The sequence below is a fragment of the Dromiciops gliroides genome, chromosome 3 (genome assembly GCF_019393635.1).
Source record: "Dromiciops gliroides isolate mDroGli1 chromosome 3, mDroGli1.pri, whole genome shotgun sequence".
NCBI classification, from domain to species: Eukaryota; Metazoa; Chordata; class Mammalia; order Microbiotheria; family Microbiotheriidae; genus Dromiciops; species Dromiciops gliroides.
Window position 1 is genome coordinate 444,976,424 of NC_057863.1, and position 144,179 is coordinate 445,120,602.

At 37.3% G+C, this 144,179-nt stretch overlaps 3 protein-coding genes across 11 annotated transcripts in view; 1 reads left to right on the forward strand and 2 right to left on the reverse strand.

Annotated features, from left to right (window-relative positions):
* Nucleotides 1–1,109: 1,109 nt before the first annotated feature.
* On the reverse strand, nt 1,110–30,193 carry PHOSPHO2 (phosphatase, orphan 2). Of its 7 annotated transcripts, none has more exons than XM_043998010.1 (6): nt 30,087–30,143; nt 28,029–28,141; nt 27,711–27,765; nt 24,165–24,336; nt 23,466–23,577; nt 13,647–14,978 (listed from the first exon to the last, which is right to left on the reverse strand). In XM_043998010.1, the coding sequence occupies exon 6, from the start codon at nt 14,950–14,952 to the stop codon at nt 14,230–14,232; it is 723 nt and encodes a 240-aa protein (XP_043853945.1). In that variant the 5' UTR covers nt 14,953–14,978; nt 23,466–23,577; nt 24,165–24,336; nt 27,711–27,765; nt 28,029–28,141; nt 30,087–30,143; the 3' UTR covers nt 13,647–14,229. The 7 variants fall into 7 exon arrangements, 6 of the variants coding, with proteins under 6 accessions (XP_043853945.1, XP_043853943.1, XP_043853940.1 ...); XM_043998008.1 differs by having other exon boundaries at nt 27,711–27,880; XR_006355769.1 differs by lacking the exons at nt 13,647–14,978; nt 28,029–28,141 and adding an exon at nt 1,110–1,523 and having other exon boundaries at nt 30,087–30,193.
* A 101-nt stretch (nt 30,194–30,294) lies between these two features.
* Nucleotides 30,295–61,909, forward strand: CFAP210 (cilia and flagella associated protein 210). Of its 2 annotated transcripts, none has more exons than XM_043996690.1 (9): nt 30,295–30,424; nt 36,316–36,545; nt 41,922–42,095; nt 42,195–42,388; nt 44,905–45,061; nt 49,012–49,151; nt 55,360–55,552; nt 56,522–56,686; nt 61,128–61,909. In XM_043996690.1, exons 2-9 carry the CDS (start codon nt 36,495–36,497, stop codon nt 61,470–61,472), a joined length of 1,419 nt encoding a protein of 472 aa, XP_043852625.1. In that variant the 5' UTR covers nt 30,295–30,424; nt 36,316–36,494; the 3' UTR covers nt 61,473–61,909. The 2 variants fall into 2 exon arrangements, with proteins under 2 accessions (XP_043852625.1, XP_043852624.1); XM_043996689.1 differs by having other exon boundaries at nt 30,301–30,467.
* Nucleotides 61,910–76,883: 14,974 nt separating this feature from the next.
* Nucleotides 76,884–144,179, reverse strand: part of PPIG (peptidylprolyl isomerase G) — a 78,257-nt gene continuing 10,961 nt past the window's right edge. For both annotated transcript variants that reach the window (XM_043992510.1, XM_043992511.1), the window contains exons 2-14: nt 119,895–119,955; nt 118,996–119,151; nt 116,543–116,617; nt 114,195–114,302; nt 111,100–111,144; nt 105,319–105,406; nt 94,772–94,801; nt 94,534–94,673; nt 84,128–84,326; nt 81,929–82,096; nt 79,459–79,546; nt 78,457–78,593; nt 76,884–78,217 (exon numbers count right to left, since the gene is read on the reverse strand). In XM_043992510.1, the coding sequence (XP_043848445.1) occupies nt 77,107–78,217; nt 78,457–78,593; nt 79,459–79,546; nt 81,929–82,096; nt 84,128–84,326; nt 94,534–94,673; nt 94,772–94,801; nt 105,319–105,406; nt 111,100–111,144; nt 114,195–114,302; nt 116,543–116,617; nt 118,996–119,056 (2,250 nt within the window). In that variant the 5' untranslated portion in view covers nt 119,057–119,151; nt 119,895–119,955 and the 3' untranslated portion in view covers nt 76,884–77,106. The remainder of the gene's footprint in view (nt 78,218–78,456; nt 78,594–79,458; nt 79,547–81,928; nt 82,097–84,127; nt 84,327–94,533; nt 94,674–94,771; nt 94,802–105,318; nt 105,407–111,099; nt 111,145–114,194; nt 114,303–116,542; nt 116,618–118,995; nt 119,152–119,894; nt 119,956–144,179) is intronic.

The window sequence follows — 144,179 nt, forward strand, 5'->3', positions numbered from 1 at the left end:
CCCCAAGATAAATTAAAAATAGATGAAGAATCTGAGGCTATGCTTAAGGGATACAGAGATCACCCTTAAGTCAGCAAACACTTGACTCTTCTTGTCTACCGCCATAGCCCCTTAACTAAGTGCCTAGATACCAGACAACATGGCCTGGAGGAACTTCTATCCAGTTCTCAGGAGGGGTGTGCTAAGGCCAGTTCAAATCAACTTATGATAGCTGATTGTTAAATTTTCATTGTGAAAATTAAATTTCAATTGTGAACATCTACACCTCAAATGGAGCAAATGATAAGAAATCAAGGCTTGCTTTATTGTTTCATTGATGATCAAGACTTAGCAAGGTAATGTAGAAAATGTTAATAACACAGATTAAATTTAAAAGTGTGTTGATTTCTTTTTTCTTCTTTTGGAGAGCTGGTTTTATACTCACCAGAATATAGGAGTACCGTGGCAATATTGTGGGTTCTGTTCTTTTTTTTTGGTGGGGGCAATGAGGGTTAAGTGACTTGCCCAGGGTCACACAGCTAGTAAGTGTCAAGTATCTGAGGTCAAATTTGAACTCAGGTCCTCCTGAATCCAGGGCTGGTGCTTTATCCACTGCTCTACCTACCTGGCCCCATGGGTTCTATTCTACACAAGGGTTTCTTAAACTTTTTCCATTTGTGGCCCCTTTTCATCTGAGAAATTTTTATGTGACCCCATGTATATTAGGTATATAAAGTAGGTATACAAATCATTTACTGCCAAATTTTTCTTGACTCCCTGCCCAGATTTAATTACATGACCTCATATGGGCTTGTGACCCACGGTTTAAGAAGCTTTGTCCTAGACCACTGCAATAAAACAAATATTGCAATAAAGCAAGTCAGATGAATTTTTTGGTTTCCCAGTGTATATAAAAGTTATGTTCAGGGGCAGCTAGGTGGTACAGTGGATAGAGCACTGGCCCTGGAGTCAGGAGTACCTGAGTTCAAATTCGGCCTCAGGGGCAGCTAGGTGGCGCAGTGGATAGAGCACTGGCCCTGGAGTCAGGAGTACCTGAGTTCAAATCCGGCCTCAGACACTTAACACTTACTAGCTGTGTGACCCTGGGCAAGTCACTTAACCCCAACTGCCTCACTAAAAAAAACAAACAAAAAACCAAAACAAATAAACAAAAAAGTTATGTTCACACTATACTGTAGTCCAGTAAGTGGGCAATAATACCATGTCTAAAAAATGTACATGCTTTAATTTAAAAATATTTTACTACTAAAAAATGCTAACCATCATCTGAGCCTTCAGTGGGTCAGAATCTTTTTGCTGATGGAGGGTCTTGCTTCTATGCCAATGGCTGCTAACTGAACAGGTGGTAGTTGCTGAAGGCTGGGGTGGCTCAGGCAATTTCCTAAAACAAGACAAGGAAGTTTGCCACATTGATTGGCTCTTCCCTTTACTCGAACATGGAGGCCCAAGAAGAGGGCTGGTTGGTAGAAGTCAGAATACACACATTTATCAGTGAAGTTTGCTGTCTTATATGGGCTTGGTTCCTGGAATTCCAAAACAATTACAATAGTAACATCAAAGATCATTGATCACAGATCACCATAAAAGATATAATAATGAAAAAAGGGTTTTTTTAAAAAGTTTTAAATATTTCAAGAATTACCAAAATGTGATTGAAACACGACATGACCACATGACCACAGTGAGGCAATTGGGGTTAGAAAATTGGTGCCAATAGACTCACTTGACACAGGGTTTCCACAAACCTTCCATTTGTAAAGAATGCAATAAAGCAAAGTGCACCAGAATGAGGGAGGCATGTCTTTACCACTGGTTCCCATTCTCCTGACAAGTTATTGCCTTTCCTGAAACTCTTTCAAGATAGCCTAAGGCATACTTGATTTCACTTCTTCCTCCTCAGTAGTCCTGTAAGTATATCCTTTTCTTTCTGCACCTACCTCCCCTCTACTAAATCAACTCTACCAATGTTCCCAGAAGGGGTATAGCAATCTAGTCCCTTATGTCTGCACCCTTCCTTCCCACTCCACCTTAAAGTCTGGTAAGAGAACCAAGAGAGTACCCCTTTTTGACTTCAGAAAATTTGAAGATGATTGTCAGAGCCAATGAAGTATAAGGAGGATGTGTCTCACTGAGACTGCATTTGCACTTAGTATAGAAGTATGAATGGAACATTTTACACTTGGTAAATGATGCAAAGCTTTGAATAGTTCATTGGCATATGACAAGGCCAGTAAATTTTTTTTTGTGAGGCAATTGGGGTTAAGTGACTTGCCCAGGGTCCCACAGCTAGTAAGTGTTAAGTGTCTGAGGCCGGATTTGAACTCAGGTCCTCCTGAATTCAGGGCTGGTGCTTTATCCACTGCACCACCTAGCTGCCCCTGTCCATTCTAGAAGAGGACCATGACATCAGGGTATGTCATAACTTGAAGTGAATTGGATTTAAGTGAGGAAGGGCTGTGCAAGGTCACCAACCTCACTCTCTCCTCAAGAGCCATCTGGGTCCAGGGGCAAGATATAAATACACACACACACCCCAGAATGACTGGAGATGGTCAGGGATGTTTTTTTAAAGGCAAATGGGGTTAAGTGACTTGTCCAGGGTCACACAGCTAGTATCCCAACTTCAAGGCTAATGCTCTACCCACTGTGCCATCTAGCTGCCCCAACAGGAAGAAGTATAGCAAACTCCCCAACACAACTCCCTCACAAAGATCTAGAAAAGGTATCATTCAGTCCTGACTGGGAAATACAAGAAAATCAAAGTGAAGTATATTTCTAGCCTTCAGGTGAGGGATATAGACAGAAAGGTCTGTGGACCCTGGAGATAGGATCTTGCCAGGACTGCATCCACTAGTATTATTTCAGGGCACAGAAACTGAAAGATAATCAATGTTGTGCACCTGGATGACATGAGGTTCCAGACTCAACAAGACACTCCAACCTTGTGCTAGATATGAGGACAGTTGTCAAATGGCAGCTCTAACATTCACTATCCATGTCTGTGTCACAAATACAAGTTCTTGAGGAAGGGGACATACACCTAGAAGCAGTGTTGTAGGATTAGTAGCTGTCCTGAGAAGTAGGATATGTATTGAGAGAAGAATAAGTTCAGAAGAATAACTGTGTGGTTCTGACACCAGGAGAAGATCAGCATCTAAGTTCCAGACTCCTGCCCAGTCTGAAGCTTGAAACAGAATAACCAGCATAAGAATCCCAGACCAAAGGGGAATCAGCAGCTCTGTCACTATGCACCTATAGAGCTTTCCTATATTCAGTGGTGGCCGAGTCTAGCAGCAGTCTACTGAAACTTTCAACTTGAGAGAAGCCCATAGGAGTGTTACTAGCAGTAACCAATAAAAGGGGTCTAGCTCCTCAGCAAGCCAAATGACCGTGAATGAGGGTTGACAGAGTATTTTGTCCAAAAAGGAGGAGCATCCAAAAAAAAGAAGGTAGCATTATAGATGGAGAAAACAATATGACTGGTTAAAAATCCTGTAGCATCATCGCTGGGCAAAACAATATGATTGGTTATTATAAAGTCAAAAGCATCGGAGGCACAGGGGAGCAATATGATTGATTTGAAATCAGGAGCGTGGGGCTAGCAACTCCATGTTGTCACTAGGATATTCTAATTTATTTAGTCTTCCTGAAAGAATAACAAATGGTATGTCTAATTGATCAAGGACAGCTAGTGGTATAGAGATAATGGGTTTCTTTTAACTAAAGTGATGTATAGGAATACAACTTTTAAGCTTAACTCAAAGAGGAAGACTGAACTTCTGAACCTATGAACTTCTAAACTTTACACAGAAACAAAGAAATTACTTGGGCAATTATACAAAATGTTAATAGTGATGTAGAAAGCAGTAATGCCCCAAACACCTGCCTGCCTCCCTCCCTCATTTTCTGGAGCAGTGTCATTAAGTGCTGTGTGGGGTTTGGTTTGAAGCCAAGTTTCAATGATGTGGATTTTTGTTGTTGTTGAATAAAGTGACCTCTAGATGTAATGTAACAGCAAAGGCAAACAGTTACAATAAATCATATGCACAAGAAAAAAAATAGTGATGTAGAAGAAAATCAATACAAAATTGAAGACAATATCAATTTTATTTTCTCAGTGGTCTTCATACCTAAGTCAAAATCGAGAAAGAAAACTCTAGATCAACAATCCTAATATTGATGCAAAATTTTTAAATAAAACATTAGCAATAATACTGCAGCAACATATCACAAAGATTGGATGTATGTCAGGAATGTAGAATCAGTTCAGTATTGTAAAAACCATAAACATAATTGACTATATTAATGACAAGAACAACAAAAAGCACATGCTTATATCAATAGGTGCAAAACCCCCTTTTTGGTAACATATGATACCAAAGCTCTTTTCTTTATAAGTAGTGTTTTCCTAAAACTAAGAGCCAGTATTATCTGTAATGGGGAAAAACTAGAGGTCTTTCCAGTAAGATTAAAGGTAAAGCAAGGGGACAGCTAGGTGGCACAATGGATAAAGCACTGGCCCTGGATTCAGGAGGACCTGAATTCAAATCCGGCCTCAGACACTTGACATTTCCTAGCTGTATGACCCTGGGCAAGTCACTTAACCCTCATTGCCCTGCAAACACAAAACAAAACAAAAAGGTAAAGCAAGGATATCCATTATCACCAATATAGTGCTAGAAATGCTAGCTACAGCACTAAGAAAAGAAAAAAATTGAACATGGAGAAGTAAAAAAGGAAACAAAATCATTGCTTTTTGAAGAATATATGATGGTTTACTTGGAGAACTCTGGATAGTCAATTAAAAAACTAACAATTTCAGCAAAGTTATAGAATATAAAATAAAATCAGCATGTCTATACATTGTTACCATATCCAGCAAGAAAAGATATTCCCATTAAAATTACTACAGAAAATATAAAATACTTGGGAGTCTACCTGCTAAGACACACAGGAACTACATGAACATGACTACAAAACACTCTTTTTTCTTTCTTCCTTTCTTTTTTTTTTAGTGAGGCAAATGGGGTTAAGTGACTTGCCCAGGGTCACACAGCTAGTAAGTGTTAAGTGTCCGAGGCTGGATTTGAACTCAGGTACTCCTCACTCCAGGGCTGGTGCTCTATCCACTGTGCCACCTAGCTGCCCCCAAAACACTCTATACAAATACAGAACGAAATAATTGGGGATATGTTAAGCTGAGCCAATATAATTAAAATGACAATACTCTGTAAATTAATTTACTTAGTGCCATGTGAATCAAATTACCACATGGTTACTTTGTAGAGTTGGAAAAATAATAGCAAAATTTATCTGGAGGATCAAAAAGTCATGAGTATTAAGGAAATTAATAGAAAAAAGTAGGAAGTAAGTGACCAGGTCTCAAACTATACTACAAAGCATTAATCATCAAACAATTTGGTACTGATTAAGAAATAGAGAAGTTTATCAGTGGAACAGATTAGGTGCAAAATATATAGAAGCAAATAAATACAGTAGCCTAGTATTTGATAAATAACCAAATCCCAGCTATTGGGGCAAGAACTCACTATTTAAAAAAAAAACTATTAGGAAAACTAGAAAACAGCCTCAGAGAAACTATGAATAGACTAATATCTCACACCATACATCAATTTAATCTCCAAATGGGTATATGACTTAGACATAAAGGGTTCCATCATAAACAAATTAGAAGACCAAGGAAGAAATTCTCAGGTTTATGGATAAGGAAAGCATTCATGACTAAACAAGAAATTTAGATCACAGAAGGTAAAATAAACAATTTTATAATATAAAATTAAAGTTTATACATAAACACTTGACAAAACCAATGCAGTTAAAATTATAATAGGAAATGGGTATTTTTAAAAAGCTTTACAAGTTTCTTTGCTAAGGTCCTCATTTCTAAGCTATATAGGGAATCGATGCAAATTTATAAGAATAAAAGCCATTCCCCAAAGGAGATATGGTCGATATGAACAGGCAATTTTCTGAAGAAAGCCAAGCTATCAATAGCCATATGAAAAAATGCTGTAAATTACTAACAGTTAGAGAAAAGAACTTTGAGGTTCCATCTCACACCCATCAGGTTGGAAAAGTTGACCAAAAAAAGAAAATAACAGATACTGAATGGGCTATGCCAAGTCAAATACATTAAGGTAGAGCTGTTGGTAGAACTATCAACTGGCCCAGCCATTCTGGAAAGCAATATGAATCAACCAAATTTCCAGAGGATTCAAGATGAAACAAGCTACTCACCTTCTAGAGAGCTGATAGACTTACAGTACACTGAGACTTTTGGGGGGCATGGCCAATGTGAGAATTTGTTTGGATTAACCATACATGTCTGTAACATAAATTTTGTTTTTCTGACTTTCTCAATGTAAGGGAGGGCAGGATGGGAGGGAGAGAAGGCAGATCTTCATTTGAAAATAAAACTTTATTTAAAAACATTTTTTAAAACTAGGGAACTGAATCCCAAAGCTGTTTGGGGACTACTGGGCAAATGGCCATTTTCTAGTTATAATCTAGCCCACATAGATAAAGATTTGAGAAATGTGATGGATGGCCACCATAAGTTAGAGTAAGGTCTCTTATTGAGGGGGCTCAGCCTTGAACCATGAAGTTGTCAAAAGGAAATGTCAAATTTCTGCCCTCCCAACTCCTGTCTGGTAAATAACAAGCCTCAGCCCTGAAGCCCTAAGGGTGCAGAACTGCAGGGCTTTTGCAAGTCTTAGGCTAAAGGTGTCTGTTCTTTCTGAAAGAGCCAATCAGCACTCCTGTCAAAGATTACAGCATGAATACAGAGTCCCATCAATGAGCTAACAAGACCAGGGAGACCAGTTCAGCCTCTCAGTGGGAATGTTGTATCCTTGAAGGATCAAGTTCACCTGAGAATCTGTCCAGCAGAGATACCTTCAACTTGCCCAGCAGAGATGCTATTTCCAGTGTTGAATTTGATTAAAATTCTACAGAGGCAATGCCTTGGCAACAAGGGAGTTTGCTTATAACCATGATACTTTGAGTTGGTGTCCTCTCCATGTTTGTGGGATAATGCACTCCAGGGTAATGGATTTTTTGTACCTAGCTTTTCCTATCCCATTTAAGAAAACACCACTGTTAAGAGCTAATTGAGTCGGGGCAGCTAGATGGCGCAGTGGTTAAAGCACCGGCCCTGGATTCAGGAGTACCTGAGTTCAAATCCGACCTCAGACACTTGACACTTACTAGCTGTGTGACCGTGGGCAAGTCACTTAACCCCCATTGCCTAAAAAAAAAAAAAAAAAGAGCTAATTGAGTCTACCTACAATCTAATTGTTCATGAGAAGCATTCTAGTGATGGCTTGTAAGCTGTGGTGTTGGAAATACAGACCTACAGGTTTACCTCAAGAATCTGAGGTTAACACTTGTCCTCTAGGGATTCAATTGACAGACTCAAGGGGAGGTGCTCCACTTCTATGTTTTCACTGATATATTAGTTTATTGAAGGCAGGAAGTTTTGTTTTTATCTTTGTGTGCCTAGTCTAGTGCATGGTCCATAATACTTAATAAAACTCTCATTCATTGAGGAACTTAGTTACTTGACTGCTGCACCCCAATTCTTTCATCTATAAAATTGAAATAGTCACCCAATTCTCTTCAGAAGGCAGTTGTTACAAAGCCAATGTATTCCTCTATTTTGCTTTTACTCATCTGATTCAGAGGAGTTGTGTAAGAGAGTAAGAGTAAGAGAGAGTGACAGAGAGGGAGAGACAGAGAGAGACAGAAAGGAGGGAGATGGAGGAAAGGGGAGGGGGGAAGAGGGAGAGATTAGTGTGATATAAAATATAACAAAAATTTGAATCTATGAAAGAAAAGATACAGAGAATTGAACAGAAGAAAACTTAGAAGGGGACACAGAAGCAAGGCAGTTTTGTTAATATTGTGCTAAACTTAATACACACTAAAATAGATTAGTAGAAATTCACAATTTCATTTAATAGTGTAGTTGTGAGGATGTATGGGGTCATACAGTATTTTTTAAAAAGGTAAAAAATGCCACTCAAATATAAAGTATTATAATCAAAATAACTTCTAGATTAGCCAAGTATATTTCAAGAATACATCATTGGGACTGAAATGATCTTTTGAGATGCCTTTGTTTTGTAAAATGCCTGTTTTGTGTCCATAAAACTAACCACTGTTCTTGCTGAGGCAATAACTGAAACATGGTATATTGTAATTCACTGTATTCAGAGGAGTGGCCTGGTCAGAATTAAGTTTCTTTGGGAGCTATGTGGAGGATGAATAGGATCAGGGAAAGACTTGAGCCCAGGAGGCTGATTAGGATTGATTTTTTAAAAATTTTCAATGTTTTAAAGGTGATTTTGGAAAACTTACTTTGTAAGGCAACTTGTCTTACTGTCTCCAATCTTTCAATATAAACATTTTACAATTCTTTGTTTTCTACAAAACTACAACATGAAAATTGGGGTAGGTAGTTTTTCTCCCTTGACAGCCATGCTGTCACGAGGAATGTCCATTAGTCCATCCAAATAGACAAAAAGTAGTCTTTTTTTTGCCTACTGTAAAGTGGCCACTTACCACTGACTCCACAAGATAGTATGAAATATTAGAATAAAAACATTGAAAAAATAGAAACATAAAATATCTGGTGCCAAAAACAAGTGACTTGGAAAATAGGTTGAGAAATAATTTAAGAATCATTTCATTTTCTGCGATTCTGAGAAAAGAAAAAGCTAGGACACTATATTTCAAAAAATCATAAGAAACATAAATCAGAAATGAAAACAGCTCAAATATTCAAAGAACCAGAAGAGAGTTGAACATATGCAGAGAAGTTTAGTGTCAAAATACATTAAATTTAATAGAGAAACTATCAGGGATGGAGGAGAGGGACTAAAAGGGAGGATAATAATAGGGGGCGAATATACACAAGCAAAACAAATTTTCTGATCCTCAAGTGGGGACAAAAAGGAGGAGAAAAAGAAAAGAAATAGAACCTAAGAGGTTGGACACCAGTTGGGGAATAGCTGAAAAAATTGTGATACATGAATAATAATTGAATAATTACAAGAGATTATTTTAGAGAACCTAGGTATTATGAACTATTTCAGAGTGAAGCAGAAATAGAACAATTTCGGGCAGCTAGGTCTGAGTTCAAATTCAGCCTCAAGACACTTGACACTTACTAGCTGTGTGACCCTGGGCAAATCACTTAATCCTCATTTCCCCGCAAGAAAAAAAAATAGAACAATTTCTACAACAGCAACATTGAAAAAAAATAAACCCACCAAATTTGAAGGATTTATGAACTCTAGTCAATGGAATGATCAGAAGATGCATGATGAATCACATAATCTACTTTCTGACAGAAAGATATTGGACTCAAGGTGAACAAAGACACATTTTTGTACATCACCACTATGTGAATTTTGATTGATTTTTGCTTATTCATGATAGGGTGGCTGTTTTTTTTTCCCTTTTATCTTAGTTTTTAACTGTGGGAGAGGAGGTGATGGGAGGGAAAAAGGATTAGTAATAGTGTTGTCCCCTAGAAGAGCCACCGTAACATTTCTAAGAGTGCATGGAACAGAAAGACGTTTAGAAGGCAGCACAAGAAAGTAATACATGGAATTTATGACACACTTTTCAAAAACGTGAAGTGGAATGAAATGGAGATTCATGGTTTCATATGCAATCCTCTTTTCATCTGCTGAATGCTCTGAATGTAAATGCTCTTTTTTGATGTTTAAACTCAATAAATTCTTTTTAAAGAATAAAGAACTTTTTAAAATTGGAAAATCAATTTAATGGTATTAAAAAATATTGTTTATTAGCACTGCATGTTACTTACTCACTTCTATGTACAACTTTGGGCAAGTCCCTGTAACTCTCAGGGCTTGTTTCTTCAATGTTAAAAATGAAGGTAGTTAGGGGCAGCTAGGTGGCACAGTGAATAAAGCATCGGCCCTGGATTCAGGAGTACCTGAGTTCAAATCCGGCCTCAGACACTTGACACTTACTAGCTGTGTGACCCTAGGCAAGTTACTTAACTCCCATTGCCCTGAAGAAAAAAAAAAAAGATGATGATCCTTAATATCCCTTCCAATTCAAAATCGTAGGTTTAATTCATTTTGTGAACGAGGAAATTGAATCCCAGAGAAAACACACCTAATTATCATCAGTCAGAACTTGGACTTAGGTCTCCTGATTCCTAGATTGAAGCTCTTTTCATTACATCACAGTTTTTAAACAGTGGTCTGAAGCTAATAAAATTAAATTTAGTAGAGATAAACATCTCCTGCACTTAACTTCAAAAAGCCAACTGTACAACCAATCAAGCGACAGTATTTATTAAGTTGCTTACTATGTGCCAGGCACTGTAATAAGTTCTAGGGATAAAAATACAAATTAAACTGTGCCTCAAAACACTTATGTTCAAATTAGGTGGACATGTATACACAATATATACAAAGTAGATACAAGGCAAATTTGAAAGGGAAGTAATAGCTGGCTAGACTGGGAAAGGAAGAATGAGATGCTTAAACCAAACCTTGAAGAAAACTAGTGATTCCAAGAAGTGAGGTGAAAAGTAGCCTTCCAGGCATGGAAAACAACAAAGGCACAATAATGGGAGATTGAGCATCACGTTTGGAAAAAAGTAGGTAGGCCAATACTGCTGGACCACAGAATTCATGAAAAAGAATAATGTGTAAGAATCGTGCATGGAAAGTTAGGGACAGGGTGGTGAAATGCTTTCAATGCTCAACAGAGGGCTTTGTGTTTGTTTTAGAGATAACAGGGAGCCATCAGAGTTTATCAAGTGGGAAGGTGATACATGGTCAGGCATACTTAAGGAAAATTACTTTTGCAACTTTGTGGAGGATAAACTGCAGAGGGGAGAGACACTTTAGACGAGACAACCAATCAGGAGGCTACTGCAATAGTCAAAAGGTGATGAGTGAAGAGATGTACATGATGTGGTAAAAGTTTAAGGGTCAAGAATTGGCAAATGACTGTATATATGAGGTAGAAGGTGAGTGAGAAGTCAAGGATGACACAGGTTACACACCTGGGTGACTGTAAATATAGTTGGGATTTTGATGGTAATTTCAGAGGGGGGTTGCTTTTAGGTAGAAGGAAATAAGTAGTTTTAGTCATATTTTTGGATATATTTCTAGGACATTCCATTCAAAATGTGTACTAGGCAGTTGGTGATATAGACAAGGGCTAGCTATGCAGATGTGAGAATCGTGTGTGTAGAGATAACTGAAATAAGGGAGTTATTGAGATCAAGTGAGACAAGTATAGAGGAAATAGAAGAATCCAGGGTTGTGTTGGAGTACACCCACAGGTTGTAGGAGCAGCCAGCATTCAGGAAACTAGGAGAGAATATAAGGTTAAACAATACTTCATGTGAACAGTACCTTGGCATCTTAGTGGGCTACAAAATCAGTATGAGCCAATAGGATAATTTAAAAACTCAAATGGATCTGCAATCTTATTTAGATGTCCCCTCTACTAATGGAGACTGTAACCTTATACATACACATACCCATCTTGTGTGACTTGTTCATGTCATCCCTTAAGTTTGCCATGAGGTCCTCCCAATGAGCAACTCAACGAAATGACAGTATTACACGACACCCCAAAAGCCTAGTGTTGCTAGTATATGCTTGAAAAGAAGTACAGGGTTCAGAATGAGAGAGGTTGTGAGTCTGTTTCACTCTGTCCTAACCAGACTATATCTGGCAACCTCATTTCCATTCTGGACACCACATATTAAGGACAAGCTAGAATTAGTCTAAAGCAGAGACCAGATTGGTGAGGGGACCCAAGGGTGGCTAGTTTGAAAAAAAGAGATCTTTAATATGAAGGAGACTTGGAAGGATCATGATTACTGGCTTAAATACTTGGGAGGTCTGTTGTGAGTTACCAGACCTTTCTTTTTGCTCCTAAATGCCAGGAATAGGCAAGACTAAGTGGAAGTAACAAACATATTTTTCACAGGCTGCCCCCTTGTCTTCCTATAATGCATCCCCTCCTTGCCTTTAGCTCTTGGCTTCTTTGACCTCTTTCAAAAGAGTTCACATCCCACTTCTGTAGGAAGCCCTCCCTCTTAGAGTACCTCCATTCTACACATAAGCTGCACGTACATTGTCTACATGCTGGCTCCATCAAAATGTGAGCTACCTAAGGGTGAGGGCTATGTTTTCCCTTCCTTTGTATCCCCAACACTTAGCACTTAGCAGAGGTGAACAAATGCTTATTGATCAGACAGAAGGAAAAACTGTGTAAGAATTAGAACTGTGCAAAAGTGGAACTGAAATATGAATTGTGTCACTGGAGGACACTGTTAAGCAGTTGCTGAATAACCACTGTCAAGGATGTTATAATGGCATTCATGTTTTAGACACGGATTAGACTCTGATAACCATTAAGATTCTAGGATAAACTTCTTTTAATTTGTTTATTGGATGCTATGTACTGGTAACAGAAAATAAAAAGTAAATAACATCAATTGGGAAGAAAGCCTAATGCTAATGTAGAACTTCACAGGCATTAAGAAAGATAAAACTCATTTATTTGTATTAAGAAATTTAACTATATAACTATCAAAAGAGTACAGGGAGGGGCAGCTAGGTGGTGCAATGGATAGAGCACCGGCCCTGAAGTCAGGAGTACCTGAGTTCAAATCCGACCTCAGACACTTAACACTTACTAGCTGTGTGACCCTGGGAAAGGCACTTAACCCCAATTGCCTCACTAAAATAAAAAAAAAAAAAAAGAGTACAGGGACAATCCTGGATGTGAGAGTTATCATTCAGTAAGTTACTGATCTAGAAAATTAGATTCTAGTCATTTGAAGATGTTTGTTTTGTTCTCAAATGTATCACTTACCTTCAGGAAGCTGTTGTTCAATATCAAGGTACAGGTTTACAGAAAAAAAATAAAAGTTTATTAGGACAAGAATATTTTATCACCTTAAGGTCTTTAAAGCTATATTTTCTCTCTTTGGTGTTCTTTCTCTCTCATATTTGTATAAACATACATTTCTGTACATATTAGTATATACTGCCTAATGTTAATTCATCACATGATATTAAGTGAAATATGTCATAATTGGGATCATAGAACAATATCATAAAATGAGATATTAGGATGAAGAAGACAAATTTTAGAACTATGAGTTCTAAAGAACTGAGGTAGTGTGGGAGAGTGTTCTAGGTGTGATCTAAGGCAAGGGATGACAGGGACTGATCGGGTGGGGAGGTAAGAACTGAGATGTTGTAACCATGAAATTGGTTGGGGGAGGCAGATGCTTGGATGGACATGAGTTGAACGAGCCTGGGCTAATCTTGACCAAAGGATACTACAGAAGAAATTCAAAACTTAAGATGGAATATTGTAATAACACATTACTGGTATTACTGCCAAAAGATATTGGTTGGGACAATTTTATATAGGGTATGTATATATTGCATAAAGTTCTTAACTTTAAAAAAAACATTCTTTAATATTGAAATCTCATAAACAACTACTAGGTCTGACATATAGGCAGATTTTACAGATATCTGTAAAACTGGATGTGATCTAATATAATTTAACCTATTAGTTCTCTGAGTCACTTTCTCTACAACAAATAAAGGTAAATGAGATGTGTTTATTTATGTTTTACATTTACAAAATAACTGAATAAATGGTACACATTTTTCCACATTAAATTATTATAAGTACATCTTTTAGGGGCTAAGGGTCTCTGTTAATAATTTGGAAGAAATAAAAACCGGAAGAGTAATTACATGCTGGACATTTAAGTCTAAAAATTAGATCGTTAAAATTAACATGTTTTGGCATAATAGTCTCAATAAGACTTTATTTCAATGGCACAATCCTCTAAAAGTTACTATAACATGCCCTGTATTAATGAATATTCCTAAGAATTTTGAGTTCTGTTTCTGGAGATTACATTGACAAGCATACTATGCACAGTGGATAAACCTATTCCCTGTAAAGTAATAAATGAGATTTTGTGAAGTGAACTTGACATTTTAAAAATCACACTTTCGTGAATTTTATTTCAAAAGGAAAGTATGAAAATTTGGGAAATATTGATATTGCATATATTCCTTTAGAATATAACAACTACTTTTTCTGCTATTATATAAAATTTAAGTATAAGCTACTTTTCTTATTCATTTAAGCCATCTCCAAATTTGTTATAAATTATTCCTTTATAAGTAATTTCAAATGAGAAAGTATTTCAAAAGCTGATGACCAAACTACAACAGAAGATTCCAAAGGTGTATCTTGACGCATTTCAGAAATCAACTTATGTAAAGAAAATCCTTTGCGAGGCATAGAAACATCATTCTTCTTTAGATAGGTTATTGGACAGAAATCATTCTCACCATCACCCAGATAAATAATCTGGGTGTATTTCACTCCTTTTTGTAATTGTTTATCTATAAATTCTACCAGAATTTTTCTTTTACAGAGATTCTTTGGGCACTTATCACAATGATGAACATGAACACCTTCCAGAGTAAGATAACCATTTTCATTGAAAGCTGCTGGGTTTGTAAACACTTCATCAAACACATCACGAATTTTGGCAGCTCCTAAAATCCAATCTATGAAGATTGTATTTGAATCTGAAATGATTATGCAGTCAAAAATATCTTTATTCTTTCCAACAAAGTTTATAAGCTCTATCATTCCTTCAGTAAAAGGTATTTCTGTCATAGTTCTTTTCATTTCATATTCCCTTATTCCTTTATCTCCTAAATATTTAAAGACTCTGCCCATATATTCGTTCCACTTTCCTTTTTCATAAGAATCTTTTAGTTCATTGGGAAGATTTTTCTCAGGAGCACATTTCACAATCCAGGTGTCACTATTGTCATCTATGATTGTATGGTCAAAGTCAAAAATCAGTAGAAATTTCATGGCTGCAGAATAAGATTTGTCTTACTCTGAAAAAGAAGAAATGTTATTTCCCTAAATATATTCTATTTTAAATATTTTCCTTCTATAGTTAGATCAAACACTTTTATCAAAATATTTAATTTTAAAACAAGAAAAGTTAAAATCTATAGTAGGCTAAATTCTGCTCACCTATAGATATAGGAAAACTATGACAGCATTTTTTATTAGGGAGATAGAAATTTCCTCCACAAAAGTATTATTCTGCTATCTCATCCTGGTGTGGAAATAACCCTAGGTTCGTGAAGGCTATGCCAGTGGAATATAAGCAATGACAGATTCTACTAAATGGTAAGAGTCTAGATATGTACAGAAAGGCTCAAGAGAAGGCTAGATAGCTATGAAAAAGACAAAATTGCAAAATAGCCTTTCCATGTTTTTAGTGACAGAAAAGGAGAGGAGGGCCCAAGAATCATATAGTTCTTAAATTCACATTAAACTTTTGGTACTGTGTAAAATTTTTGTCCAAAGACCAATGAATAATGTATTAATAGAAGTAAACCACATATATCTTGTTAAAACTAGAATACATGGGGAGAATGTGGCTAAATGAAAGGATGGCTTTAAGGTTATTCTCAGAGAGATAAATTGAGGATTTGGCAGAGTTGGTTTGAGTCTATGGTTAAAAGTGACAGGAAACTGGTATTTTGATAACTAATCATGTTAACCACGAAGCACCATTAAGGTGCTTATTCCTTTTATTGCTTATATACCAGTATTTAGTGCAGAGGCTATAGCGAAATTATAAAAAAATCTTGACAAGATCCTCTAATCCTGCAATGGATCTAGAATCTAATATGAGGACTCTGTCCTCTAACTGTATGAATGGCAACCTACCAAACACTTTCTTGCCAAATTAACTAACTAGATTCAACAAATATTAGGGGGATTGAGGTGGTGCAAGGTTAGAGGGCTGGGCCTGGAGTCAGGAAGACCTGAGTTCAAATATGACCCTTGGATAAGTCACTTAACATGTTTGCCTCAGTTTTCTCATCTGTAAAATGGGGATAACACCACCACCTACCTCCCAGGGTTGTTGTGAGGATCAAATCAGATATTTGTAACACACTTAGCACAGTACCTGTCAAATAGTAGGGGCTATATATATTTTTAGCGATTGTTCTTGTTGTTGTATGTCTATCATGAGTTTATGTGAATTCTTGCTCATGCCCTCCTTCAATGCTCTCACTTTACTGCCATAGCCTCCCTACCTCATGTCTTCGCTCTCCAATCATACTTCACACAACTGACAAACTAATATTTCCCTAGACAAAGAAGCTTCAGTGGCTCCATCTTTTCTCTAGGATAAAATATAAGCTCCTCTGCTTAGTTTCTAAAATCTTTCCCAATCTGGCTCTGATCTCTTTTCCATACTAATTTCCCATCTCTCTCCCTCATACACTCTATGTTCTAGCTAAACTGGCCCATCTGCTGTTAACTACACACTGCATTTCATCTCCCACCTCTGTGTCTTTGTATGGGTTGTACCCCATGCTTGGAATGCTCCTCATGCTTATTTTCCCCTTTAGAATTCCTTGTTCTTTTAAAAATTTAACACAAAGGGGCAGCTAGGTGGCGCAGTGGATAGAGTACCTGCCCTGGAGTCAGGAGTACCTGAGTTCAAATCCAGCCTCAGACACTTAACACTTACTAGCTGTGTGACCCTGGGCAAGTCACTTAACCCCAACTGCCTCACCAAAAAAAAAAAACAAAAAAACCCACAAAGTACTCTTTGCTCCTATGTGAAGCCTTTTCTGATCTTCCCCAATTTGTTAATGATCTCTCCAAAGTTACTTAGAATTTGCTTTGTACATATTTTAAATTTACTTAGCTGTGTATGTGGTGTTTGTCCTGATAGTCTCAGCTCCTTGAGGTGGGGCACTACTTTGTCCTGATAGTCTCAGCTCCTTGAGGTGGGGCACTACTTCATTTTTGTTACTGTATCCCACGGCCTACTATAGTATTTGGCACATAGAGCATTTTACAAATTCTTGCTGAATTAGATCAAAATAAATTCAAAACTAACCAAACTAAGTCAAAATACACTTCGATGCTAGGTGAATTCAATGCAAAGTTGGGCAAAAGGAAGGATGGCAAAAATCAAGTTGGAAAATATGGTTCTGAATCAAGAAGTGGAAAAAATACCAAGGGCTTCCTGACTACTTTGGAGCCTCAGCCACAAATATCATCACAAAAATGAAACTATATCAAATAGGAAATAACGCATTATAGAGGTAGCAGTCATTTCGGAATAACTGTACAATCAGATAATAAGAGGAAAGTTCAAAGCAAATACAAAATTGAAAGAAAAGATAAAGCTGAGAAGATGCCATATGCTTATGAGTTTTAAACTGACCTGTTTAAACAACTTGTTGATTCTGAAGAGAGAAATGAACATAATGAAGGTGGTGTTTCTATCACCATTGCAGAGAAGTTAACCAATGCAAAACAGTTACTACAACAAAGAGGCTGAAAGAGTTCAGAAACTACACGAAGCCAGCAAAAACACTTAACACCTTTTCTAAGGAGAAAGATATGGCAGCCAAGGATAAGCCTACTTTAGAGTATAAGCTACTGACAAAACATTACAGAAGATGAACAAAGAAAACCACAGGCAATACCTTACAATATAGCAATAAATAGTGAAGAAAACAAGCTTGCAGAGAACCTGATATGACACCCAAGACGGATTATATTTGGAAGTATTTATAGATGTGGAAGCCAGAAAGAGAACAGTTCTGATGACATTTCTACAGCAATCTAGTCTCTTCAGTGGAACTAACACATCAGACTTTCCCAGAGTGGTACCAGATGTCTATGTGAACAAGTGGCAATTCTACATAAGATTATAAGTCAGAAAGAAAACTAGGCCTGTCTAGATATACAAAGAAAAAAATCTTTGCTCCTTTGTTCTATTGCTACTGATGCCTTGTCAAGCCCAACCCTGGGTTATCCAGACCATGTGCCTTTGATGCTCTCAGTCAAGAGCAGCTAAAGGCTGACTGGGTCCACTATAAACTTGTTAATCTAATATTAACAGCATCTACAATGCAGCAAGACACACCTTATATTTTTCTCCTTAATGAACTCCCTATTACGCTCCCCACAGCTGCAATTTTAAACCTCTTCTCTCTTCAAGTTTCCTAAACCAACTCTTAATCTCTCCCTCTCGGCAAAGGACCTCACAACATACTGTGCTAAGAAAATAGAGGCCATTTTAATTAGCTACTATTTTCTCTTTGTCTATATCTCAAAATCCTACTATCAATATTCCCCATCCTTTCCTCCTGTTTCTGATTAGAGGCAGTCCTTTTTGCCAAAGCCAACACCTCTACTTGTTTCCTTGATCTTACCTCCTCCACAGTAGCTTGCCTGCCCCTTATAAGCATGCCCTTTAATCTCCCATCTTCCCATACTGGTTCCTTCTCTGCTGCCTACAAACATGTCCAAATCCACTTGACCCTAAAAAACTCCTTCATTAATTTTGGTCAGGCAATTGGGCTTAAGTGACTTGCCTAGGGTCACACAGCTAGTAAATGTTAAGTGTCTCAGGCTGGATTTGAACTCAGGTCCTCCTGACTCCAGGGTGGGTGCTCTTGTCTACTGCGCCACCTAGCTGCCCCCAAACCCCTTCATTTAACCTGACCATCACTTCAAGCTATGGTTCTCTTATCTCCCTTTCACAACAAAACTCCTAGGAAAGGCTGCTTACATTCACTGCCTTCACTTTCCTCTCCTTTCACTCACTTTTTCAACCCCTAGAAATCTGGCTTCTAATCTCACATCATCTAATGGGAAACTTTCCTATCCTGCAACATTGGATCAGACTCAATACTGACATCTCAGAAGCTAAGTAGTACAGTGGATAAAGTTCTGAGCCTGGAGTCAGGAAGACTAATCTTCCTAAGTTTAAATCCAGCCTCAGATACTTACTAGCCCTGTGACCCTGGGCAAGTCACTTCACCCTGTTTCCCTCAGTTTTCTCATCTATAAAATGGGTTGGAGAAGGAAATGGCAAACCACTCCAGTATCTTTGCCAAAAAAACCCCAAATGGGGTCACAAAAAAGTCAGACATGACTGAAACAAGTGAACCAATGCAACAAACTGAGATCTCATCAGAAGCTTCAGCCCCTTTAGCTGGTGGACTGGACCAGAAGCTACAAAACTTCCATTTAAGGAGGGGACCCAGCACAGTCTTTTCCCCATTTTCCAGCAGCTGCAACTCTTTTGCATCTCTTTCCATCATGACATCCAGCACCAGGTACATTTTCTGCCCCCCACCCATGCTTTTTAGCTTCCTTTTGTGTGCTATCTTCCCCCATTAGATTTTAAGTTCCTTGAGGCCAGGGACTCTTTATTTGTATTGACATCCCAAGTACTTAGCACAGTGCCTGGCATATAGTAGGTGCTTAATAAATATTTGACTGAGTTACCAATGATATAGTAAATGACAATTTACGTGGCCAGATCTGATTATGATGTCAAGAGTTTTGGGGGTTTTTTTGGTGGGGCAATGAGAGTGATTTGCCCAAGATCACACAGCTAGTAAGTGTCAAGTGTCTAAGGCTGGATTTGAACTCAGGTCCTCTTGAATCCAGGGGTGGTGCTTTATCCACTGTACCACCTAGCTGCCTGCTGTTGAGGGCTAAAATTCTAGCTAGTCTGTCTAAAATATCCAATGAGTGGTCGCCAATAAATTATAAGCTTTAGCAAGAGTTAGACTTTTAAGCGTTTATTAAGGAGAATAAGAATTTGATAAAGAGAGAGAGAAAGGCCTAGATTCCTATCTATTAAAGGGAGAGCACATTTCTAGCTCCGCTCTCCACCAGAGTCCAAAGGAAAGCCAGAGACAGAGCGCTAGTCTCTTCCTTCTTCCTCCCACTACCCAACGTCACTTCCTGATGCCAAAGAAAAGACTCCTAATCTTGCCCTCAAAGACCTTCGCTTCATGGGCGGAACTCTTCTACAGTAAGTCTCCAGCAGGTGGCGTCATTCTAATCGTTACACTGCTATGTCAAAGTTTTTATCCTCCTCGATCTCTATGTGGCATTTGGCATTGTTGACAGGCCCTTCATCCTAGATATGCTATCTTCCTTGGATTTTCATGACTGCTCTCTCTTGCTTCTACCTGCTTAGACACTCCCTCAGTTTCCTTTGATGAATCCTTCAAGAACTCTGTATTTTAGCCAAATGGCTTTATCATTCCCTGCATACAACATTCATCTCCTGTCTCAGTGACTTTGTATGAGTATCTTCTGGGCCTAACATACTCCCTCCTCACATATGCTTCTTACAATTCCTTGTTCCTTCTAAGGCTCACCTCAAAAACAATCTTTTACAGGAAGCCTATCCTGTTTTAATTGTTAAATTGTTCACCGCCCAAAAATATTTTTATATATTTGGTATTTGATTTTCTATATTCATATTGTATCATCCCAATGCAACCACCCATAGACTGGAAGCTCTTAAAGGGCAGGGATTTTTTTGTTTCTCAATCCCCAGTGCCCTGGTACATGAGTTCTTAGTAAATATTTAGTAAACCAATCTGTGGGGGCAACATGGTTTTTAAGGTATTCAAGATTGAATTTTGGATATATCTTAAAGAAGGGAAGCTTTCAAAAGAATGAAAAAGATCATGGTCGGTTCTTTTACCAAATAAGGGTGACTGCAAAGACATTAGTAACTGCCAACTCATAACATGTTTCATTTCTCATCTCTATAAAATCCTTACGGTTTATGCACAAGAGTATTCTTGATGGAAACAGGAGAAGGGCTTAGGGAAGCTTCTGCAGGCAATTATAGCAGATGGTATCTTCACAGTCCCACACTGACAGATGTAGAGAATATTGAGCCTGCTACATCTATTGTTGATTTTAAAAGGCATTTGACTAGGCAAAGCCAAATAGAGCTTTATAAGCCTGCTTCAAACAAGATTCAGTAGACATTGTGCTAGGCCCTGAGGATACAACAAAAACTGCTTTTGGGAAGGTACCAGTCTAATACTAATGTGTTCATTTAAAAAAAAACAACATCTGTGATATGAAGGAAAGTAAGATAAATGTCAATTCTAGGTCCAAGCAAAATGCTTCAAGAATTTTGATGAGGGAGAGATCACTTTCACTTGGAATGGAAGGGAGGGGAAAGGGCGTCAGGGAAAGTTTCATGGAGGAGCTGGAAAAAAGGCATGGACTGAAAGAGATCTATATGGGGGTAAGGAGAATCCTTTCTAGGCATGAGTGAATGTATAAGCAAAAACTTAGGGGTAGAACAGAAAATATATTAAGATATTAGATTTAAGGATAATTGTGCTGATGGAGATTAACTTTCTTTGACCTTTTGAATACTGACATCGTATGAAGCACATGCCAGGGAGATATGTGTTTACTTATGATATTTGTCAGTGCATTGGATATCTTGTAAAGAGTCCAAACAAAAATGATTCCCTTTTGATGGTGAGCTTTTCCAAATGCTCCAATTCATAGGATGCATTGTATTAATTGCTTCAAATCACCGCACACTACAGAAGCTCCTTGGTGAAACTGTTAATAATTTTTAAAAGATTGGTTAACCTCACCAAAAATGGATAAATAAGGTAGATAGAAAACACATGTTGTCCAAAGTATGATAGACAACTGGACAGGGAGCCCATTTAGTTAGTCGAACTATATATGGAAAAGTGTTGCATAAGAACAATTAACTAGGCTCAAAATATAAGTAAAGCATATCAGATTAAATCACATTTGACAAACTATAGCATCTCTCATGAGTCTGCTGCTGGAAAAGTTCAATTTTTAAAAACTAATAGCATTCAATGGATGCAAATCAAATAATAACAAACTTTCCTAATAACCAAAATTGTAGATGATTTCAAGGTATAAACAGGCATATTTGTAGAGAAGATATTATTAAGGGTATGTGTAAGCTGGGTCACACAGTTAGAATCAGAAAAAAATGGAGAGCAAAATGTTCCATGGTACTTTTGAGATATTAAAAGAATCAGAGGGGGCAGCTGAGTGGTGCAGTGGATAAAGCACTGACCCTGGATTCAGAAGGACCTCAGACACTTGATGCTTACTAGCTGTGTGACCCTGGGAAAGTCACTTAACCTTCACTGCCCTGCAAAAAGAAAAAAGAATCAAAGGAAGTCTACAGGACATTGGGTGGACTCCCCCAGTGGAGGAACAAATATCTGAATGAGAAACATACAAGCTACAAAGGTATAGAGAGGCTATCATTTATACTGGTGTTAAGAGCACTAAAATTAATTAAATTGCCACTATGAATACAGATCTACATAAATTCAGAGCATCGTATCTGATTGCTATCTAAAATGATGTCCATAATATTACTGAATTCCTATTAGTATGATTCCACAAGCTAACAATCTGAAGGGGAGGTACAAAAGGGACCATGGGGCTAGGCTATCTTTAAAGACTAAAAGGAGGGGCATCTAGGTGGCGCAGTGGATAGAGCACCAGCCATTGATTCAGGAGGACCTGAGTTCAAATCTAGCCTCAGACACTTAACACTTACTAGCTGTGTGACCCTGGGCGAGTCACTTAACCCCAATTGCCTCACCCCCCCCCCCCAAAAAAAGACTAAAAGGAAGCATACTTAGTACTTTATTCTAACATCAGTTATTACGAGGTAATTAAATGTAAAAACCCAAAGGATCAAAACAGAAAAAAATGTGGGCTAACTATGCCTAATAAAACTCCCAATATTTGTCATTAATATTATTTTATTTGTTTAAAAAAAGTTTTAAAATATTTGTTTCTGTTTACCATCATAAAATTCTGACCAAAATGTGATATTACATGAACTGTTATAATTTAAAATTCATATCATAATAGGTATTTAAAAAATTTTATTTAAGATATTTATCTTATTAATTAATTTTAATTGCCAATGCTTGCTGGAACATTAGTATTGTCGTGCTGCCAGAGGCTAAATAGCAAAGGCAAAAAAAGACACTTAATCCTAAATAATTTCTGGTAACAATTTTGTAAGAGATATGTAATACATAGATAGTCTGGCACTAAAGTGCCAAATAAAAAATGGTATATGTATGGTCTATTACTTTGGTGGGAAATGGATTATGATATAAGGATTATTTATAGTTTTATTCTGTTCTCGCTATTAGAGAGTTCATAGATTCCTTTATGAAGTCTTCTGAAGAGAATGAAGATGCCTGAAAGAACAGATGGGGATTAGCAGTGGGGGCCATAAGGAGACTAACAAGAAACAAAAGGAAAAGACAACAGATGGTAATGAATAGCAAAATGGAAGGTAAATGTATGAGAATTTAGACTGAATATAATAATACAGGGGATAAAAGCAATAAAGAGGGACCACTAGTAGATATAAATAATAAAGTGCACAAAAGGAAAGGGTTTTTATAGACAGGGATATCAAACCATAAAAACAACTTGAGATAAAAAGAAACAATAGCTTTTGGGTAAAGTTTAACACTTACCTGAAAATGTTAATAAGCTCCAAAGCACAAAGTAACCAAAAACATTCCTATATGAGACCTATCTTAACTCTTAAGACCTTTTAAATGTTAAGAGATTTTTAGCAAAAAGTACCTAAAAGGAAAAAGAACACAACCAATATAAAAAAAGAAACATCAATAAAAGAGTTGAAATATTTGATACTTAAAAATGGGCAGTTCCCTGAGTTAGGAATGACATACAGATGAACAAATGGTAGGAGTTCAAATCCAGACATCCTCCTAAACTTCATAGAAGCAACTGACCCACTCTTTAACTGGAGTTCAGAACACATAGAGATCAGAAAGGTGTCTTCTTTTATGTAGAGTTAATAATTATTCATTGTTTCTAGGGAAATATGAAGTCTGAATTTCAAATGATAGGCTTAAAAAGGAACTTTTGAAACATACCCTTCCTAAGTTGAAGACTGTGATTTAGTTATTTTAACCATGGTAGAGAAGAGGTCACTAAAATTCTGTAGCTACCAAACCCCCACAAAGTAGATTAAAATGCTTTTCTAATTAACATAGTTCTACTAGTTTACTTTGTATCCATCTAATAATAGATATCTGTTGCTCTTCATTTCATTTCTTTGATTTCTGTCCATTTTTCATGCTATCTCTAGAACCCAATTTTTATTGTAATAAATGTATAGAAAAAACAGCTAATGAAGAGATACCTACCCAAATTAATTTCTCCAAGGGAACAGTGCTTTATTTCAACTTAGAGCTGGAGTTCAAAGGCCAGAACCATCTCATTTTAAATACCACGCAGGTTATTTGTCAATATGTTTCAATATACTTTCGTGAGGAGCAGTCCTTGTTTGGAAGTTATGGAAGTGAGGCTTCTTAACACCTAAAATTGAAAACCAATACCTTAATAACTTAATATGTGTCATATAACATCCCACTCTTCCTCTTTTCCACTAAGATAACATACACATTAGTATAGGAAAAACAAATAAATATAACTGAAAAAATAAGCACTCAGATGTCAGAGAAATAATGTGGAGATTTCCAGATCCAATTTCTTTTAGATTTTAACATTTAACAGAGAATCATGTGATAAGAACACTTTATGACAGAATTTTGAACTGTTCCACAAATATTCAGAGTTTTAATAGTCCAGATTCATCTCATTTCTCTACCAAATCACTTAGCTTATTTATATTCACGACAGGTGAAACCTATACCTGGCAGCTACAGGAAAGATCACATAAAATGTCTGGTCATAAAGAAAGCTGGTTTAGTTTAGTTTTGTTTTGAGTGAGGCAATTGGGGTTAAGTGATTTGCACAGGGTCACATAGCTAGTAAGTGTTAAGTGTCTGAGGCCGGATTTGAACTCAGGTACTCCTGACTCCAGGGCCGGTGCTCCATCCACTGTGCCACCTAGCTGCCCCTAGCTGGTTTAGTTTTACATTACTAACTAGGGGTTTAGATTATTCTTGCATGCGCCCATGATATATCATAGTCGACAGGAAGATAAATGCCACAGACTTCATACTAAATAGGGCGTTCTATACTTCAAAGTCACCTAATTCCTTGGAGGGGAGCTTGGTCTCCCTTGGATCACTAATACCAGGAATGATGCAGAGTCTATCTAGCAAGTCCAGGATGCCTTGTGACACTACTTTTTCCTGGTTTTCCTCTTACCTATCTGACCTCTCTCTCATTCTCCTTTCCTGAATTTTCATCCTGATCATTCCCACTAAACACTGGTGTCCTATAGGGTTCTGTTCTGAGCCCTCTTCTCTTCTCTCTCTCTATTATTCTACTTTGTGATCTCATCAGGTCCCATGGATTAAATGATTATTTCTATCCTGATGATCTACTTATTCATCCCTAACTTCTCTGCTGAACTCGTCATACCTTTTAGACATCTCAAGTTGGATGTCCAGTAGGAATATTAAATTCAACAGATCTAAAACTGAATTGGTGGGGGTGGCTAGGTGGCGCAGTGGATAGAGCACCGGCCCTGGATTCAGGAGGACCTGAGCTCAAATCTAGCCTCAGACACTTGACACTTACTAGCTGTGTGACCCTGGGCAAGTCACTTAACCCCCATTGCCCTGCAGAAAAAAAAAAAAAACAAATAAAACCGAACTGGTAATCTTTCCCGGTCAGATTCGAACTTTAGGAAAATTACTTTGGCAGCTAAATGATGGACTGGAGTGGGGAGAGACTTGAGGCAGATAGACTAACCAGCAGCCTAGTACAACAGTGCAGGTGTGAAGAGATGAGGGTCTATACCAGGGTGGTGGCAGTATCAAAGGAAAGAAGAGGGTGTAAATGTGAAACTGACAGGCCTTAGCAACAGATTGGTTATATGGGGGGGCTGTGTGAGAGTCAGTAAGCAATCAAGGATGACATCTAGATTGAGAGCCTGGGGGACTGGGAGGATGGTGGTGCTTTTGACAGTAACAGGGAAGTTTGGAAGGTAGAAGAGTTTGTGGGGAAAGATAATGAGTTTTGGACATGTTGAGTCTAAGATGTCTTCAGGACATCCAGTTCAAGATGTCTAATAGTCAGTTGGTGATGCAAGACTGAAGGTAAGTAGAGAAATTAGGGCTGGGAAAAGTAGATTTGAAAATAACTGAATCCCTGGGAACTGATGAGATCACCAAATAAAATAGTATAGAAGGACAAGAGGGCATGAAATAGGGCCCTGGGGGACACCCATGGTTAGTGAGTATGACCTGGTTGAAGATGCAGCAAAAAAGACCAAGAAGATGTCATCAAATAGCTAAGAAGAGAACCAGGAGAGTGGTGTGACCTATAGAGAGAAGAGAGTATCAAGAGGAGGAAGGTGTGAGAGTGTCAAACGCTGCAGAGAGGTCAAATAGAACGAGGATTGAAAAAAAGGATTTCAAATTTATAGTTATGTCCTGTGGCTTTCAAAGCCTTTCAAAATCTGGCTCCACCCTAACTTTCCAGTCTTCATAGATCTTACTCTTCTCCATGTACTCTGTAGTTGTCCTCCTTGCCATTTCTTGAATACAAGACTCTATCTCCTTACTTTTTTGGGGGGTGGGACAATGACGGTTAAGTGACTCGCCCAGGGTCACACAGCTAGTTAAGTGTCAAGTGTCTGAGGCCGGATTTGAACTCGGGTCCTCCTGAATCTAGAGCTGGTGCTTTATCCACTGCGCCACATAGCTGCCATCCTTGCCTGGAATGGTGGTCTTCCTTATCTCAGATTTCTAGTTTCCCTGGCTTCCTTCAAGTCTTAGCTAAAGTCCTATCTTTTACATGAAGTCTTTCCCTGTCCTCTTTAACCTTAGTGCCTGACCTTTGAGATTACCTCCCAGCCCCCTCCACAGTCATCCAATTTATCCTAAATATAGTTTGTTTGTGTCTAGCTAGGTGGTATGATAGTGCTAGCCTCAGTACAAATCAAATCCAGCCTCAGACTAGTAAGTATCTGAGAGTGTGACCCTGAGAAAGTCACTTAACCTCTACCTGCCTCAGTTTCCTCAGCTGTAAAATACTGATCATAACAGCACCTATCTTATAAGGCTGCTGTGAGGAACAAATGAGATAATATTTGTAAAGTGCTTAATACAGTACCTGACATACTAAACACTTCAAAAAATGTTTTTCTTCTAATTGTTGGCACGTTGCCTCCTCTATTACTGTAAGCTCTTTGAGAAGAGAGACTGGGTTTTTTGCCTCCTTTGCATCTCCAGGGTTTAACAGAGTCCCTGGCATATGTAGGCACTTAATATGTTAGCTGATTGATCCAGAAATGGATCAGTCCTAGTTCAAAGACATTTCAATATGTAATATTCTACTCCCTACACTAATGTATAATGTAGCCAAGAAGACTCATTTGTAAAGTCATATAAAGTTATTAATACATTCTACTACCCATGTAAGTATTCATAAATACATTGTCAATACTTCAGTAAAACTAAGACTCTGTAGGGATGAGTACCATTTTCTGATTTCCTCCAACTACCGCCATGCAAACTGCAAGAATTCTATGTGTTAATAGAAGGTCTTCAAGAACTAGAGTTGAAAAAAATCTATCACCCTACAGACAGCATAATGGTAAAAAATTTTTAACTACTTACAGTTAAAATTACCTACAAGTTTTCCACAACATATTAAAAGGAAACACACGTAGACAAAATTACCAGTACCGTACAGTTACATGTCATCTGACAAATACTATATACAAAAATAATTTCTCTCTTCAACTATTTTTCACTAACCTTTTCCCTACTTACCTATGTCATAGGGAAGTACAACTGATAGTTGTGAGGCTGAAGTAATATGGTACAGCTGTGGATCATAATGTCAGCTTTCATTAAAAAATATTCTTAACTTTCCAGAACATAATTCTTTAAAGCTAAATCTTTTAAAGCTTGGAACAATGGGCCTGGTCTAAGTTGTACAGCTGCAAAAACAATGGTATTAGTTATAAAGTTCATTGAAGTATTTTTCAATATTAATAAGTAAGTTTTAACATTAATCAAAAAACGGATCAAAGATGGATCAAGAAATGGATCAAAACAAAACTGAAAAACTGCCTGTTATTTAACTACCTGTGTAACCTTGGGCAAGTGACTTAACTTCCCCAGGCCTCTGAGTTCTCTCATACATAAAAAAGGAGGGATTTGGACTAGATGCCCTCCAGTTCCTTTCCAGCTCTATGATCCTATGGAAAAAAGCAAAGAAATAGGAGAAAAGGGGAAACAATTTTCAAAGGAAGTGAAATATTCTCAACTATGTAAATCCAATACTGCACTTCTTAAATGGTCACAGTGAAGGATTTAAAGTGCATTTTTGCTAATGAAATAATCTGTACATAAATGTGAGTTAGTGAGATTTTTACAGAGCTAGATACTTGAGGCTTAGGGTTTTTTTCAATTTTTTGGTGGGGCAATGAGGGTTAAGTGACTTGCCCAGGGTCACACAGCTAGTAAGTATCAAGTGTCTGAGGCTGGATTTGAACTCAGGTCCTCCTGAATCCAGGGTCAGTGCCTTATCCACTGCCCTACCTAACTGCCCTGAAGCTTAGTTCTTACAAGTCTTATCTAGCAAGTTTTAATTCCAGGATGCCAATCTGGTCCCTAACATAGTCTCTAAATTATGAATACTATGGAATTGCCTGATAGAGTCCCTACTTCACTACTTATTTCTATTCAGTTTATTTATTATACATACATTCCAGGACAAAGCAGGAATTTTACCTAGAGTGGATAGGAAGCAGCCTAGCACAGTGGAAAGGCTGCTGATCTGTAAACAGTAGATCTTGGTCTAAAGCTAAACTCTATTTTTGCTGCTACTTTTGTGACCCTGGGCGAATCACTTCTTTCTAGGATACTTCACTAAAATGAAGGACTGAATTAGATGTCTTCTAAGGTCTCCTTCCAGCTCTAAATCTATGAACCTATGAATAGGATTTTAGAGATCATCTAGTCCAGGAGTTTTTAAACTGGGCTCCGTGCGCTTGTTTTTCTTTTTGGTGAGGCAATTGGGGTTAAGTGACTTGCCCAGGGTCACACAGCTAGTAAGTGTTAAGTGTCCCAGGCCATATTTGAACTCAGGCCTTCCTGACTCCAGGGCCGGTGCTCTATCCACTGCGCCACCTAGCTGCCCCTTTTCTTGTTTGTTTTTGTGAGCTTGTTTTTCAAAATATTTTTGACAATTTCATTTTACTATTAATGGTTTCCTTTATACATTTATTGTGCTAAGCTCTTTATAATTTTATGCATCTTATTTAGTACTTTTTAAAAACGTTATTCTGAGAAGGGGTCCAAGACACACAAAAAGGTTAAGAACCTCATTTTACAGATGAAAAAATAACTTGAAGTGATGAAATCACTAGGCGAAACCTAGTTGGGTAGTGACAAAGCCCAGGTCTCCCGACTACTAGCTTAGTTATCATCATTGAAATAAATAAATAAATAAGCGAAAACTTTTTTGGCTGAATCTGTGCTTTATCAGTTCAGGGAAGCTTAAATGCACAGCCCTTTGTGGTCATTTGCAAGAGTCGCCCGGCCATGGAGAGCCTTAAGCGCTCAGCAGGCCCCACCCTACCGAGCCCCAGGTCAAGAGTCCAGTCAAGTGTCAAAAGAAGGGAGTGGGGGAGGGGGGAGCAGAGGCCTGGCCTAAAGTCTTTACCTCTGTAGGGAGCCCGTAGGACCATGTGTCTAGACCTGGACGCGGTGGTGGGGGCCACCTAGGTCAATCTCCCCTCATTTTACAGATGAGGAAACTGAGGCCCAGGGAAGTAAAGTCCTTATTTATGGTGACAATTGGAAAACGTCTCCCCTCCTCTGGAAGTGCCGTTTTGGGAATGCACCTGGCGGGGGGGAGGGGGGGAAACGGCCTTACAGGCTCCCCTCAGGGCGTCCCCCGCCCCTCACTGCCCCAGCCCCCGGGCCTCTCCGACCCTCCAAGGCGCGGACTACGCCGGCTCTCCCTCCCCGGAGGCTGCGGTTCCCGCAGCTGCTGAGGCGGCCGCGGAGCTCCCCACCCCCCGGGCCTTGGGAGAGGGGCTCACCTCAGGGCAGGGGGCCCGGCCCAGGCCGCAGCCCGCCCCCCCAGGCCCCTCCGCTGGCGCCCCAGGCACCCGCCGACCCCGTTCCCGCACTCACATGCATCGCCCTTTGCATCCCGCCCAGCCGCGGCCTCCGCTCCGCCAGCCCGCCCCCAGTAAAGGCCAAACCGTCCCCTGCCGATTGCGACTCCGCCCCGCACAGCCCGAGCCCCGCCCCCGCTCGGCCCCCGGAATCTGTTTCTTGCCTCTCGCGGAAGGTTTCCAATCACTTCCGGGAGCGTTGCTAAGGAACGGGAAGCGTCGGAGGAAAACACTCGGAGGCTCCGGCGCAGAGCCGCGGGCGGGCTGCGCTCTGGGCTCCTTTCAGCCCCAGGCTCTGGCCCTTCGGAGCCTTGGGGTGCCATGGCCACCATGGGCGCCCTTAAAGACTCTCAGGTGCGGTTCGGTCGGCGGACCGGACAACCGCGAGAAGCTCCAGGTGAGGGAGAGGGGATGGCCTCCGTCCGAACCAGTACGGGAGGGGCGGGCTCTAGGCACCGGCAGCGAGACCGGCTTCTCCGCTGCCTCCGGGACCTGTAGCCCTCTGGTCTGTCCTCCTAGAGCACCAGCAAATCCGAGAGAAGGGGTGAGGGGAGGGAGGGAAGGAGAGAGAGAGGGAGGAAGAGGTGCTGTCGGGGGAGAGACAGAGAGAGAGAGAGAGACAGAGAGAGAGACAGAGAGAGACAGAGAGAGAGAGAGAGAGAGAGAGAGAGAGAGAGAGAGAGAGAGAGAGAGAGAGAGAGAGAGAGAGAGAGAGAGAGAGAGAGAAAGGGAAAGGAAGGGGGAAAGCGAGAGCGAGAGAGAGAAAGAGAAAGAGAAGAGGGAGAAAGAAAGAAAAGACAGTCGAGAGAGGGAGAGAGAGAAGAGGAGGGGAGGGGAGGGGAGGAGAGGAGAGACAGAATAGGGCTCACGCAGGAGCCTGGTTTGTGTGGCCACGTACCCACGTACCCACGAAGGTGTAAGCTACAAGCTCTAGGGGCTGGTTGAAGCAGCTGTGGACGGGGAAGTCAGGAGACCCTGCTTTGAGTCTAGGCTCTGACACAAAGGTCTCAGTTGCCAAAGTGATATGTCTAAAGTACGGGAAGGACCTCGTCGATCACTGCCTTGCCCGAGAAGTGCTCAGTTTCTACTGACATTTAAAGCCCTTCACAATGTAGTTTCTGCATACCTTTGCACACTTATTACCCATTACTCCCCTGTCAGCTGCCTCTAGGGTGAAATAAAAAACACTGACATTTAAAGCCCTTCACCATTTGGTTTTTGCATACGTTTCCAGACTTACTACGAATCACTCCCTTTCCCACACTGTATGATCCAGCCAAATTGGACTGCTTTTTGTTCTCTGAACAGTTTTTCATTTCCCAGCTCCATGCCTTGGCATTGTCCCCTTGGCATGTGTCTAGAATAGACTTCTTCCTCACCTCCACTTCTTAGAATTCCTTGCTTCTAAAATTGAGAAGTCAAGTGCTTCTCCTGAGGTAGGTAAATTCCAGGGGTTTTCTCAGTTCTCCCCTTAAGTGGATGCCAAAAGTCAACTATGGTTCCTTTATGGACACAACTTCACACTCATTCCCCCTCCCAGAAAGCTCATGGCAATTATATGTCTTATAACCAAAATTCAGAAGGCAGTTGTTTCAGACATAGCCAATGTGTTGTTTTGATCTGATTAACAAGACTTAGTGGTTACAAAGGAAAGGGGGAAATGGTGGGTAATGAGAATGAGGCAAAAGGAGGAAAGAAAGAAAATAGTATCAATGAAGCAGTGAAATTAAAAAATATGTACCATGGTCAAAGGATATGAATAGGCAGTTTTCTGATGAAGAAACCAAAGCTATCTATTCCCATATGAAAAAATGCTCTAGGGGGCAGCTAGGTGGCGCAGTGGATAGAGCACCGGCCCTGGAGTCAGGAGTACCTGGGTTCAAATCCAGCCTCAGACACTTAACACTTACTAGCTGTGTGGACCCTGGGCAAGTCACTTAACCCCAATTGCCTCACTAAAAAAAAAATGCTCTAAATCTCTAATGATTAGAGAGATGCAAATTAAAACAACTCTGAGGTACCACCTGACACCTATCAGATTGGCTAAAATGACAAAAAAGGAAGATAATAAATGTTGGAGAAGCTGTGGGAAAATTGGAACACTAATTCATTGTTGGTGGAGCTGTGAACTGATCCAGCCATTCTGGAGAGCAATTTGGAATTATGCCCAAAGGGTGATAAAGCTGTGCATACCCTTTGACCCAGCAATACCACTTTTAGGTCTTTTTCCCAAAGAAATCATGGAAAGGGGAAAGGGACCCACATGTACAAAAATATTTATAGCTGCTCTTTATGTGGTAGCAAGGAATTGGAAGTTGAGGGGGTGCCCATCAATTGGGGAAAAGCTGGACAAGTTGTGGTATATGAATACAATGGAATACTATTGTGCTGTAAGAAATGATGAGCAGGAGGAGTTCAGAGAAACCTGGAGGGTCTTACGTGAGCTGATGATGAGTGAGATGAGCAGAACCAGAAGAACATTGTACACAGTATCATCAACATTGAGTGTTGACCTACTGTGATGGACTATATTCTTCTCACCAATGCAATGGTACAGAAGAGTTCCAGGGAACTCATGATAGAAGAGGATCTCCAAATACAAGAAAAAAAAAAGAACTGTGGAGTATAGATGCTGATTGAACCATACTATTTCTTTTGTTTTGGGTGCTGTTTTTTTTGTTCTATTTTGAGGTTTTGCATCATTGCTCTGACTTTTTCTCATAATAGGATTAATGCAGAAATAGGATTAATGTTATTATGTGTATAGATATGTGTATAGATATATCTATATCTATATGTATATGTATATAGATATATAGATATAACCTATATCAGATTGCCTGCTGTCTAGGGGAGGGGGGAGGGAGGGAGAAAAATCTGAAATTGTAAAGCTTGTATAAACAAAAGTTGAGAACTATCTTTACATGTAACGGAAAAAATAAAATACCTTGTATGTAAAAAAAAAATATGTACCAGAGAGCAAAAGTCACTTATGAATGGGACACAGATATGCAGTTTTTTTATTATTGTTTTAAATTTAATATATAACTAAAATGACTTAGCAGTTCATAGTTCTCACATAAAAATATGGTGAGGCTATATTACTCCTGTTTGGGATAATAAATGACTTTCAAAAAAAAGTAAAAAGTGGCACTGAAATATAAGTTTTTTCAGTTATCTGAAATAGTTGTTTGGACTACTGTCCAAGTATGTTATAATAATCCTTCGTTGTAATTGAAATTACCTTGTGAGGTTTGATTCCTGCCTAATTAGTATATGTAAAATCATCCTGCCAAGGTGATAATTGTAGTAGAAATAATGCTGGATTTGGAGCTAGGGTTCAAATTCTGGCTCTGTTACTATGTGACAATGATCAAATTCACTAAACTTTGTGGGCTTTCTCAGTTTCCTCTATTTGGAAATGTACTTTCACTTTATTTGGAAATGTTCATCATCAGTTGCTAATTTTGTTCAACATCGGTAAAGTCCAAGTTTTTAGTTTCCTAATAGTGAAGGCCAGTTTGCATTTAAACAGTGTAGACCATCTGTATTGGCAATGGAAAGCTATCCTTTCAACTAATCAGTCAACAAGCAATTAAGTACCCAGGCACTATATTAAATGCTGGGGTACAAAGAAGGCAAAGAAAACAGTCCACACTTTAAAGGAGCTTATATTCTAATGGAGGAGACAACATTTAAATAATTAGAAATACAAAAGATATATTCAGAGTAGATGGAAGGTAATCTCAGAAGGGGAGGAACTAGAAGCTAAGGCACTGGATTGGGTGATACATTTGTATAGAGTGAACCTCAAAAGGTTGTTTGAGTGATGGTGGTAATGGAAAAGGCTGAAAATGGCAATGAGGAGTAAGGAGTCCTCTGATTTCCCTTCTGGACCTATGAATTGGGGAGTGGAGGGAAAGGATGACCAGGGATGCACTATCATCTGAGGAAAGCCAGGTCTTCCTGAGTGCCAAAAGAACATGAGAGGAAGAGGTCTAAGATGAAGGAAAGTTTGTTCATTACAGCCTAATTACAGAGTGCACAGTGGAAGGGACAAGAAGTTCTGAAGTGGGACATTAGAAAGATAGGGATGAGAGAGGAGGTATTTGGGGGTCTGGGCTTGGGATTTGTTTTTAAGCAGTTGGTGATTCAGTATTACTGGTTTTGGGAGAGCCAAGAGGGGTTAGGAGTTGAGGAATGAGTCTAGGCAGAATATCTTGATGAATGGGGAGGGGGGGGGAATAGCTCTGCCCTATATGCTTCTCTCCCAGGTACATACCTTGCTGATAGTAGAAGCTTAATGTTGAAATGAACTGAGTAATTCATATCCCCTCCCTGTGCCCTCCTTGTTCATCATGTTCCTTTCATTCTGAGAGTTGCCAGCTCGATCCCCATAACTGAGATTTCTCAGTCCTAATTGATATCAGAATAGGAATCAGAACTATGGCATATACCAAACTTCCTGACTGTAAAAAATAATCTTTTCGTAAACTCCATGAACTTCCTAAAAAAAGTAATTAAATTTGATATTGATAGTGTGGGGACCAATTTTTAATTGAGGTGTATTAGCTAAGCAGCTCGCCACAATATTGGGGCAAGGAAGGAGACTGGCAGCCTCCCTCAAAACAGAAAAGGATTAATTTTAACAAGAACAAACTTTAAAAAAACAACACAAACAGGATCAGTAGGATCTGGGGAAAGGAAAATTATACAACCTGAAAAAATGCCACCACCCAGGAATCAACTGAGAATGCACAGCAGAACTCCTGTCGCCTTCCAGCTTCCAGCTAGAATGGTGAATTCTCCTTCCCAATCCCAGAAAACCCCACACACAGCCTCCAGCCAATTGGTTGGCCACTCTGACAGTCACATGACTGCCCTCACTAGGCTTCCAATCATTATAATTTTGCCAGGCCCATGTAAGCATGGGGGAGTGGTGATGATGTGAGGTGCCCTTGCCATGGCAGTGGCTACAACCAGTGGGTGGAGCCCCAGGCCAGTGTGCACTGGCATAAAAACCTCAAATAACAATTCTTTACCAATAGTGAGAACTAAGCAGCAGCTAGGTGGCGAAGTGGATAGAGCACTGGGTTTGGAATCAGGAAGATTCATCTTAATGAATTCAAATCTGGCCTCAGACACTTATTAGCTATGTGACCCTGGGCAAGTCACTTAAGTCTGTTTGCCTCAATTCTTTATCTGTAAGATGAGCTAGAAAAGGATATAGCAAACTATTCCAGTATCTTTGCCAAGAAAACCCCCAAAATGGGGTCAGGAAGAGCCAGACATTGATGAACAACAGTAATATGAGAAAATAATGGGTTTTGGAATGCCCAGATTGCCCAACCCCCCCAGGAGGGGATTATATTAAGATTGATTGGATTGACTTTGCTGATTGACTCACTTGAAGTTGACTTAATTGAAACCACACCTACCTGAGAGCCTGGCCCTCAGGGGGTGGGTTCTCTGACCTCTGTACCTTCTGCTGATGGACCAACCTCAAGTCTATCGAACCAATGGATTTGGATGATGCTAGCCAGTTAGCTTGGAGCAGTGCTTAGGGGCTGCCTCTTATCCAGACCCAGAGGTAGCTTCTGCTCTCACAGGCACAGCAACTTCCTCTTTTTGGCCTGAGACTCATAGGTGGAGGCGCCTTTTTCTCTCTGCTCCCCTAGATCCTAGCTAGGCTTTCCTATCTTTCAGAGCCATGCGCGTTCTCTTTACTAATATTTAATATACTTTTATAAATTCTTAATGCCCCAAAACTGGTACAGTAGTCTCTAATTTCTAAGTAAATATATTAGAAACCCCAGCTAATTTTCCCTACACTAGGGACAGTAATAGGGCTACCACATATAGTTTTACCCGCCGCAATAACAATGACAACTAAAATAACAGCAATAAAATTAGCTTAGAGCCTTTCTAGATATCATGGCAATATAGACTTTTTTTTTTTTGCGGGGCAATGGGGGTTAAGTGACTTGCCCAGGGTCACACAGCACAATATAGACTTTTTTGGGGGGGCTACAGGGCAATGAGGGTTAAATGACTTGCCATGGGTCACACAGCTAGTAAGTGTTAAGTGTCTGAGGCCAGACTTGAACTCAGGTCCTCCTGAATCTAGGGACCATGCTTTATCCACTATACCACCTAGCTGCCCCAATATAGACTTTTTTAGAGGAAAAAAATGTGTTTATATATATATAATATTTTACCTTTAACTTTTTTTTTAACCTCATTAGTGGAAACTGATTCCTGCACTGACAGCCAAATTCCATGTGGCACTCTTCTACCCAGTGGAGTAGATCTTCGTCAAGTTACTATACTTCCAAATGATGAGTGGAAGAGAATTCAAGATAGCCTTAACAAGTTGAGTAGGAAAGCAGCACAGCTTCGTGCTGAAAAGAAGGCAAAGAAAGATATGCATTTGAATTCCCAAGAAATGGTGAAACATTGGGCCAATACTTATGCAGTAAGTAATAAACTATACAGAATAAATAGTCATTGAAGAGTTACTGTTGTTTACGAGAAAAATTATACACATTTATTAAAATTCATGTTATTCGTTTAAAAAATTGTGTACAGCTCAAAGAGGGAATGACATATACACTCAAGTGGGTATAACAATGTATCTTGCCCTGCTGGAAAGTGGGAAGGGAAGGGAATGGGGGGGGGGGGAGGGGGAAGGAAGGGCAGATCAAGGGAGGGGCAATCAGAAGCAAAACACTTTTGAGGAGGGATAAGGTAAAAGAAGATAGAAAATGGAATGAATATCATGGGGAGCAAATACGATGGAGGGAAACACAATTAGCAATAGTAACTGGAAAAAAACATTTGAAGCCTAGGCAAGAACTATGTAAGATGAGGATGATGAGGATGATGGTACTTTGCTGGGCTAATGTGAAGAAAATTCTTTGTCAGGTATAAGGTACTATATAGATGTTGGCTATTGTTGTTGCAATAATTAACCTCATGGGGATTTTGTAAGGAAATCTCCCTTTAAAGTACCATATAAATGTAGTCTACTATTAAAAAAAATGAGCAGGATGCTATCAAAAAAACCTGGCATGAGCTGAAGCAAAGTGAAATGTACTGTATATAAAATAACAGCAATATTATAGGATGATCTGCGAATGTTATTTTATTAGTTATTTTCAGTGGTACCATGATTCAAGACAACTCTGAAGGATTTATGAAAAAATGCACTTCATCTATAGAGAAAGAACTGATGGTATCTGAATACAGATAGAAGTATATTCTGTTGTTGTTGTTAGTTCCCATTTCTTTTTTTTTATGTTTTTATGGTTTTTTTGCTAGTTCCTATTTCTAAAGGTTTTTTTTTTTGTCTGACATGTTTTTCATGACTGCACATGTATAGTTTATGTTAAATTGCTTGAGTTCTTGAGGGGGGATAGGGAGGGAGGAAGAGAATTTGGAGCACAAAGTTATAAAAATTGATGTTACAATTTGTTTTTACATGTAAGGTGGGGAAAAATTCCAAATAAATAAATAAATAATCAAGTTCGTACACTAAAAAAAATGTGATGTTTAAAATCTAAATTGTGGTCACCTTAAATCAGAAGCTTCAGCACCAGTCTTTGGGCATTAAACATTTATTAAAGCATACAGATATTCACAAGGAGTTCAGAAAGTTAAGAAAAAAGAAGTCCTACCTAGCCTAGAGTTCCAGCCTAGTTGGGTTCTTCCTCAAGTCCTCCTCCACGAGCCTGCTTTAATCAGGAACTCCCCAGCAAGCTGTTTGTGGAAGTTTTTTATAGATCTGGAACAGAGGCAGTCCTTACACACTGCTTCAAGGTGATTGGTTGGCGTCATCCAAATCCATTGGCTCTGAAGGTGTTCTCAAGTTGAGTTCACAGTCTAGTTTCTGAGAACAATACCTTCTTAAGGGCTAGCCAGGTGTGATTACAATCCAATTAACTTGAAGTAGGCTTAATCAGCAGTCAATCACTCTCATTTGATTCAATCAGTAAGATTAATCTCCAGGTGGGTCTTTGAGTATCTGCTAAATCCCATTATTTCATCACACAAAAAAGAGTACCTATTACATACAAGCCAATTCAAATCAGTTGCTCTGAGGGATACAAAAAAAAAGATAAAGCCTTTGCTCTTATACATCTTATAGATTAGTAGAAGACATAACACATGTTTGAAAATAACTATAAGGGGCAGCTAGGTGGTTCAGTAGATAAAGCACCAGCCCTGAATTCAGGAGTACCTGAGTTCAAATCTGGCCTCAGACACTTGACACTTACTAGCTGTGTGGCCCTGGGCAAGTGATTTAACCCTCACTGTCTTGCCCCCCCCCCCAATAACTATACATTATATATAATATGAAAATTTAGTACCAGAGATATCTTACCACTACTTTTTTTTTCTTTTTTTTTGGTGAGGCAGTTAGGGTTAAATCACTTGCCCAGGGCCACACAGCTAGTAAGTGTCAAGTGTCTGAGACCAGATTTGAACTCAGGTCCTCCTGAATTCAGGGCCGGTGCTTTATCCACTGCGCCACCTAGCTGCCCCAAGTACCCGATATCAAAGTGGTTCACAGGACGGGGAGATTGCTCTTCTCTCTGGGTGTCAGAAGAGGTGTTGAGAAGATGGCATTTGAATAGGGACTTGTTGAATGATAGAAGTTAAAAGATATGGGTGTTCTTTGTGAACAAAGGTGGGAAACCATGGGGAATGCTAAAGGAATAAGACATAGTATGACTTGACTGCTGTGAAGATTAGTGTGGGATAAAGTTGCAAAGGACAGAGTGAAGGACTTTGAATGCTAGGCTAAGGGTGTCAGGTTTTTATTTGGCAGACAGTAGTGAGTAATTCAGTTTTCTGAATGGGGCCATGCATGTAGATCTGGGAGTCATCTACACAGAGATGCTAATTAAACTCACAGGAAATGATGACAATACTGAGAGATAAAATAGCTCCAGGACAGAGCCTTAGAGAGCTTTCACAGTTAGGGGGGCATGATATGGGTGAAAAACAAGCAGAGGAGCCTGAGAAGGAATGAGTAAGAGGAGAACCAGGAGAGAGCAGTATCATGAAACTCCAGAGAGGAGGGAGTGTCAAGGAGAAGAGGGTGGTCCAGTGTCAGATATAGACCTTCAGGAGCATGAGGACTGAAAAAAGACCATCAGGTGTGGCAATTAAGAGAGCATAGGGGGCGGCTAGGTGGTGCAGTGGATAAAGCACGGGCCCTGGATTCAGGAGTACCTGAGTTCAAATCCAGCCTCAGACACTTGACACCCATAGCCCCGGAAAAAAAAAGAGAGAGAGAGAGAGAGCATAGATATGTGGAGAGAGCAGTTTTAGTTTAGTGATGAGGTCCTAAGGCTGATTGCAGCTCTGAGGAGTCAGTGAGGAAAATGGAGGCAATCAGGGTAGACAGCTTTATTATATAAGAATTTATCTGTGAATAGGAGCAGAAAGATAGGATAGTCACCTAGATAGGACCTAGTGAAGATTCTTTTTTAATCTGAGAGAGACTTGGGCTGTTTTGAAGGCAGTAAGGAAGCAACAATAGATAGGCAGAGGTTGAGGTTTTTGAGGGTGGAGATACAATTGAGAAGGCAGTGTGCTAGAGAAAACGGGAAGGGATGATATTAAGGGGACAGAGGCATTGGCCTTGGCAAGGAGAAGGTCTGTCTGATGAAATTCAGGGCAAAGATCTAGACTAAAGATAGAGATTTGGGAGTTACACACACACACAGTAGACAGTTGAAGATGGAGGAATTGATGCAATCAGTCAGGGATAGAATGAATGAAGGGAAATAAGATGAGAACTAAGACAGAATCCTAGGGAATACCAGCAGTAAGGAGGCCAAATGAGAGCTGGTGAGTCAGATGCAGGCAACAGCCAGAGAGTCAGTGTGGGCCAGGAGATCAGTATCCAGAGTATTTCAAAGAGAAGGGGAGGATCCATTTTCAGATTCACCAGAGAGGTAAAGAACAAGGAGGGCTAAGAAGAGGCCATTGCATTTAGTCTATTGAGCTGAAGTATTAAAAATTCTAATTAGTTTTTATCTTGAGTTTTATTTAAGGCATATTTAGTTGCTGATGTCCTTATTATAGGGTACGCCCTGTATAGAACATACACATATACACATGTAAACTTACATTTATATAGACAGAAGCATTAAGATTTGTGATCAGAAGATAATTATCAGCCCAATAGGCCCAACTGAAATATTCATAGAATTGTTGACTAGTTTTATTATCATTTTGACCCATTATGTTTTTCTGTAGAACTATATGATTTCATATAAAAGCAGGAAGATATTTATCATTTTGTTATATAGCTCATGTTTGACCAGATATACTTATGAGTTGTATATCTTCTTTGCTAGAGCTATCTTTCCATCTTTTGAAAGATGCTGTTTTATGTAAAATAGCTTTTTTTAATAATAAAAGTATTTTGATAGTTTTCAACATTTGTTTTTATAAGATTTCTAGTTCCAAATTTTTCTCCCTTCCCCCTCCCCAAGACAGCAAAGCAATCTGATATAGGTTATAGAAGTACAATCACATTAAGCATATTTCTGCATTAGTCATGCTGTGAAAGAAGAATCAGAACAAAAGGGGAAAACCTCAAAAAAGAAAAACAAAAAGAGTAGAAAGAGTATGATTCAATCTACATCTAGATTTCATAGTTCTTTTTTCTGGATTTGGAGAGCATTTTCCATCATGAGTCCTTTGGAACTGTCTTGGACCATGTACAATAGCTTTTTTTTTTTTTTTTTGGTGAGGCAGTTGGGGTTAAGTGACTTGCCCAGGGTCACACAGCTAGTAAGTGTCAAGAGGCTGGATTTGAACTCAGGTCCTCCTGACTCCAGAGTTGGTGCTCTATCCACTGCGCCACCTAGCTGCCCCTACAATAGCTTTTTGATGACATGTAAGGTATGGGATGTTGTGACCCATTATTACTAGTGGGCAAGGAGGGTGGAGAGGAGAGAGAATTCCAGGTAAGGGAGAGAACTGTGGGTTCTTGTGCTGATATTAGTGATTAGATTTTTTGAGGCGAGAGAGAGAGAGAGAGAGAGAGAGAGAGAGAGAGAGAGAGACAGACCAATAGGATTAGGCAAGTGTCAGCACCAGGTGTGGTAGTATCTATTACCCTGATATCACTGGGGAATGAATGGAGGATGCATAAGAATTAGAACTAGAGCTGGTATATAATACTCTCACTGTTTTTAAAAGTTGAATCTTCTAGCTGGTCTTGTGAACATGTTCAAAAAGATGCCAGTAAGTCATATAGGTACATTTAGTGACAGGAAGAAAATACTTGGTTCTCTATAACAATTGTTGAGAAATTGCTGAGAAACACTTAAAGATTTAGTAAAAGACAGTATAGTTTTGGGGTCACAGCCACTAATTTAATAAAGTAGTTATGATGAAGTTTGTCCAATATAATAATATGCATTTGAATTTGGTTTTTCCACCAATTAAATTGCTATCATATTCTAAAGTCTTAAAAATTTTTTTACATCAAAAACTTTAATTACGGGGCAGCTAGGTGGTGCAGTAGATAGAGCACCGGCCTTGGATTCAGGAGTACCTGAGTTCAAATCCAGCCTCAGACACTTAACACTTACTAGCTGTGTGACCCTGGGCAAGTTATTTAACCCCAATTGCCTCAAAAAACAAAAAAACCCTTTAATTACTAAAAGAATTACTTCTGCTAACCTTAGGTGTTTTTTATGACTAACTTACATAAAAATCAATATAAAAAATAAATTTAAATGGAAACATCAAATTGTATTGTATTATTTCTGCTGTTTGGTTTTTTGCTAAAATTCTGGAAAATAAATACTGGTTTTATTTCTCATAGGGGATGAGAAAACAGAAACTTAAAGCTAAAGAATTGCGTGCACAAGATGAAGAAAATGAAAGGCTGAGAATTGACATGGAAGAAGCATTGTATAGAGCACAAGAAAGAAAAAAGGCCATTGAAAGTGCAAAAATCTATCAATATTACCAGACAGATAGAGTGAAGACTTTCCATGTACTATCTATGATTCCTTGCTTTTCATATCTATTTAATATAATACCTTTACATAGTTGGGCATTATTTACATGACATATCACACGTTTTTTTGTATAGAGTGCACTTCTTCTTAGTAAAGTTCTAAAAGAGCGAGACGCTCAGATTCAGTTCCAGAAGACCAAAATAAAATCAGATGCAAAATGGGAGGAACAGTTGAAGCAAAATATTGAAAAAGCTTTTCAAGAGGAACAAGAAAAAGCAGACAAACGTCGAAGTGACAGAATGGCACTTGCAAATGATCATCTTAAACAGTATGTGAGATCAGGCTGATTTTAATACACTCTTTCTCTTCTAATATTTTTCAATCCTTTGTTATAAATTGTTTTAGATAAACCTAATGCAGGGGGCAGCTAGGGGCTGCAGTGGATAGAGCACCGGCCCTGGATTCAGGAGAACCTGAGTTCAAATCCAGCCTCAGACACTTAACACTTACTAGCTGTGTGACCCTGGGCAAGTCACTTAACCCCAATTGCCTCACCCCCCCCCAAAAAAAAAGATAATGCAAACAGGATTATAATGTTCATATATCATGTTAAAGTTTTTGTGGTGTAGGAGTCTTTTATCCATAATTTCTTTTTATTTTTAAGACTCCCCATCCTACCCAGGCTGGAATTATATAACCTAATCCCACTACTGATTGGCATGGGAATTTGGATTTGCTCCATTTCTGACCTAGACAGGTTTGTTTCTCCTTAGGCAACCTGGTGGCCCTTCCACTCTTGGTACCTCAATGTATACATGTGAAACTCAGTGCATGTGTTGATTAGCATAGCTTAAAGTAGCTCAAAACCCCCTCACTCAAAAGATACAACCTTCTCAGTGGCTGGAATTAAAGCTATGAACAGCCATGCCTGGTTTACTCAGAATTTATTGATCAATTTATAGTAATAGCTTGAGTTTTGGGTCCCTATAACCACTTTGGTTGGTCTAGGCAGAAGGAGAATGAAGAAGACTGTTTCTGCTTTTTTGGACACAGGGTGCATTATCCACACAATTCTAAAATAGAGAAAGCTTGTCTTTGGCAGCCTTTACCCTCCTTTACTCTACCTCTTCTACCTCCTTCTCTACCCTGAAGCACTCACTGTTCTTAAAATTGCACTGTTTTGTATCAATATCCTTTACAGTATTGTCCTTTATCACAAAAGTCTTCTCTACTTTAAAATAACCTATTTTTCCTCCTATCAATGAAAATATCTGTTCTCTCAGTATAACTAGGTATTAACAGATAAGCAATCCGATTTAATTAATTGACACTTTTATATTTATGTATACATATATATATATATACACATTTACATATACCAACATACTTTCTAGCAGTATTTGAATTTTTGAAAAATATAATTTATTATATACTGTGACATTCTGATTCTCTCTGTAGGATATTAGAATACTTCAGAATTGTTTAAAAATATTCTTATTAGCAATTTGTTTGTGGCACATATGCATTTCTAATTTTAACAATTAAAAAAATAAATATAGGGGCGGCTAGGTGGCACAGTGGATAGAGCACCGGCCCTGGAGTCAGGAGTACCTGAGTTCAAATCTGGCCTCAGACACTTAACATTTACTAGCTGTGTGACCCTGGGCAAGTCACTTAACCCCAATTGCCTCACTTAAAAAAATATATATATATATATAATTAGCCAATGATAGAAGGGGATGAAAACCTAAGAGACAAAGAGGGGAAGATGGGCCCAGGGTAAAACCTCAGTATACACCCACATTTGAAGGGCAGGAAGAGGATGAACAGCCAGTAAAAGAGACAGGAGTGGTAAAAGAAGTAGGAAGTAGGAAAACCAAAAGAGTACAGTCATGAAAGTTCAGGGAAATTATTTCAAGAATCATGAGGTGGCTCACAGTGTCACATGCTACATTGGATTTAATGATAAGGGGGTCATCAGTGACTTTATTTTATTTATTTATTTATTTATTTTTAGTGAGGCAATTGGGGTTAAGTGACTTGCCCAGGGTCACACAGCTAATAAGTGCTAAGTGTCTGAGGCTGGATTTGAACTCAGGTACTCCTGACTCCAGGGCCGGTGCTCTATCCACTGCGACACCTAGCTGCCCCATCATCAGTGACTTTAGAGAGCTATTTTGTTAGAGCAACAGGATTGGAAGCCACATGCAAGGAGTTGAGAAATAAGTTGATGACAAAGTGGAAACTGCATTATTTCTATAAGTTTAGAAGTGAAAAGGAAAAAAAAAGAGGAGAGTGAGAGAAAAATGAAATTGAGAGTGAGAGTGAGTTTAAATTATTTGCCCATTACAAATGCTACCAGTCAACCATCTTGTCACTCAAGTAGTTGCCAAAGAAGTTGGAAGGAATAGGAGCTCAATTGACTCCTTTTGGTTTGGCATTAAAAGTAATATAGATGGGGCAGCTAGGTGGCGCAGTGGATAAAGCACTGGCCCTGGATTCAGGAGTACCTGAGTTCAAATCCAGCCTCAGACACTTAACACTTACTAGCTGTGTGACCCTGGGCAAGTCACTTAACCCCAATTGCCTTACCAAAAAAAAAAAAAAAGTAATAATGATAAACTGCTTTCAATTTGGGTTAATTCTGACGGTTCAACATCACCCCACCCCCCTGGTTTTAAGTATTTTCAGCCAGTGTTTTAAATTGGGAAGTTGTTTCAAGTTTGCTGTTTTCCAAAGAGAAAAAATACTCTCCTCTTAATTTTGATTCAGAGTAGGCTATGAGCCCTATAGATGCTTAACCAGTTTTCTTCCTCATTCTTTACACTTATTTTTATACTTTAGAATGAAGGAGCGACAAGAAGTGGAAGAACAAAGGAAAAGAGAAGAAGAAAAAGATGCCAAAGAAATAGAAAAACAGGCTAAATTACATGAATTAGAACTGGCAAAGAGACAGGAAAAGAAGGAAGAAAAGATGCTCGAATGCAAGAAAATTCATCTTGTAAGAGAAAATACCTTGATTATTTAGAAGTGTAAAAATAAAGCTGACTAACTTATGTCCTGTAAGTCATACTGGGAAGGAGAGAATGACTAGTAATGTTGAGGTTGACTGGAAGCCAAAAAGGGCATAGAGGAAGACTTTATACCTTCCTAAGCTTAAACCTTGGGTATAGTGAGCATAGTTTTTAACTAAGGACCTATAGTCTCAAAATTAGCAATGAGAATGCTTTCTGGTGTTTCCACAAAATGGTGTTTGGCAATCACAGAATTATAGGCTCTCAAAGTTGTACATAAACATGGTTGTATAGATCAACTTTATTTCTTATCTAATCATGAGTACCACATCACACATGTAAACATGTAAAGGGCATTGGACTTGGCTGCCAAAGATCTGGGTTCACATCCCAACTTCTTATTAGCTTAGTGATCTTGCATGAGTTTACCAACATTAGTATCCATTTTCTCATCTATAAAATAACAGTTTAACTATATGTCTTCTAATGTCTATTCTTTGGTTTGTTTGGGGGTTTTTGGTTTTTTTTTTTGTTTTTTAGTGAGGCAATTGGGGTTAAGTGACTTCCCCAGGGTCACACAGCTAGTAAGTGTTAAGTGTCTGAGGCCGGATTTGAACTCAGGTCCTCCTGACTCCAGGGCCAGTGCTCTATCCACTGCGCCATCTAGCTGCCCCCTAATGTCTTCTTTATAAACAGAAGTATAGTGAAAACCTACTTATCCGAAGCACTCAGGGAATGAATCATCTTAGGTATTTGAATTTTCTGGGTGACTGAGGATTTTGCTCTTTTTAAGAATTAAAACTTAAATTTTTTTAATTGGAGTCTCTCTTAAATATATGATACATATCTTTGTCAACATAAAGTACACACTGAAAATCTTTTAACTTTTTTTTGATAACTAAGGGTTGTGATTATACAGATCAGTTATAATATTTGGTAAAAAAAATATCCTCCCAATTTATTTTGAATTTTTTAAGGCTGTTTGCCCCTAATTTTGTGGCCCCAGATTGCTGTACTTTTTGGTTTAGGTTCTTACATTTTTTTCTTTCTGTTCCTTTGAAAGCTGTCACTGCTTTCTACGTTCAGTGTGTCTACCCATGGCAATTCATTTTCCCCCTTCTAATTCTTAGCAACTAACTTACTAGAATTCTCTAAAATACAAGTAAATAAGCAAGTCTTGAAGGTTGACCTCTTTAGGATAAAGGTTGTTAGCTTTAGTGTATGAACTTTGTGATGTCTACTTTCGTTATGAAGAGAACATTTTTTTTATTTCCTTCCTAGTTCTTAATAAGGTTCATGATAGGTTAGGTTGTCTCCTGATAGGTAAAGTGGTACCATATATGGAACCTGAGCTAAAACCTTAAGGTAAAGTTTTAAAATGTGAACGTGTTTTCGGTCAACTTTTAGATGATTTTAGGTAGTGCTGTTGATGATCTCTTTGGGGAGAATTTTTTTTTTTTAAGACATCATGGAGATATTCAGAGGAGTAAATACACCAGAAACAAGAGTTAGGAAGTAGGAAGTGAGAGAGGATCTTAAGGCTAGTGCATATCCCTAAGTGGGACAGAAATAGAGAAGTAAATATTGGCCAGGCAGTCCCTATATTGAAGGAGACCTTACAAAAGGAAGAAACCTCATCTCATTCTCATGGATTTTATTTATTCATACCCCACCCCCACCCCCCTCGGGGAAATGAAGGTTAAGTGACTTACTCAGGGTCTCATAGCTAGTAAGTGTCAAGTTTCTGAGGCTAAGTTTTTGAACTCGGGTCCTCTTGAATCCAGGGCCAGTGATTTATCCACTGCATCATTCTCATGGAGATAAGTTTATTTTGCATTTTTTTTAAATGGAGGACATTTTTGGGGAAGGGGTCTTAGGCAAAATATATTAGTTCATAATAATGTGATTTGACTTGTAAATAGCTTATCTAGTTGTTCCAAGCAAGCCCCTAAAAAAAAAAAAAAAAGAATGGTTGACCATTTATGTGAGAAGTTCCTGGCATGGTTAAGAGTCCAGCCTCTAGTCCATATAGGAAAGGGAAGGAAAGGAAAGTTTCCACTGTCTGATCTTCACGTATAAAGAATCTAGTTCTGGGGGCAGCTAGGTGGCAGCTAGGATAAAGCACCGGCCCTGGATTCAGGAGGACCTGAGTTCAAATCCAACCTCAGACACCTGACACTAGCTTTGTGACCCTGGGCAAGTCACTTAACCCTCATTGCCCTGAAAAAAAAAAAAGAATCTAGTTCTCCTGATTTCTTCTTTCTTTCTGTACTATCTAGTTAATAATCCACTGGACTCCAAATTTCAAGTCATTGTTAATTCTTTTATTTCCTCCAATTTTTGTATCCAATCAAGCTATCAAATCTTGTCAATTATTTTCTTAGTAATGTCCCTTATATCCCTTTCATTAAGTTCCATTGCTACCATTGATGACTGGCTTCAGTGACAGTCAACCAGTATTTATTAAGTGCCAGAAACTTTGCTAAGCACTGGGGATAAAAAGGCCCAGAACCCTTAAGGAATCCACATTCTAATAGAGGAGACAACATGCAAATAATTATATACATACAGGATACCTGACGTGTAAAAGGGACAGATTGTCAGAAGATCATGACAGGTCTCTCATAGAAGGTAGGATTTGAACTGAGTCTTGAAGGAAGCCTAGAGAGGAGAGAAGAACATTCCAGGCAGGGGTGATCAGTAAAAAGGGAATCAGGATACAGAGTATTGTGTGAGGAACAGCAAGGTCAGTGTTACTGGATTGTACAGTATGTAGAGGGAATAATCTAAGAAAACTGGAAAGATAGAAAAAGGCCAAGTTTAAAGGGTCTAAAAAGCCAAACAGATTTTTTTATATGTGATCCTGGAGGCAACAGGGAAGCATTGGGATTTTTTTAGTAGGGTTCTGGTATGGGAAGAAAAATTACTCTTAGCAGTTGAGTAGAAGATGAACCAGAGTGGGAGAGACCAACAAACAAGCTATTGCAATAATAGTCTATGCACAAGATGAAGACTTTGCCCTAGTGTGGCAGCTGTGTGAGTGGAGAGAAGGGAACAGAAATAAGATTTGGCAACAGATTGGTCATGTAGAGACTATGTTTTTTAAATTAACTGGCTTCATTTTTCAGGTAATTAATCCTAAACCTTTCCCCCTTTTCTTACCCCACTTAAAATGGAGTTCTGGATTATACAAAATGTGTTCTTTTTTTCTCTTTTTTCCTCCTACCTATATCCCTCATCCAAAATATTCTCTTTCTAGTCTCCAGTAGAAAGTCATCCTATCCTAATATTAACCCAGATAATACCTGCAATCATGAAATTTTCCTCTGTTCCAGCTCAAGTGATCTGTTTTTCTAAACTCCTTGTACTAACAATCTGAACTACCGAATTAACATTTGTAACTCTTTGTGATGTCTCTTCAGTGATTTTTCTATTGACTTCCTGCTAATTAACTTTACAATTTGTAGATCTTACATTCTTATTTAGTCTGTAGGTTCCATGATGACAGGGACTAAATTTTATTTTTTTTGTTTCTACCATAGCATTGTGCCATATTGATACAGGTGTTCAATAAATAACTTTTGAATAGATGATGCTTCTGACCTATAATTGAGAGGGCATGGATCTTGAGCTGTTAGCCAGTTAGGCAATGGAATTTTATTGTTTCACATACTTTTATGCAGTAATTTTGTTCACAACATTTTGGCCTCAGTTTTTTCATCTGTAAAATGAGGGGGTTGGACTAGGTTGCTTCTGAGGTCCCATCAAGCTCTAGATTGATGAGCTTTTTTGTAAGATGGCTGGCTAAAAGAGGATTCTGCCATTGATAGCTTTCTTATAATAGTCTGTGGCCATGAAATTATATATACTAATAGGGACAAGTTTTTTTCATCTTTTGTTACAAAAAGCTGAAATATTTTTTCCTTTTTTTTTTAAGGAAACCATGGAAAATAGAAATATAATCAGAGCAATAGAGGAACAACAACGAGAAGAGGAAGATGAGAAAATTAGAAAATTTGTCATAGCAAAGAAGGGTCTGGCAAATATTAGAAGAGAAAAAGATGCTGAAACATACAAGTAGGCTACACTTTAGATAACAAATGATATCTGAAATAATTGTTTTGTCAGTAATTTACATATATGATAATGCCACATAAAACCTAAACTAGCCATAATTGCTAATTATAGAGTACATACCTGGGCAATCTAATGAGGAAAGTACTTCAGTTGTATCCAGGCCAAATTGTATTTTGGAGAAATGAGGTTGATTATAATGTGGTTCTTCTGTTTATAAGTAGGTTGTGGAAGTGATAGGTGAGAGGTGGTGGGGTGGTGATGGCATATTTTGGGTAGTTCAGATTATCATGGAATCTTTGAGTTGGAAAGGGACCTTGAAGGTTATCTAGTTTACTTGCCCAATTAAGGAATCACCCCTAGAAATTCCTGATGATTTGTCATCTACTCTCTGCTCAAACATTTCCAGTGAGAAGAAACTCACCATTTCACTAATTAGCTTGATTCTGTTGTTAACAGCCCTTCCTGTTAGAAGGTCATTTTCACTCTCAGCCAACTTTTCTTCCATATAACTCCCTTTCATCCTTTGCTCCTAGTTTTGTCCCCTACTTATAAAAAATAAGTCTGGTCCTTCCCTCCTAGCCAGAAGCAATTTCTCTTGCCTTTGAACTCTCAAAGTACTTTGTTTATGTTTCTTCTACGTACTTTCACTTTATTTTTATTTTATATTTTTGTATGAAATGTCAGCTTCTTTAACTAGATTGTAAGTTTCTGGAAGGTGGAGATCATGTCTTTAAAAAAATTTTTTTTAAACTTCAAAAATTTTTATTTTTTAGGCAATCAGGGTACTACTTAATCTTTTTTTCTTTAAATTAACTTTTATTTTCAGGTGTGTATTCTTATGCTTCCCCTTCTCCTTTTTCCCAGTTAAAAAAGCAAGAAAAGCAAAATTCCTGTTACTAACTTGTATAGTCAAGCAAAACAAATTCCTATATTGACCACGTCCAAAACAAGTCTCAATCTGTACTGTGAGAGTCTGTTACCTCTATCAGGAGATGGGTAGCATATTTTATCTTGAGTCTTCTGGGATTGTGGTTGGTCATTGTTTTGATCAGAGTACCTAAGTCTTTCAAAGTTTGTTGTCTTGGTAATATTGCTGTTATTATATAAATTGTCTTCCTGGTTCTGTTTACTTCATTCTGCATCAGTCCATTCAAGTCTTCCCAAGTTTCTCTGAAACCATCTCTTTCATCACTTTTTATAGCACAATAGAATTCCATCACATGTATATAACATAACTTGTTCAGCCACTTGCTAATTGATGGACCCCTTCCTCAGTTTCCAATTCTTTACCAGTATAAAAAGAACTGATATACATATATATATATATATATATATATATGGAGAGAGAGAGAGAGAGAGAGAGAGAGAGAGAGAGAGAGAGAGAGAGAGAGAGAGAGAGAGAGAGAGGTAGATAGATATTGTCCATTTTGGTCCTTCTTTTTCTTTGATTTGTTTGGGCTAGAGACCTAGTGACCTAGTAGTGGTATTGTTGGGTCAAACTGGTATTTACTACTATAAATGTTTTTGGCCATATGGGTCCAGTTCTTTCTTTGATCTCTCTGGGATAGAGACCTAGTAGTGATATTACTGGGTCAAAGGCACATATAGTTTAATAGTTTTTTGGGTATAGCTGCAAATTGCTTTCCAGAATGGCTGGATCATTTCACAGTTCTACATACAGTGCTTGTTTTTCCACAGCCTCATTAGTAATTGTCATTTTCTTTTTTTGTCAGTTTTGCCAACCCATTGTGAGGTTGAACCTCGAAGTTGCTTTAATGTACATTTCTCTAATTGTGATTTGTAGCATTTTCATATGTCTATTGCTAAGATTTCTTTCTTCGAAAACTTCTATTTCATATACTTTGTCAGTTGGAGAATGGCTCTTATTTTTATAATATGAAATGGTTCCTTCTATCTTTTTTTAAAAATTAAAAAAAATTTTTTTTTACCATTTGCTTGTTAATTTATTGTATCTTTCAAATAATTACCTAACTTTATCATATTCCAATGAATGGATAATATAATATAGTTCTTTTTTTTACATATAAGGTATTTTATTTTTTTCATTACATGTAAAGATAGTTCTCAACTTTTGTTTATACAAGCTTTACAATTTCGGATTTTTCTCCCTCCCTCCCTTCCCTCCCCCCTCCCCTAGACAGCAAGTAATCTGATATAGGTTATATCTATATATCTATATATCTATATACATATACATATAGGTATATATATACACACATAATAACATTAATCCTATTTCTGCATTAATCCTGTTACAAGAGAAAAAATCAGAGCAGTGATGCAAAACCTCAAAATAGAAAAAAAAACAACAGCACCCAAAACAAAAGAAATAGTATGGTTCAATCAGCATCTATACTCCACAGTTCGTTCTTTCTTTTTTTTCCTTGGATTTGGAGATCTTCTTCTATCATGAGTTCCCTGGAACTCTTCTGTACCATTGCATTGGTGAGAAGAATATAGTCCATCACAGTAGGTCAACACTCAATGTTGATGATACTGTGTACAATGTTCTTCTGGTTCTGCTCATCTCACTCATCATCAGCTCACGTAAGACCCTCCAGGTTTCTCTGAACTCCTCCTGCTCATCATTTCTTACAGCACAATAGTATTCCATTGTATTCATATACCACAACTTGTCCGGCCATTCTCCAATTGATGGGCACCCCCTCAACTTCCAATTCCTTGCTACCACGTAAAGAGCAGCTATAAATATTTTTGTACATGTGGGTCTCTTTCCCCCTTCCATGATTTCTTTGGGAAAAAGACCTAAAAGTTGAATTGCTGGGTCAAAGGGTATGCACAGCTTTATTACCCTTTGGGCGTAATTCCAAATTGCTCTCCAGAATGGTTGGATCAGTTCACAGCTCCACCAACAATGCATTAGTGTTCCAATTTTCCCACAGCTTCTCCAACATTTATTATCTTCCTTTTTTGTCATTTTAGCCAATCTGATAGGTGTCAGGTGGTACCTCAGAGTTGTTTTAATTTGCATCTCTCTAATCATTAGAGATTTAGAGTATTTTTTCATATGGGAATAGATAGCTTTGGTTTCTTCATCAGAAAACTGCCTGTTCATATCCTTTGACCATTTCTCAATTGGGGAATGACTTGGATTCTTATAAATTTGATTTAATTCCCTATATATTTCAGAGATGAGGCCTTTATCAGAAGTACTGGCCTCAAAAATTGTTTCACAGCTTTCTGCCTCCCTTCTAATTTTGGATGCATTGCTTCTGTTTGTACAAAAATTTTTTAATGGTTCCTTCTATCTTATCAGTTCTTAACCCCTTACCATTTGGCTAGAACTAAACACAGTTTTTCAAGTATGTACAGAATATAGTGAGACTATTTCCTCTCTTGCTTTGGGTGCTTGGTTTCTATAAATACAGCTGAAAATGACATTAGCTTTCTTAACTACACTGTTAGCCCATATTGGGCTTGTAGTAAACAAAAACACATATCTTTTACTGATGAACTGCTTTTAAGCTGACTCTCCTCCATCTTGTACTTAAAAAAAAAATCTGGATTTAACAAACACCGAATAAAAAGAGCATTTCTACATACAAAGTAGGGCAAATAATGAAGATTGTATATGAATCATCAAATCTGTTATATAGTTTGCTTTTCCTTTTAAGGATCTAATAAATTCAATGTTACTTTCAAAGTTGTCCTCTTTGTATTTCCTTCTGAAATTGCTTCTTTCTGTGTATTTTTGTAAATGCTTCTATAACCAATTCTCTTTTCTTTCTTCTTTTTTTTTACAATATTTTCAATTTCACTTTTACCCCAACTCTTTCCCTCCTCTCAATCCTGTTCTTGTATAGATAAAATTTCAACCTAAGGGTAGTAAATTCTATTTGTGCTTATTAAGTTTCACTGTGACAATTTTTGTTTCATCCTTCTGGCTCATTACTATCTTTTTTGAATCTGATACATTAGCTTCCCTTCTCAACTTTGAGTCATTTTAGATTTGATGTTAGAATGTAAGTCTCTTGAGGAGAAGGGATTATTTTGCTCTTGTATTTGTTTCTCCAATACTTAACATTGATTTTTTGATCAATGTTGATTGATCAACATATTGGTTTTTTTATTAATGAACATGCCTTCTTATTTCTTCACCTAAACAGCTGAGAAAAATGTTATAAATAGGCATAAAGGCAGAATTTTGTGGCATCCCACTATAGACCTGCTAGGTTGGTAGTGGTCCATTGATCTGTACTCTTTAGGTACAGTTGTTTTGTCAGCCACAAAGCAGCCTTAGTTTACTAGCACCCTGCCCAGATTTTCTACTTTGTCTATAAAGAAATCAATAAAAGACTCCATCAGATTTCCTGCTAGAAACCAGACACATTATGTCTATGGCCTTCCTCCTGCCTCTAAGTCTAGTATGATTTTCAGAAAGGGAAGTGAGGCTACTTTGTCATAATTGGTTCTTTGTGGGTCTCTGCTGACTCCTAGTGTTTCCCTGAGTGCTCAGAAAACACACTGAATAATCCAGTCTAGGATTTTGCCATGGTTCTATATCAGTTTCACTGTTCTACAATTTCTAGGATCCACTTTTTTCCTCTTTTCAAAAATTAAATTCATTTGTTCATATCCAGTGTTCTGATAGTTCTGTTTTTCACAGTTTCTCCAAAATTACCAGTAGTGGTTGCAGAGGCACACACATAAGTAAGTTCTTTCCATTCTATGGAATATAATTCGTCTTGGTGAAGTGACTTGAACTCATTTAAAATAACTTCTTGGGGCAGCGAGGTAGCACAGTGGATAAAGCACCAGCCCTGTATTCAGAAGGACCTGAGTTCAAATCCAGCCTTAGACACTTGACACTTACTAGCTGTGTGACCCTGGGCAAGTCACTTAACCCCAATTGCCTCACCAATAAAATAACTTCTTTACTATTTCCTTACATAACTTGTACTTAAATTGCCTCTTATTTATGCTCTATCCTATCTAGTTAGAATGTCATTCTCCTTGATAGAAAAGAAAGGAGGAAGGAATTGAGTAGTTTGGCTTTCTCCTTTAAATAAAAATGCTCATTTAAAAAAAAGAAGAATTGGACACAGCCGAATCACTGAACAGCAATTAAACCTTTAGCAACTAAGTTTTGTGAATGGATTGTCATTCATTTTTCTGGTATGGCCACAGACATCACAAAAGTCAGCCAATTAGAGAGAATTTATTGCTAAGTGGTGTGGGATAAACAGATAAGGCCCCAAATCCCAATTTGGATACTCTTCCTCACAGTTTCAAAATGTACTTTAGAATGTTATTTGTTTCTATACCTTATTTCCCGTATTAGACTTAAGGTACCCTGAAGGCAGGGACCATGTTTCATTCATCTTTGTATTATCCCATAATGCCTAGTATACTACCTTGTACATGGGTTCTCAGAAAATATTTAGTGCATGAATCACGTTTAGATTTTACATTTGGTTTTATTCAATTTATAAGATAAACCTATCTCAATTAATTATAAGTATGATTGAATAGTCATCCTTTCAAAACTTTAAAAGGAAACACCTCACTGAAAGGAGAAGGCAACAAGCATTGAAGCCCTTACGATTTGCTGGGTACTGTATTAAGCACTTTACAAATATTATCTCATTGTATCTGAATGTTTTTCTGTGATATTTTTGTAGTCAAAGTCTCAGATCATAGAATCATTTATTTATAGATTTATAATGAGAAGGGACCTTATAGAAGATTCAATCTAACCCCATCATTTTAGGCAAGATTCTATGTTGTAGCCTAATCTAATATGGCATTTTCACTGTATTCACACCTGTGAATCTATGGGTACACACTAAAGGGTTTCCGCACTTCCAGGCTTCCATTGGTTTTGCTATATATCCAACCATAGTACGCTTTAAATAAATACACCTATGGTGATATTTATTCTATTTGTAAATATATTCACATGATCCATATTTGTTGGGCAGCCATACTAAGCTGATAGAGTGTAACAAAAGTTTAGGACATTGTGACACACAAAGCACCTTGGGAAGTACCGGAAAAAAAAAAAAAGCAGTCATAGAGTATTTAATGAGGTTTTTAACGGACCAAGTAATGTAAAGTAAAAAAGGAGAGATTAGATAATGTTCCAGATTCCTTAATTAAATTACAATAGCTCCCTAACAAGCCCATCCTTACCTATTCTTGACAAGTTATGGCAATTCTATTGCAGGTTGATGGAAGAGCGCAAAGAAAGGATTTTCAACTTCCTGAATGAACTTAACAGAAAGAAACTTGACAATGAAGATGAGCTTATTGCCAGAGATATTAAAGAAGCTCAGGCTGAAAAGGAACAGGCTGAAAAAGAAAAAGAAGAAAAAAGGAAAGCAAGCCTAAAAGAGATTGAAGAATTTAGAACTGCAGTGGTAAAGTATTCTTTTATAAAAAGTAAAGTGTCTGGATTTAGGAATGGGGAAAATAATTTTCCTATAAAGCTAAACTTTAAAAAAACCAACCCGACTAAGGTATTTTTGTACTTCAGAGATAATATGACATTAATGAGTTAGAGAATTGTGGAAGCTGTGGAACATCAGGCCTGGAATGAACCTTAGCCATCATCTGCTACTCCGACCCATCATTTGGCCCACAGACAGTGTGACTAGGCTGAGGATCAGGGCTCTTGACTCCTGATCCAGGGTTCTTTTCACTGCCTTACAGCACAGTGAGCTCAGTTAGGGGAACTGGGGGGAGGAGGGAGATCTAGCTTCCTACTTTTGCTTACTTTGCTTTGACTCAGTTCATACAAATCTTCCCAAATTTTTCTGAATGCTGCAGTCATCTTTTCCTATGCTGCAATAATATTCCATTGTATTCATATACTACAATTTGCTCATCTCTTTTCCCAATTCTTTCTATCCATTTCTTTACTACAACAAAAAGTAGTGCTCTAAATATTTTAGCATATATGGGACTTTTCCCTCTGTCTTTGACTTCTTTGGAGTCTACATGCCTAGCAATAATATTGCAAGATCAAAGTCTAGTGACTTTTTGAGTATAATTCCAAGTTGCTTTCAAGAATTAATATTCCACTCCATAACTCTGCCAAGTGTGCCTGTCTCCTCACAGCCCCTTCAGCAATTACAATGTCTTTTGTTGTCTTTGCCAATGTGATGGCTGTGAGGTAAAACCTCAGTTATTCTTATTTGCAGTATTAAATAACTCAATCACTCACTAACAATTAGTGATTTAGAACATTATATCATTATTCTTAATTTGCATTTCTTTTGAAAACAAGCAGGTTCATTTTTCAGGTGACTGGCCATAAATTTCTCTTACTTTCTTTCCCCTCTAGTTAATGGAAAAATGTATTTTTTTTCCTTCCTGTACACATCCAGGCCAAAAGTAAAAAGGAGCATGAAAAGCAAAAAAAAAAAGAAGCTGAAGAAACTTTGAAAGCTCTTGTGAAGGCAGATAAGTTGTTTTGGGAGCACCACACGGAAAAACAGCGAAAAGCAAATGAAGAAAAGAAGGATACACAATCATTCATCATTCAGCAGATAGTAATTATGCAAATATTCTTAATCCCTGAAATTTTTTTTATATAAAAAGCGCATACTGTCTAGCAGGTAACAGGGACAACATGTTTTTCTTTGTCTTCCCAAGTACACTGACAATAGGGGGCAGCTAGGTGGCATAGTGGATAGAGCACTGGTCCCGGAGTCAGGAGGACCTGAGTTCAAATTTGGCCTCAGACACTTGACAGTTACTAGCTATGTGACCCTGGGCAAGTCACTTAACCCCACTAGCCTCAAACATACAGGGCCATCTCTAGTTATCCTAATGTATTTCTTGCCACTGGACCCAGATGGCTCTGGAGGAGAGAGTGAGGCTGATGACTTTGCACAGCCCTCCCTCTCTTAAATCCAATTCACTGTAAGTCATGACATCACCTCCCAATGTCATGGTCCTCTTTGAGAAAGAAGGACAAACATCAGCAGCAACACTAACAGGATATTACCATATTTGCTGGGGAAGATTGGGAGGGACTGAGATTTTTAAATTAAATGACTATTTTAGCAGCAGTTTATTATTTGACTAGATTGAAATTCCCATGTATTGTTAATTTTATAAGCTGAAAAATAACATTTCTTATACTTATGTACTTGTAAGCTTTTCTGAGCACAAAACTACAGAAAATCATCAAATACAGAAAGCCATGAGATTTCCTATCTTTTGATTTGTCCTTTGTCTGTATATCCTTTATCAGGGCTTTTTTGGGGGGGAGGTGAGGCAATTGGGGTTAAGTGACTTGCCCAGGGTCACACAGCTAGTAAGTGTCAAGTGTCTGAGGCCAGATTGAACTCAGGTACTCCTGACTCCAGGGCCGGTGCTCTATCCACTGCGCCACCTAGCTGCCCCGAATAGAAAATAATTTGAGAGAGCACTAACAGGATGCAAGGGGCATAAAGTCTGGGAAGGTTCAAGAAAAATTTCTTGTAGAAATCAGCACTTGAGCTAAACCAGGAAGAAAGAAGCTAAAGATCCCAAGAGGCTGAAGGGAGGAGGGCGGGCTCAGGGGACAACCTGGCAGCAGGCCTGGGCTCAGGGGACTGAATGCCAAGATTGCAGCCCTCCTGGCAGGCCAGTCTAGCCAGAACATGGGATGTGTAAAAGGAAGTAAAGTGAAATAAGTCTTGGCAGGTGGGTTCCTGTCACTGTGCAGTCATAGATCAGGAGCTGGAAGGGGCCTCCAAGAGAGGATGGAGCCAAATTGTGGAGGGTTTTAAAGCCAGACTGAGAAGTTTATATGTAAGTTTTTAGCAGACTTGCATGAGATAAGCAGGACCAAGAGAACACTGAATACAGTAACAGCAACATTGTTCGAAGAATAGCTGTGAATGACTAATGTTAGAAACGCAGCTAACCGCTCAAATAGTGGTGCCCAGCTCAAGGGCTAGCAGCTCACAGATCAAAGAATCCAAGCAGGTGGCAGAGTGTGGGTGAAGGCGTCTTTATTCATCTTCGAAGATGGGCACTCTTGTGAATGTGCCAGAGAGTAGAGTGCACTGCCGTGAGGCCCCACACTAGAATTTATACCCACCAAGGGTCCCTCTCAACCAATCACATTACAATATCATTTACATATAGCATTACAGAAACAACCAATCACAGCATATAGTACCAGCCTTCCATATAGAGTTACTGTAACAACCAATCAGATTGTTCCAGTCAACCAATCAGATTGCAACACTAGACTTAACCTTATTCTGGGCAAGAATGTCCATGCTTCACTACAACAGTGCTGTGTTAACATGCATAAACAAACATATATAACCTGTCAAAAAACAAAACTGAAGTCAGGGTTTGAACATCGGGGTCACGTGGGAATCACCTCAGGTGCCTCAAGGTGAACTCCCAGCTTAGCTCAGCTCCCACAAAATACTGGCCCCATTTCAGGCTCTGATCAGGCCTAAGTCCCAGGGGCCTTGACGACTCAGAGCCTTGTGTGCTGGGAAGCCCCCTACTGGGAGGTTCAGGCAACAAAGTTGTGGGGCTTGAAACTAGACTCACTCTATTTTTAGGGCTCTGAGAAGAGTCCAAATATGGTCTTTTCTCTTCACTAAGCTATTCTGAGTATTATAAATATTCACATCAACCACAGAGGACCTATGAAGGAACAAGTTACCTTTACAGAAGGAACTGATAAACAGAAACATGCAGAGTATGGTTTTACATGCACATGTATATGTGTATATGTAACTACATGTGCATATAAATGTGTATGTATCTGTGTCAAATGGTGGCTTTCTGTCCTCCAGGGTGTAGAGGGAGGGAGGCAGGCTGGAATTTAAAATGTAACAAAAGAAACAAAAGAACTTTTTTATCAGGGGAGTGACATGGTCAGATCAGAAGATCGATATTGCAATTGTGCAGATGAAGGATTGGAGAGGGAAATCAGTTAGGAAGCCAATTGAGTAGTCCACACAAGCAGTGATAAGGTTCTGATCCAGGCTGGTGGTAGGGTGAGTGGAAGCAATGGAATGGATGTAAGAGCTGCTACAGAGGTGGTTTAAGGATTGGATAAGATTTAGCAACTGATTGGATAAGGGGGATGAGAAAAAAGGAAGTATCAAGGATGATTCAGAGTTTGTGAACCTGTGTGACTGGATTGGATAGTGGTATTCTCAGCAGAAATTAAGAAGTTTGGAGGAAGGTGAGGTTTAGAGGGAAGGAAATTAGTTTAGTTTGGGACATGTTAAGTTTGAGATGTTTGACATAGATTACCCTGCACACAATTGGATATGTGGGACTTGAGTTCAAGAAAAGTATTAGGACTGTATATAGAGACTTGGGAGTTAACTATGTAGAGGCAATAATTAACCCATAGGAGCTGCTAAAATCGGCAAAAGAAAAGGTTTAGTGAGATTTAAGAGACCCCAGAACCTAACCACATTTAGATATTCACATTTAGAAGATGGGAGGACAGATGATTTTCCACAGAAAATGAGGAATGTTTGGTTGTGGGAGAAGAACCAAGAGAGAAGAGTGTCATAGAAAGAAGCCAAGAGAGGAGAGAGTATCCAGGAGGAGATGGACAACTTTGCCCAAAGCTATAGATAGGGATGTTGGGAAGGATAAGTGCTAAGAAAAGGTTGTAAAATTTAGCAGTTAAAGAACATTGGGAAAGACAGTCTTATTAAAGTAGTATGTGGAAGCCATTGAAAAGGATTGAGGAATAAGAGGTAAAACAATTGAAGCAATAAGTATAGATGGCTTTTTTCCATAAGAGACTGGAGATGAGGGTGAGAAGTAATTTAGAAAAATAGTTCAGGAGGATGGCAGGGGTAAGTAAAGGTTAAGGATGGAGGAGAGCTGAGTATTTTTTTTCATTAATAGTATTTTTTTCTAGCTACATGTAAAGATAGTTTTCAGCATTCATTTTCATAAGACTTGAGTTCCAAATTTTTCTCCTGCCCTCCCTCCTCCCCAAGACAGCAAGCAATCTGATATAGATTATATATGTACAACCATATTAAACTTATTTCCATGTTGTGAAATAAGAATCAGAACAAAAGAGGAAAACCACAGGAAAGAAAAAAAAACAAAAGAAAAAGTAAAAACAGTATGGTTCAATCTGCATTCAGATTCCACAGTTGTTTTTCTGGATATGGAGAGCATTTTCCATCTTGAGTCTTTTGGAAATGTCTTGGATCATTGTATTGCTGGAAAAAAGCAAAGTCTGTCCCAGCTGATCATCACACAATGTTGCTGTTACTGTGTGCAATGTTCTCTTGGTTCTGCTCACTTCACTCATCATCAGTGCATTTAAGTCTTTACAGGTTTTTCTGAAATCGGCCTGCTCAGAGCTGAGTATTTTTGTAGGCAACAAAGAGGGAAGTGAATAGACATGGTTTAAGTGGATTTAAGTGGAAACAGAGAGGGAGAGCTGAAATGATGGAAAGATAAGGGATCAAGGTGACCAATGGAGGTGCTGGCCTTGGCCACAGCCTGCAGCAAAGGAGAGGAGAATGGGGGCCAGTGTCAAGGGGTTGATTTAGGGGGAAGTCGCTCTTTTCAGTTGGCCTGTTTATTTAATTAAATAGGTAAGGCTAAGAGCTCTGCTGAGGAGCAAAGGAAGGGGGAAGTATAGGGACACTGAAGAGAGAAAAAGGTTTAGAATAGCCTCTGTAAGGAGTGTGGTAGAGTATTTCAGGGAAGAATAAAGATATTCTGTGTGTGCATATGTACATATACATACACACATGTACAATAGGCATATTTGTGTGACTTCTTTCACTTAGATAAGAACAGAGAGTTTGAAACCTTTAAGATTATAGCTACAATTTTGGTTGGTACATGTCTTTGAAAATTTCTGAGGCACAGCTTGAATCCATAACAGGCCTGGTATATAGTCAGGGACAACTCTTTTATAAAGCAAATATTATCGAGCTAGTACTCTGTTTTAGACAACATGTAATTTCTCTTTTCTTTTTCAAATAGGCTGAAAAGAAGGTTAATTTAAAGCAACAATTGGAAAACGATTTGGAATATTACAGACAGACTGAAGCTCTTGCACTTGAAAAGGAGAAGGAATTTAAGCAATATGCAAGAGAAGTCATTGAATCTGAATCAAAGTCAACAAAAAATATTTACCCTCTCTTAAGAGCTGTAAAGTTTGGTCCTGGAGGTGGTCGTGGACTGCCTTTTGCAGAGAGAGGTGGACTCAGGCCCAGCTATCAGTCAAGGGATTTCTATGGAACCCAGCTTCCTAGTTATGCCTCTAGGAAACCAGTGCAAGGTGATAGTATTGGAAAGACTAAAGGAAGACTAGGTTTTACATGGTAGAAAACAAATTTTATTTTTTCATTTTAAGGAGGATTTTGTCTCAGAATTTTAATGCAGTTAACAGAAGAGGTATTTTCGCTGCGTATGTCATTGAATTACAATCCTATTAATTACTAATACTATAAATAAAATGATTATTCATTGAAATACTGCTGTTCTGTGTATGGTAGTAATAGACTGTTCAAGTTATGCCTTGAAACATGAAGGCCCCTAATTTAATTTTTTCTGAGTAAGGTTGTTTTAATTCAAGTAGCTTCTACAGTAGAATCGGGATCAGTGTAATAAAAGGTTTGGGGTCCTCTAAAAAGACCTTTATATTAAAAAACAAATCCCACACATTATGTCAAGAATTAGGATTGTTAGGCTAATTCCAATCTTTGTTAGGTTTTGATGCAGAATTAAGCCAGTACTATCAGTGATTGATGAGCTTTTTTCTCCCTCACTTTGCTTTTTTATCCTTTGTTATAAGGAATGACTGTATGGGAAAGGGAGGGTAGGAGTGATATTTAAGTGAAGATGCTGATGTGAAGACAAAATAATAAAATCTTAAATGTGAATGAAAAAAACTAGAAAACAATGGTCATGTTAGATTGTTCTGTTTACAACTATGTCAAAGGGATGTAATCAGCTATGACGTCATTTGATTGTGTAAAATTTTAAAAAACCACCTTTGCACAATGAAAAGCAATACAGCCAGAATAAGGAAAAAAATAGTGGAGGAAAAAAAAACACCTTATGCTGAAACATTTCTTCTTTTTTTTTTTGTGGGGCAATGGGGGTTAAGTGACTTGCCCAGGGTCACACAGCTAGTAAGTGTCAAGTGTCTGAGGCTGGATTTGAACTCAGGTCCTCCTGAATCCAGGGCCAGTGCTTTATCCACTGTTCCACCTAGCTGCCCCCTGAAACATTTCTAATAATTCTGACATCTAAAATATATAATAAACTGATGCAAATTTACAAGAGCAAAAGCCATTCTCCCAGGAGATAAGTGGGCAGAAGATAGGAATGGGCAATTTTGGGGAAAGTTCCTTTAAAAAGCATTCCAGCTCCTGCCTCTGTTTTTGCCTAGGCTGTCCTACACACCTGTGGTGATGATCTCACCTCCATGACAGTCCTTCACAATTGAAGACCCAATTCAGGTGGTTCCTCCTATGGGAAACCTTTCCTGATCCTGTGGTTATGAATCTCCATTTCTTCAAATGATCTTTCCTCAAGGGCAGGGATTATCTTTCATTGTTCATTTAGTTTTTGTATCCTATTGAAAACTATCAGCCAGGAAAAATTTTTTAAATACTTAATAATCAGAGAAATGCAAATTAAACCAACTTTGAGATTCCATTGATACCCATCAAATAGCAAGATAATCAAAGACAACAGTATTCATTTCTAGCAGGCAATGGTAAAACAGGCAAATTATAATGCTGTTGAAGCTAAAAATAATCTTTTTGGAATGATCAATAATATTACAATAATACATGTGCCCTTTGATCGAGTGTTCTCACTACTGTAATTATAGCTCATGGAGGTTGACAAGAAAGCCCTACCTTTAAAAACAAAAATATTCCTACTAACACTGTTATAGCAAAAACTGGAAATAAACTAGATGGCAATTAAGGACTACTAGACTACAATTAAGGAATGACTAAACAAACATACGTTTGATGGGATGTTATTGTAAAACTATGAATATGAAAAATGGAAAGAAATGTAGAGATACATGAACTGATGCAAGATGAAAGTGGAATTAAAATCATATATGTGTGTGTATACATACATATACATACACCTAAGTATATATGTGTATATATGTATGGTTGTGCTGTGAGGAAATTATTAATAAGGATTTGGGGACTTCCAGGGGCTCCCCTGCTAAGAGAGCCTGGCTAACCTTTCTTAAGGTCAGCCCAGAGTAAGGAAGTTACCTCACTCAAAACCATACCTACCTTGAAAGCCTTGTTCCCACCAGAGGATCTGAACTCTGACCTCAGCACATTATACTCATGGACCACCCTCAAATCTAGTGAACCAGTGGATTTGGATGATGCTGGCCAATTAGCTTGGAGCGGTGTGTAGGAACCGCCTCTCTTCCTGACCCCCAGGTAGCTGCTGTTCTGACAGCAACAGAATCTTCCTGTTTTTGGCTTGAGACTCTGAGGTGGTAGGCGCACATGCCTTGTGCTAGGTAAGTAGGGCTTCTGAACTTTCTGAATTCCACATGTTCTTTCTTTACTAATATCTAATACACTTTAAAAAAAAATTTTGTGAGGCAATTGGGGTTAAGTGACTTGCCTAGGGTCACACAGCCAGTAAGTGTTAACTGTCTGAGGCTGGATTTGAACTCAGGTCCTCCTGACTCCAGGGCCAGTGCTTTATTCACTGCGTCACCTAGCTGTCCTCAAAAGCATTCTTCTTAGTTTAATATTTCAAGGATCTCTGATTCCATCAATATGAAGTCAGGAAGACTCATTTTACTAGCTGTGTGACACTGGACAAGTAACTTAACTCTGCCTCAGTTTCCTCATTTGTAAAATGAGCTGGAAAAGAAAATGGCAAACTACTCAGTATCTTTGCGAAGATAATTCCAAATAAAGTTACGAAGAGGTGACACAACTGAAAGCTTGAGAAAACAATGTGAGGCAAGATGCAAACCAGCAATGTCTGGTCATCAGAATCTGGTATGAAACAGAGGGGAAAAAAGATCCTTTATAAAAAGGATCCAGGCACCGGCCCTGGAGTCAGGAGTACCTGAGTTCAAATCCGGCCTCAGACACTTAACACTTATTAGCTGTGTGACCCTGGGCAAGTCACTTAACCCCAATTGCCTCACTTAAAAAAAAAAAAAGGATCCTCTGAGAAAGCAGCTGATGGAAGTTAAAATCTATATTAAGGCATCGGCAGAAATCAGAGATGGAAAACACGAGGAGGAAGTTCAAAACTTGAAGAAAAAAAAGTAACTATTAAACAAGTCTCATCTAGGAATCCCCAGCAAAGTGAGTAAACCCAGCAATGGGTCAATGAGCAATAAATGTAATGGAGAACTGAGGATGCAAATTTCAACAAGTATGGAATTTGAAGTTAAGGGTTTTGCATTCTGCAGAGATTATGTGACATGTTTCTGCTCCATGTCAGCTCTGTAATGTACAAGATGAAGGTTGGGTGGCCTACAAGAAGAGAAGGTGAGTTGGAGGAGCATCTTGATTCTCAGATTAGCTGGGGAGAATAAAACATTTCATGGGAGGATGGAGGGAGTTCAACAGGAAAACAAAAACAAAATCTGAATGGCAGAAAGAAACCCAAATCTGCATCACTATGTTGGAGAAGAGAAGGGGGTGGCCTGAAGAAAGATGGGAAGGTGCATAGGATCTTTGCAACTAACAATGCTTCAGGCTTCTCCCATTGATAATGAATCTGAAGCCCAAAACACAACCCTGTGCTGTAGTTGGTACAAATAATATTACCCTCATTTTATGTATGAGTTAATGAAAACTCAGACATGAAGCCACCTGAAATCAAGTGCTTTTGCCACTAAAAATGTGCTGCCTCTCTAATATACAGCAACATTAAGCTCTTGGCCAGAAATGGAATGCATTTAATGAGGACCAGTAAAAAAATATCTGTTTGCCAGGAGACTTGTGAATTAGTTGAAGTACACTGTAAAAAGAGGGGGTCCATCAGATTGTCAAAGATAGCAAAAAAGGAAAGTGATAGTAATTGGCTGTAGGCAGACAGGCATACTCATGTCCTATTGGGTGTGCTGTGAACTGGTCCATTGGTTTCTAGAAACCAATTTGGTACTGAGGTCAAAAAGTCACTGAACTGCATATACCCTTTGACTTAGCAGTGCTACTACAGCTCAAAGGGTTTTAAAAAATAAGAACAAATTATGCCAGATCAACCTAATTTCCTTTTTGTTAGGTTTACTTAGACTAAATTCAGCCAAGTATTTTGTAATATTTCTCAAAATCTCTTTGTGGACAGGATATTATAGTTTTGATTGACTTGGAATTGGTTGAATGCCTGAACCCAAAGAATTAGCAACCAATGAAAACCTGAAGGGAGGTCTCTAGTAGATGACAGGCTTATAGATTAAGTAAGAGCTAGAAGTGATCTTAGTGTTCATCTAGTTCTACCTCTCATTTTATACAAGAGGAACTGAGGCCCAGAGAGGGTAAATGATTTGTTTGTTCATCTAGTCCTACCTCTGCTGCCTCTGGGTGTACCACTTCTCATGCTGCATTACCTTGCATGCATGCATACCTTGAGTCTAGTGGACAGTGTTAATCTTGAAATTAACAAGACCAGGTTATCTTGCACCTGATATCTAATAGCTATGTGACCACTGGCAAGGCACTTAACCATTTATGAATTTCAAGTTCCTCTTTTTGTATAATATGGAGATTGTCTTTAGTAGGTTTGTTACAAAGCTCAAATGAGGTAATGAATATTGTTTACTATATGTCAGCTATCTGTAATAGTTGGGCCATAAAATAAAATGGGGGTAAATATAAAGTACTTTATTTGGGCTCTTCAAATCACCCACATAAGTACCAAGTGGACAAATGATAGACCAAAAACAGCAACAAGAACCAGGAGTATACAGATAGAGTTTAATCATCTCACTGAAAAAAAAAAGTATGCATAACTTTAACTTGCTTTAGTAACATTTTCCCCATCACTTTATGTCCAGATAATCAAGAAGACAAAGAACCCACCCTTGATTTGTAGCATTAGCCTATTTCCAAGGTTTAAATGCTCCTGCTATAAATTGCATAATCAATTCAGCACTCTCCAACCACTAAGTAGTTTGAAGGTTCTGGGCATTTTAGTAGTCTATGAGCTTAATATAAAGTAACCACGGGGCAGCTAGGTGGTGCAGTGGATAGAGCACCGGCCCTGGAGTCAGGAGTACCTGAGTTCAAATCCGGCTTCACAATGCATCCAAAATTGGAAGGGAGGCAGAAAGCTGGGAAACAATTTTTGAGGCCAGTGCTTCTGATAAAGGCCTCATCTCTAAAATATATAGGGAATTAAATCAAATTTATAAGAATCCAAGTCATTCCCCAATTGAGAAATGGTCAAAGGATATGAACAGGCAGTTTTCTGATGAAGAAACCAAAGCTATCTATTCCCATATGAAAAAATGCTCTAAATCTCTAATGATTAGAGAGATGCAAATTAAAACAACTCTGAGGTACCACCTGACACCTATCAGATTGGCTAAAATGACAAAAAAGGAAGATAATAAATGTTGGAGAGGCTGTGGGAAAATTGGAACACTAATACATTGTTGGTGGAGCTGTGAGCTGATCCAACCATTCTGGAGAGCAATTTGGAATTATGCCCAAAGGGCGATAAAGCTGTGCATACCCTTTGACCCAGCAATCCCGCTTTTAGGTCTTTTGCCCAAAGAAATCATGGAAGGGGGAAAGGGACCCACATGTACAAAAATATTTATAGCTGCTCTTTACATGGTAGCAAGGAATTGGAAGTTGAGGGGGTGCCCATCAATTGGGGAATGGCTGGACAAGTTGTGGTATATGAATACAATGGAATACTATTGTGCTGTAAGAAATGATGAGCAGGAAGAGTTCAGAGAAACCTGGAGGGTCTTACGTGAGCTGATGATGAGTGAGATGAGCAGAACCAGAAGAACATTGTACACAGTATCATCAACATTGAGTGTTGACCTACTGTGATGGACTATATTCTTCTCACCAATGCAATGGTACAGAAGAGTTCCAGGGAACTCATGATAGAAGAGGATCTCCAAATCCAAGAAAAAAAAAGAAAGAAAGAGGGGCAGCTAGGTGGCGCAGTGGATAGAGCACTGGCCCTGGATTCAGGAAGACCTGAGTTCAAATCCAGCCTCAGACACTTAACACTTACTAGCTGTGTGACCCTGGGCAAGTCACTTAACCCCAATTGCCTCACTAAAAAAAAAAAAAAAAAAAAAAGAAAGAACTGTGGAGTATAGATGCTGATTGAACCATATTATTTCTTTTGTTTTGGTTGCTGTTGTTTTTTTTTTCTCTATTTTGAGGTTTCGCATCACTGCTGATTCTTTCTCTTGTAACAGGATTAATGCAGAAATAGGATTAATGTTATTATGTGTATATATATATATGTGTGTGTATATCTCTATATCTATATGTATACATATAGAGATATATAGATATAACCTATACCATATTACCTGCTGTCTAGGGGAGGGGGGAGGGAGGGGAGGGAGGGAGAAAAATCTGAAATTGTAAAGCATGTATAAACAAAAATTGAGAACTATCTTTACATGTAATGGAAAAAATAAAATATCTCATTAAAAAAAAAAAAAAAGAAAAGAAAAAAAAAATCCGGCTTCAGACACTTAACACTTACTAGCTGTGTGACCTTGGGCAAGTCACTTAACTCCAATTGCCTCACTTAAAAAAAATATATATATATATATATATAAAGTAACCACGTGATAGTTGTCCAAAAAGCTAACGAGATATTATGCTAGACTGACAAAAGCTGTGTCTAGAATGAAAGTGTTTATTTTACTGTACTCTCTCCATGTCAGGTTGCAGATGGAGTATTGTGTAAGATTTATAACCTCACAAACCCTCCTTTTCTGTATTCTTCATGTCTGGGGAAGTCGGCTTGTCTAAAGTCACAAGGGTAACATGCACGGATGTTAGCTTAAGTTAGAACACGTCGAGATTCAAGCAAGTGGAAGGGAATTGAAACAGTCAACCTTCCTCACATGAAGGTTGGTGAAAGGACCCGAGGATGTTTAGCTAGAAGACCCCCAAGGCCTAGAGAGAAGAGGGCACATCTTCAAATATTTGAAGGACGGTTGTGTAAAAGAGGGATTTATTTTGCTTTTCCCCCAGATAATGGAAAAGCAGTGGGTAGAAATCACAGAAGCAATTTTTTGTTGGATACAAGGAAAAACTTCCCAACAATTAGAACTTTGACAAAGTGGAATGGTCTCCTTCCTAAAGGAGTGACTCTTTCACCCATGTTGATCTTCAAATGAAGGTTATATGACCGTCCGAGATGTTAGCGAGAATCCCCATTCAAGTACAGGAAGGACACGATAATCTGAGGTCCCTTAAAATAGAATCCTAGCTGCGAGATTAAAGGGTTTTCCCCCGCTAAATCAAGTGACTTACAAAACACAGTAGTGTTGGAAAGCTTGGTGATAATCAAGTTCAACCCTCTGTACTGATGAGGAAAAAGTGACTGGACAGTCATAAAACCAATGATCATATGGGGCAGTCTTCTTGGGATATGCTTTTCTAGGTCACTATCATCCATATAATAAATGGCCTTTTCTAGTTTGTTGACTCTGGCTTTAGGGATAAGCAATTTATTCCCTTTTCAACAGAAGAAAAAAAAAAGGCTTAATTGCACCAGTTTCCATTTAAAGAACCAAGACTTGTAGATCAGAAAAAGGGCTAAGGTCCAAGGTTAAGCTCTTAACAGTAAATTAACCTTATGTCTAATTTGAGGGGAAGAGGAAGAATTACGGGACCAAAGACATTTTCAGCCTTCTGCCCCCATTTGCTCTAAATCCTCAGTGGCCTGATTACCTATCAATACCATTTCTTTTTCAGTCTCAAGAGCTTGGCTCCAGATATTCTCACAGTCTGGGAATGCCCATTTGTTGTTGCTATTGTTATTCTAGAACCCTATACTAATTATGCACAACGAAAGAAAAATACCACCATTTTCATGATGTTAGTCACTTTTCTCCAACAGAAGTGAAATATCTTCTGAAGCTCCTTGGTTTGTGCAATTATTACCAAATTTCACCCCTTACCAGAGTATAAAAATTCTCACTAAAGAACTTTACTTGATGCAGTAAAGTTTTTGTTTTTGTTTTTTTTTAGTGAGGCAATTGGGGTTAAGTGACTTGCCCAGGGTCACACAGCTAGTAAGTGTTAAGTGTCTGAGGCCGGATTTGAACTCAGGTACTCCTGACTCCAGGGCTGGTGCTCTATCCACTGTGCCACCTAGCTGCCCTCATATTACCTTCATTTTAAACTATCATTTGCCTTTTATAAGCTCAAACCATTTGACACTTTAAAACACTCAGATCACACATAAAGGTCATACCCTAATAAGTGAATAGGAAATGAATTTCAAAGTGGATTCAATTTCAAGCACAAACCATCAGTTCTTGATGAATTTCATCACAAATATGAGCAGATGAAAAACTACTAGATCTTTTCAAAAGTCATTTCTTTGTCCCTATTTATTGCAAAGAACTGACCTAGAAGTACAGAAATAGTCATACTAGGAGAAATCCTATACTGTGTGGTCAGTTTTTTACCAAGAAACAGAAGCAATAATTAGCAAAAGCATGTCTGTCCATATATACCAAATAATCAATTTAAATAGTTATCTAAAGGGCCTCATTTCAGTGCTTTTAGCTGGTATAGCTTACTGACAATTGACACTTCTTCATAAAGGTGGATAAGTTAAGTGAGACTTGATAACCAAATGTTAAGACCAAAGAACCCCATACTTCCTTACATAGTTTAGATAGCATATTTACACTTTATCCCCGCTTCAGAGACCACAAAGACCTCACAGCTATTAAATGACAAAATACAAATTATCTGCTTTAAAAGAAAAATACTGATGGTAAAAGGATCCTACACTTGGTGCAATGGGTACATTCCAGCAATAAAAATAATTTTATTACCTTAATTAACCTAGATTGTACAACTGAAGTGATATCCCTGTGGGAATGGATAGAACATTCACAAGTGAAACTTCTGGATAATAATTACAATGGTTAACACTGGGGTACAATGGGTATGTCAGAAACTAGTGGGAAATGTTTCCATCTAATTTTCCCTTTGTAGCACGCTTTAAATTTTGATAACCCATGTACTGGGGGACTGTCTTAGGCACTGTGACTTCATATGATCATAGAACCACTTACACCTCATGGAATTCTTGGAATATGCTCCCACTTTCAAAATAGGATCACAGACTTCAGCCTGCAGGTACCAGATATCATCTCATTAACCCAGCCTCATTTTATACTTGATAAAATGGAGGCCCACAGTCAAATAGGGATTTGAACCCAGACCCTCTGGATGCAGTGCCCTTTTCACTTACAGTGTCAATTGCACCAGACTGTACTCTTTGGATATCTATCTATATTACCTGGTAACTTGCATTTACAATGTACTTTTTTTTTTTTTTTGGCGAGGCAATGGGGGTTAAGTGACTTGCCCAGGGTCACACAGCTAGTGTCAAGTGTCTGAGGCTGGATTTGAACTCAGGTACTCCTGAATCCAAGGCCAGTTCTCTATCCACTGCTCCACCTAGCTGCCCCCCTACAATGTACTTTGAAGAAAATAAAACAAAGATTATTTTATCTCAATTTTATAGAAAACTGAGGCTCCAAGGTGTCACGTTTTGTCTTTGAACACAATACATGAGGAAGAATTAAACTTAGTCCTGTGCTTTTACCCATCATGACATTCTACATTAGAGCAAATTACCTGTATCATTTTTTGCAAATAGGCATCATTCTAATCTTTTGACTTATAGCCTAGAATACGAAATCACTTTTGCTTATAAAATTACTTAAATAAAATTGTGTATATTGACTTTACTTTTAGGAAGTTGTACCTATCAATTATAAACCCATGGTTATTAGTATTAAAAACATGGATACAAGGGGCAGCTAGGTGGCGCAGTGGATAGAGCACCGGCCCTAGAGTCAGGAGTACTTGAGTTCAAATATGGCCTCAGACACTTAACACTTACTAGCTGTGTGACCCTAAAAACAAAACAAAACAAAACATGGATGCAGGAGGAAATATTTTTTGACCTTTGTTAAAATAGCATTCTATCATACTAACAAAACACATAAACAACAGGGAATAGTGAGAATGAGTCCTTTAGTGTTAAAGGTGTTGTAAGTTTAAAAAGTGAAAATGTATTGGGAAATACATCCCCTCTACTATAGTTGGAAAACACCAAAGTAATTCTTCCCATAGGCTAACTTTAAAAGGTACATCACCATCTTAAAGATGAAATCCTAAAGTAATGAAGACTAATAATTTTCTGGTCTAATAAAGTTCGTAATTACTTGAATCATTCTTGATGAGGATTACCATATTTATTTTCCTTTGAACAGTTAACATACATAGCTCTTTTTCAGTCTTGAGTACATAAGAAAACATGACAAACTTGTTTTATGGCTAAATTATAAATGTATTTCATTTTAAAATAGCTATTCTGTTAGTGAAAATGTATGACAAACTTAATTTAGATGTTTTATTTAATTGGCACATTTTGGTTTAAATTTCATTAGAGATGATTAAATTAGAAATAAAAATAACTGAGTTACATAGCATTTTAAAGGTTAAAAAACATTTTATATACACCATCTTGTTTGGTTTTCATAACAATCCTGTAAGAATTGCAGTTATTATTATCTCTACTTTATATAGCAGGAAAGTATGGTTTAGAAGGGTTGTTAAAGCTGGGTTCAGGGGTTAGATCTCATCTCCAAAGCTAGTTTCCTTTAGATGTGCATATAAGTGCTTATTAATTTAAGAAGCCTACACTAGAACTGTGCGGAAAAAGTTGGAACCATAATAATACACTCTTATTTACTACTCTGAGTACATAAATACTTTGTTAAAAAAGTTGTAGGGACCATTATTAAAGCTTTGGACAAGAAGAGGTAGAAGATGAGCATCTTTTAAATTGTGACCACGAAAAGGTCAGGAAACAAAAGTGGGAAACAAATGCACAAGTCGGTGAAAATATGAAAAGCAATAAATATTTCTGAAAATATTTTAATACACAAGTTACACAGTCCATATTAAGTGCTCACATTTTACATTTTCTCCTGGTTCATAATAGCCATATTTAAAAAAAAATCCCAAAGTTTTAGGATTAATAAAATTAACCAGTTAACACATTCCATGTTACATGTACAAACCCATTTAATGATCAGAACATTTTTCTCTTGGCTTCCATGGTAGTCACAAATTATTTTCAGTGACTAGCTAGCTCCCAAATCTTTTATATTAAAACACATATTCTTCTGAAATAAATTGGAGCTTTACTATATAAATAGCTACCACTAGATGTTACATACAAATCAGCAACATTTATATAGATTTACAAAGGTAAGATTAAAATCGTCAAGCATAGATGTAAGATTTGCTGCAGACATATTCTGCATGTTGCAAAATCTGAACTGTTTTTTTTATGTCAGCCTTCCAAAGTGCAATAATGCAAATTAGCTAGTCCACTTTATGTTCCATTTTGATATTGTTCAGAGGCTGATATATACATTGTAATATAAAGCAGTATAATTAGACATTTACACTAGATTCTAAAATGTCTCCCAAAACAAGTGCCCACAAAGCAAATCCCAAAACTGGCCTCTGTATTATCCCCTGATCTTGATGATTTCAGGCAAAAAGAAATGAATTACAAACTACTACTTTATTATATTATTTATTTAATACAATGTTTACACTATAAAAGTTAATACATTGAGTTTCTGAAGTTTAAATTTTGCAAAATGCAGTTTGCAGAAAACAATTTAACAGTTGCGAGAATAAATGAAGCAGTGCTTTTGAACTTACTTTACATCTGAATTTTTTTTCTAGTTTAAAAAAATATATATCACAGTGACTTCTGAGTTAAGTAAAATGAAGTGCATTAACTTCATTTATGCTTTTCCTTCAAAAAGCAGAGTAACCACATAAAGTGATAACACCCAACCTTCATACCCAAATACTCAATTTCCTTTTCATTCGTCCAAAAAGCTATATACACAAAAGGAAGGGGGGCAGTGCTTGGAAACAGTATTTGCTCAAAAAATCCAGTAACTTCTCTTACTCTTAACCTTACTGAAAAATTTTTTCTTCTTAAAAAACAAAACAAAACAATTATTTGTAAGAAAAATATATTTCACAACAAATTGAGTACAAAGCCCTTGGAGGATTGGTCTATATGATAGTTTTACTACTCAACTAAACTATAATGGATAAGCCAAGTGAAGAGAGGACATAACAAGTAAAACACATTATTTATGTTTACTTGTAGCAATTAGTAGAGCATCTTTAAAAATAGTAAAAGGATGACTTTTAGTGAAAGCAACCACAACAGTTTCTTTTAAGGGTGGCTTAAAAAGAAGTTCAAGGTATGATAAAACTATTACTGTCTGGAATGAATAAAGGGACTATCTAAAAATGAAGTATTTTTATAATTAAGACAATAATAGCCAAAACAATTTCAAAGAACTCATAAAAAATGTTCTCAACATCCAGAAAAAAGAACTGTGGATAATGAATTCAGATTGAACCATACTGTTTCTACTTTGGGGCTGTCTTTTTTTTCCCCTTCTTTTTTGAGGTTTTTCCCTTGTGCTCTGATTCTTCTTTCACAACATGACTAATGCAGAAACATGTTTAATGTGATTAAACATATATAATCTATATCAGATTGCTTTCTGTCTTGGGGAGGAGGGAGGCAAGGGAGAAAAATGTGGAACTAAAAATCCTATGAAAACAAATGTTGAAAACTATCCTTATATGTATCTGGAAAATAATAAAATACTTTTATTAATTTAAAAAAGGACAATATTAGAACTCTAATAATGTAATTTTTGAAGCATGAAGATACTCTGTACCATTCTCTATCTCCTCCCCCACACACATATGAACATATATACATGTCTATATGTTCACACTGCTAGTAAATTACCTTCTGAGCTATTCCAGATTAATTGATATCAAACAATACAAAGGAAAATCTTATGGTCAAAGTCTGCTTATTCCTAGAAAAAAAGGGTAACTGCAAAGTCAATTATGTGCAAATTCAGATTTATCACATTAATTTAGTATAATTTCCTTAAGTACTTCAATTATTAGGTGCTTATAATAACTATACTATTGTACAAATTCAATGAATACACTTTTCAAAAACAGGAGTTTCTCCCTACAGAAATATTACATCATAAGTTAAGAACTTACTACCACCAATTTATTTCTATGGCCAATAATTCCAATTTGAAGGCCTCACAAAAATGCAATTCATTAGAAGTAACATCATTACATCTATCTATATAAAACAAAATATCCAAAATTATGCGTATAAAGGGATCATTCTAATAAGGCAACCAAAGGGTTCAAAACAATATAATCCAACTAGAAAAAAACTATTTTTAAAAGGACATCAAATCAAATATACCTCCAAGTGAACTGTAATTTTGGACAGTAAATACTGCGAAGTAAATATAACAGCAAAGACTGTGGTAGCTTTTCTTACAGCAAACCACAAGTGAATTTGTTCAATGTCATAACTAATAGATATAAAAAGAGAAACACTACAACATATGAACATTCAAAACGTAAGAGAAAAAACTTCAGGATTTCACTAACAGAAAATGTTAGTTCTTTTATGACTCAAAAACCACATTATTAGAACTTGTAGTATTCAGTTTTTTACCCACTTATTGACATTAAAATTTTGAAAGTAAAATTCAACTCTTTTCTCCCTTATTCCTTCACTGCTAAAGAAATAATACACTTTAATTATAACACTGTGGCAGCCAAAGTCTCCTTCAATTTTCCCCACCAGTTATTTCCCTGTTCTTATAAAATTGCTAATACAATACATCAGGTTTAAAGCAAAACTTTCACAAAATTTTCTTCTAAATGTTGCAGTGAAATGCATTAAAAACATTAAATGAGATATGTAGACTTCTTGCTATAATCCTTACAACAAAAACTCAATTTTAAACAACCCAAAAGTATGCTTTTTTCCTTTTGATCATATTAATAACAGGTCCCTCTTTAAGTACCACCTTTCATCTTGAAACCACCAGTTTACAACAAACATTATTTAAATTCTTTAAATTTATGTCAAATAATAGGTAATGCTTTCACTGACATGGGATTAAGTCCCAAGTTCCTTCAGAATGTTTTTTATTTTCCTTCCAAGGGACAGCAAGGATATGGTGTCCCTTCATTGTACATCATTAAATGACTACACAATGTAAGAAGCATTATTCCTTTATTAAAGCAATAACAATAAGTGCTGTATATGAAACATTTCTTTACTAAACACAAAAAGCATTATTCAATAGTTATTTGATCTACTAAGAAGTTGCATTATGAATATAACTGATACTATCTTAATTACAAAAGTCTCCAGATGCTCTTAGGAATTGAGATCTTAGATATTCTCACTCCACACCTCCCACAATGGCGTAACTTTTGTGTTTATCTGGTTATCCTGTGTGTTCTTAAAAGAAAAGGGGGGAAAAAACCACATATAATAAGAGAAAGCATTTTTTAAAAATTCCATTTCAAAACTGACTTTTTTGTCATATCTGAATGGTGCTATCCAATTCTGTGATTTTCTGAACTGTGAATTTTGTAAATGCTAAGCAAAAGTTATAATAAAGATGAACAGTTTAAAGTCATTTAAAAAAAGGTAATGTTGATAGTGTTAATATGAGAAAAATACTGAGAACAAATTCCTGCCATTTGATAATTAAATCTCCAAGAAGATTTTAGATGAAGAACTGGGCCATTTTAAAGCATGTGGAGTATCTATGTGTGCTGCCAATTAGGACATATATCAAAAATTAATATAACAATGCCTAATTATTTTCAGGCTCAGACTATGTATAAGGGCTTGTGTGTGTAAATGTATGTTCATAAGAATATTTTCTTGGAAAATAACTGAATGCAAAACTAATATCACTAGTGCTGATTCTGACTACTCTTGAATTTTAAAAAAAGGACAATCTATTAAAAAATATTTAAAATCTGTTTCCTAATATTGATTCTGTTTGATGCTGTGTAACAGCAAGCCAAGAATATCTCTACTTATGTCAACTGATCAGATGAATATAATCTTCCTAAAGAATAAAAGTGAATTCAACTTGACATTTCTATAAGACAAGTAAAAGAAAGAGTACAGAAAACATTTATAAGAAATGAACTATACATACATAGCTAGAAATGTAAAGTAAAACACAATAGGCAGAGACATTTTTCTATGTATTTAAAGCACAAGTTACAAGATCAAAATTTAAAAACAATTATTCAGAAAATCATAGGATAAGCATTTTTTTCTTGGAATAAAAAAAATCCTCTTGTAAGCTTCTATGATGAACATCAATAACGGTTCTCCCTAAAATGTAATCAGAAATATCAGTATGACTTCCTTTCTAATTTAATGGCTTTTAAAAATATCTAAAACATGAGAAGTGCAAACTTTTATAAAAAATACTATTGCAATTAATAATTGTATTTGTTTTTAACAGGTTGATCCAACAGATCAAGATGTATATTAGACATGGTAGCTGTTGGCTGACGGCTACAACAAAGAGAGAAACGGAAGAGTTAAACAGCACACAATATTACACAAAAGTGTTTTTCTCATTTCAAGTTTATTAAAACTTTAGCAGTACAAATTATTCAGGTTGTGGAATATCAAAAGATCAAACTTAATGAAGTCCGCATTAAAAAAAAACCAAAAACAAAACCAATCCCAAAAACAAAAAGGAAGAGGAAAACAACAAAAAAAGGATGATCTTCAGCAAGTCTCTAAAACCTAAAGAGAAAAATGGAAATACAAAGTTCAGGGCCCTCACTCATCCACTTTTGTCTTCATCAGTTCCAGGGCTGGACTCATGATCAGATTTTTTATCTTTACCACGTGTATGGTCTCTTTCTTGACTCTTTGATTTTTGGTTGATTTCTTTTTCTAATGAGCATCTGTTCTTCTCGTCTTCCTTATTTCTGTGTGTAGAGGACTTTAATTCTCTGTCTTTGCTATTTTGTTTCCTTGAGTTTGGACTCTGATCTCTGTCAGCTTTTTTCTCTTTACTGCTGTCTCGGCTACTGTTATCATGGTTTCTTGAGTGCCTTTTTTCACTCTCAGAGTTCTCTTTTTTGTGTGAACTCTTTGTTTCTTGGTTTTTACTTTTTTCTTTATTCCTGCTTTGACTTTCCTCTCTCCCTGAACTCCTTGACTCTCTCCTTCTCCTCCTATCTTTACTTCTAGATTTTTCTGGTGTTCCTTTCCTTTCTCTGCTCCTTGATCTCGCTCTTCTCCGGGATTCCCTCTCTCTGTTCCTATAGTACTCTTTGCTCCTACTACGGTCTCTGTCTTTGCTCCTAGTTCTGGCTCTTCTTCCTTTCTCCCTGCTTCTGCTTCGCTCCCTTGTCCGGCCATTGGAGCTGTGTTTTCCTTTGGTCACCTCCCGTTCTCTACTCTTTGACTTGGCCCTTTTATCCTTGTCTTTACTTTTGCTATGGTCGTGTTCATTATTTTTTGACCCTGCTCGCTTAGACCTCTCTTTACTCCTGCTTTTTTCTCGTTCTTTGTCTCGAGAATCAGAATGTTTCTCTTTTTCTTTTACTTTTTCATGATCTCTTTCTTTGCTTCTTGATCTCATTCTCTTTTCTTCATGCCTATTATGCTTCGAATCTCTTTCTTTACTTTTTGACTTCTCTTTGCTTTTACTTCTGCTTTTAGATTTGGCCCTTTTCTTTGTTTTGCTTTTATTATATTTGTCATCTTTCTCTGAATTTCTCCTAGTGTCCCTATCTTTACTGTTGGATTTATGGTCTTTTGTTTTCTTTTCCTTTTCACCTTTTCTATTTGGACTTTCTGATACATGTCTGTGTTCAGATATTTTTCTTTCTTTTCCTCTTGCAGGACTTTTTTGATTTTCTTTTTTATTTTCATTTAATTCACTCCTACAAAAGGAACAAAAATAGGGCTTTAGGAAATGCTTTATTAGGAAGAATAATTTCAGTGTCAGATAATAAGATCAAATAATTGTAATAAGTACTAATTTAATTATTTGAAGGTATATAAAGAATTGCAGGCACAGTTAACATTAATATTTACAAGATTTTTTCATAATACAGTACAAATGAAATCACTCTATAAACTAAAAGAAGTACTATAGATAAGACAAAATTTGAAATCTTACTTATCCCCTTTGATCCATCTTTCACCACTTGACACCCTCATTCTTTGAGCTCTCTGCATCTCTTGTCTCCAATGTGGAGGAGTCTCACTACGCCTGAAACGATCCCGTGATCTGGATCTCGAAGGTGTTCGATAGCGCTTGAGAAAAGAAAGTGAAAAAATTTCAAATACACTAGAAGTAGAAGTCAAAAGGGTTCTCACGTTCAATTTAATACTTCTTTCATATGCTATTACCCTCAAAAGAATGTCAGAATGTACCCCCCAAAATGCAGCTGACTAAAAAACAAAAACAACAACAACAAAAACCACTCACACTTTGAGTGTGTTTGAAACAACACATTAGACAGTTGATGCCTTAGTTTTCCCTCTCTGTTCTCTATATCTAAAAAAACTAAAAAGGTTCTAAAATTCTAGGGTCATAGTGGAGTTTCTGGGGTAACTTAGACAAAAATATAGTATGTATAACTTTGGGCTATCAGAATCTGAAGCGTAGGTTATATTTAGTACTACATAGCTAAGGGCCTCTTAGGATAAGCTACAACCTCTATAAAACCAAGGAAAGAGCTGCTCTCAAATTGTAAGTTACTGAGCTATTAAATACATAATTTGCACGCATGTTTTATAAGTTTTAATTTTTGTTCTATGACACAAATAACACAATTTACCAAAACCCATTATTTTAAAAAAGATGTAATTCCAACTCAGCAATTACACAAATATGTTTGTTAGTACAAATTTCATATGGTATGTAAAGAGTATCTTACTACATAATAAAAATTAAGGAAGGAGGGGCAGCTAGGTGGTGCACCTAGATAGATAGAGCACCGGCCCTGGATTCAGAAGGACATGAGTTCAAATCCGACCTCAGACACTTAACACTTACTAGCTGTGTGACTCTGGGCAAGTCACTTAACCCCAACTGCCTCCCCCCCCTCCCCCCCAAAAAAATTAAGGAAGGAAAAAAAAAATATCTAAGAAGATTTCTTTGAAAAGAAACACTCACCCTCGGTCCTCTTCCTTTAATTTTCCTTCCAGATCTTGTTACTAGAAGTCGCCTTTGATATGAAGAGGACTGGGAGTTAGATGGATTACTAGAAGTAAAAAGAAAGATGAAAAACCACTATTTTATAAAAAATAAATTCAAGTGAAGTATAGTTTCCTTGATCTATAATATAGTTTATTTTACTCCTATAAACCTTCAACACTTAAAACAACCATTTGATAGCAACTTCATTTTTATTAACTACTGAGGGAATACGAATTATTAGCTTAAAGAAAAATGCCAACAGTGTACTATTATTCAGCAGATAAATTAAAAAAAAATCTATCTTGACTCTATCTTATATTCCTGACCAACCAAAGATGGCAAGTCACTGAATTCTAAATCCTTAGGGTCAAAAGTGATGAGGTCATCCAAACCAAACTATTAATCTCTTCCACAACAACTCTGACAAATGGCCATTTGGCCACTCTCTCTCTAAAGTAAAGGAAGCTATGAGGTACAGTGGAAAGAAGGCTGGATATGGAATCAGACATCCTGAACTTAAATGCATGCTCTATTATTAAGTAAATCATGTAACCACTCACAACTTGTTCTCTGATTTGTAAAATAAAGAACTTAGATCATGTAGTAATTGAGGTCATTTATAGATCAAGATTTAATATCCTATAAAAATAAGTTTTAAAAGCTTTACCTCCCTCCCCCCTTGAAGGCAATTTTGCTGAGTTAACAACAGCATCCTGATCTTCCACCATCTCTTTTCTGTCTCACAAGCTCTTCCTTCCTCAAAGTCCACATATATAGGGATCCTCCTAAAGGATCTGTTCTGGGCCTTGTTTCCTTTCTATACTTTCTTAGAAAGCTCATCTATTGCTTTGATTTCAATTCTCATCGGATGAATATACCTCATAAATCTCTTATCTGTAGTCCTGGTTCTCAACCCTCAGGTCCTATTTCTATATCTGCTCTTAGATGTCCTGTCAACATCTCAAATTCAACATAACGAAAACAGAACTCTTCCCTTCTACCAACTTCCCCATTTCTATTTATCAGTTAAAACTGGTCAAAACATTTTTGAATTTTTTCCCCTCAAATTCAAATCAGTTGTATCAGTCATACAACTGTATAATTTTCGGGCTGGAAGGAACTTCCCGAGATCACGATGTCTAAATCTTTCCCCATAGATAAGGAAAAAAAGAATAAGTAACAAAAGCTTATGTAGTACTTCCATCACCCCAATTTAGACCCTCACCTCTCAGGTTCCTAACCAGTCCTCCTACATCTGATTTTGTATTTCCACTATCTCCAATCAATCCAATACATCAACTGTCTGATTTTTTTCAAAAAGAACTATAATTTCTCTTTCCTAAAAATTTAAATAGCTTCCCACTACCTAATGAATCAAATTTAGGCTTCTTAGACCTGGCATTTAAGGCCTGCCAAAATATGGCTGTAGCATCATAGAAATTTATCTCTCCTATTTTCTTGAACATTACTCATTAGCCAAACTAGGTTATTCAGTGCTATCTTAAACATCCTATTCCTTCCCATGCTGTGCCATGCTATCTGCAATGCCCAATAACTTTGTTCTTCTGCCTTCAGAAATCCTATCATTCAAGGCAAAATGACATGAAGCCTTTCCTAATGTCCTCTTCACTTAAATCCTCAAAGCCTTTAGTTTCTATCATTCTGTGTTGTTGGGTTTTTTGGGGTTTTTTTGCAGGACAATGGGGGTTTAGTGACTTGCCCAGGGTCACACAGCTAGTGTCAAGTGTCTGAGGCCAGATTTGAACTCAGGTCCTCCTGAATCCAGGGCCGGTGCTTTATCCACTGTGCCACCTAGCTGCCCCAGTTTCTATCATTCTTATGACACTTTCCATATTCTGAAACCTTGTGATACAATTATAAACTGGTCATATTCTCTAGATTATGAGCATCTTGAAGGAAGGGATCACATCTTTGTTATCTGGTATTAATTTGACACTTAGCATAGTGCCTTGTATATGGTAAGTACTCAATAGGTATTTGTTGAACTAAAAAATATGGCCTAATAGAGGTACTTAGGAAACATTCATTAAAGAATGACTTACAATCTATGTTATCATTTTATGCCCAAATAAGTTTTAAAAAACATACATCTGACAAACTTATAATACAATCAAGTTATTTCTTTAAAAATAAATATATTTTCCTAGCAATAGAGTTTTGTTCATATACCCAAAAAATCAGATTCAATCTTATGAAAGGTAAATTAAGGCTTATCTAAAACCTTCTTATTTCTAAGCATAATAGTATAAGTCAATGCTTTTAGGAAGTTTACAAAAGAAAATTTAAAAGTATAACAAATACTTTGGAGATTCTTGCTAGAAATCTTTTTCTTAAAAACCTGGCTGAAAAAACCAGGATACTTTCCCCTAATATTCTGATTTCCAAAATAAAATAAGGATATTATATTCCATAAACATCTACTTACCACTCTCTTTCTTTCTCCCTTTCTCTATTCTTTCTCTCTTTCTCATCTACTTTAGGAGGACTTTTTCTCATTAGGAACCTGTTTTCAGGAATAGGAGGGATCTCTTCTGGACGGACAGTAGACTGTGGTTGTGCTTCAGGGCTTTCATCTTCACTTTCAGTGGAGGAACTTAAATTAAAAGATGGAGACACATACACACATACAAAACCTGGATGTGCTAAACAGTATTACCCAATTTGCTGCTGTTGCCATTGCAATGTGGTATCGTGATTTACAAAAATCCTAAAATTATAACATAATATGAAAAATTATTCCTCCCCCCAATAAAATATAACATTCTAAATTTTGACATACTATTCTTTTGTGTGTGTCTGTGTGTGGGCAGCAATGAGGGTTAAGTGACTTGCCGAGGGTCACATAGCTAGTAAGTGTCAAGTGTCTGAGGCTGAATTTGAACTCAGGTCCTCCTGAATCCAGGGCCGGTGCTTTATCCACTTTGCCACCTAGCTGGCCCCCATACTATTCTTTTTTTTTTTTTTTTTAAGTGAGGCAATTGGGGTTAAGTGACTTGCCCAGGGTCACACAGCTAGTAAGTGTTAAGTGTCTGCAGCCGGATTTGAACTCAGGTACTCCTGACTCCAGGGCCAGTGCTCTATCCACTGCGCCACCTAGCCGCCCCCATACTATTCTTTTAAAAAAGATTTTCCCACTGGTTTTCAACATCAATTGCTTTGTACTCTATTTTGAGTATTAAAATGATTATTTTCCATTTCAGTTATTTCTAATTAAATTTATAAATACAGAGGATACTTTCACCATCATTAAACTGGCAGTATCTATTGAGAGAAAAGTCAAAGATCCAGAAATATGCTCTATCTCACATTTTAGAAATTTTGCAAATATTTTAGGCTAAATTTTGGTAAGGACAATGGAGAGAGAGAAAGCAAGTAGGAAGACTGTTCCTTAGAGTTAGTACTTGGAGTAACAGAAAAAGAATCACCCCTGAAGCCAAGAAGACTTAAGAGTCAAGTCTTGCCTCTTCGACACATACTGGCTGTGTGATCCTGGAAGAGTCACTTAATGTCTCAGAACTCTAGGTAACTAAGACTATAGTTTGCAGTGAAGGTGTTGACCTGAATTAGTAGAGAGAATTTTGTCATCCAGAATCTCTTTATATGAATGAAACCACAAGTACAGTCAATTATCTCCATTACTATTACAGATGCAACCAGAAATACAGTATAACATTTTCTGACAGAGTGGTGACAGACTCAAGATGCAAAATGAGACACACATTTTCTGGATATGAATAATAAGATAATTTTTGCTTGATTATGCATATATGTTACCCCAATGGAGAGGAAGAAGGTAGGAAGAACAAGGAAATGCTTGTTAATAGAAAAAATAATTTTAAAAAGGGAATAAACAATATTGCTATGGAAATTAATAGGACTAGTCCTTGATAACCTCTTATAAATCTTCCTAATTCCCAAAGTTTGTTAGGATTCACTAAGTATAAAATCCCACAAAACCCACAAGACCCTAGAAACTAGGCAGGAGAGAAAGAATCACGTTATACTAAAAAGAGCTTGGGACAAAGAATTCAGGACTTAGTTATGCTTTTGCTACATGTGTTCAGGGCTACATGTGGCCCTGGACAAGTCAATTCTTCTCTCTGAGCTTTGGTTTCTTAATTTAAATCATCTCTAACTTTTCCTCCAGTACCAACCTTCTGTGAATCTGAGACCTTTTCTTTGAGTGCTGTTTTTTTTTGTTTGTTTGTTTTTTGGTGAGGCAACTGGGGTTAAGTGACTTGCCCAGGGTCACACAGCTAGTAATTGTTAAGTGTCTGAGGCCGGATTTGAACTCAGGTACTCCTGAATCCAGGGCCGGTGCTCTAACCACTGCGCCACCTAGCTGCCCCTTGAGTACTGTTTTAAGATGTACATAGAAAATGAAAATTAATGTTTCAAAAAATTTAATCTTTTAAACATCTCAGCAATGTCAAAATTATAATTTTGTGCCATGGAGAGAAATTACTATGAAAATTAAATATTTCTGCCTAGAGGATTCTAAGAATATAAACATGTATATTTTTAAGTAAAAGGGATATGTCATCAGGTTATCAATCCTCTATTTTAATCAGTTTTTGAAAGGAATCTGAACTATTTGCTAATGACTAAACAGCAAAAGACTAACCTTTTCTTGCTTTTCTTTTTCTTCTTCTTTTCCTTCTTATGTTTTCGGGACTTTCGGTGTTTCTTTTTTCTCTTTTTGGATTTTTCTTCAGAAGCACTCTCTGAATCAGAAGAAGACTCAGAGGACTGAGAATCACTCGAACTATCTGAATCACTGGATGAAGATGATGATTTATGTCTTTTCTTATCTTCTTTCTTGGCTTTAATGAAACATGATGAAATGTTCTGGTTAAACATTTTCATACTGAGATATAAATAAAAACTCAAAGATACCATAAATTTACAAAAAGTCCATTTAACACAATTATCTTTATACATTCCTGCAGATAATAAATTGTTAGAACAATCTTAATAGAAATAAAAAGTTAGTTTGTCCTATATCATACAGCAAATTAGCAATCAAATCAGGGAAGAACCTAAATATTGAGCCATAGACCGGTGTTCTACCTAATTACACTAATTATGCCAACCAACACCTAAGCTTAAATATTTTTATTTAGAAGATATCATTTAAAAAGTCATACACATTTGAAAGTACTGGCACACAGATCTAATCTTAATGCCTTACTTCAGCAACTAGAGTTTTGGGCAAGTGTCAATCAGTTTATCAACAAATATTTATTGACATGTACGACTGTTAGGCTTTCTGACTTTATAAACCTGCCTACCATGCTTATCTCCTAGATGATCAAAAGAGATACAAAAGGAATCTAAAAAAAAATTATGTAAGATGTTGTTTTTAGTATGTTATTTTCTAATGCTGCAAATGTCCCAGTAGGATTAAATTACTATTGCTGCTGGGTTCCTCAAAAAAACAATATGTTAAAGAGTAAGTAAATAAGAATATTTCTCACTGATAACCTAGATTACTTTTTTTTTTTTAGTGAGGCAATTGGGGTTAAGTGACTTGCCCAGGGTCACACAGCTAGTAAGTGTTAAGTGTCTAAGGCCGGATTTGAACTCAGGTCCTCCTGACTCCAGGGCCAGTGCTTCATCCACTGTGCCACCTAGCTGCCCCTAGATTACATTTTAAAGATATTACGCAGAATATTTCAAGGCATTTTCGGGAGGCTAAGAAAAAAGTAACCAATAAAAACATTTTTAGAAAATGTTATTTATGTACTTATATTAAGCTGGAAATCTGAAAAAAGGGCACATAATGATGCACATTTAGCAGGGAAAGACCTACATGACCAAAATACAAGATATCTAGGAAAAGTGTTTCATGTTCATAAAACTGAACTCATATAACTAAAATTAGTAAAATAAAAATCATTCTATTCAACAAAATAACACTTTTCCCATGGTTAAATATGACCTACTTTAAGAAACTGAGGGAAAAAAGGGGGAGGGAGACTCTTCTTGCTTTATAAAGTCCCTGAAGAAATCCTTAAAAAATACTAAGTATAGGGCAGCTAGATGGCGCAGTGGATAGAGCACGGGCCCTGGAGTCAGGAGTACCTGAGTTCAAATCCGGCCCCAGACCCTTGACAAGTCACTTAACCCCAATTGCCTCACTAAAAAACAAAACAAAACAAAACAAAAAACCCAAAAAACTAAGTTCCTCAAGAAAATGAAAATAAATATAATCTGAATTATGATTTTATTTATAGAAACAATATATACCTTTGTTATAGAAGGTCAATAAATACAACTAATTTTACTGTAAAGTATGTTATTGTAAGTTAGCAGACACTAAGAAAAAACAAAACAAAACAAGCCAACCCACAAAATGCTATTTAGGATAAGTATCTTTATGAGTTTGGAAAAGTATAAAACTCAAATACTACTTTTGGATGTTATGTAACATATGGGGTTCAATTTAGGTGGCATTTTCCTCTGAAACTGTAAAGGAGGGAAAAGAGAAAAATTAGCACTAATAGGAGAGTAGGCTCATATTTATGAAGAAGAACGTTAGTGGGAGCCAAAGAACTATGGAAGTGATATAAAGCAATTTCACTGTAAAGTATGTTACTGCAAGTTAGCAGACACTAAACAAAAAAAAAGATGACATTCAGGATCAACATCTCTGAGTTTTGAAAATAAGTGTCATCTGAAGGATGACTGAAATGATACAGAGCAACAAATAAGACCTTTTACTTTTAGTGGAAGTTAGGTTGGCAACAGAACTAGAATCTAAAATTTTTAATCATGAGCTGTATCTAAATTGGAATATTTGGCCCAACCAAATCACCTACTACATGTTCAGTAGTGATGTGCCTTGGAATGGCTATATCGATGAAGGTATATACCTTAATAGGATAGTTATGGATAGTCTATAACTTTCAGGAGTTTATAATCTAGGTGGAAAAATAAAGCAAACACATATGAAATAACACTGAACAGTATAAGACAATATATAATTGCTTAATTGTATGGTACAAACTATAAGTGCTATAGGAATTTATAAGAAGAAGACAATATTTTCCCGAGGATCTGGGAAAAGCTTCCTGGATGGTTCTTGAAAGGTATGTCTGATTTGGATAAGCAGAAGGAAAAGGACAGGGCATTTTTTTTTTGCTAAAATCAACTGAATTCAAGGAAAGAGGAACATAGGTAAACACAGAGTTGCTGGCCAAGCACCCATTTCCAAAACAGGAGAGGAAACACGTGTAGCAAAAATAGCACTTGATTTGTAGTCCTGAGGGACCTAGGTTCTAATGTTGCTTCTAAAACTTACTAGACATATGACAACGAAGGGTCATTTAACCTCTCTCAAGCCTGTTTCCTTATCCTTAAAATGGGGGTACCACAACCCATTGCACCCACCTAATGTATATAAATGTTACTGGGATAATATCTAAGTTATGGTATGATAGGAAGAATAGAAGACCCAGGTTCTAGTTCTAGCTGCTACTAAATAGCTGTGTGGCATTAGATAAAACAGTTTACTTCTCCAGGTCTCATTTTTCCAATATGTAAAATAAGGTCAGTGGATTAGATAGTACCTTACATAAACTCTATTAGTTGAAATGCCAGTCCCACATCACTCCCCTAAAACCTTAGTGTGCTATCTAATTGGGGTTATTTTCCAGTATATATTCTTTTACTTTTCTTTCTTTCTTTTTTTCTTTCTTTTGTGGGGCAATGAGGTTTAAGTGACTTGCCCAGGGTCACACAGCTAGTGTCAAGTGTCTGCGGCCTGATTTGAACTCAGGTCCTTCTGAATCCAGGGCCGGTGCTTTATCCACTGCGCCACCTAGCTGCCCCTATTCTTTTTTTTGTTTTGTTTTTTTAGTGAGGCAATTGGGGTTAAGTGACTTGCCTAGGGTCACACAGCTAGTAAGTGTTAAGTGTCTGAGGCCAGATTTGAACTCAGGTACTCCTGACTCCAGGGCCAGTGCTCTATCCACTGTGCCACCTAGCTGCCCCAATGCCCCTATTCTTTTACTTTTCAAAGAGAGCTCATTAGAAAGAATAGTTTACCTGTCAGATCTATGGAGAAGGGAAGAACTGATGATCAAAGATGAGATAGTGAACATTATAAAATGCAAAAATTTTGATTACAGTAAATTAAAAAGCTTTTACACAAATAAAACCAATGCGACCAGGATTAGAAGAAAAGCCGAAATCTAGGAAACAATTTTTACAGCCAGTATTTCTGATAAAAGCCTCATTTCTCAAAAACATAGAAAACAGAATCAAATTTATAATACAAATCATTCCCCAGTTGATAAATGGTCAAAGGACAGGCAGTTTTCAGGTGAAGAAATTAAAGCTATCTATAGTCATATGAAAAAAATGTTCTCAAAGAGAGCTCATTTTAGGGGAGTGGCTGCATTTCACCCAGTATAATATCGTGCTATACAGTTTATAAAGTGTTTTCTCATCCCCACCCCACCCTCAAAAAAGTATGAGGAAGGCAGTATTAGTACTATCCTCATTTTAGAGATAAGAAAACTAAGGATCAGAGAGATCAATGATATACCCACAGTCACAGCATTAAATGTTGGAGTCTTGGTTGCAAACAGTTTTTCTAACTCAATACAGTGTTTGCTTCTATGCTCTGCTTAATCTTTCAGGTTCATGCCAACTCCAATATTCTAGGATCTTGCCCATGTTTATCTGCGCAGTTCAATGGGTCCCTGTTCTTCTTCACTTCCCTGACAACTTTTAAGGAACAATAAGGATCAAATGAGAGCCTCGCTAGATTTTTTTTGGGGGGGGGGGGGAGGCACGAGAAGGGAAAATAATTGGTTGTTTCTTTGAAAAATACAAACCTGTTTCCTTTCTTCATGGGAGTCCAAACTAAAGGTTGCTTCTGTAAGTTGGAAAAAAAGTATAGACCTCTAGAGGGAAAAGGGAACTCCTGAGTTAAAATGGCTGTCTTTGGGCACTTACAGCACCTTTATGCTGTTCTGCACCTTCTGTGGAATGAGACTGTCCTGGAAATGATACGCATTCCTACTCCTGAGTGTTTGGAAAACCTTTTAATCTATCTGTGATCTAGATATTACCTCTAATCTCAGGTTCAGAAGTACAGGTAAATGAGCTCCTAAAATGTGATGTTGAATGGCACATTAATTTAAAAATTTTATAAAGCATTTTGCCATACATTATCTCATCTGATCCTCAAAAGTTCTATGAAACAGATTCTATAGGATTCTTAAACTTGAGGCCTGTAAAAAGATTCTGCAACTGTATTTCAACTGCATTTGGTTTCTTTTATAATATTACATATTTTATTTTATGCATTTAAAAACACAATTCTGAGATGGGATACACAGACTTCCCCACGTTGCCAGAGGGGTCCATGACACACACAAAAGTTAAGAGCCCCTGTTCTATTATTTCCCCCACTGTACAGGTAAGGAAACAGATTCAGAAAGGTTTGGTGACTTGCCTATGGCCATTCAGCTAAGTACTGGAGGTGGGATTTAAACCCTAAATTTCTGGGGTTCCAAGTCCATCATCATTCTTTCTGTTATACCACACTGCCTCTCTTCATGAGTCCTAACACCTGAGACAGAAAGAAAAATTTTTAAATAGAACAAAGAAGGGCGAGTGTCTAGAAAAGAAAGAAGGGAAAATAATTAAACTGAAGTACTGTTCTGCGCTAGTTAAAATCTTTGTAACACTGAACTAGCAGGGATTTGTATGATACTTCTTTCTGTGAGGAGGGTAAACATTTTCATTTTCACTCTAAAGAAATTATTTTCAACATGAGCTACTAACATGGGAACTACTTCTAGGTGATCTATACAAGTGAGTGAGTGATAATATCTGCACCTTAATTAAAAATATCTTTGGGGCAGCTAGGTGGTGCAGTGGGTAAAGCACCGGCCCTGGATTCAGGAGTATCTGAGTTCAAATCCGGCCTCAGACACTTGACACTTACTAGCTGTGTGACCCTGGGCAAGTCACTTAACCCCCACTGCCCCGCAAAAAAAAAAATTAAAAAAAAACCCCAATCTTTGAAAGGAGATGATACCCACAAAGTAAGAATTAATACTTAAGCAAAGGCTAGAGAGCTGGTTAATGAGTGCCTTCAACGTTACTTAATAACTTACCTTATTGCATCCTTTATATTTTTCATTACATTGGAAAAGTTCCCAACTTTGTTGAACTTGGCTTTTATTTTATTTTATTATTATTTAATCTGGGGCCCCATTAAGGGACTTGGGCAGTAATGGGGGACCTTTGGAGTCCTGTCTCTGATACATACTGATTCTGTGACCATAATCAAATAACTTTACTTCAGTGTACCAAACGGTCCTCTTAGACTATCAGGGTTACAAATTATATAAGGCATTACTTTGTAGATAAGAGACAAGTAGCCTCAGAATAAGAAAGAACTGGGTTCCAGGACAATAATGTTTCAGTGCCCACAGACAACTGTCTAAGGCCAATGGTATCAAACTCACATGGAAACAGAGGCCACCAAACCATACCTAAATATCTTTGTGAGCCATATACTGACTTAGAAAACCATATAATAATGTTATCTATGTTTTACAGTATTTTAATTTTATTAAAATAGTTCCAAATTATATATTAATCTTGGGAGTGTTGTATGCTCCATGAGGCTTGCTGACCACATACTTGACACCAATGTTCTAAGCTGATATAAACTGTAAAGCTGCTTTGGTATAAGGGGCTTTCTCACTGGCTATCTCTTACGCCAATGAATACATGTCTTGTTCCTCACCCTCCTCCAAAAATATTATAGGAGAGGTGATGTGTTAGTGCAATCCATACCAAGAATGCCCTACACCAAAAAATCATGGTCAGAAATCCTTTTCTCCTTCCCCACTTCCCTAAAAACCAACCAAACAAAAACCCAAGTAATGACTATTTTAGATCTGTCTCCAAAAAGGAAAAGGGGTGGAGGGAAGAGAAAACACTTCTAGGGAGAAATTTCTACTCCTGTGGCATATAGAATTTGTTCCTATAAACGTCACTTTCATCCTTCACAAAGAAGAAAACAACTTCTTGGCTTTCATAAGATATACCCTACAAAGAAACCATATCAACCTCATGCTACTTGACCTAGAAAGGTCAAGTGATTCTCCTTTTATTAGAGGTTAAATTTATTTACCCCTAACAGTGTCTCTTAAACCTTCTACATTCAACTACCCGACTCTGCTTTCAATAACAAGTATCACTAAAATAACCTGTTCAATCAATTCCACAGCATTTGTTTTCTTGACTACATCATAAAAGCACTGCATTGAGCCAGGGTCATCAAAAATTACCCTCCAGTGGTTTATTTCATTTGGTTCCTATAATACAAAATACACTGGCTTTCAACTTTATTTCTCTAATTGTCTTTTTTGTGTTGAAAAGCAATCGATTTTGGGTTATCACTGAGTATTTTCTTCCTATTATGAAGGAAGTTTAGAAATCCCTCTTGTCAATGGCAATAGCCTCTTGTAATTGCTGAAAAAAATCATTTAAGTCACAAGAAGTTCCTGCAAAAACGACATGGTAACTTTATTAAGATTAAGTCTATCATAAGGAGGTTCATTTGCTTCTATTCTTTCCTCTTCCATTCTGCCCGTCAAGGACCTTCTGTCAACCTCTACATAGTATACTTGCTTCCGCCAGTCTCCAATATTCCATCTCTGCATCTGTTATAAGAGCCTTTTCCATGGACCTGAAGACTGTTACCTTCTCTGGCATATGGAAATACTACAAGAAGCAGATCTCCCATACTGCAAGGGGGAAAAAGGCCCAAGAAGAGTGCCCAGGACTCACCAAGATAATATACAGGTAGGCCCAGACAGTCACTTTTCTTCAGAAGTCTTTTTGTTTTCTTTCAGGAAGTTAAAAAAGAAAAAAAAAGATTCTGTATTTATTTCTTTTTAAAGTGGGGTGTCACTGCACAAGTCTCAAACAAGGTTTTAAAAATATAATGATGGTGAACACCCTACAGTATTACACAAAGCCTTTCTATCGTTTCCAATTTGGTATGATTGTCTAAAAGAAAATGGGGCTTAAAAACTGTATGTATTATACTGCCTGTACCTTTCAAAAGTATGGCAAAAGCCACTAAAGCAAATATTTTAAATGGTAGATGGTAAAACATAAAGTAACATGTACCATCCACTGTGTTTTCAACTAAGTTCATGCCACAAATATTTCTGTTCGTTTAAACAGGTGTATATCAGAAAAAAAATGGGCACAAGAAATCTGGCTTACAGCATCCCTAGAATAAATCTATCCTTAGCAGAAAAGTTTGGACAAGGGTCCTAATTAGGAGTGCAATTTCCCCAACTTCTCTGAAAACTTATCTTGTCTCTAGAAGACAGGGATAAAGAGATACCTGACACTATCACGCCTTGGTCACATGCAGTCTAACAATGCCTGGGGGAATGCCACAACAATCTTCTAAGTGAGAGCTACTTTATAGTAATACAAATCAAATTACATGAAGGTTTGTCTTAATTCATATTCTTTCCCTAAAAAAATTATTCTATCAATCCTACCCTTTAATTACCCAAAGCATACTCACATTTAATTATAGAATGAATTGTTTGTGGAAAATGTTAAAAGACATTTAATGTTTTTTGTTCTTTCAAGCTCCATTTTGGGGGGGGGGCAATGGGGGTTAAGTGACTTGCCCAGGGTCACACAGCTAGTAAGTGTCAAGTGTCTGAGGCCGGATTTGAACTCAGGTACTCCTGAATCCATCAAGCTCCATTTTTTAAAGCTGCAAAGAAACCTACATTATTCAGCTAGCGAATTTTGGGCAACAGGTACCAACTCAAAGTAAAAAATTAAAAGAAAAGTTAATTATAAATGATTTAATGGTGTTTAAGAGTATAAGAAGAAGCAGGTTTTAGTGGATCATAACATCCTAGTTGTAAGAATATCCTTTAAGATAGTTAATAGTTAAAACATCGCTAAGCCTAGGTTCCTCAATACAATAATATTAACAAAGATTCCAGAATCACCAAAATATTAAGAGCTGGGAAGGACTCAGGGATCATCCTTTAAAGGTAAGGAAACCAAGATCAAGACAAGTTGAATGTTACCCCAAGGTTATATTGCTACTAAGTGGCAAAGTGGATACTAGAATTTAAGTCTCACACAGTCTCATTTCTCCTCTTTAGCAGCTACTTTTATTTTTTACATAAATTATTATAGAACAGCTTTCCAAGAAGTTAAAAAAGCTTTATGAACATTTCACTCTTTAGCATATACTAAGGCATTAAGAAGGACATAAATGAATGGATTATGTCTACTGGTTTTATATAAAGAAGAAGATGGTAAGAGGCAGAAACAGTGGTTAAGATGTTAAAGGGTCCAAGACCAAATTTAATATTGCTTGGTCCCTGCAGACTACCAGCCTACTGGGCTGACAAGAAGGGGATGAAAAATTTTCTTTGTCAAGATGAACAAGGCTTGAGCTAGGCGAAAGGAGAAATAAATTTTAAACCTTGGGAAACAGAAAAGATTAAGTAAGGACAACGAATGGTTCTGCTTTTTCTATATAAACCTCACTCTGATTTTGAAATAAACTCAAAATACACAAGATTCCAAATTGATGACAATAGTCTCCTTATCTGAAAGAGTTAAGAGCACAACAATTTTACAAAGGTCTTTTTGAACAACACTTATAAAGACACTGAAAGGCTATGAACTCTGAAGTTTCTGTTGAGAGGCTAATGCATGATTCAACTAAACAGACTTAGTTTTATACTAGAATACTAAAATAGTGCTTAATGCTCATTTCTTGGAAATGGCTTTCTGTCATTCTTTTGAATGAACCAAATGTCTAAAGTATATGGTAAATTTTACACAGTATATTTTTCTATTTTCTTGGTGAGGCAATTAGGGTTAAGTGACTTGCCCAGGGTCAAACAGATAGTAAGTGTCAGGCGTCTGAGACTGGATTTGAACTCAGGTCCTCCTGAATCCAGGGCCAGTGCTCTATCTACTGCCCCACCTAGCTGCCCCTACACAGTATATTTTTCAATCAAAGAATTTTCCAACAAAATATCAAATAAATTAAATGCATAGTGTGTCAGAAGAAAGACTGACATTATCAAAAGCATGAATGTAAGGAATGGAATTACCTTCTGTAGTAAATGGATTTCCCCAAACATTATCAGATGCTAGTTAAGCCCATAGCAGAAAAAGGAATTTATTCCTTTAAAAGTTTATCAATAGGGGCAGCTAGATGGCGCAGGGGATAGAGCACCGGCCCTGGATTCAGGAGTACCTGAGTTCAAATTTGGCCTCAGACACTTAACACTTACTAGCTGTGTGACCCTGGGCAAGTCACTTAACCCCAATTGCCTCACTAAAAAAAAAAAAAAAAAAAAGTTTATCAATCCAGGCAGCTAGGTGGCGCAGTGGATAAAGCACCGGCCCTGGATTCAGGAGTACCTGAGTTCAAATTTGGCCTCAGACACTTGACACTTACTAGCTGTATGACCTTGGGCAAGTCACTTAACCCCCATTGCCCCGCAAAACAAAACAAAAACAAACAAAAAAACCTTTATCAATCTATGTACATACATAACCTCTATCAGATTGCTTTCTGTCTTGGGGGAGGGGAGGGAGTGGAAGAAAAATTTGGAACTCAAAATCTTATAAAAACAAATAATGAAAACTATCTTTACATCTAACTGGGAAAAAATAAAATATTATTAAGATTAGAAAAAAAATAAAATTAAAAAAAGTTTAGGAATCTAAAATTGTTCCATTTTAACTTCTAATTTTTCACTAATTCCTTTTTTCAAGAAAATTTAAATGTTATAAAAGCAGGAAGGTGCATTATTTGGAAATTAAAATTAAGGAACACAGCTATAAATTACATGATTGAAAAATATGATGAAGACAAAATATAATTAAAAAGATGAATGTTTTAGGTACTAACACTAGGTAATGATCTTTTCTGAATGAACTGGTAATCTGTAATATATGTGATATTCTTAGAAATGTTTAATTTATCTTTACCTTTGGATTTGGGAATTAGCTCCCCACAGCTAAGTATTCGTACTTCAGCATACGGTTTGCTAGACGCATCTGTTTTCTGGTTTTCAATCTCTCTCACAACCTCTTGACCAGAGATCACTTGTCCAAAAACAACATGGTGCCTATGCAGATAAATTAAAATGACTAAATGTTAAGTTTTTTGTTTTAATAAAAAAATTAAAAGTAAGGAGCAACAGAAAAATAAATGAAAAATATTTACCCATCTAAATGAGGTGTAGGTTTAGTTGTTCTTTTGAGGTCATCATCAGATAGAAGAATTAAAACAAAGTCAGAGAAAAACAAAGTTAGCACCTCTAAAAAGGAAAAGAGAACAATTGCATTGGAAACAAAGTTGTAGATAGATTAATTTCATGTTATTTTTAATTAGCAGAATTAAAACTGACAAGAAAAGATGCTGGATATATACTATGCTTTAATGTTAATATGAAACACAGAAACGTAACTGTATTTTAAACATTATGTCTGATAGCTCACGTAGCAAATAACAACATGTTCAATCATTATAAAGATATAACAATATAAGATGGAAAAATAATTCCAGGTATGAGTTTTTTTGGTCAAATCCTGATAATGTTAGCCTATAGTAATGGCAAAATGCAGACATTAAAAAATATTCTAGGTATCAAGATGTTTTATTTAACCTCCACTCCCTTTCACCTTACTTTTCATGCTTATCTGAAAGTTTTGTGTAATTTAAACTGTGCATTAAGACAAATTATAGGACAAGGGACTAGAGATCAACTATAAACTATATAAGATTTGTTAAGGGGTACTGGAATTATAACATCTATCAGATAACTTATGTCTTACATCTTAAAGGACACTTTCTAATTTAAAACCTGGGAACCAATTGCTTAGATAAAAGTTTCTCATTTTGGTCTTTTTTCACTTTTTCTCTCCATATCTTCATGCTACCTCCCATACTTCTGTTTCTCTAATTTCTGTTATCCAGAATCATCACCCTGGGCACAAAATCCTCTATCCCTCCCTATCCAGCTCAAGTGTACCCTTTCCATATGTCTGATGTAGCAGTCTACTGTTTCTATCAAATCTTTTGAGTATCTCCCTAATTCTACTGCAAATAAGCTTCCAACCTGTGCTGAACTTTCCTGAACTGTCTTTTTACCTCCTCCCATTTCCCAAAAAATGGCTGTTCCCTGTTGATGCTATGTCCTTTAAAACCTGCTTTTTCCCCACATTCCCCTGGGTCAGGAAAGAAGGAGTAGGACATTATTTTTTTGCCCAGGCACTTTTACACCATTGTTTTGCCATCCTTCAGAAATTTCTCTGCGTTTATGGCTTATTCCATTGTACTTTTCACTATCATCTCCTGATCTAGAAGACTTCTATCAACCTTTAACACCTAGTTCACAGTGCTCCTTTCCATGGTGTACTCTATTGTAATTTTCAGTGATTTCAAAATTCACATTGACAACCTTTACCACCACCCCTGGCATCACACCTCCTCAGCGAAAGACCTCAATTTACATCACTTCAACTCCTCACACCCTCCCTAACTAGTCTATCACTTCAAACTCTTCATCTTTTAGACCATGAATATTTAAATTACCATCTTGGACAAAATTTTGTGTCTTCCACTTTTCTCTCTACTAAGAAACCCAATGTTAATCCTCACGGTGATCCTCTAGTTCTACTACTCCTCCCTATCTTATGGCTAACTATATTTTATACCTGCCTGCCTGCTAAACCTTTTAAAATCCACAATCAAAATCCATTTTAACAATATGCTGGACACTATTCTAGAATTCCTTACCCTACTGAGATTTTATTCATCATCTACCATCTCTACATAAAAATACTCTTGAACTTTCTTAGTCACAGTCAAAACTGCTAAAAAGGCCTGCTAACAATTCATGCAATCTGATCTTTTTTTTTTGGTGAGGCAATTGGGGTTAAGGGACTTTCCCAGGGTCACACAGCTAGTAAGTGTCAAGTGTCTGAGGCCGGATTTGAACTCAGGTCCTCCTGAATCCAGGGCTGGTGCTCTATCCACTGTGCCACCTAGCTGCCCCTATGCAATCTGATCTTAATTGGTGGCAGCTATTATTAAGACCCAATGTCATCTGTCCTCCTCATTCTCAGTGATACCTTTTTTTTTCTTTACTAAGACCAGAACCATTTAACCTTCCCTTCTTAATATTTCCACTCCTGCCATCCTCTTCCACTCCTGTTTGTTTTTTGTTTTGTTTTTGCAGGGCAATGAGGGTTAAGTGACTTGCCAGGGTCACATAGCTAGTTAAGTGTTAAGTGTCTGAGGCTGGATTTGAATTCAGGTGCTCCTGAATCCAAGGCCAGTGCTTTATCCACTGTGCCACCTAGCTGCCCCCTCCACTCCTGTTTGTAAAGAACAAGAAATCCTTCTTCTTGGCAAAGATACTTTATGTATACTCTTTTTTAAAATCTACATTTATCTTTTTCTAAAGAATCTTATTTTACCAATTTTCTCCTCTTTTCCTTCAATCTCTTCTTCTAATCAGGATCCCCATATTTTCTGCCTAAAACATTTAGCTCACCCCTTACTTTACGGACCTTTCCTTGACCAGTCTACTTAAACCAATCAGGAGATCCGGGTTCTTGCCTTGCCAATGACTCATTACTTTGTGACTGTGGAAAAATCACAATCTCTCTGGTTCTGTCTCACAATGATGCTGGACTGGATTACCTTGAATATCCCTCTGTTCTCTGAGATTATATGAATATATGAATAATTTACACTCATGGCCACAACCCACTCATGTCGTAAGTACTTGTGCTTTATTTCTACTTTTTCCTGCTATACTGAAACTGATCTCCTGATATACCATAATGTTCATTCCAATGTCCAACAGATAGCCTCTACAATTTCCATCATTTTGCATATCTCTAAAGCACTTACCAACAACCCTTTTTTGAATCTCTCTTCCACTTGGCTTCCTTGACAATTGATCAAACAAGATATCTAACTTTTTATGTGTAAACTAGTATGTGAGGTACTTAGAGTATAAAGAGAAAACTGAACAGCCATTGCTTTTATGAACTATATTCTATTTCTATATGTTCCTCCAGTCTCCTTCACTAGCTACTCATAATCTTAACCCTAAAGTTAACCCAAGGTACAGTTTTTAGCACCCTTTCCCCCTTACTCCTTCAGTATTCTCTTCCACCTTTCTATCACTTCTACATAAGTAGCTTCCAAATTTCAAGCTTTTTATCTCCAGTTCCAGATTTTTAAATACCTACTTGACTTCTCCATTTGGATGTCCTGTCATGACCTCAACCTCAATCAACAAGCCCCAAACAGGATTCACAACCATTTTCTTCAGAACTGTGGGAACCCCTTGGGCAAGAAATGCTATGAAGATAATACCTCTTAAGAGACTGGATTATAAAATATAAGACTAGTAAAATACTAAACAAAAGTAAATTTAACAAATATATTAAATACCTGCTTTGCACAGCAATATGCTAGACAGTGAGGACAGAAAAGATGACGAGTATTACAGTCCCTATTAATAAGATTACAATGTAGTAGGGGAGAGCAAGATGTACACAAATAATACAAGATTGAAAACGAAATGCATTATAGAGGTCAAACAGAGAAGGGCTGAGAGCTTAAAGGAAGGATCACTTCTGGCTTTGAAAATTAAAAACAAAAACAACATCAAGGAGAAATTGGTACTGATTAAAAATCAGTCCATGCAAGAGTGATGAGACAGAAATAGGGAAGGAATTCTAGAGCTATTGATGAGGTGGAATCAATAGGATTGAGCTACTACTGATTTGAAATGGGGAGTGAGGGAGAAGGAAGAGACAAGAATAACTACGAGAAAATGGTGGTACCATCAACAGAAAAAGGGAGTTATAAAGGAGTGCACTTTGTTTTGTAGGTAAGCAGAAGAGTATGAATTGACTTTTTAATGCTAGCTTTTTATTGATAACTTTTCTTTTTTACATGTTTAGATTTTCTACTGTATTTCTACCATTTCTGTTCCAGAGACCCATCTGTTTTAACAAAGAACTCGGATTTAAAAAAAAAAAGAGGAAAAAAAAAAAGCAAAATGATCAGCACATTAAAACCCCCAAACCCTCTAATATCATATAAGCAATGTTCCACACTTGTGAACTCCTCACCTCTGCAAAGGCCCAGGGAGTTGTCCTTTCATCTTGCCTCTTTGGGGTCACACTTGTTCTTCACACTTTTGCCAACATTCAGTTTCAATTGTTCTGTAGTTTTTCCCATTTACACTGCTGCAGTCATCGTTTCTCTGACTCTTCTAATTTCATTTTGCATCAGTTTACCTAAGTCTTTCTGTTTTTCTGTTATTTATATTCATTGTTTCTTACAGTAAAGTAATATCCCATTATTTTTTGTATCATAATTTGTTTAACCAAGTCCCAAAAGATGCCCATCTACTTTATTTTCAATTATTTAGTAACATGATTGATTTTGTTGCTATGTATTTTTGGTATATATAAAGATATGGGTACTCCTGACCAATGGCCTCCTTTTCATGTAAGTCTAAAAGTGGAATATCTGGGTCAAAGGACACGGACATTTTATTTTAAAAATTTTACATTGTTTTCCAGAATGGTTGTACACAGTTTTTACTAATAACACATTATTAGCATGAATATCTTTACCATAACCCTAACACTACTAACTCTTCTTGTCTTTTGTTGTCTTTACACATTTGCTTGTTATTAGGAAAACTTCAGGGCTATTTTCATTTGCATCTCTCTTAGGATTTGAAACTTTTTTTTCATATGGCTATCATTTTCAGGTTTTTTTGAGAATTGTTGATATACTTTGAAAACTGCTCTACTAGGGAATAGCATCTGGTCTTACAGATAGCGTACTTTTCCACAGACCTCTACATAAAGTGATTTTTATGTAAAGTGAATTTGCCTGTGGACATGAGGAAGGGAAGAAAGAAAGAGGGGACCAGCACTCAGTTGAAAGACAAGCTGGAGCTGGGGCCAGAGAAACGAGAGCAAAAGGAGGAACATGTTTGGTTCTGGGCCAGCTACAAGAGGGCCTGGCTGGAACTGAGAAGGAACACGCTAAGGTGTATTCATTTCACCTTTGCAACATCTCTCATATAAGCTTCCTTTCTCTTCTGACACTGCTACCACTTCTAGTGTAGACCTTTATCACCTCACATCTGGATGATCTCAATATCCTGTTGATGGGTTGGTCTGCCTGAAGTCTTTCCCCACTCCAATCTATCATCAATTCATCCACTAAAACGATTTTCCTAAAGTGTGGGTCTGATAATGCCAGATATATTACTGACTGTACTCAATAACCCCAGTGGCTCCCTATTGCCTCTAGGAACAAACACAAAATGCTCTTTTATGAAAGGCATAAGCCCTTCATAACCTAGCTCCCACCTACCTTTCCAGTCTTCTTATATATACACACATATACTCTTGGATTCAACAAAACACTCCATTTCTCTGCTTCAGCCATTTTCTCTGGAATGCCTCATGGCTGGAATTCTTTCCCTCTTCTGCTCTGACTACTGACTGACCTTGGCTTCCTTCCTTCTTTTTTTCTTTTGGGGGGGCAAGGCAATTGGGGTTAAGTGACTAGCCCCGAGTCACACAGCTAGTAAGTGTCAAGTGTCTGAGGTCAAATTTGAACTCAGGTCCTCCTAACTCCAGGGCTGGTGCTCTATTCACTGCGCCACCTACAGGCCCCCTTGGCTTCCTTTAAGTCCCAACTAATATCCCACCTCTACAGGAAGCCTCCCTTTTGTTAATTACCTCATTTATTCTCTGTATAGCTTGCTTTGTTTATATTTGTTTGCATCTTGTTTTCCCCCATTAGATTTTTTTTTAAAGTGAGGCAATTGGGGTTAAGTGACTTGCCCAGGGTCACACAGCTAGTAAGTGTTAAGTGTCTGAGGTCAGATTTAAACTCAGGTACTCCTGAATCCAAGGTTGGTGCTCTATCCACCTCGCCACCTAGCTGCCCCTCCCCCATTAGATTTTAATCTCCTTGAAGGCAGGAATTGTCTTTGGCCTCTTTTTGTATCCCTAGTCCTTAGTTGAGTGCCAGTCATGTTGTAGGCATTTAATAAATATTTTCTAATTGATTGATCTAAATGTATTATCTACAAGACTGCTTTCCAGTTCTCCTAGTAGTTCTTTCTTAGGTAATTTCTATGTTCAGCTTTATCAAATACTGGGTTTATTGAATTGTTTCCTATCTCCCTTGTCTAGTTTCTTGTTTTTTGTTGTTTTTTTTTTTTGCGGGGCAATGGGGGTTAAGTGACTTGCCCAGGGTCACACAGCTAGTAAGTGTCAAGTGTCTGAGGCCGGATTTGAACTCAGATACTCCTGAATCCAGAGCCGGTGCTTTATCCACTGCACCACCTAGCCGCCCCCTTGTCTAGTTTCTTAACATCTATTTTTCTATCTTTTCACTAATCCCAAAGGGTTTAAAAGAGTGCTGCCTTATAGTATAGTCTGAAGTCAGGAAGTGCATTTCCTCCTCATTCATACCTTATTTCCCTTGATGATCTATATTTTTTGTTCCTTCAAATGAATTGTTATTTTATCTAGATTCATAAAGTACCTCATTAGTTTAAATATGTAAATTGACATTGACAATTATTGTCATTTTTATTACAATGAAATAATCCTCATTTTGTAAGGTTTTAAGGAGCATTTTGAAATTTATCTGTATATTTAGTGGGCTTTTAATATTAATTGTTCTTTAGGTAATTGCTATTTATTTTGATAGAATTCTCCTGAACATGGTGAATTTGAGGTTTAGCAAGATATTTAAATATACAGCAAGTAGTTAGAAATGAAGAACTGAAGCCCAGGGGAGAAGCTGGGACAAGAGATATATATTTGGGGTCATCAGCATAGAGGTGATTACTATCTATGAAAATGCAAAGAAACTGCCTAGGGAGGAAATACAGAAGAGACAAAAGAAGAGGACCAAACACAGAGCCTTAAAGATATGTATACTTCAGGGTTAGGAGGAGGAAGATGAGTTAGCAAAGGAGACAAAGAAGTCAAACAAGTAGGAGAATTAGGCTAGAGTAGCAGATTCCTCCAAAAGGACATATCAAAGAAGGGGTAGTTAATAGCATCAAATGATGCACAAAGTTCAAGGAAGATGAGGACTAGGTTTTAAAAGGTCATTAGATAAGGAAATTATAATGCCAACGGTAACCTTGGAAAGAGCAATTACAAAAGAACACGGGGGAGAGAACTGAAATTACAGGAGGTTGAGGAATGACTAGAAAGTGAGGAAGGAGAAGAAACACTTTCTCTTTCTGGAAGTTAAACATATCAGCTAAATGCTATTATAAACTGCTCTTGCAAAATGTACTCTGAGGAGATAAAGTTGTTTTGCAATTGTTGGGAAATGCCTGTTGAGTAAAAAAGGAATGTATCTCATAAATTTAGACTATCTACCTCAAGGAGAAAACATAAATACAAAAGTATTACAATAGCACATTTTATTTTAGCTAAGAACTAGAAACAATTAAGTATTCACCTACAGGGGAATGACAGAACAAGTTATGGTATATGAATGTGATATAATACTACTCTACCATAAGAAATGACAAATGTAAAAAGTTCAGAGAGTAGATGCTTGTAGAAATGGTGTACAATGAAGGAAACATAACCAAGAAAACAACTTTACAGGATGATTTAAATAATATAAAGGAAACAATCCTTGAAAGATTTCCATACTGCAGTTCTTCTTTGAGGAGATGTATTTAAATCTTAATTATTTGCTAAATACTCTTGTCCACCTGGCCTCCCTACAGTTACTTGTATCAAACCACTGACATATTCATATAGTCACAAAATCTTAGAGCTAGAAGACAACTGAGAAATAGGTAACCCAATTCCTTTATCTTATAGGTAACAAAACCGAAAGGGCCTTGTCTACATAGCTAGCTAGTGAAAGGCAGAAGTGACACTACTCTCAGACAACAGGACTTTTCTTTGGACCATAGTATACTGCCTTGTGTACTACCTCACTGAGTCTCTTCTGATGTTTTTGCTTTCTTTTGGTTGTTAAGAGCCTCAATTATATGGAAAATAGATGTTTTTCACATTTAACTTAACCATCCCTCTACCTTACCCAACAAAAATACTCTGCCTACCCTCAATCTTAAGAATTAATTCAGATATTCTTCAAAGTCACAATGAAAAGAATGCATTCTCAGGGGCAGTTAGGTGGTGCAGCGGATAAAGCACCGGCCCTGGATTCAGGAGGACCTGAGTTCAAATCCAGCCCCAGACACTTGACACTTACTAACTGTGTGACCCTGGGCAAGTCACTTAACCCACATTTCCCTGCAAAAGAAAACAAAACAAACAAAAAAGAAAAAGAAGAAAGAAAAGAATGCGTTCTCCTTTTCGGGAGGGGGGGGGGGGCGGCACGGAGCAACGAGGGTCAAGACTTGCCTAGGGCCACACAGCTAGTACGTGTCAAGTGTCTGAGGTCAGATTTGAACTCAGGTCCTCCTGAATCCAGGGCCAGTGCTTTATCTATTGTGCCACCTAGCTGCCCCAATGCATTCTCTTTTAGGAATAACGGTTAAACCAAGAAAGCAGAAACAACAGTGCAACAAAGACTAGGAATGGACAGCAACAGTTAGAAATGAAGCAGTTGTATATGTGGGGGTAAATTTCTATGTTGGTGTAGGCATCTTGTATCAAGTAAAACCACAAAAACTAGAGTAGTGGGAAAATGTGTTAGTAGGGAATCTAAAGGAGCTAAGTGGGACAATATGTTCCTTCCCTGATACAAGAGTCTTAGATGTAAAAATGAATGAATTCAGTTCATGAACAGTAGTTTGAGTACATTTACTAGCTGTGTGACCCTGGGCAAGTCACTCAACCCCCATTGCCGCCCCCCCCCTCAAATTTCCTTCTCTCTTTCCAATGGATCCTTTCTTAGAATAATGTTATAAATGCATAGGATTACAAAAGAAACTAAATATATTGAAATAATTACCAAAATATTTTAAAAAACCAAAAACAATAAAAACCAAAGTACTTGGACCCCTAATGTTAAGAATCCCTGAAGACAGGATATAGCAGAAAGAGCACCAATTTGTAAATTAGCAAACTGAAATTCTGTTTCTGTCTCTATTGTTGATTACGTGTGTGATTTAAAACAAATCATTTATTGTCTGGGTCTCAATTTCCTCAACTATAAAACAAGGAGGCTGGATGACCTCTAAAGTACTAACATTTGGACTATTACTCAGATTCACTTTTCTCACTTGTAAAAACTAGAAAAATTGCATTTTTTCTATCAATCTCACTAAAAATCAAAAAAGGTTACGTGATTATAAGAAAAACATGAAAGAGGAAGTGACAAAAGATATTGTAGATAAAGGAAAAAAGGAAAAAGTGAAAAGTTAAGGGAAGGTAAATGCACTATGTTCTTCCCCAGATTTTAGACATCAAGTTGATTCAGAGCAACAATAGTTTAGGGCAAAGAGTGATTAGAGAAAAGCAGTATCATAAAAGAGGTGTTTAAGTTAATGTAGAACAGTTTTAAAATAGGAAAAATAAATTAAGAGTGGGGGATATTTTATTTTATCAAAACAGTAATAGTGGGAAGCTAGGTGGTGCAGTGGATAAAGAACCAGTCCCGGATTCAGGAGGACCTGAGTTCAAATCCGGCTTCAGACACTTGACACTAGCTTTGTGACACTAGGCAAGTCACTTAACCCTCATTGCCCCCCCCCCCCACCAAACAAACCAACAAAACCAAACCAAACCCCCCAAAAACCAGTAATAGCAGAAAATAGCTATAAAAACTATAACAAAAACAAAAAAGGAGTTTTCTACTTTAGAAAGAATCAAATGATGGTTGGGATCTACAATAGCTAGTTCACCATATATTGACAAAAGGATGTTTCTGTAGTTAAGAGAACAGGAGTGGTAAAGGAAGATCATAGGGGTATATGGAGTTGGGACCTGAAGGAATTCTGTGCGGGGAGATAGAAGTGTTAGACAGGCCAGGATCTCTCATCCTGAAATGGCTAATATCCATCTCCACTGGTTTTAATTCAACAAGCATTTTCTGATGCTTATGTACCAGCCAGTGGGTTAGGTACTAGAGATACTGAGATATAGTTCCTGCCTCATAAGAAAAATCAGGAGTCTATTCAAAGATTAACCAAGACAATGGATAAGGTCTATAGATATTAAAGGAAAACTACTCCTTTGTGCATTCAGGCACTGACATTAGTAGGATATGACAGCCTTACCAGGATTAATAAACCAGAGTTGGGAAGAATTTTCTTGAATAAAAAACTTAAATGAGTAAAGAACATTTCCAAAAATTAACCTTAACTTATTTAGTGATTCAATTTGCAAACTCCAACAAACTGTCTGTGATTCGGCCACTGAGGCCATCAAGAACCTCTAATCCCCTCCTAAAAGATAGTAGTGATCCTCCAGATTGGCTTCTCGATGATGGAAATGTAGAATCTTTTGACTGATATTGGGATCTATACAAGAATACTGTGCAAACAAACAAACAAAAAAACCACACAGGGCACTAGGATTTCTGGTGACAATTTTTTTAAAAGCACAGACGGAAATGAAAAATTTCCTTGAGTATGGCTCACTTGACAACTTTTTCCTATCATCTAGTCTTAGTCTCTTTCTATTCACTAGTGACTACTGGCTGGTAAGCAATGAAGAGGTAATGAGGATGAGTTGGTTATAACGATACAGATGATTAATACTTACATGAAAAACTGTGAACCATTAGTATCTTTTCCTCTATTGGCCATTGACAACAGAAATTCTTTGTTGTGTTTAACAGCAAAACTCTCATCTAAAAAAGCAAAGTTTTCAATCAGGTTAAACATGTATGCACACACGTATGTAGACACACACACACACACACAAAACGATTTTCACTTCTACTGATAAATTCTTTATGCTGATGAAGGAAAATTTTAGGAAATTTAAATTTGGAAACAGAGAATTCAAAATTTGTTTTCATCAATAGAGAATAGCTAAAATAGTTGCATATCACTCTGCTTTCCCATCTTGACTCTGTTCTTATAGACAGTTCAATTCTATCTACACTGTGCTCTACTCTCCAATCTGCTGCCCACTTGGCCAAGCCCAATCCTGGGTTATCCCACTATCTGCTTCTTCTGCCTCTTCTCATGTGCTGCTGACCAGAACAGGAGGAAATTCCCAAGAGTTCTGGACTTCCACATTATAAATTTGTACTGTTCAATCTCAATTGGGCCCTTACTACAGTAAGATAGCTCTGCTACTACCCCCTTGCCAGTGTTTCTATCCTAAGCTTTGGTCATATATTGTTAAACGCCTAGTGACATTTTCAAACTGAATATCCCAAAGACTTTTCAAAAGTCAGAATCTCCAAAACAAAAGTATCTTTCTCCACAAACTCACTTTTCTTCCAAACTTCCCCATTTCTTTGGAAGCTACCATCACCCTCTAGACATTTTAGGTTCATAACCCTGGCATTGTCCTTACTTTATTCCTCTTTGTACTTTGTATTAATACTCTTTGTATTCCTCTTTTTTGTTTGTTTATCCAATCAGTTGTTAGATCTTGTCATATCTACTTCCAAAGTAACCCTCCCATCCAACCTCTTCCTCCTTCTTATTCATGCAGCTACCACCTAATTTCAGGTCTTTATTACTTCTTACTTTGATTTTCGGCCTACCTTGATTCAACAGCCTACCTTGATTTTCTCACCTCAAGTCACTTCCCATTCCAGTCTTTCCTCCACACTGCTGCCAAATTAATTTTCCTTTAAAAACATATGACTACCCTTCTCAATCAACTCCAGTGGCTCCTTACTATCTCCAAGATAAAATATCAATTCTTGTTTAGCTTTTAAAGCCCCAACCCATCTTTCTAGCCTTAGTGTACATTAATCCCTCTTTTTTTGGGGGGGGGGAGGGGGGAGGCCGGCCAGCCGGCGCAGCAGGACAATGGGGATGACTTGCCCAGGGTCACACAGCTAGCAAGTGTCAAGTGTCTGAGATCAGATTTGAACTCAGGTCCTCCTGAATCCAAAGCTACTGCTTCATCCATTGTGCCACCTAGCTACCCCTCCCCTCTCTTGAACTGTGATCGAGTCAGACCAGTCTTCTCTTGGTTCCTCACATACTCCTTCCTCCTTCTCTGTAACTTTGCAATAATTGTCCCCCATACCTAGAATGCATTCTCCTCACTTCTGTCTCAAAGAATCCCTTTTTTTCCTTCAAAACACACCTAAAACATATCTTCTCTAACAGAACCCTTTATTTACCCCTCCATTTCTAGTGCCCATACTTTTGAACTACCTTGTATTTAACCACTTTGAATTAATTTTACATTTATTCTAAAATATTTATCTCTTCATAGTTATTCTAAATATTGTAATGGATAGAGAGCCCTATATGAATGATGATAAAAAATTTCCCCCCCTTAATATACACAAGAAAATATGCAATTGTAAGCATATAATAAAGAAGTGAGGCAGAATAACCCAGTGTGGGGGTTCTTAATCTTTTTTGTGTCACAGACCCCACCCCTCTGGCATCCTCATGAAGTCTATGGATCCATTCTCAAAAGAAAGTAAATGCATGAAATATATGGAATTACAAAAGAAACCAATTATAAAAAAATAATTAACAAAATATTTTTTGGGAAAGTTCATGGGCCTCGGATGAAGAATTCCTGGTCTAGAAAATAGAAAGCTAGTCTCAGAGTGAGAAAACCTGGGTTCAAGTTTTCCTCTATGATGCTATGCAAGAGACTTCAAGTCTTACCTCCTCAAGCAACCTTCCAAGACTATAAATTGGAGAGTAGATGCTCATTTGCAATGGTAAACGGAGTTATAATTACAGGTCTGAATGTTTAAATTAAGATAAAAATATCTGCCCAATTAGAAGCTCATACACATAGTAGTAAATACAGGAGAAAGGAAAAGTTGTTAGTGGACTGCCTCTCACTCTTAAACAATTTTAAAAGGAATTCTTTGACTAAAAGAATAGCAAACAAAAGAATGTTTAATACAACTTACTACTCTTCTGATGGAACTTTGCACATCAAAATTTTTCAATAAGGTAGTAATACTTGAAATCACTCTACTATAGCTCAATTTTTTTCCTTATCTGAATTTTTAAATAATCACTCCTGACAGAATTCAAACACTATTATTCAAGATTTAGAAAGGTATTTTCTCCCCTATGACACACACCAATCAATAAAAATTTATTTAAATACCTATCATGTGCCATGCACTGTGCTAATGATGTATCGAGAAGTTTATGTAGTTTAGTTAATGGACATTATTTATCTGTTTGCCCAATAACAAGGAAAATTTGAAATAAAGTTCAAATTTAAATTAAAAGGTATAACAATGACAAAGGGGAAAAATACTTTCATATGAATAAAGTTATATAAAAAATGGGGATCAAACAATCAATCTAGCTTCTGGTTCAAGGACACATGGCTATCTAATGATTCATTCTTTTTTTTGGGTAAGGCAATTGGGGTTAAGTGACTTGCCCAGCATAACACAGTTATTAAGTGTTAAGTGTCCGAGGCCAAATTTGAACTCAGGTCCTCCTGACTCCAGGGCCAGTGCTTTATCCACTACGCTACCTAGTTGCTCCCTGATTCATTCTTTTTTTCAGAAAATTAATTAATTAAAATTTTTTGGCAAGGCAATGGGGGTTAAGTGACTTGTCCAGGGTCACACAGCTAGTAAGTGTCAAATGTCTGATGCCGGATTTGAATTCAGGTCCTCCTGAATCCAGGGCTGGTGCTTTATCCACTGCGCCACCTAGCTGCCCCTCCCTGATTCATTCTTAATGATCTCATCCAGAGAAGCTGTATAGCTTTTCTTTTGACAGTATAGTTTTTGTTTTTTGTGGGGCAATGAGTGTTAAGTGACTTGCCCAGGATCACAAAGCTAATAAGTGTCAAGTGTCTGAGGTCACATTTGAACTCAGGTCCTCCTGAATCCAGGGCTGGTGCTTTATCCACTGTGCCACCTAGCTGCCCTGACAGTATAGTGTATTAACAGAATAATGCTAATTCCTCTGTTTAGAGGGCTATATAAACATACTAATACATCTTTTTGACAATGAGATTTGGATAGTAACAGTGCAAATAGATTTGGTGACATACATTTAAAACATATATGCAATCTGAATTTCAAGACGGTGGCTTGGTCAGCCCCAAATTTCACAAAGCAGGGTTTTGTTTTTTTTGTTTTTAAATTTTTTTTTTTTTGGTAGGGCAATGAGGGTTAAGTGACTTGCCCAAGGTCACACAGCTAGTAAGTGTCAAGTGTCTCAGGTCGAATTTGAACTCAGGTCCCCCCTGAATCCAGGGCTGGTGCTTTATCCTCTACACCACCTAGCTGCCCCACAAAGCAGGGTTTTTAACCTTTATTTTAACATAAAAACTAGGTTGCTTTGATTCTTCTTTCACAATATAACTAATGTGGGGCAGCTAGGTGGCGCAGTGGATAAAGTACCGGCCCTGGAGTCAAGAGTACCTGAGTTCAAATCCGGCCTCAGACACTTGACACTTACTAGCTGTGTGACCCTGGGCAAGTCACTTAACCCCCATTGCCTCTCAAAAAACAAAAACAATATAACCAATGTGGAAATGTTTAATGTGATTGTACATATATAGCCTTTATCAAACAGCATGCTGTCTTGGGGAAGGGAAAGGGAGGGAGAAAAATCTGGAACTAAAAATCTTATGAAAATAAATGTTGAAAACCATCTTTACACATAACTGGAAAAAAATACTATTAAGACAAATAAGTAATAAAATAGTATTTTTTAAAAAGACCACAAGAGAAAAAATAAAAATTTAGGAAGGAAATTATAGTCCAATTTTAGATGATTAATTAAAAATGGCTTTTATAAAGTCACTGCTCAACACAAAACAAACAAAAATACATAAAACATGGCTTTGTTTTCCATGATTTCACATGTATAATGGGTACCTTATTGCCTGCCTTCTCAATGGTTGGGGAAGGGGCTAGAGGGAAGGAGAGAATTTGAAATTCCAAATAAAAAATAGATGGTATTGAACAAATCTTTTTTTTTTAATTAATAAAGTATTTTATTTTTTTTCCGTTACATGTAAAGATAGTTCTCAACCTTTGTTTATACAAGCTTTACACTTTCAGATTTTTCTCCCTCCCCTAGACAGCAGGCAATCTGATATAGGTTTTATATATATACACACACACACACACACACACACACACACACACACACACACACACACAATAACATTAATCCTATTTCTGCATTAGTCATGTTATAAGAGAAAAAAAATCAGAGCAATGATGGAAAACCTCAAAATAGAAAAAAAACAACAGCATCAAAAACAAAAGAAATAGTATGGTTCATTTAGCATCTATATTCCACAGTTCTTTTTTTTTTTCCCTGGATTTGGAGATCCTCTTTCATCACGAGTTCCCTGGAACTCTTCTGTGCCATTGCATTGGTGAGAAGAGTATAGTCCATCACAGTAGATCAACACTCAATGTTGATGTTACTGTGTACAATGTTCTTCTAGTTCTGCTCATCTCACTCATCATCAGCCCATGCAAGACCCTCCAGGTTTCTCTGAACTCCTCCTGCTCATCGTTTCTTATAGCACAATAGTATTCCATTGTATTCATATACCACAACTTGTCCAGCCATTCCCCAATTGATGGGCACCCCCTCAACTTCCAATTCTTTGCCACCACGTAAAGAGCAGCTATAAATATTTTTGTACATGTGGGTCCCTTTCCCCTTTCCATGATCTCTTTGGGAAAAAGATCCAAAAGTGGTATTGCTGGGTCAAAGGGTATGCACAGCTTTATCGCCCTTTGGGCATAATTCCAAATTGCTCTCCAGAATGGTTGGATCAGGGTATTGAACAAATCTTTAAGACCAAGTTAACCAATGATCTCTTGTAGTTGGCTTGGGAACAATACTACTTAATAAACTAACTCAATGATATACTGATATTTGTAGTTCTTTAACAATAGTTTAGATAAAAAAATAACTCAATTTGATGATGATGTTGTTTTAAAAATATTTTTTAAAATTAGATAAACCAATTTATTTACAGAAAAATGGATATTTGGACTAGCTTATGACTATTAAAATAAGCATCTTCGTGGTTTCAGAAATTTGAGGGACAAAACATTATGGAATAATAAGTCTTAAATAGTAACCACATTTAATGCAAATTTTTTATGTTCATGTGTATAATGTTGAAATTAGAATACAGAGGAAACAAGTGATTAAAGTCTACAAGTATTTCTGTTAATTTACATACCCCAGAGATCTTGAACTTGATTTTCTGGGCATTTTTCCCAATGACCAAAACCATATATTCAGACTAACAGCACATAGCAGACTGAAAGTGACTGTCTTACTCTTTGCATTTCCCCGAGCATCCTGAAAAGTAAGCTTTATACATAGTGTCCCCTTCTGATAAATTCAAATGATTTCTAAGCAACAGAGAATTACTTACCTTCAAAAAATCCTCCATAAATAGATTCCCCACCTCGTCCATTTCCTAAGAACAGAAAATGTAACACATAAAGTTTGTATATGAATATAAATTTTTAAAATATTTAAAAGATCACAGCAACTCACAGATTTTTATTTTAGTGAAATATGAAAATATCAGTATTACAAAAGTAAACAGGTTCCACAAAAATCCAACTCTGCATCCTCACTATGGCATGGAAGTGATGCTAGAGTTTTGAAGGCTATATGAGGGGCAGCTAGCCCTGGAGTCAGGAGTACCTGAGTTCAAATCCGGACTCAGACATTTAAACACTTACTAGCTGTGTGACCTTGGGCAAGTCACTTAACCCCAATTGCCTCACTTAAAAAAAAAAAGGCTATATGAGTGGATTCTAAATTGCAGCAGGGTCTACCCCCAAGACAATGATCTTGAGCATGGACCCAAGGACCAGCCTCACATATGCAGAGGCTCATTATCAATAGTTTTGTCACTAGGTCTACATTCTTTGGCTAAGATAACCCAAGTAACAGATAAAAATTTTTAAATGGTTTTCAGTCCTGTGCAGCAATATTCTATTTGTTCAGTCAGTGATAACAGAAGAGGCAAAGGGTGCTAAGAATTACACAGCTCTGAAATAGTCTGTAAGGATTACTGGCTAATATACTCAATTTGAGGCTTCTGTCCAACAAGTGAATGGATCTACTACTGGAGATATATATTCATTGTTAATTAAATGAAAAGATACCAAATACCACTGTCTCACTCCACCACTCTCAGTGACAACTAAGCTGTTAAAAAAAAATAAAGTACTTCAATGCCCAGTGATTCTTTTCTCATCCCTACCCACATCATGCTTACCATCCCACTTTCATTTGCCTGACCCTTTCCATTATACTGTCTGAAATTCCTCTTCCATAAACATCAAAATTCACTTCATTTTGGACTTCTCCCTCTCAAGCTCCAACAAATACCTGGAAAACTTTGATCCTAAAGGGAGATGTTGTAATACCACTTTCTTCCCATTTCTACTTCTAAACCATCTCCTCTGTTACCATAACCCAACAAATTTCTCATTTGAAGTTCACCCTAACCAAATTTATGACAAATACCTACTGGCTCTCAGGTCATTTTCCCCTCTTTTTACAATGGGTTCAGGGACTGTCTTACCTTTTCTTTCTACATGCTTAACTCCTGTCTTTATCCTAGGGGACTTCAACACATGTTGATACTCCCTCAATCTCAAATTCTTCAATTTACTCAACTCTCATTACTACCATTCCTCAGATACACTAACGAATGATCATATCCTTGATTTTGCTATCACCCATAACTATTTCAGCTCCATAATCAAAACTACTGAAATCCATTATTAGATCATAACTTCCTATTAGTCCATCTCCTCCTGTACCATACTACTCCTAAGTGTATTCTTCATCTTTGCTGATACCTCTGATCATTCCACTTTTTAGTATATTCCCAGGTCACCACCACTGTTCTATTTACACTTACCACTTTTTCCAATCTTGATCCTTTAATTAACCAGTTCTACTGTACTCTATCCTCCACTTTTAAATCTCTTGGTCCCTTGTAAAACCTTAATCCTGGAATATACCAGCCTTCCATTTCCTTTGCTTTGACTCATCCCATTGCTACTACATGGAGTTTGAGGAAACCATGGTTCTGACCAGGTTCAGTAGAAAATTGGTTATCTAATCCCAACTGGGTTTTCACTGTACCAAAACAATTTTAATTAGTTCTCTATCTGATTACTAAAGAAGCTATTCCAAACCTTTTCTCTGCTGATGCCTCTCACATGAACTCCTCCAATATTCTCATAGCTAAAGATCTAGCCTTATACATTGCTAAGAAAATAGACAGAATTCACTATAAGTTCCTCTTTTACATTTACCTACATTTCAGAACACTACCCTCTCTTTTATTTTAGTCTTGAATGAAAAAATGCCCCATCTCAACTTCTTAAGAGATATCCTAGTTTGAGCCCATCTCTCCAGCAGATTGCCCTTCTTTCCAATCTTCAATCTCCTCCTATACTCCCCCATCACCAGGCCCTACCATTCCCTTAAGGTATCATCTTCTTTTTCTAAGCCAAATTCCTAGGAAAATGTCTATACTTGTTTCCCCTATTTCCTCTCAACTGTCTCCTTTTTTAACCTTTTGCAATTTGGCATCCAACTTCATTACTCAACGGAAATAGCTCTACAAAATTACTAAAGTCCTCTTGATTTCTCAATCTGATGGCCTTTTATCAACCCTCATTCTTCTTTATTTTATTACAGCATATGATACCCTCTCTTACTGGATATTCTTACCTCCTCTGGGTTTCTGTGACACTTCTCTCCATTTGTTCTCCTCTTATCAATCTGATTGCAATTCTCAGTCTCTTTTGTTGGAGTATCCATATCACACTGACCTGTGGATGTAACCCTAGTCTTTGATGTAGGCCCTCTTCTCTCCCTTGTGGACACCATCAGTTTACGGTGCTTTAATTATCATTACTCTGATGACCCCTAGATACATACATCCAGTACAAGTCTCTCTCATGACTCCCATTCTCTTATTCTCAATAGCCTATCAGACATTAAAATTGGATGTCCTATGGGCATTTCTTAATTTAAAAATTTTTTTTTAGTGAGGCAACTGGGGTTAAGTGACTTGCCCAGGGTCACACAGCTAGTAAGTGTTAAGTGCCTGAGGCTGGATTTGAACTCAGGTACTCCGGACTCCAAGGCCAGTGCTCTATCCACTGTGCCACCTAGCTGCCCCTATGGGCATTTCAAACTCAAAATTTCTCACTCTTTGCAATCCTACATATGCAACCAGGGCCCAAATGTTATTACATGTTTGGACTGTACCCCTTCCTCACCTCAAATTATATTTCAGAAATGAATGACTAATCATGTAGATGTCATGTGTATCAGGAGCTCACTAATGGTTTTAACAGAAATTGGTACTGCTTTTGAAGAAAAGATGTTTTAATATAAGTTATTCTTTTATATGTGACAAATTAGTGGAGAAAAAGATGCTTTCACATCAACAAATACATTTGTGGGTGTAACAGGTAAATTTTCACCTACCTTCACTGAAGTCACCACCTTGAACCATAAAATCCTTTACAACTCTGTGAAAAAGACAACTTTTATAATGTAATGGCTTCTGAGTAGATTTCCCCGTACCCTTTTCACCTAAACAAGGGGGGAAAAAAGGTTTATTAGGAATAAAGAACAGTAAGAATCAACACCTGCCTTACTCCTCACTCCTCTGGAAAAAGAGTTCCTAAGACTGAAATTATGATTAAACCAAGCTTTCACTTTTGATTGGGTGTTCTTAGATTTTCATAAAATTTTATAAAATACAGGAAAACTACAGGTAAAAATCTCACTACAGCAAATCCAATCACAGTTTTTTTCTGAATCTGTTATATCTCAACTTTATTTTTATAATGAATAATCCTGCATAAAACTTTTTTCCTTTTTGTTCCTTTCCATTTAATAGGTAGGTATTCTATGATGAAAATATCTGTCTTATTTAACATATGTGCCAAAGGAAGGAAATATGAAAAGAAAGAACAGTTTTATTAAAAACAAAATTTAATTCCTGACTGAACCTTAAAAATCCTCTATTCTCAATTTTTTTTTTTCCACAGATAAGGAAACTGACACTCAGAAAAAGTGATTTGTCTAAGGTAACAATGGCAGAGCCATGTTTTGTGAATTTCAGTCTAGGACTCTGGATAAAACTACTTCGCATTCCTTTCAATTCTCATTTCCATCACCACCTAGAAAAAATCCACCTAAACTTCCAAACTACCAATGTCAACAAAACTAAAAATCCTACAACAGGATCTGAAAATGTGAAGGAAAAAAAACTGGATTTACAGTAATTTGTATGTTAACTCATTAAAGTTCTTTAAAAAATGTGTTTTCTAGCCATGCATGTTTTTTTAAACCTTCTAACTTTAATGAGCATTTTAAAAAGTTTCCACGTATTATTTTAACACCCCTCCACATTTTTTAGTATCAAAGACCATTCAAGTGTGTTTCATTTCAATGAAGTATGTAATGGTCCCAATGGAACATATGCCTAGACAATACTATTTTTAATCAATTTCCAACATTAATGCATTACTCAAGGAGTACAATAATCAGTTCTTCAACTGAAGAAAATATTCTTAACTGTTTTTAAGACATAATAATTGCTTTTAAACCCACAAGTGACTTGCAAAAGTAAATAATCAACTTTTAAAAAATCTCCCCTCAAAATAAAACAAAAAATAAACTGAAGCAATGATATGAATAATTTCAATTAGGCATAGACATAATTTTTTTTTTGATAGAGGATTATCACTCTCAATTTTCTTCCTGTGTAACTGTTACTTCTCTGTCTCCTTTCCTGTATGATTAGACACATCAGATGACTTCGGAATACCTCAAGGCTTTGTCCCAGTCTATCAGTAATATCATCAGCTCTCACAGATCAATTATCATCTCTATGCAGATGATTAATATTTTTTAGTCCACATAACAAACCTGCTATTGGACTTCCATAGGCATCTCAAACCTATTATGTCTAAAACAGAATTTATCTTTCTCTTCACAACCATGTCTTCTGAATCTATTTCTGTCAAGGGTAGCACAATCTTTCCACCATTCATCAGCTTCACATCAAAGTCTTCTTCTAGTTCTCACTGTTCCCCTTACTGCCCTCCCAGCCCCATATCTGATAAGCTGCCTAAACATGTTGATTCTATCTCCACAATATATATCAAAACGGTCTTCTCTCTGCTCACATAAACAATACTAGTTCAGGCCCTTATCACTTTTCTCCCCTGGGAATCAATGTTTGGTCTTCCTGACTCCAGCTTTTCTTCATTTTAATCCATCCTTCAGTTGGCTATCAAAGTGATTTTCCTAAAGCAAAGATTTAACTGTCACTCCCTTACTCAAAAAAACTCGTGACTTAGAAATCGTAGATTTATCACTCAACTCAAGCAGAACTTTTTTCTATATGAAATTTTTTCTGATTCCCCCTCACCTCAACTGCTAGTGCTTTCTAACCAAAATTATCACGTATTTATTCGGCATATATTTATGTGTCCGTGCTGTCTCTTTAGAAAGAATTTAAACTCCTTATAGCAGGGATTGTTTAATTTTTGTCTTTATATCATGAACCACTGGGATTGTGCTTGCTGTACTGTGTTAACTGAACAGATAATCAATATGGATTTTGGATTATGTGACCTCTGGCAAATCACTTAACTTTTTGGGACCTCCGATTCCTAAAAACATATTTCCTTCAAACATATTTCCTAAAAGATGAATTGCCATGCTATGAATTTGATATATTGGAATAAGAAATCTTCAAACACATCAAAAAAAAAGTCATAAAATTTTACTTCATAAAACAGACAAAATTATCTACAAACCTGTACAAAGACATCGGAAATTCTCACATGTTTTGGGACACACATCAGAAAATAATTCAAAGACAACTCTTCCAGCTGAAAAAGAGAACATTTAGTTTAAAATAGGTGGTATAGTGGATAGAGTGCTGGGCCTAGAGTCAGGAAGATTCACTTTCCTCAGACATTTACTAGCTGTGTGATCGTGGGTAAGTCACCTGACCCTATTTGCCTCAGTTTTCTCTTCCTAAAATGAGCTGGAGAAGGAAATGGCAAACTACTCCAGTATCTTTGCCAAGAAAACCCCAAATGGGATCATGAAGAGTCAGACACGAATGAAAATGACTGAACAACAAGAGTTTAAAATAGCTTTGTATATTATTTAAATATGTATTAAGGACTCACCCTGTGACTTTATCAGTACAAAGAGGTCCCAGATTAGCAAATTCCTACCAAAGCAGTTCAGCACCTTCTCTGCAACTTTTTATCTTAGAAAGTTGCCTCATTTCTAAAGTATATAAGGAACTAAATCAAATTTATAAGAATGCAAGTCATTCCCCAATTGAGAAATGGTCAAGGGGGTGGCTAGGTGGCACAGTGGATAAAGCACCGGCCCTGGATTCAGGAGTACCTGAGTTCAAATCCAGCCTCAGACACTTGACACTTACTAGCTGTGTGACCCTGGGCAAGTCACTTAACCCCCATTGCCTCCCCCCCCAAAAAAAAGAAAAGAAAAGAAAAGAAAAAGAGAAATGGTCAAAGGATATGAACAGGTAGTTTTCTGATGAAGAAATCAAAGCTACCTATTCCCATATGAAAAAATGCTCTAAATCACTATTGATAAGAGAAATGCAAATTAAAACAACTCTGAAGTACCACCTGACACTATCAGATTGGCTAAAATGACAAAAAAGGAAAATAATAAATGTTGGAGAGGCTGTGGAAAAATTGGAACACTACTGCATTGTTGGTGGAGCTGTGAACTGATCCAACCATACTGGAGAGCAATTTGGAATTATGCCCAAAGAGTGATAAAGCTGTGCATACCCTTTGACCCAGCAATACCACTTTTCCCCAAAGAGATCATGGAAAAGGGAAAAGGACCCACATGTACAAAAATATTTATAGCTTCTCTTTTTGTGGTGGCAAGGAATTGCCCATCAATTGGGGAATGGCTGGACAAGTTGTGGTATATGAATGTAATGGAATACTTTTGTGCTGTAAGAATCGATGAGCAGGAGGAGTTCAGAGAAACGTGGAGGGTCTTACATGGGCTGATGATGAGTGAGATGAGTAGAACCAGAAGAACATTGTACACAGTATCATCAACATTGAGTGCTGATCTACTGTGATGGACTATATTCTTCTCACCAATGCAATGGTACAGAAGAGTTCCAGGGAACTCATGATAGAAGAGGATCTCCAAATCCAGGGAAAAAAAAAAAAAAGAACTGTGGAGTAGATGCTGAATGAACCATACTATTTCTTTTGTTTTTGGTGCTGATGTTTTTCTATTTTGAGGTTTTTCGTCATTGCTCTGATTTTTCTCTTATAACATGACTAATGCAGAAATATGTTTAATGTTATTGTATGTGTGTGTGTGTGTGTGTATAAAACACCTATATCAGATTACCTGCTGTCTAGGAGAGGGGGGAGGGAGAAAAATCTGAAATTGGAAAGCTTGTATAAACAAAAGTTGAGAACTATCTTTACGTGTAACGGGAAAAAAAAATACTTTATTAATTTAAAAAAAGAAAAAAAAAGAAACGACGAGCAGGAGGAGTTCAGAGAAACCTGGAGGGTCCTGCACGGGATGATAATGAGTGAGATGAGCAGAACCAAAAGAACGTTGTACACGGTATCATCAACATTGTGTGTTGATCTACTGTGATGGACTAGATTCTTCTCACCAATGCAATGGTACAGAAGGGTTCCGGGGGACTCATGATGGAGGAGGATCTCCAAATCCAGGAAAAAAAAAAAAGAACTGTGGAGTATAGATGCTGATTGAAACATACTATTTCTTTTGTTTTTGGTGCTGTTGTTTTTCTATTTTGAGGCTTTTCCTCATTGCTCTGATTTTTCTCTTGTAACATGACTAGTGCAGAAATATATATATATATGTATATATATATATATATATATATATAAAATAAATAACCTACATCAGATTACCTGCTGCCTAGGGGAGGGAGAAAAATCTGAAATTAGAAAGCTTGTATAAACAAATGTTGAGAACTATCTTTACATGTAACTGGAAAAAAAAAAAGAAGAATGTTGCCTAGAAGTGATTGGGTCACACAGCCAGCATCTCTGTCAGAGGGCTGAGCTTGCAGTTAGGTTGTTTTCCTGGTTCCCAGGCCAATTCTTTATCAACTTACTCTACATTGCTTCTCATTTAATATATATCCACTTAAATATATACTACTTTAAAAAGATAAAAACAAGATTTAAAAAATGTGAAATAACTTCCTTACCAGGTAGATTGTTTATGGCTATGTCAAAAAAACATCGAGGACGTTGGACCTTTATTCCCATGGTTTCAAATGCTTCTAAACTACATTCAAAATACAGATTTAAATAAATCTGTATGTAACCAGCAACAATTTCTTGGCAATTTCTGTAGAAAAATTCTGGAGAGAAAAACAGAACATAAAAATTTTGAGGCAGTATTTACTTTAAACTATTTTCCTGAAATGCATCAAATAAGTTATCAGTTTATATGCTCCCAAATTTTAATAGATCATAAAATAGGGGGAAATGATATTTTTTCCTCTTATGTATTAGGATTCTAGTTGATCCATTGAAGCTTTGCCATTTTACCTCTAGATATTAAAAAATGTTTCAAACACAATGTTCTTATTATGTATTTGTTGTAGTGAATAAAGTTATTAAGAAAATTTTACCACATGGATACAAACAACTTCTACTACAGTATTATTCTCATGCCTCATCATAGTATAGAAATAATTCTGGGTTATACAAATAGAACACAAAGGTTCTGACAAATATCAAGTCGGAATGTTTTTGAGTACAATGTGGACAATATGTTCTTTCATTTTTCCAAAGACTAGCCTACATCACTAGGCTGGATGCAGAGTGACAAATTATGAGCACAGCCATGCTAAGTTTCTGAAGACTACAATATGCACTGGTGAAAGAAGTGTTCATCTGGATACAATGACAAATTCTTCAAGGTATGCAAGTTATGTAACCATTCAATTCAATCCAATCAGGAGACTTTACCATAGTGATTCATATTGATTCCAATTTTGCAAATGAAAGACTAAATTGTAAACCTAATCAGTAAGTTACAATTTATACTCTAAAAACCTTATAAAAGAAATAAAAGAGATAACAAAATAACTAGATTTACCTTTAAACTGAGAAGACAAAAATCAAGGACAATTGATCAATTTATCCAATTCTACTTTCACCTAGAAAAAATGAGAAAGGTAGGATTACTTGATATTTTTATATATATGACACAAATATGGTGGGATTGTTTTGTTTTGTTTCTTTTTAAAATTATTTTGGTGAGGCAGTTGGGGTTAAGTGGCTTGCCCAGGGTCACACAGCTAGTAAGTGTTAAGTGTCTGAGGCCGAATTTGAACTCAGGTTATCCTGAATCCATGGCCGATGCTCTATCCACTGTGCCACCTAGCTGCCCCGATATTTTTATATATAAATATATATATGATATCTGTAATAAGAATGTCAAAAACATCAGAGGAAGATGGGTTCTACTGAGCATGCACTGCTGTGTCTTTTTTTTTTTGGTGAGGCAATTGGGGTTAAGTGACTTGCCCAGGGTCACACAGCTAGTAAGTGTTAAGTGTCTGAGGCTGGATTTGAACTCAGGTCCTCCTGACTCCAGGGCCGGTGCCTTATCCACTGCGCCACCTAGCTGCCCCTGTGTCTTGTTTTTGAAATATCTGTTATTCAAAAAATGAAAATATAGGCAAGGATCTCATTTTAGTGAACATCAATAACAATATGTTCTTTTTTTAAAAAGCACATTTTTGTTTATACTTTCATGTCCCAATTTTTATCCCTCCTTCCCCTCGCCCTCCCCTTCCCTGGGGTGGCAAGTAATCATATATAGGTTATACATGTATGGTTAATTAACATTATGTTCTAATAGGCTATTTTCATGTCTTAGCTGCAAGTTTATATTAATGCTGTTCTATTGAGGGAGACAAATTCCATGAAACAATAAATTCATAGTTCAGTTAGCAGAATAATCTGACAAAAATGTCATTTGGTCTAATCCTACTCTGACTCCTCACTGTAGGATATAGAGGTTACCCCCAGTTCTTAGAGGCTATACCAGCAGAAAAAAGTTCCAATAGGCTCTATCAAGCTAAAAATGTTTTGAACATATTATCTGTGGAGCAGCCTAAGTTCACTGTGACTCAATCACCAGGTGAACTAAAGGGTCATGAAATTTTTTGGGCTCAGTAATTCTTAAAGTCCATATGTACTAGAAAAAGCAAACACATACCTTTATAAAATTAGAGATCCTAGAAGTATTAATATATTGTTTTAGTAAAGTACATATATAACATGCTTGGATATCTATATAACAAAATTTTTTTAACAGAATCTGCCATGCTTTTTTTAAGTGCTTGATTTTCACTTTTTCATTTTCATAGTACAATGTAGACTGTTTCTTGACCCTAGGTACTCACTGCTAGTGAGGCCAAAAAATGATAACTAATTGTTTAAGGTACAGACAATGTGTATGTAGAATGCTTAAAGTTTTCCTGCAAATATATAAAATGCACACTGGTAGTTCAGAAAGTAACTAAAGGTACTTCCTCTTACTTACTATCAAAAATCTCAGATTTCCATATAAAGGTACTGCCCCAGACAATCAACTGTTCTGGAACAATCTTTTAAAAGGCATTAGGGGGGGCAGCTAGGTGGCACAGTGGATAAAGCACCAGCCCTGGAATCAGGAGGACCTGAGTTCAAATTTGACCTCAGACACTTGACACTTACTAGCTGTGTGACCCTGGGCAAGTCACTTAACCCCAATTGCCTCACCAAAAAAAAAAAAAAAGGTATTAGGGAAGTTGGGGAAAGAAAAAAGTAGAATGGAGGGTAGGACTAGGTCTTCTACAAATAACCAACATTTTGAAAGTTATGTTAAATTGCATTGTCTATCTTATTATTTCATAATCAAATGTAGTCACAGAAGGCTAAAATAAACAGGAATTATATACAGTCAGGCCCTGAACATTTTTTATGTCAAAAAAGTTTTTGATGTACCATATACAAAAATAAGGTCAAAATGGGTATATGATTTACACATCAAGGGTGGTACTATAAGCAAATTAAATTTAGTTAATTAGTTTATCTGTCAGATTTAAGGACAGAGGGTGAATTTAGAACCAAAGAAGACATAGAGAGCATTATAAAATATAAAATATTTAGTTTTGATTATATAAAATTAAAAAGCTTTTGCATAAACAAAACCAATGTAACTAAAATTATAGAAACTGGGAAAGAATTTTTACAACAAATATCTTTGATAAAGGTCTCATTTCTCAAATATAATAGAGAACTGAGTCAAACTGATAAAAAATACAAGTCATGGGGCAGCTAGGTGGCACAGTGGATAAAGCACCAGCCCTGGATTCAGGAAGACCTGAGTTCAAATCTGGCCTCAAGATACTTGACACTAGCTGTGTGACCTTGGGTGAGTCACTTAAACCTCATCACGCTACAAAAATAAATAAATAAAAATACAAGTCATTCCAAAATTGATAAATGGTTCAAGGATATGAACAGGCAGTTTTCAGCCAAAAAAAAAAAAAAAATCAAAGCTATCTATAGTCATATAAAAAAAATGGTCCAAATCACTATCGATCAGAGAAATGCAAATTAAAACAACTCTGAGGTACCACCTCATACTTATAAGAGTGGCTAATACAACAACAACAACAAAATGTTGGATGTTGGAGGGGATATGGGAAAATTGGGAGGCTAATCCACTCCTGGTAGAGCCATGAACTGATCTAGCCATTCTGGAGAGGAATTTGGAACTATGCCCAAAGGCCTATAAAGCTGTGCATATCCCTTTGATTCAACAATACCACTGCTAGGTTTATATCCCAAAGACATTCCAAAATAGAGAAAAAGGCAAAAAAAATATTTATAGCAGCCCTTTTTGTAGAATTGGAAATCAAAGGAATGCCCATCAGTTGGAGAATGGCTAAACAAGCTGTGGTATATGATGGTGATGGAATATTATTGTGCTGCAAGAAATGACAAATAGGACAATTTCAGAAAGGCCTGGAAAGACTTATATGAACTGATGTATTGTGAAGTAAGCAGAACCAGGAAAACCTTGCATAGTGATAGCAATATTGTTCAATGAAGAACTGTGAATGACTTGACTATTTTCAGCAATACAACGATCCAAGACAATCCCAAAGAACTAATGATAAAGCATACTATCCACTTCCAAAGAAAGAACTGATATTGACTGAAAGGAGAATGAAGCATGCTATTTTTCACTTCTTCCCCACTTTGATTCAAGTTTTCTTATACAAAATGACTAATATGGTAATGTTTTACATAATTGAACATGTATAACCTATATCTGATTGCTTATCACCTGGTGGGGGGGAAGGGAGGGAAGGAAGGATAGAATTTAGAACTCAAAACTTTAAATAAAAATGTTTATTATTATTTAAAAATCCCAAAATGAATGTGTTTTTAAAAGGCATCAAGAAAAAGGAAAATTTTAAACAACAAAAGCCCATCTAAATCTCCAGATAGAAAGAATTTCCAGAGAACTCTTAAAGCAGGTTTGAATTTTTTTTTTTGCAGGGCAATGGGGGTTAAGTGACTTGCCCAGGGTCACACAGCTAGTAAGTGTCAAGTGTCTGAGGCCGGATTTGAACTCAGGTACTCCTGAATCCAGGGCCGGTGCTTCATCCACTGCGCCACCTAGCTGTCCCCCAGGTTTGAATTTTTAACAAAGTTTGTGTTGAGAATAACACCACATAGACCTTCAAAAATGTTAAAATCAGATTAAAACTACAAATAAATCTAGTTTCTATTAAAACAACATACATACAAAACACCCTTCTGCGATCCTCCATTAAAAATTAACTGGGAGCAAAGTAAATATACCCAGAATGAATTCTATGGGCGCCCCCCCCCCACACCCTCAGTTTGTGGCCAGAGAATTCATGGTTCTAGGATCCCCAAAATAAGCTAATTTCAGTTCTTGATACTTGCTAGCTGTGTGACCCTGGGCAAGTAACTTAACCCTCACTGCCCCACTCCCCCAACATCCCCAAAAAGTTGCAGAATGGGAATTGGATTTATACGTAATCTTCAGAGTAAGCATAGGAGAAAACATCACCTAAAACAACATGAACTTCTAGTTAGCGGGTGGGAGGTGGGGATTAACCTGACCTTTCTCTGAGAATTTCTCCCCCTCCCCCATCCAGATGTAGTTACTATATCAAGTTTTCTCCAAAGCAACACTGTCAAAATAGTTTCTGTAACATGATACAGGTAACAAGACTTCACAGACACCAAGCAAAATATCGTTTTCCAGTGCTTAAAAGGAAAAAAAAAATTGGCTCTGATCTGCTACAGTAAGAACAGTCTACTTTTTCAATTTTATCTTCAACTATTCTAGCCATATTTTTGCCATGTTATTTCCTGCTTTTCTTCACTTTTGTTCATGGTACTATACTCTGAGCAACTCCCTCACATGTAATTCACAGCCATAGGGGGAATAATGGATTTGGAGTCAGAAAGACCTGTGTTTTGCTGCTCATGGCTTATATGACCTTGGCAAAATCACAACCATTCTGGGCCTCAATTTCCTAATCTGTAAAATGCAGAAGCTGGGCTAGATGAGGTCTGTGGTTCCTTCTAGCTCTAAATTTGGGATCCTATGATCCCTAATATTGATGTAGAAAAGGATCACCCCCCCTTTTTTTTTTTGGTGAGGCACTTGGGGTTAAGTGACTTGCCCAGGGTCACACAGCCAGTAAGTATTAAGTGTCTGAGGCTGGATTTGAACTCAGGTCCTCCTGACTCCAGGGCCAGTGCTCTATCTACTGCGCCATGTAGCTGCCCCGCCCCCCATCACCCTTTTTTCAATGAGAAGTCTGGAGCCACTAAAAATATTTCCCATATGTAATTCGGTGTACTTTAAGCCTCTTCAATTATGTGCCCAGCTGGCTGTCCACCTGCAGAGTCTGTTCAAGACATATATCCTGATAGATCAGTACACACAATTGCAAATCGTAAGTTGGACAATAAGCATTCTTTATCTACTTGGTTTTAATGGTGTTGACAGAATGAACTCTTTTGAGTAAGAAACTTATTTAGGAGGCCCTGAAATGTTCTGGGGCCTGGTGCAATGAACACAATGGCATCCACAAACAAAAGCAGGCAGAGGGCCCCAGCATCAATAGGGAATGACAGTTTCATTTGTACACTGCCTTCGACACCCTCCAATAAACATCTCTGGTAAAAATATATCTTCCTACTGATATTAATAACCACTGGTCTGAACAGTTATTTGTTATTACATCTTTCAATCAAATATTAACAAGCGCCTATCATGCTAAGTATGAAAGAAACACTAAGAATCAAACAACCATGACTCCCCAAAAGTTTACACTCTAATGGGGAAGATAGAAAGCACATTTATAAGTATATACAGAAAAGATGCAAATAAATAGAAAGTAGTTTGGGAGAAGGGCACTAGCAGTTGGAAGTAATCAGAAAAGCTTTCACATGAAATTTAATGAGGTCACTGAATAAGAGCATAGTGAGAGAAGAGGGCCTAGAACAGTCTTGGAATACACCCAGAGTTAGGTGGTATAATCTGAATAATGGATCAATAAAGGAAACTGGGGGGGGGGGCAGCTAGGTGGCGCAGTGGATAAAGCACCGGCCCTGGATTCAGGAGTACCTGAGTTCAAATCCGGCCTCACACACTTGACACTTACTAGCTGTGTGACCCTGGGCAAGTCACTTAACCCCCATTACCCTGCAAAAAAAAAAAAAAAAAGAAAGAAAGAAAGAAAAAAGGAAACTGAGAAGTACTCAGAAAGGTAGGAGCAGAATTTGGAGGAAGTAGTATCATGAAAACTTAGGGAGGAAAAAATATATAGAAAGAAGAAGATGGTCAACAGTTTGAATGTAGCAGAGAGGTTAAGAAGGATAACCAGGCAGCTAGGTGGTGCAGTGGATAAAAGCACCCGCCCTGGAGTCAGGAGGACCTAAGTTCAAATCTGACCTCAGACACTTGACACTTACTAGCTGTGTGACCCTGGGCAAGTCACTTAACCCTCATTGCCCCACAAAAAACCCAACAAAAAACAGGGGGGAACTAGAGGCCATATGCCTGAATTATAGCAGCTTGGAAAGGGAGAGAGCTGGGAGCAGACCTAAGCTAACAGGAAATAATGCAGATAGCTCCAAGTCACAAAAATCAACCAAATGGATCCAGAAAACATACCAGACCAAATCAGCAAGAGATAGTCACAATAACTTTTCCATTCTGAATAAGCACAGGGATACCTGCAGAGAGGTCTAAGGACACAGAGGACCGGTCTGGAGAGGGGAGTAGCAAATGGAACACTTGAGTGCAGGGAGTGGCTGTGTACTAGGGCAAAAGGAGTACCCAGACTCAGGGCACTGCAACCTCATACATCAGACAGAGCTATTAAACTGTATATACCCTTTGACCCACTGATAGGACTATTATGTTTATACCCCAAAGAAAAAGGGAAATACATATACCCAAAAATATTTAAAGTACCTCTTTTTTTTTTTTTAAAGAAACAGGTTTGTTCCCCACCCCCACCCCCCGCCCGGGCAATGAAGGTTAAGTGACTTGCCCAGGGTCACACAGCTAGCAAGTGTCAAGTGTCTGAGGCTGGATTTGAACTCTGGTCCTCCTGAATCTAGGGCTAGTGCTTTATCCACTGCGCCACCTAGCTAACCTCTTGGAGCACCTCTTTTTGTGGTGGACAAGAACTAGAAAACAAGAAGGTACTTATAAAATGTGGAAAGGCTAAAAAAGTTATGGCATATTAATGCAATGAAATACTATTGTGCTATAAAAAAATTACAAAGGGAAAGGTTGAAGAAAAACCTGATTAAGACTTGTATGGACTGATGCTGATAAGTGAGGACAATTTAGACAACAACGATATTGTAAAGACAAACACCTTTTCAAAGTTTTACAAACAATGATCAGCATAATGACCAACTACAATTCCTGAGGATTCATAATGAAACATGTTACCCACCTCCAGATAGAGAGGTAATATACTCAGAGAGCAGGATAAGGTATAATTTTCTTGTACATAGCCAATGGGGGAATTTGTTTTCCTTGACTAGACATGTTTGTAGTAAGTTTAAAAAAAAAAAATTATCAGAGAATGTAAAAATTGGCACATGCTGGTGCACATCCAGCCTGGAACCTGGTGGAAGAAGAGGAGGAAAAATCAGGTCTGGGAAATTGGCTTGGAGAGTTAGGCGGAATTCTGGCGGTGCAGACACACGTGGCTGCGAGCTGGGAGGTCACCTCTTGGCAAAGGCCAGGGGAAGGAGGATATGGTGTCAATAATGAAGGCTTCTTTGGGGGGGGGGGGGGGCCAAGCCAATAAGGCGGAGGAAAGACATCAAACGCACAGAACTCTTGTTCATTACCCCAAAAACAGCAATAAAAGAACCCCTGGAGCAAAAAAACCCACAAAAATATGGGCTGAGATTATTTTCCAGCCATAGACAGATTAAAGGGGGCCCTGCTGAGCTACCAGTAAAGTCCAACCCTGCGATCCCACCGACAGAGACCCCAGGCACTCTGCACCAGAGGAACTTAATCCCCAGCCTCCGAATCAGCTGTAGCACCAGCATCTTCTGGAACTGAGCTTGCGGCTGGGTGAGAGGACTGAAAGGCTGGCCGAGGGGGGTTTGGGGGGAGGGGGAAGTGCAGGGGTGTCAGCAGGACCTAGGGAGGAATTCAGCTGTCCCTCCCCAGCAGGGAACCAGGAAGAAATCCTGAGTGGGCAGGAGGCCAGGTGGGGGAGGGGCACAGGCTCATTGAAGCTAAGAACTACAGGAGAGAAAGCTTTGCTGGTTGGTTTTTAGTAAGTAGGATTGAGGTTATCTCCAGACCAGAGAACAGGCCAGGGGAGAGAAAAACCTGCCCTCCCTCAAACCAAAATACCTGGGACCCTCTGAAGCTCGGGACAGTAGTATAGCCTAGAAGCAGGGCCCCCCAATGGGGAGTTAAAAGTCAAGTAAAAGGGGCAGCTAGTTGGCGCAGTGGATAGAGCACCAGCCCTGGAGTCAGGAGGACCTGAGTTCAAATCTGGCCTCAGACACTTAACACTTACTGGCTGTGTGACCCTGGGCAAGTCACTTAACCCCAAATGCCTCACCAAAAAAATAAAATAAAACAAAAAAAGTCAAGTAAAAGATGGCAAGATGAGCAAGCAAAGAAAGTTCAGAACTATAGAAAGTTCCTTCAGTGATAAGGAAGATCAAGGTGAACTCTCAGAAGAGGACATCAACCCCAGGGCCCCTACATCCAAAGCTTCCAAGAAAAATATGAACTGGTCTCAGGCTATGGAAGCTCTCAAAAGGGACTTTGAAGAGAAAGTAGGAGAGATAGAAGGAAGATTTAGAGAGAGGGAGGAAAGAATGGAAAGAGAAATGAGAGTGATGCAGGAGAGTCATGAGAAAAAAGTCAAAAGCTTGAAAAGTCAAATGGAAAAGGAGATTAAAAAAGCTGTCTGAAGAAAATAATTGCCTGAGAATTAGGATTGAACAAATGGAAGCTAGTGACCTTATCAGAAATCAAGACACAGTAGAGCAAATCCAATTGAATGAAAAAATAGAAGGCAATATGAAATATCTCCTTGGAAAAACAGCTTACCTGGAAAATAAGTCCAGGAGGGATAATTTGAAAATCATTGGACTACCTGAAAACCAGGACCAAAATAAGAGCCTAGACATCATCGTCCAAGAAATTGTAAGGGAAAATTGCCCTGATATTCTAGAAGCAGAAGGTAAAATAGAAATTGAAAGAATCCACTGATCACCTCCTGAAAGAGATCCCCAAACGAAAATCTCCAGGAATATTATAGCCAAATTCCAGGGCTCCCAGGTCAAGGAGAAAATATTGCAAACAGCTGGAAAAAAAGGAATTTAAATACTGTGGAGCTCCAATAAAGATAAAACAAGATCTAGCAGCATCTACATTAAAGGACTAGAGGGCAAAGGAACTGGGACTACAGCCAAGAATTACCTACCCAGCAAAACTGTGCATAATCTTTCAGAGGATAAAATTGGATTTCAATGAAAAAGAGGACTTTCAGGCATTTGTGATGAAAAGACCGGAACTGAATAGAAAATTTGACTTTCAAATACAATACCTTGGAGAAGCATAAATAGGTAAACAGGAAAAAGAAACCATGAGGGACATTAAATGGTTAAACTGTTTAAATTCTTACATAAGAAGATAATACTTCCAGCTCATAAGAACTTTCTCAGTAAGGAATACACAGAGGACACAGGTCTGAACTGAATATGAAGCGATGCTATCTGTAAAGCATTCATTTTTTGTTTATCCTTGTTCTTTGTGGGGCAAACAGGGTGGGGTGTCTTATGTCTGGGGCCGGATTTGGGCTTGGGGCCTCCTGGGTCTAGGGCTGCTTCGTCCACTGTGCCACCTAGCTAACCCATGATGACATCTTTAAAATAGGGTTGAGGGGTAAGAGGAATAGACTGGGGAAGGGGGAAGGGGAGAGGTGGACTGGGGAGAGGTAGCTTACATGAAGGAAACAAGAAAAAAAGCTTAACGAGGGGAGGGGAAAAGGGGGAAGGAATAGGGCAGTGAATGAACCTTATCATCAGAATTGGCTCAAAGAGGGAATAACATACATACTCAAGTGGGTATGGTAATATATTTTTGCTATGTGGAAAAGTGGGTGAGGAAGGAGATATGGGGGGATGGGAGAAGAGGGGAAGAAGGGAAGGGAAGTTTGGGGAAGAGAGCTGCAAAAAGCAAAACACTTTCGAGGAAGGTGAAGATATTCTGCTTAACAGCACACGTATGACATATATTGAATTGCTTGATTTCATAGGAGAGTTGAGGAGAGAGGAAGAAAAATTTAAGACAACAGAATTAGCTCAAAGACCTTAAACCTCATCAGAGTGGGCTCAAGGAGGGAATAAGATATACACCCAATTGGGAGGAGTAATCTATTTAACCCTACAAGAAAGTAGGAGGGGAAGAGGATAAGGAGGGAAGGGTGAATGAAGGGAGGGTAGAGCAGGGGAGGGGGCAGTCAGTAGCAAAACACTTTTGAGGAGGAATAGGGCAAAATAAGATAGAAAATAGAGTTAATATCATTGGAAGGGAATAGGATGGAGGGAAATAGTTATGATTGACTACAATGGCAAAACATATGGTACCTACTCTGTTGGGCTATTGTGAAGAAAATTCTTTATCAAGTTTAAGGTACTATATAAAAGTTATGATGAACAGGATGCTATCAGAAAAACCTGGAAAGAACCACATGAACTGAGGCAGAGAGAAATGTACTATATACAAAATAACAGCAATAATGTAAAGATGATCTGCTGGGAAGCACGTGGTTATTTTCAGCAAGGCAATGATCCAATATAACTGTGAAGGACTTATGAAAATTCTAATACACCTATAGAGAAAGAACTGATGGTATCTGAAAACAGATTGAAACACCTTTTTTTTGGACAACTCCTTAATCTGAAGTTTTGTTTTTATCTGTTTTCTCTCACAACCTAATGTAGAGGTATTTTTCATGAGTACTCATGTATAACTTACATTGAATTGCTTGAATTCTTGGGGTGGGTGGTGGGAAGGGAGGGAGGAAGAGAAGTTGGAACACAAAGTTTTAAAAAATTGATGTCAAAATTTGCTTTTACATGTAATTTGGAAAATAAAATTCTAAACAAGAAAAAAAAGAAAATGTAAAAATGAGACATACTAAAACTTATGGGATGGAGCTAAAGCAGTTGTGAAAGGAATACTTAGATTTTATCTAGACACAACAAAAGAAGGAAAAGAACAAATCAATGAATTGGGTATACAATTTTTTAAAACTTGCACACATCGGGGGCGGCTAGTTGGCGCAGTGGATAAGCACCGGCCCTGGATTCAGGAGTACCTGAGTTCAAATTCGGCCTCAGACACTTGACAATTACTAGCTGTGTGACCCTGGGCAAGTCACTTAACCCCCATTGCCTCACCAAAAACAAACAAAAAACAAAAAAAAACTTGCACACACAAAAAATAAAAAATCTTCAACTAAATAGTGAAGTGGAACTCATGAAAATTACAGAAGAGATGAATAAAACCAAAAGGAAAAAAGATCAATATACTGATAAATAAAAATAGAATTGAGGGCTTTTTGTTGGGGGGGGGAACCTAATAACATAAAAAGCTAGCTAAAGTGATTAAAAAGAAAGGAAAAGCAAACTTCATATAAAAAATGAAAAATAAGGATGTATAAAAACTGATGAGGAAAGAAAGGGAATGACTAGAGACTTTTGCCCAATTATATCTTAACAACACTGGTAACAGAAGAAATAAATACATTTAAAAATAGAAAATACGCAGATTAAAAGAAACAGGTTATTTAAATAACCTATTATAAAAAGAAATTTAATAAACCATAAATTAACTCCCCTCCCCAATATTTCTAGGACCAGGTGATTCACAAGTGAATTCTTTCAAACATTTGAAGAATTATTAATTCTGATGATACTATTTGCCATATTCCTACATAAACTGCTTGCAATTAACAGGAAGACACCCTTCCAATCTCTTCTATGATACAAAAACAATAAACCTAAATCAGGGAGAGACAAAGCAGAGGAAAAACAAAACAAAAATTATATGCTCTAGCAACAGTGCAAAATGTTAACAATAAATAACAAGTAGACTGAAGTAACATATGACAAAGATTATACACTGTGACTAGGTTGCGTTTATACCAGTAATATAGTTTTAGTTGCACACAAGGAAGATCATAACCATGTTAATAATATAATTAAAAACAATTCTATCAATGGATGATAAAAAAAAAGTTTTGACAAAATGTTAATACTTATTTCTATCTAAACTCCACAAATCAGAATATAAATGGATTTTTAAAAAATATAGCAAATGACATTTAAATCCAAGAGCAAATATTAAAGTGTAGAAAAGTTATTTTCCAAGGATACCTGTTATCACCACTACCATTTAACATAGTGTTAGAAATGCAAGCTATAACAATAAGAAAAATAAAATTAAATAATTTAAATAAATTAAAGGAATAAGCACAAAAAGAAAACTTTTTTTTTTTGCAGATGGTATAATGATAATAATAGATAGGGTTTAGATAGTGCTTTAAGGTTTGCAAAATAGTTTACAAATATTATCTCTTTGTGTCCTTACAACAACCCTAGGAGAAAAATGCTATTATTATCTCCATTTTACAGAATGTGATACTATGATGCACTTAGAGAATGCCAGAAGGTAAACTAACAAATTAACTGAAACAATAACTTTAGCAGAAGAGCAGGATATAAGAGAAATCCACATAAATAATAAGCATTCCTATGAATAAAAAGCCAACAAAACCCATTAGGAAGAGCCATAAAGGGGAACCCCATTCAAAATAAGTACTGAATGGCAAAGAATTGGAAATTGAGGGGATATCCATCAATTGGAGAATGGCTGAACAAATTGAGGTATATGAATGTAATGGAATAGTATTGTGCTATAAGAAATGATGAGCAGGCAGATTTCAGAAAAACCTGGACTTCCATAAACTGATGCTGAGTGAAGTGAGCAGAAGCAAGAGAATATGGTATACAGTAACAGCAACATTGTGCAATGATCAACTGTTAGACTTAGCTCTTTTAAGCAATACAACAATCCAAGACAATTCCAAAAGACTCATGTTGGAAAATGCTCTCCTCACTCAGAAAAAGAACTATAGAGTCTGAATGCAGATTGAACCATGCTATTTTCATATTTTTTGGTGGGGCATTGAGGGTTAAGTGACTTGCCCAGAGTCACACAGCTAGTAAGTGTCAAGTGTCTGAGGCCGGTTTTGAACTCAGGTCCTCCTGAAGCCAAGGCCAGTGCTTTATCCACTGTGCCACCTAGCTGCCCCCTATTTTCATTTATTTTTAAGTGTTTTTTTTCCTTTTGTTCTGATTCTCCTTTTACAATATGACTAATGTGAAAATATGTTTAATATGATTGTACACATATAACCTATATCAGATTGCTTGCTGCTTCAGGGAGGGGGGAGGGAAGGGAAAAAATCTGGAACTCAAATTCTTACAAAAATGCACATCAGAAACTATCTTTATATGTAATTGGGAAAAAAATAAAATACTTTAAGTGAAAAAAGTACAGAAGCTAATAAAATATATAGGAATCCATCTTCTATGATTCACCTAGGGTCTATATAAATCTAAATGTAGAACAGTTTCATAGAAATACCTAACTGGAGAAATATTAAGTGCTCACTGGCTGGTCCAGCTAACAACAACAAAATTATAATATTGTCTACATTTGCTCATTTAGTGCTGCACCAAACTCCCAATAAAGCTAGGGAAAAGAAAATAAATTCATATAGAGGAATAGGTCAATTATTCTAAAAGCAATCATCAAAAAAGTGGTAAGGTGGGAGAAAGCACTGATCTATCAGTACCAGATTTCAAATTGTACTATCACTGAAAAGACCTGGCTGATCAGTTAAAAAAATTTTTTAAAAAAAAGTTAATCAGTAGAACAAATTAGTTTGCACAAGATTCAGAAGCAAAGGCCTACACATGGGGGGGGACCCAAAAACTTTTGGCAAAATTGGACAGCAGTCTGACAGAAATAACGTTTAAACTTAACACCCCCCCCCAATTACACGTAAAAGCAATTTTTAAACATTCTTTTAATAATTGGCTTTCAGGAGCCTTTTTTTTTTTAAGTGAGGCAATTGGGGTTAAGTGACTTGCCCAGGGTCACACAGCTAGTAAGTGTTAAGTGTCTGAGGTCGGATTTGAACTCAGGTCCTCCTGACTCCAGGGCCAGTGCTCTATCCACTGCCCCACCTAGCTGCCCCTAAACATTCTTTTAAAAACAAACAAACAAAAACCCCGGGGCAGCAAGGTGGCACAGTGGATAGAGCACTGGCCCTGGATTCAGGAGGACCTGAGTTCTAATCCGACCTCAGACACTTGACACTTACCAGCTGTGTGACCTTCATTAAGTCACTTAACCCCAATTGCCTCACCAAACCAAACCAAACCAAACCAAACCAAACCAAACACGATTTGGGTTCCAAAATCTTTCCCTCCCCTCCCACCTCAGGTAGAAGGCAAGCAATATGATATAGGTTATGGATATGCAGTCATGCAAAACAGGAAATAACCTTTGGAATAAAGGAAGCTTAAAGGAGAGGGAAGGAAATAAGTATTTTTATATAGCACCTACTATGTGCCAGTTACTGTGCTAAGTAGTTTACAAATATTATCTTATTTGATCCTCACAACAACCCTGAGAGACAGGTGCTATTATTATTCCTATTTAACGATTGGAGAAATTTAAAGTTGAGGAGATCGAGGCAAACAGACATTAAATGACTCCCAAGATGACACAGCTAGCAAGTATCTGAGGCTGGGTTTGAACTCAGGTCTTTCTGACTATAGGCCCAGCCCTTTACCCTCTGCACCAACAGCTACCAAATAGACCAACACTTCATATCACATACTAAGATAAATTCCAAATGGACACAACTTCAGTATAAAAAAGTCATTATTATAAATAAATTAGAGGCACAAGGAAGAAATTACCTTTTAGATCTATGGTTCAGGGAAGAGCTCATGACTAACAAGTGATAGAGGATCATGTAAGACAAAATAGACAATTTTGATTAGTTCAAATTAAAGTTTTCACCAAAAAAACCTAATGTAGTAAACATTAGGTTTTGACAAATGGGGAAAAATCTTTGCTAGTGTCTCTAACCAAGGTTTCATTTCCAAAATATGTAAGGAACTGATTCAAATTTATAAGACCAAGAGCCATTCCTATATGAAAAAATAAATGTTCAAAGGACATGAACAAGAAGTTTTCAAAGAAACAAATCCAAGTTATCTGTAATCATATGAAAAAAATGCTCTGGTTTTACATGACCACATATATAACCTATATCAAACTACCTGCCTTCTCAATGAGAGGGGAAAGGAGAAAGAATTTGGAATTCAAAATTTAAAAAATGAATGTTGGGGCTGCTATGTGGTGCAGTGGATAAAACACTGGCCCTGGAGTCAAGAGTACCTGAGTTTGGGGCAGCTAGGTGGCACAGTGGATAGAGCACTGGCCCTGGAGTCAGGAGGACCTGAGTTCAAATCCGGCCTCAGACACTTAACACTTACTAGCTGTGTGACCCTGGGTAAGTCACTTAACCCCAATTGCCTCACTTAAAAAAAAATGAATGTTAAAAATTGTTTTTACATGTAATTGGGGGGAAAATTAAAAACAAAACATTCTGAATTACTAATAATTAGAGAAATGAAAATTAAAGTAACTTTGAAGTTAATGTCTCTCAACTATCAGGCTGACAAAGATGAGAAAAAAGGAAAGTTACAAATGTTGAAACGGTTGTCAAAAAACAGTACACTGTTAGTGTAGCTATGAATTGGTCCAGCCATTCTGAAAAGCAATTTGGAACTATGCCCAGAGTTACCAAAATGTGCATACCCTTTGACTGAGCTATAACCTCAAAGCAATCCAAGAAAAGAGGAAAAAGATCTACATATACAAAATTATTTATAGCAGCTCTTATTGTAGTAGCCCAAAGTTGAAAAATAAGAGAATGTTTTTGAATAACTAATAACTAAGTAGACTGTAGTTTATGAATGTAATAGAATACCATTGTGTCATAAGAAATGATCTAACCATTCTGGAGAGCAATTTGGTACTATGCCCAAAGGGCTATCAAGCTGTGCATACCCTTTGACCCAGCAATATTAGGTCTTTTTCCCAAAGAGATCATTAAAAAGGGAAAAGGACCCACATGTACAAAAATATTTATAGCTACTTTTTGGGGTGGCAAGGAACTGGAAATTGAGGAGATGCCCATCAATTGGGGAACGGCTGAACAAGTTGTAGTATATGAATGTAATGGAATATTATTGTGCTGTAAGAAACAATGAACAGGAGTTCAGAGAAACCTCAAAGGACTTACATGAACTGATGCTGAGTGAGATGAGCAGAACATTGTACACAGTATCAACAACATTGTGTGTTGATCAACTGAGATAGACTTGACTCTTCTCAGCAATACAATGGTCCAAGATAGTTACAAAGGACTCATGATGGAAAATGCTTTCTCCAAATCCAGGGGGGGGAAAAAAAGAACTATCGAATCTAGATGCAGATTGAACCATACTATCTCCATTTTTTTGTTTTTCTTTTTTTGAAGTTTTTCCTTTTTGGTCTGATTCTTCTAGCAGAGCATGCCTAATGCAGAAATATGTTTAATGTGATTGTACATATATAACCTATATTGGATTGCTTGTTGTCTTGGGGAGGCGAGAGGAAGGAAAGGGAGGGGGAAAAAACTGAAACTAGAAATCTTATAAAAACAAATGTTGCAAACTATCTCTAAATGTAACTGGAAAATAATAAAATACTTTTATGGAAAAAAAAGAAATGATGAAATGGAAATTTTCCGAGAAACTAGAAAGAGTTTATGAACTGATGAGCGAAGTGAGCAGAATTAGGTGAAAAATTTATATAGTGATAACATACTACTGTAAAGAAAAACAACTCTGAAAAGACTTTAGAACTTTGATTAATGCAAATCTCCTAAAGGATGAAGATAAAACATGACACCAGACTCCAGACAGAGAAGTGATAAAATGAATAGTTAGAAGGAGCCATACATTTTTGGACATGGCTAACTAATGTGGAAGTTTGTTTTACCAGCCTATGTCAATACACATTGACCCATTTGTTGTTGATTCTTTAACTTGCCAATGGAGGGAAGAAATGGGAAGGACAGATACATTTTTTAAATGTTTAAAGTAATTTTTTAAAAATTAAAATTAACCAGGATACACAAATTTGTTTCCATCAAAACAACAATCATTATTTGACAAAAATGCTGGGTAAACTGGAAAACAGTATGGCAGAAACTAGGTATAAACCAAAATCTCACATCTTATACTAAAATAAAGTCAAAATGGATGCATGATTTATACATAAAGGGTGATACCATAAGCAAATTAAATTTAGTTTATCTGTCATATTTATGGAGAGAGGAAAAATTTAGGACCACAGAAGATATAGAGAGCATTACAAAATTTAAAATAGTTTTGATTATATAAAATTGAAAAGCTTTTGCACAAACAAAACCAATGTAACCAAAGTTACAAGGAATGCAAAAACTGGAAAGAATTTTTGAAACAAGTATCTCTGATAAAGGCCTCCTTTCTCAAATATAATAGAGAACTGAGTCAAACTGATAAAAATACAATTCATTCTAAAACTGATAAATGGTTCAAGGATATGAACAGGCAGTTTTCAGACAAAGAAATCAAAGCTCCAAATTACTATTGATCAGGGAAATGAAAATTAAAACAATTCTGAGGTACCACTTCACACCTATGAGAGTGGCTAATATAACAAAAAAGGAAACTGTAGGATTTTGGAGGGATGTGGGAAAACTGGGAGGCTAATCCACTCCTGGTGGAGTTGTGAATTGATCTGACCATTCTGGAGAGCAATTTGGAACTATGCCCAAAGGACATAGTAAACTGTGTATACCCTTTGATCCAAAAATACCACTGCTAGGCTTGTATCCCAAAGACATTCTAAAAAAGAGAAAAAGACCTAATTGTAAAAAAATATTTATAGGGGGGCAGCTAGGTGGCGCAGTGGATAGAGCACCCGCCCTGGAGTCAGGAGGACCTGAGTTCAAATCTGACCTCAGACACTTAACACTTAACTAGCTGTGTAACCCTGGGCAAGTCACTTAACCCCAATTGCCTCACCAAAAAAAAAAAAAAAAAGTATAAAAAAATATTTATAGCAGCCCTTTTTGTAGTGGCTAAGAATTGGAAATCAAAGGAATGCCCATCAATTGGGGAATGGCTAAACAAGCTGTGGTATATGATGGTGATAGAATATTATTGTGCTACAAGAAATGACAAATAAGACAATTTCAGAAAGGCCTGGAAAGACTTATATGAACTGATGTATTGTGAAGTGAGCAGAACCAGGAGAACTTTGCACAGTGACAGCAATATTGTTCAAAGAACTGTGAATGACTTGGCTATTCTTAAGGGCCTATGACGAAAAATGCTATCCATCTCCTCAGAAAGAATGAAGTTAAATACAGATCAAAGCAAACTTTATTTTTCTTGGGTTTTTTTTTTTTGGGGGGGGGTGGGGGGTCTCTGTGTTTTCTTTTACAATGTGAAATATGGAAATGTTTTGTATGACTGCACATTTATAATCTATGGCAAACTGTTTGCCTTCTCTGGGGGCGGGGGGGGGGGGAAGGAGGGAAAGAATCTGGAACTGAAAAATTTTAAACAAATCCTAAAAACTGGGGGTTTTTTCCATATAATTGGGGGGAAAGACTGCAAAGGTAGGTTGGGACTAAGTTGTACACATCTTTAAATTCCAAAGAGTTTATATTTAATCTCAGAGGTGTTTGTTTGTGGGTTACTGGAATGTACTGAGTAGGGGGATGAAATAGTCACATTAATACTTTTGGAAAACCACTTTGGTAGCTGTGTGGAAGATGGATTGGAGTGAAGAGAGAGACTTAAGGCAGGATGATTAATTAGAAAGCTATTAAAATAGTCCAGGCAAAAGATGAGAGCCTGAACAAAAGTGGTAGCTGTTGGGAGTTTTAAAAAAATTGTATTTTACTTTTTTTCCAATTACAGGGTAAAGATAGTTTTCAACATTCATTTTTGTGAGATTGAGTTCCAAATTTTTCTGCCTCCCTCCCTTCCCCCTGCCAAAGCCAGCAAGCAATCTGATATAGGTTATACATTAGAATCATATTAAACATATTTTCACATGAGTCATGTTGTGAGAGAAGAATCAGTTCACAACTCCAAGGTGGTAGCTGTGTGAATGAAGAAGACACATATGCAACCAAGTTTTTATGAAGATATGAAAGATCTAGCAACTGAACATCCAGCTATATGGGGCGAGAGAGAATGAAGAACTGAGGATGATACTGTAGAAGGAAGTAAAAGGTTGGAAGAGGTCAGATAATGAAGGGCTTTAAAAGACAGAGGATTTTATTTGAGCCTGGAGGTAATGGGGAGACATTGGAATTTATTTAATGGGAGAAGAGGGGTACAGGAGAGCAGGTGACATTGTCAAAACTTTTGATTTAGGAAAATCGACATAATTGCTGAGTGGAATGAGGAGAAACTTGAAGGAGGAAGACCAACCGGAGGGTTACTGTAATCATCCAGATGTGAGGTGATAAGGTCCTGGACCAGAATACTGGCAGGTGTATATGAGAGAAATTAAGAAGATAGAAACCACAGGATTTTCCAGTGATGTAGGGGCTCACCAGTTGTTGACAGAGACCAAAAGGGACTCATACACAATACAGTCCTGAAATACTCAGGCCTTATACAATGAATCAATCATGGTACTGAGGGATCCTGAGCTTCTAAGAATTTGAATGTCAGTATGATGAACTTTGCTACAGTTTTTCTAACAACATTTGTTACAAGAGCTTAGAACACAAGCTGCTCAAAATAACTGCCTAGTTCTATTACACATTAAGCATAGTATAGTATCCACCATGTAGTAGATGAAAATCAAGTTACATATAAATTGTTAAAAAATATGCAACACGCTACTAGGGAAGTGTGAGCAAATTAGAACTATTTCCTTCAAAAAGAACATTGAGAGAGTTGTCATGACAGGTACAGAGAGTAAACAGTTATGTTCACCAAATCTAGGATATAAAGATAAAATATATATTGTAAAGTTGCTATCTAAGCTATACTGCCTAAATATCTAATGAGTGGTCACCAATAAATTAGAAGCTTTAGCAAGGGTTTAAACTTCTAAGCATTTATTAAGGAGCATAAGAATTTGGTGAAGAGAGAAAGAGGCCTAGATGCCTCCATCCATCTATTTCAGGGAGCCAGCATTTCTAGCTCCACTCTCCTCAAGGACCCAACTACAGAGGGAGCCTTGCCCCTTCGTCCCACAAGCCTCCTGTCTAAACCAGAAACATCAAACATCACTTCCTGACACCAAGGAAATGACCTTCCAAGCCACATGGCTTGCCCTCAGACACCTTCTCCCCATGGCAGAGCTTTCCTACAGTATCTCTCCAGCAGGGGACATCATTCCAATTGTCATAATATATAATAACCACTTCAAACATATAGTACCTGGTCAAAGTCATAATAACCCTGTTTTAATTCCCAGTTTTTAAGAGCTATAGGAACTTCTGGAGGCTATTCATCTATCCCTCTACTTTAACACTAAACTATTCATGTCCTTTTATCTAGTATGTATGTGTGTATATAGGCACATACAGAGGATATATGATTGAATTTATTAGTAAATTTTCCAGTTGATGTCTGATTTCATCTTAATTTCAAGCATAGTTAGTACAGAGTCAAAGCAATTAATGAACCATAATTTCTCTGAAAATAACTCAACTTTGAACTTATGAATTAATGAATGTTTTAGAACCATAAAAGCATAATTTAATTACCAACCAGTTCATGACTCCACCAACAATGCATTAGTGTTCCAATTTTCCCACATGTTCTATAACATTTATCATTTTCCTTTTTTGTCATATTAGCTAATCTGGTAGGTGTGAGGTGGTACCTTAGAATAGTTTTAATTTGCATTTCTCTAATCAATAGTGACTGAGAACATTTTTCATATGCCTGTAGATAGCTTTAATTTCTTCATCTGAATACTGTCTATTCATATACTTTGACCATTTCTCAATTGGGGAATGATTTGTATTCTTAAATTGTTTTCCCAGCTTTCTGCTTTCCTTCTAACATTGGTTGCATTGCTTTTTTATGTGCAAAACCTTTTAAATTTATTGTAATCAAAACAATCCATTTCATAATCAACATTTCATAATGTTTTCTATTTCATCTTTGGTCATAAATTCCTCCCCCTCCATAGATCTGACAAGTAAACTATTCTTTCCTCTTTCTCATTTGCCTATGGTATCACCCTTTATGTCTAAAGCATGTATCCATTCTGACTTCACTTTGCTATACAGTGTTAAGATGTAGTTCTATGCTTAGTTTCTGCCATACTATTTTCCAGTTATCCCACCAGATTTTGCCAAATAGCGAGTTCTTATCCCAGAAGCTGGAGTCTTTGGCTTTATCAATCAGTAGATTGCTATTCATTTACTACTATGTTTTGTGTGCCCAACCTATCCCCCTGATCCAACACTTTATTTCTTAGATAGTACCAAATAGTTTTGATGGTTGCTGCTTTATAGTATAGTTTTAGAATTGGTACAGTTAAGCCACCTTCCTTTGCATTTTTTTCCCCATTAATTCTGACAAGGTTTTATCTTCACTTAAGGAAAATCAGTATGGTGTATGGTGGAGGATGGAATAGTCAGAGACCCAAGGTCTCTCCAACAATAGGTTGTTGGAATAATCTAGTTGAGGGTGATTCAGGGCCTGAACTACGGTAGTAGCTGAGTAAGGAGAGAAAACAAGGAGTAGGTGAGATGGAGAGAAGCTGTGAAGGCAGAAATGGGAAGATCTGGCAAGTGAAAAGTAATGTAGAGTGAGGGAAAATGAAGTCCCAGTGAATCAGGTTTCTGTGACGGTTAATAGATGGAAATGTGTAAGAGAAAGTATTTCAGGAAAAAGGGAAGTTTGTCAACTTTTGAAAGACAATTCCACTAGGCACAGTGGAAGGGTTCATATGTGGGTTGGAGGAAGACATGGATGGCATGTAGGGTAGTGTTGAGATAATTTTCTCCTATTTGGCCAGTGATTGATTCTACCTCATTCAACCTCTTAGGATGGGTTAAAATGACAATTCCTGAAAAAACTTTGGGGAAAAAAGGTACAATAATGCACTGGAGTTGTAAAATGGTATAGCCACTCTAGAAAGCAATTTGAAACTAGGTTCAAAACACCACCATATTGTGCATTCCTTTTGATGCAGAGAAGCCACTACTAGGCCTAAAATATCAAAGAGATAAAAAAACAACAACAGGAAAATGACTCATATAAAAAATATTTATTACAAGTGAGAAAGGTGATGCATTCAAGATGCAGAACAAGACATAAATTTTTGCCCATGTCCAATGTGGGAAATTTGTTTTATATGACCATGCAAATTTTTTTTTTTTGGCCGGGCAATGAGGGTTAAGTGACTTGCCCAGGGTCACACAGCTAGTGTCAAGTGTTTGAGGCCAAATTTGAACTCAGGTCCTCCTGAATCCAGGGCCAGTGCTCTATCCACTGCACCACCTAGCTGCCCCAGACCATGCAATTTTGTTAAATGTTTCTTCCCCTCAATTTATAAAGTGGGAAGAGAGAAGGTAGTTAAGCATACAGTTCCCATATTACCCCCAAAATAAAAGAAGGAATCACAGATAAATAGAACAGCTTTCAAAGTTAAATGCTAATTTATTACATACCTTTAAAAAGTAAGCTCTCGGGGCAGCTAGGTGGCGCAGTGGATAGAGCACGGGCCCTGGAGTCAGGAGTACCTGAGTTCAAATCCGGCCTCAGACACTTAACACTTACTAGCTGTGTGACCCTGGGCAAGTCATTTAACCCCAATTGCCTCACTAAAAAAAACAAACAAACAAAAAAAAGTAAGCTCTCTATATAACAGGGATTCTCAGCTTCTTCTACAATCCTCTCTGTTCTACAATGTATATTGAAATGCTAATTTTATGTAGTGTTTGTTAAGTTCAGAATAAAAAAATTCTGAAGAGGGGGAAATGAGGAGTTTGGACTAAAGCATGAGTTTTTTTTGTTTTTGTTTTTGTTTTTTTAGTGAGGCAATTGGGGTTAAGTGACTTGCCCAGTGTCACACAGCTGGTAAGTGTTAAGTGTCTGAGGGCGGATTTGACCTCAGATACTCCTGAATCCAGGGCCAGTGCTCTATCCATTGCGCCACCTAGCTGCCCCTAAAGCATGAGTTTTTAACTTGAGGTCCAAGAAATATTTTGACATTAATTTTAATTTAATTATTTTTGGTAACTTTATATCTTTCTGACTTTTCCTTCCTTCCTTCCAATATTGTGAGGAGGGAACCAGGGTAGTCCATGATACTTTTAAAAAGCATAAAAAACCCTGGACAAGATGATCTTTGAGGTCCCTTCTAGTTCTGCATCTATAATTGTCTTTTTGAAAAAAATTTATCCCCCCCAATTACATGTAAAAACGATTTTAGCATTCTCTTTTCAAATTCCGAGTTCCAAATTCTCTCCCTTCTTTCTCATCCCCCTTCATTGAAAAGGCAAGCAATTTAACCCAGGTTTTACATGTCTATGTATCTAATTCTATGACCTCCCTGACCTATGAAATCACAGGAATAGATAAAAACAAAAGAATACAGATAAGATCGTTATTTGAAAGGGTTTTGTTTTGTTTTTGCGGGGCAATGGGGGTTAAGTGACTTGCCCAGGGTCACACAGCTTAGTAAGTGTCAAGTGTCCAAGGCCAGATTTGAACTCAGGTACTCCTGAATCCAGGGCCGGTGCTTTATCCACTGTGCTATCTAGCCACCCCCTAAGATCGTTATTTGAGTCATCAGTAAAAGTGAAAGTTGGCTCAATTGTTTTTTGTTTATTCCTACAAAAGTACATACACAGCTAAACCTATAATCATTTCAATGAAATATGAGTTTGGCAGAAATTAATTTCAAGACGTACACTAGGTTTATCCTTCCATAAGGCAACAAATCTTCAGTGATGGATCTGGAGTCAGAAAACTGGTTTCAAAGTCTATCTCTACCATTTCCTGTTTGACTCTGAGCAAGTCATTTATCCATTCTCTAGGCCTCAGTTTCTGTAACTGTAAAAAGAGAAGTTGGACTAGAGGACTTCTAAAGACCCTTCCAGCTTTAAATCTATGACATTATGCTATTGAAGAGTGAAGTATAAATCCCAGTACTAACATAAAGGTCATAAGAAAATAAGAGGGGGTACTAGGAGATAAATCTAAAGGTTTACTAATAGAATACCAGAGTAAGGTCAGAGTCATAGCAAGAAAGCACAGTAACTTGAAGTAAAAAAATATTCCTTTGTAAGAAATTGTTAAAAATCATTTAGAATATTGTCTGCAAAGGCAGTAATTATCAGGAAATTTTTATTTGGGTACTATAGGGATTAGTTTAACTACTCACACAGGGAAAAAAATGAAGAATGCCTTTTGCCCAGAGGTCACATCTAAATGCAGTTGAATAGACAGTACATTAGAATGTTCACCTATTAATCTACATATCTTCAAATAATGCAAATGGATAAGTTGGTTCCTTAACTGAACAAGATATGAAGATAGATTGTTTTTTGAAAATTGTAAAGTCAGGAAAACTCATCCTGCTGAGTTCAAATCTGACACTTCC

Excerpts from the sequence above, each read along its gene's own strand:
- PHOSPHO2 (XM_043998005.1), bottom strand. The coding sequence starts at position 14,952 with ATGAAATTTCTACTGATTTTTGACTTTGACCATACAATCATAGATGAC.
- CFAP210 (XM_043996689.1), top strand. The coding sequence starts at position 30,392 with ATGGCCACCATGGGCGCCCTTAAAGACTCTCAGGTGCGGTTCGGTCGG. Across the intron at positions 45,062-49,011 it reads AATGCAAGAAAATTCATCTT|GAAACCATGGAAAATAGAAA; the intron begins GTAAGAGAAAAT and ends TTTTTTTTTAAG. Across the intron at positions 49,152-55,359 it reads AAAGATGCTGAAACATACAA|GTTGATGGAAGAGCGCAAAG; the intron begins GTAGGCTACACT and ends ATTCTATTGCAG.